The sequence below is a fragment of the Pistacia vera genome, unplaced genomic scaffold (genome assembly GCF_008641045.1).
Source record: "Pistacia vera cultivar Batoury unplaced genomic scaffold, PisVer_v2 Contig30, whole genome shotgun sequence".
Taxonomy (NCBI): Eukaryota; Viridiplantae; Streptophyta; class Magnoliopsida; order Sapindales; family Anacardiaceae; genus Pistacia; species Pistacia vera.
Window position 1 is genome coordinate 527080 of NW_022196113.1, and position 121896 is coordinate 648975.

Sequence of the window (121896 nt, forward strand, 5' to 3'; positions counted from 1 at the left end):
TAAAGGGCAAAAAATCTTTGTAGGAAATGGTTAAGATAACACTCGATTATAGTGTTAGATTGCCCTTTAGAAATTTGTATCACCCATAAAAATTCACTTAGTTAAAATAATAGGGACTTCTTTAATAGTATGTTGAGACTAAAGTGAAATTAAATTACCTATAGGGATTAATCAATATTATCCAGTCATGAAAATTAAATGAGACAAAATTTTGAACATTTTAAATAACTTTGTCTAAAAGCTTGTTTCAAGTTAAAAAATCAACTTTGGTATAAATAATCAAATTAAAAAAATTTGAATATTTTAAACGACGACATCAATGATATTAATAAGGTGAATACCCATTTTAACAATATAATATAACCGTCTGTCTATAAAACTTTAATAAAATTATATTGCTAAAGCAATTCTTACATCTTTGGAAAAAAAAAACGTTTCATCAGATTTAGATATATTAGAAACTTTGTTAGGAAGGATATGTCAATGCTTGGAGACAAAAAAAAAAAAATTATTCTTCTTGTAAATGATGTGTGGATAGAAATTCCCAAAATTTGGGAACACTTTAGATATCCTTCCATTGAAATTTGATCATTCTTATTGTAAGGATCATACATACTATAGTTTGCAGTAGAGACGTAACCCTATTCCGTAAACCATCAGCCCAACTTTGTCCACGGTTCGAGGTAACTCGACCAGCCAACAGTCAGACCCTATCCATAAGGGACATGTTATCCATGGGACTCAACCTATGATCAACCTCTAATACTACTTGTTAGGATCAGGCTCTTACCACTAAGCCAAAAGATATAGCTGGTAGAAGAATGACAACCCTATATCCTTAAACCATCAACCCTACACGCTCATGGTTTGAGATGAGTCGCACCACTGGCCTTCGCCACGGCAAGATGCTGGCCCACCTAGCCAACACTTATTATAGATGATGTTTTGTTGGATATATTTGAAACTTACATGGATACTTGAATCTGATACCATCAATTCAATTCAATTTAAAATAAAGACAAGGCATAATAATTGAATGAATTACAAATGTATATAATGTAATAAAATAAAATAAAATAAAAAAACTAATTTGCTTACTAAGTTTTATTTTTATACTCGTTATAATTTATTATGATCATAGTTGATTTTTTCGTGAATCCTAAGTGATTCTTTTAAGTGTGTTAAAGATTTGTTTAAATGGGAAGAGAATTTTGTTTGGCAAAAGGCTTATGTTGTTTCTCGGTGAAAGTCATGTAGGATGTTTGTTATAGTTTAATTTAATTTCCTCTCGGTAAGATACAAATACTTGAGGGGTATTCTAGTACTTGAATGCTTAGGTACTGATATTGTTTAATATATTTCTTTTACTTTTAAACTTATAAGACTTTAAAGCATTTTTATAATGAGAGAAAGACAATTATGAAGATTAAAGGTATGATTTGTCTTTATATGTCCTGTATGTATCTTTGTAAGATTAGCATTTCTCTTTTATAATATGGCTAAACGAACATACATAGAAAAATCTACAAAATTTTATGTAGCGAAGGTGATAAGACTTAGCTTTTGTGAATGGGAAGAGAGAAAGCAAGTAGGTCTGATTCTAAAACAATAAATAAAAAAAAATATTATGTACAAGAGACACAAAGAACCTAAGCAAACAGTATTAGAACCTCATTCTTTTTCTTTGATTACGTTTGTTTGATTATTTGCCTTTTTTATTATAAGATTAGATTTCGTTCGCATTCTGATCTAGTTCANCTTCTAAACTTATAATATGGCTAAACGAACATACATAGAAAAATCTACAAAATTTTCTGTAGCGAAGGTGATAAGACTTAGCTTTTGTGAATGGGAAGAGAGAAAGCAAGTAGGTCTGATTCTAAAACAATAAATAAAAAAAAATATTATGTACAAGAGACACAAAGAACCTAAGCAAACAGTATTAGAACCTCATTCTTTTTCTTTGATTCCGTTTGTTTGATTATTTGCCTTTTTTATTATAAGATTAGATTTCGTTCGCATTCTGATCTAGTTCATTACAGAAAAAAGTTACAACTACAGAATCTCTTTTGAATAAGAGAAGTGGATAAGAACATCCCAGCATATCTTAGTAATATCACTGGATACAAAGAAAAATAAAATAAAATAAATATAAGTCTCTCTCTACACCCTAGGTCTTGGAATTTTATGTCCATTATTTTTTTCTGTTTTTGATAAGATTTTATTCCTATAGCCACTCAAACAGTAAACCTAATAAAGTTGTACATAGATCCAGCACTATCTATCTCTTTCTTTTTCGGCCTAATATGTTTTTGATTTATCCGCCTTAGGTTTTGGAATATCATAATTATTCGAATGATTTATACCTAAGAGTACAAAAGAGGCAATTATCTTACCCAAAAGATAAAATCATAAGTATTGATATGATATCAAAGTTATTCAGTTTTATAGGATTATTTTTGCAATATTGTTTCGCATTAGTTGATCGTTCTCCCAATTCATAAGCACAAAAAAATTTCGTGTCTTTATTTCAGTCACATGTTATATAAATGGTGGTATTTCAAGCCACAAGTGCTGGTCCAAACAACGTAATTAAGCATTTGGTTATGAATATACTGATGAATCGAAAATATACATTAATTAAGCAAAATTAAAAAAAAAAAAATTCCTTGTTACAGAAAATTTCAAAATAGGAGTCTCAATGTCAGGAGATTTCAGTTCACATATAATTAGAATATACAGAAAGCTTACACATGCATTCATTCATCGACCAGAAGATACAATTGATGGAGAATGTACATGCATGCAATTCAATTCAGTCGTCTGTAAATAATGGTCCAGATAGGTTATCCATTACTGCAAACTGCATGTTCTCCGATGGTTTCCAGTGCCTCTTTCTTTGATTTATAAACCAATTGTTTATTTGTTTCTGATCTAACCCCGTTGATTCAGCCAACGCTATCTTATCACCTTCCTGCATAATCACAGTTTACAAAAAAAAAAGATTTAGCTCTTCAAATGTTTATTATTATACATGTACAACACAAAAGAATTAAGTTAATTACCGTTGGGTATGGCCATTTGTAGTGAACATTCCACCACTCAAGTAGTGTTTGCCGAGCTTCTTTTGGTAGCTTTCCTTTCTTCTTCTTCTTTGAGAACTCCAACTTTAAAGAGCCAATGTGACCTCCAAACTTACGTAAAAGTTTATCTTTAAGATCTCTATCTTCGTCCCGAATTTGAGAGTCTGGCACCTCTGTCTCCCCAGCACTGTAATCCTCATCTGATGATACACCACCCTCCTCTGCCCACATCAACGCAACAATTCAATTTCAGTAATTCACGACATTTTTCTCTTCAATACAACACTCTAAGCTACACATTTCCCTTGACTATATTTCAGTAGTGTAATAATTCAGGGTCAATAGCAATCACTATAGTACAGTTTGAAAATCAGGTATGAATTAGTTTTCCAAGTTTGTTGTCATTCCCATTTAACAAAAGAATTAAACAAATATCAAATATGGGTTACGAATGGAACTAAAATTCTTGGAAATTAGAAGTTACCCTTAACTTGGTCTCCAATCAAACATTATATAGAACCAACACATAAAAAAAAAAAAATGCATGAACACATATTAATGAGATTATTTCTTGTTAGCATATAATCTCAATCTTCAGAGTAAGGGTTTCTCCATACGAACATAGCTATGATTAACTCGGGCCTCAAAAAACTAGGAGAAATGGGTTTCAGCATTATAAACAACATGAAACTTTGCAAAAGGAGATATCATTTACATGGAAAAAAAGAACCACTCGTCACAATCTATAACTCAAGAGATTATTTGACAAGAGCAGAGCTCAAATTTTAATGTCTAATAATACTTCTTTTCAGCCTTATTTTTCTGTTATAAAGCAACCCAAAAGAGCTAGCGAGGCACAGACATTTCAGAGAAAGAACCAAAAAAAAAATTGTAAAAAGTTAAATTCATTTTCGAAAGATTCAACAATTTGAAGTTGAATAAATATAGTTTGAAAATTTTAAGGAGTGTAGGTATAAAGAGCAATAAATAATGCGCTAAAGCTAGGGTAAAGGTAGGAGGACCCACAAGTAAAAGAATAGAATAGGAATGGAAGAGACAAGGAGGAACGGCTAGGGTGGACTGCACAGTGCTCACCGTCAACCAAAGCAGACGTGGGAATTGCATCAGTGTGGAGTAATGTCCATTGTCAGAGAGAGAGAGAGAGAGAAAGAGAAAGAGAGTCGACAAGATGGTACGGCCATCAAATCATATCTGGCAGTTGGCAGAGTAAATTAAAGCTAATGTTATACACTGCTACTCCATTCTAAATTTACCGCCCGGAACCCACGCCAATCCGCCACCATTTGGGCCCTCCCTCCCCCACTCCCCCTAACCAAGCAAATCTTATACTAACTTATCTCTTTTATTTTCCTATTTAGCCCATTACTATTATGCATAGGCCTTGCTTTTATTCAATAAAAAATGGAAAGGTTTTTCACTCATTCAATTTCAAAATGCGAAAACTGGACTTAGGATGGGACAATAAATGATGTAAGAGTTGTAATGAAGGCATTTGAATTGAAGTGAGAATTCATTAAATACAGATAGGTAAAGAACATTATGAGATGGCACCCTGGAGCATGAATGTAAACAGTGTAAAATTATGAGTTGTAAACGAGAGTGAAGCCACAGACCATAAAAGAAAACTGAAAAGAGAAATGGTTTGGGACCCATAAAGGTCAGACACGTGTGATGGCCATAAATGTAATGAAGCAGAAAGACCCACAACTGGGAACATATGTCTAATGGAAATGACAGGCACTAAGCAGTAGCAGATGAACCTAGTGCCCTCTGGCTCTGAAGACTGAAGACTGAAGATTAGACTATAACATTGAATCATCTTTATCCTTTATTATATTTATATATTTCTTCAAAAGCTGGTGGCTTCACAGCGAGAACAACGGGAGTCCATGTGAACTCCGACCACCCGCCCTACCCGGGATTGTCCAATAAATCTCTCTCTCTTACTAGTCAATGCTCATCCGGCTTTTCCCTTGGAAATTTGTTATTCAAACCAAAAACCCATTTGTCACATGGCATGTTTAAACCCAAACAGTGTTATACCCATTGGACAATTGCCATGACTAGAACTCTTATTAGTACGAAAACTGAAAAGTCTTTATTTCAATGGGAGGAAGATTGTCCTATTGATAAAATCCCAGAAAGGCCACTACTTTACTAAAGTATTAGTTAATGAGCTCAACTACCTGGAAAACAAGTCCACATGTTATAAAGGTTTTTGCATTATCCACATCTAACAAGAGCATACGTTCAAGACAATTGAAAAGCAACATAATAAAGTTTAATGCAACTTATAATATATAGCAATGTCATCATAATCACCATGCAATCAGTCCCAGGCAAGACAAATTCATCTCAAGCAACGTTTACAAATTCTCAAGAAATTCTATTGTAACAAATTATATCTGTTACTGCCTACAAATGCATTTCCCGACATCAAATTAAGCTAAATCTATTAAATGATTAAGAGGGGGGAAAAGGCAACCAGAAGTTCATATAAAGGGAAGCAGCAAGAACACACATGTTACAGTACCATGAACACATAATGATCAAGATAAAAGATCAGTCCTACACATTTACTTTCTTAAGTTTTAATTCGAAGTTCAGAAGGGTGGTTGAAAAAAGGGAAAAGTAAACAATTTATGAAGGAAATTGAATCTAAGAAAGGGTAACACTTTCCAGGATTACAAATTTAATAAACTATTAAGTCTTTGAATCACTCACTAAAGGGATGGCTAGTCCATCTATAATGATCTGGAATTAAAATGGGAGAAGAAAGTACCTAAAAAAAACATTTTTTAATTAAGAGAAAGTACCATTATAATCATCCAAGAATGAGGCAACTATATATATTAAATGAAGCAAAATGATCAAAAACCAGCTAACACACCAAAGGCTGATCCCAATAGTTCTGTAAGAGTAGCAGCCTGGCAAATAGACACCTTAACACGATCCAACCAAGTGAATTTATGCCAATATAATTTACAAGTGGATGTCTGCAATGGTGGCATGCCTAAAGAATCTTATTACTTCTTTTCTTCTTTAGTTTATATAAAGAATTCCCAGTTTTATAAAAGATAAGTAAGGAGAATCCACTGAAGCATAACAGAAAACAAAAGGTGAACATTAGAGTAATTAAAAATGGTAATCACATCTTTGAAAAGGTAATATGTACTTTCAAATTTTAAAAATAATGGTTGCCAAAGTACTGTGTGTGATCTACAAACTCAGCTGTTTATGCAAAGAAAAATAAATATAATAATAAAATCACGATCGATCTCCTTCGAATATATAAGGCTGCTGTTGCCATTCATTTGCATGAGTTCCACTCCCGTGCAAATGGAAACAACAACAGCTTCTCTCTGACAGATTGTTTTGAAAAGAACAAATCCATCCCCCTTTCTTACATATATAATTTATACTAAATAAAGAAATTAATAAATTAACCAAAAGCATAATCAACAAATGCGATTTGTTCTAGTACTAAATGTTTCCAGCTATTTTATTATTAGAAGGACAGAAACACATACTTGGAAAAGGATTTGTGAGAATTCAATCAAAATTCAAAAATAAAACAAAAGAAGCAGATTTCAAATAATCAAAAGGCCGCACACCGTTAAGCCCTAATTGAGATAAAATCTTTTTAGAAAGGCAAAATGATATATGCTCACGTGATAAGTAGAATCTTTAAGTTTAAGATGAGAATGCCAAGTGTAAAAATGAATTACACTTAGCATAAGTTAACTATTTATTTATTCCAGATTAACTCAAAACAACTTCCAAGAAGATATATATATAACTGTAAGTGGCAACATTACTTTGGCAGCAGAGAAAAAACAGACGATTCCCATGCCCATGTTTCATATACCGATTAACATACATATATATACATTACTGATGTTGGAACTTGAAACTCAGCAAAGCAATTCAGACATCATTACAGGCCATTGTCATCCACTTGAAACTGGCAGCTAGACCCATTTATTTTACAACAAATAGAGTGAAAGCATACAGTAATGTAAGATTACATCAATCACTCAATAATATTTGGAAAATGAAAAAACCAATGAGTTGATGATTATAGACAATATACTTACTTGAATATTAGTTTAAAAAGTTTAAACTAGAACTTATGCAATTGACAGAAGGATAGGAGCAGCGAACAGCTGAATTTTTTCTGATTTGAGTATTAAAATGAAGGAATTTCAAGCAGGCAGATAATTACACGACCAAATTAAGCAAATACTTCTACTTGTACTTCAAACATAAATTCAATTATTTCACAACAAATTACGACCAAATTAAGCAAATAATTAACCAGGGAACTATCTTTAGTCTTCTAGATATAAAATCTTTCAATTGGCTCATCTCAAATTCTCTTATATTGTAACTCTCTGGTTGAAGAAAGATATAGAGTGGAATAAGATTGTGGGAAATCGTATAACACCAAAGGAAAAGAAGCACAATGTGATTATAGCATTATATCCTCCCGGAGGATCTTCAGAGAATTTGTCAGCACCAAATCAAGCATGTTGAAACGATTCTACAAGATGTGGCAGTTGGTATGAATTGCACACATAGTTACAGGTTAAAGCATCACATATTTTATGCTAAAATTAACATGAAGTAGTGAGAAAAATCCTATACTCCAATATCAATCTACAATACGAAATTAGGAAGTAGCTACGAAGAGGAAAACAGCCAACTGACAAGGGAAATTAAGAAGACAACCGATTACTATAAGAAGTTTACCCAAAATTCATTGTGATTAATTTTAGTAGTTTTAGAAAGAAACAAGGCAACTCACAGTGTGTTCAATATATCAAGAACACTATTCACTATGTCATTACTGATCACTGAAACGTCAAAATCAGAATCTCTAACATAAAAGGTTTAACTTTGGAGCAAAGAGAAAAGGGAATTAAAAGAAACAAACACAACAAACAACAAAGACTGCCATAATGCAAGCAAAACCAAGTTCCGTATTTTGGAAAAAAGAAATATGAACTTAAAAGAAAAAAGAAAAAAACTGTTACAAAGTCCAACACTGCAGAAGTCTTGACCTTTTGTTTTTTACTCTTCCATGTATAAACAATAAAGAGAGATGAGAACATACAATCATAGACATTCCAACACTACACCAAATAAACCATTTTCAGACTTAAAATAAATAAAAAACCACAAGCGTGAAATGGAGAGAGAAACAGTCACTAATCTAAGACAAGAGTCTCTTTCGTCTCTAGGGTTTTTGTTGTTTGTATAAGTCTACCTGAAACCTTTGATTATTCTTTGAGTATTACTGTTGTTCTCAATTAGTGAAGGGATTTTGAAGATACAGAAAAAAAGAAGGATAGGCCTAGTGACTACTAGGACTAGGACAGCAATGGTTGTCGCTTCTTGTGGATTTTCATGTGCTATCCTGAACCAGGATTTACGCTACCGTACACCATGAACGACCACAAGAATTTGCCTGATGGTCATAGGCTCATAGCCATGATATTTTGAGGTTTCTATACAGAATCATAGAGTGATTTTTGTTTCCGTTTGGTGTAAGTGGTGTAGAGTAATGTATAGTCACGCAGTGAAAAATAAAATAAGATAAAAATAATAATATGCAGCACAAAAATCAATGGATCTCGAAAAAAAAGAACAGAAAAAAAAAAAGATTTCTTGAAACACCATTGAAACTTACAGAAAGAAAGAGAGAGAAGAGAGGCTGACCAGAAAGACTTCTAACGGAGGCACTAGTGCAGAGATTGCGAAGCTGCATTTCAACTTTGTTTAAAAAGGTCGTTGCTTCATCAAACGGCCTTGCAAGATCAGATTTATACTTCATCAACATGTCACAGTAGGTTTCCTAAGTCAAAGAGAAAAAAAAAAGGTTATTTAGAGAGTAAACAAAAACTCATGTTGGAAAGATAAAAGTTTTGTAGGTAGAGTTAAACCATGAACTCATCAAGCTCAGGATCAGCTCCCAAGCACGTAGGCACAATGTCTCGCTTAAAAAGATCGTTCTCTCTTCGAATTTCATCTAACAAACATGCTATCTCTGGAGGTGCCCCGACCTAAAAATAGCATCCATGAAAATCGATTGCTTTAAAGAAGAGCAACAGCAAAAAGCATGAAAAATAAACATAAAAAACCTTCATTTCTCAACATATTTCACATATATGACAGAAATGGTTAATTAACATTTGTCTCGGGTGATGATCATCAAAATCTAAGTTTCATTATTACGATTTTTCTTCATTGGAGTTCTTGTAAAGACAAGGAAGGAAATTATGGTGGAGTGTTTTCATTGTTTCCTTTGAGAGAACAAAAAAGAAATCTTGGATCTTGGAGATCAAGAGTGGAAAGAACAGAAAAACATCCACCACAAAAGACGCAGAGAAAGCTCAAACTCCGAGCAGACTGTGAAAAGATAATGAAAACGCTCATTAGGGTGGAATTTAAAGCACAAGCAAATGAAGAGTACTTCAATTTTCCTCTTCCAGCTCCTGTGTACTTGACAAGGAGTACTGACACAAATAACTTTATAGCAGAAGAGAAATAACTCCGGATTTATGACGAGAGAAGAAGTAGAACAAGATAAAAACCACGACTAGAGCTGCCACAAAATTGAAAACAATTAAACAAACACTTTGATAGTCGTTAAAACAACATATCTCAACCTATATAAGTAAAGATGGAACTTTTTTCACCTTCTGGCAATCTATATAAGCTTCAAGAAGTCTTGGATAACAAGGGTGAGAAGCGATTTTGGCTTTGATAATAGTTGACATGTCTTCATCTCGTTGAATCTCAGGAGTGATTGGAGGAGCTTCAGAGAGTGCGGAGGCGGCAGATAATAACTCATCGGATCCGAAGGTGGGAATCCGACCCGTACAAAGAAGAGAGGAGTAGTCAGAAGGAAATATCAGTTGATTCTCCGGTGACAACCACGCCTTATCCGGGTAGTCACCACTTGAGTTAAACCCACACATTTCATCCATGAAAAATATGATTATTCTTCGTCTATTACACAAAACAAAACAAAAAGTTCAAATGAAAATAGATTAATGCTATAACTAAATGATACAGGTCCGTGGTAAGAGGCATACAGCTAGCCTAGCTCTTTATAGTGAGAAATGGTATATATATGACTAAATTTAATTGAGCAATTATATATAAAAAAAAAAAGATAGACTGAAAGATTGATTTGCTTAGAATTGGAGTGGCAGAGAAGAACTGGAAGTGGTATTGGGGGGTGTGATATTGACGAACAAACAAAACCAAGAAGAGAAGAGATGCTGCGAAGTCTGTGGGTGTTTTTTTGTGAGCCTCAACTTGAAGCTCAGCTGCAGTAGAGTGGAGCTCTCCTTCCTTCTGTACTTGAGTTTTTTTTTTATCGTTTCTTTGAATATTCTTATTAATTTTACATTATTTAAATGGATTAATTTGATGGCAACCAAAGAGAACTAAGAAGTCCTCCGGAATCTCTACGCTAACTCGCTAAGTGTGGTGCACAACACATTTGGGTTATTTAAAATTTGTGTCGCATTTCCAAGCAACAGCTTCCATTCTATTCCATTACCATTACTAATGATACAATTTACCAATAATAACTAGTTTTACTTTTACATCAATTAATTCCTTGTTTAGCTTTTTAGTCATACTTTTTCGCCTTCTAGGGGAACAAATTATAATTTATAAACATATTACATAACATAAAGTAAAATATCTTTCTTAATTTCTAAAAACAATCCTTTTCGTATCTTTTTAATTAAGGTAATTAATGACTAAATACATTATTAATTACAAATACAATAGTGTAAGTAAACAAGTTGTCCTTTTGAAAATTGGGGACCCAGATACGGCCCAACTTAATACTCTTTTGAAACCAAATATGATAGTGAATCCAAAGGCTTAATTCAATTTACCTTGGTCAAGTTGTATTTGATTTGGATTGTAAAATTGGGCATGGTCAGGATCCCAGTTTAATATTTGTCTTATTCACTTAAAATCAAAAGGATATTCTTTAACTCCAGAGGATTGGCCGACGGTCAATGAGGTATAGTCATTTTCTTGAGTTCATAAGGTCAAACTTAGGGTCATCTACTACAATAATATTTGGTTTACCTGGTCTTTTAGGCTTGTAGGATATTCAGTAGATCCCAAGATTAATTGAGGTGCACATAAGCTGGTCCGGACACCCTGGTTAAAAAAAAAAAAAAACATTCTATTTACTTTATGGTACCAAGTAGACATTTTTTATATTTTAGGATAACTTTATCAAATATATTCTAAACTTATTTTCAGTGTAAATCTAAAATACTATAGATGGTAAACGTCACAAGGGTATAATTATAAATGATGATAAATATGAGATTTGAAGTTAAAAGTAATTTATTATTCTTGATAAAATAGTAGCTTCTATTATATTAATAAACTTTACGTTGGACACATGGTGGCCTCTTAATATTCGAAATTAAAAAACCAAAAAAAAAAAAAAAAATTTACTAGGAAAATCACCTTTCCCTAACGATATTCTATTTATGTCTCATATTCACCTTAATCTCAATCTCTAGGGGTTAGGTTAGGCCATAACTAAAAGGAAATAATTTTTATAAAATATTTCAGTTTCAGATGGTGACACAAGGTGGCTGCAACTAAATGCCTCTATCGGTATCTCCTCAACTCTATTATGATTATCATCCCACCAAGAAGGCGGCTTTTAAATAATTACGTTCATTTATTATATTCTAATCTTTTATATTTAATTATGCATTAGATACTCGAATCAAAATTACAGAGAAAAATATAAACAAGTTTTTTAATATTAATTATTAAAAAATATTTTTAATAAAAATAAGAATATAATCAAAATTTTAAAATAACAATGAGGTGTTCTTCTATGTTTAGAATTTTACAGAGCAAAAAGGGATTATTCATTATAGTTTCTATTTTTCTTAGTTAATGCAAAACAACATATTTAATCACTTAATCAAAATAACATTATATAGACTAATTCTTTTGTTAAAACGTTCTAATATATCATGATCATAAGAAATTATTGATGGATTCTTATTTATAAAATATTTTTTCAGCCTAATAACTGAATCTAATATTATTTAAATATAGAGTCCTAACAAAATTATTATCATGATATCCTAATTAGAGAATTTTTAATACTATATATAAAAAAAAATCTTTTAACTATAAATAGTCCAATTAAATCAAGACTAATTTATGTTTAAAAGTAACTTTTAAAATATTGGGATAAGAAAGTATTAAATAGCTTAGTATCACAAGATTTTTCAATAATAGTGGATGAATTTTGATAATATAAGGTTCTTCTTAAATAATTGTAAGAGCAAAATAATATATATATTTTTTTGAGAGATGCTAAAAAGCCCCCACCAAATGTCTTTTCAACCTCCATTAGTTAATTTTTTACTCAACTTGACAATAATATCCTTACAAATAAAAAACATTAGGCAGGAAATTCATATTTTTCCTAAAAAAGATGTTTCATACTATTATTCTCAAAGTTATATTAAATAACTCGTTTTTGGGTCTTGATTTTAAAATAACATGTTTATGAAAGTGTTTCAAAAAAATAGCCCTATTATAAAATTTCAACACAATTAGACCAATAGAATTTCTAATTTTTGTTTTAAGATTTTACCTGATAGTCCCAATACTAGACCCAAATTGATAGGATTCAAGGCAAAACTGACCAATGACAATTATATCCAATAAAAACAGATAAAAAATCTATTGGTTTCGACCTTTATCATCGATTATCGATTACTCCAAGTTTTTAGTTAAAGAAAGAGTAATTTGATTTAACGAGTAATGAAATTTTAAAATAAAACTAATTTCTTAAAGACTTTTTACAAGTTAGTTATTTTTAGTTCACACCCAAAAAAAACGAGTTAATATTATTTCCCAATCCTTACACAAGAATAAATGAAATAATTTGGTAAATTAGTGATGAAAGGGTGAAAGACTAATAGGAGAATAGGGAAGGGGACCCATTGTTACAATGGGAAATAGTAGAAGGGCATTTTGGTTATGGTGGACATGTTCACGTGTGGAACTGACATGAAGATGAAGGTACTTGTGGAAGATGCGAAAAGCATATAAAAGAATGGATGCGCAAGTGGGTTTATTTATGTTTATGGACTCTTAACTTTAATTTAGCCCTCTACTCAATTTAAGATTACCACTATTTGGTTTCTGTACTCAATATTTCACACAAAATTAACTAGGCCAATGTTTATAATTATACCTTTCAATTAATGTTTTTTCTAAAAATACCCATATTTCTGTAAACCAAAAAAGAAAATATATATCAATTTATCCTACTTTTATATATATATAAAATCTCTTTTAGAAATTTAAAAATCTCATAAAACTATTTTAGAAGTTTCTATTCTTAATTTTTTTTAGTAATGTTAGGTTCATAACTCAATCTCACAACCTCTAACATGATAGTTCGTCATTAGTTAGCTCATAAAATGAGTCACGTCCGCTTGTATGGGTCATGCTTGCCCATTTGCGAGCTAACTAATGACAAACTGTCACGTCAAGAGTTGTGAGAGAAGGTTGTGGAGCTAGCATTATTGAAAAATTTTACTTGTATAAGCTCTACTCGAAACCATACCAAACGGACTCAAAATACGTTGATTTTTAATTTTACCAAATAATTTGATATAGCTACATATAACGTATTGAGTAGCTAGTTTACTAATAGTCATGGGTGTGTTTGGTAGAGTATTTTAAATAGTATTTTTGAAAAAGTTAAGTTAGGTTGTTATTACGAGAGTATGATTTGAAAATTAACAAAAATACCCCATAAGTTTGTTAATTTAGCTAAACACCCACAACAATAAAATATTAAAAATTAACAAAAACACTCACACCCACCTATTAAATGACGACAATCGGCCACCACTGCCGAAGGGTGGCTGGAAGTTGCCGTAATGGTGCACGGCCAACTGGATCTGGCTAATATGTGTCGATCTAGCATTTTTCGGTCAGATCCGACTAATCATGTGGCATTATGGCAACTTCCAGCCACCCTTCGACGGTGGTGGTCAATTGTCAGCATTTAATGGGTAGGTGATGTTTTTGTTAATTTTCAATATTTTATTGTAGAGGGTGTTTAGCTAAATTAACAAACCTAGAGAGTTAAAAAATAGTTGAATATAATATGATTGAATTTTGAGAATAATGAAACAAATATGTATTTTGAATAGGATAAGATAAAATAGTAAAATAAACGTAGCCAAGTCCTAACCTTGTGCTTAATCTATTTCTGTATGTACCATGTACCCCTTTCAGATAATTTGGTATTGAATTTCAAGAAAAAAAGAAGAAGATTTGATAACAAAGATAATTTGTAGGAAGGAAAGTTCTCCAAAACACCCATCTAATTATCTAAATAAGAGGCTAACTAAACTCATGTGCACATGGACCCTAGCCCACAAACTTAACTCATTCAAATTAAAAAAGTAAAAACAATGATTAGAAAGGAATGTTTCCATTATACTATAATTGGATTGTTTACCAAAACACTAGTGAAGAAATAATTAAATTAGAAATTAGAATCGGGTCAAGTAAACCAAGCCAATTAAGACCCCACCCACCCAGCAGAAACCAAAGCCTGCAAAACCAGTACATAGTCATAGATGCAATATGAACTTTTGAAATTTCAATATAGCTTTCTGCCTGCTCTTGGATCGTATCTCTTGCTTGTAAGCAACTGTTTAGGTCATTGTTTGATTTGATTTGATTGATTGATTGATAGACTATTCAAGCTGGGTTGGCAAAAGCAAACCCAAACCCAAACCCAACCCAACCCAACCCAGAAAAAAACAAACTATAGTTTTGACCCTGACAACTTATCTTTTATTTTAAATCTCTACCGTTGGATCATCCTCGAAGCTCACAATGCACTTTTATCAAGAACAATCAAACAATTTCCACAAACACCTACTATGCACCCTACAACTTCTATTCTAACAATTTAATTAGAGCAAGGCAATATACAAAAATTTGAACGTACCAGGCCGATAGCTTTCTCCGCAAATTTGATCAGAATAGCAGCATCAAAACAGCAAGAAACGTCTCTTGTTTGGGAGAATGGGCGTGGCTAATGGGTGAACGTGAAATGAAGGGAAACAGAGTAATTAAGAAATTTGCAATTCTCAAAATAACACTCAACCTTGAGTCCTTTATATACATATCATATTCATAGTTAAAACTTAAAAAGTCACAGCCCCACCAATCACTAGCCCCTTTATTTCAAAAAAGTTTTCATGATTAGCTGGGACTAGATGGCAAACATTTACAAAAAAGAAACCAATCCCAGATAGAATGAAACAATATTTAATTAAGCGAAAGGTTCAAGGAAAATTTTTCCAAGTTTCAGAAAATAATAGAGAATATAATTAATTAAAGCGTCCATCCAAGTGTTTGTAAAAATGCCTAAACGTATTATTACTCTTAACTATAGACTATAGTATTATATGTGCACGTGTGTGTGTATGAATTTGTCAACCTTTTTCTTTACGTGATAACTAATAAAAGGATTCACCCAAAGGTGTGGTCCATAAATAGCACCATTGTCTCGTATTATAAACAGAATGTGCACTGGGAATGAGTATAAATATAAATTATAAATGTATCAGAAAGGAAGAGTTGTGCCTTGTGAAAGCACCATGTGGTCCAGTTTGCTGATGTTTGTTCACAGAAAGAAAACACCCCAGGCAAAAGTTTTCTTCAAGGTTCTGCACAGTCTTTGCTTCGCTTATCATAAATTCTCCTTTCTTTTTCCAAAGGTTCAGGTTCTTGGTCTGTTTTCGGTTATAAGACTTGCCCAATTAACAGAAAAGAGAACCTCGTGATATTATAATTATTGACACGTGTTTATAACTATTAAAAAGCACTAATTATTAGTCAAATTGAGTTGCTATTAGCCAGAGAAAAAGCTTTCCACAATCACAAACCTTAAATGGTGCATTAAAAGAAAGTTAGATTGTTATCTCTAGAACAATGAAGTTAAACATACGTGTCGAGAACCCATTACTTTAACAACACAAAGTCATTATCAAAAGATACCCATGTGAGAAGTCAGTAAAATTTTATATTAATTGACTTTATCAGTTATCAGCACAAATCACGATTAATCTTAAGCCACGTTCGTTCAGCAAAGAAGACCCTGGAAAGTTTTAACATTTTTTACTTGTCGAGATAAAGATACCTTAACCCGACAGAATGTTTGTGCCTTTCTCGGTTGAATTTTGTACATGTTCTGAAACTATTGGCTTAATACGCCTTCAAACAATTGCCTGGAATTGCCGACCATTTCCGTAATCAAAGCCTAATGCTAAGTTTAGCAATTCCAGAGACCACCATTTGGTTGTTTTTATGAGTGGTGTCTTTAAGCCTTTTTGCTTTTGAGAATTTGTCCAAGTAAAGCACGGCATCACCTAAATGCTTATCTCCTCGATGTTCCTTGACTTTGCCTTCGCAATCTAATGCAATCAACCGTGATTAGAACTTAAATGTGTAGATTCTTAAGCCCATTGGTGAACTGAGTCTGACTTGAATCTCGAATGGTCAAAGGACCAACTTTGTTTATGTATTAACAAGTCCAAGGACGGCGACATTTTCTGTTTAGCAAAATATAAAGCCGCCCATTTTCTTTATTTTATCTTCTGTATTCATGTATATTTAATTAGTTTTAATTTAGATCTTTACTTAATTATTATTTTTTATTTTTTTAGAATCGAAGATGTCCGGTCAGCTTGTACACACCTCAACTAATCTCTCGAAGCCTTAAAGTGATAGTGACTTAAACTCACATAAACCCATGTTAGACCCCTTTGTTCTTTTATCATCAGGGCGTCTAACAGCAATTACTTTGTGAAGATTGATTAATTGAGATTTGAGACTCCATCGAGTCTTCTATCAACTTATTATGGAAGTTAGATAATTCATTTTTTTTCTAGTAAACTATAATTAATAGGCTTAGATTAGACAGAATAAGACCCTACTTAGAAATCAACTAATCCCCCAGGGCCTAGAGTGATGGGGACTCGAATCACAGTAACTCATGTTGAACCTCTTCGTTCTTTTACCATTAGACCACCCAATGGTGTTTACTTTGTGATGATTGATGTATTGAGATTTAAGACTTCCTTAAGTCTTGTATCAACTTATTATGGAAGTTAGATAATTCATTCTTGCAAGTAAACTATAAGAATAATACAGTACTACATTTACAATAAAGTGATGTGTCATACGGTGATTGGGAGATTGAATTTGTAAAATTAACTTTTTAACTAAAGCCAAATTCACTCTTCTAAACATGATATGATATATCATTTTGTACGTATATTTTTGAAGACTTTATAAGTATAGTAATACTCAAACTATAATTAGATTAGGCAGAATAAAACTCTGTTTATAAATTATTTTGATTTATTAAATTAGATAATTAGAATTAAAGCTAACGAGGGTCCAGGCAGAGGTCCAAGACAACCTTGAAAGGAACTATTTCTGGTCAAAAAGGAGGAAATATTCTCTGATCTCTTAGCCATATTTAGGAGAAAGATAATATTTTTCTAAAAGCATTCTGGGAGACAAACATGGGAAGTGATCAAACTTGGAGGGTGTTGGTAGATGTATATCTTCATCATTTATATAAGGAACAACATTCTCATTCCAAATCTTTTGACCTAATCCCAAAGATATCATTAATTAATTAGCATAGAGTATAATCACTTATTCAATAAGCAACTTTGTGTTTTGTGCTCTAACTCTGTCATATTTAAGAAGTCAAAATTATAATAAAAAGAAACAGCTAATTCCATATGCGAAACAGCTGACCTGAATATTCAATTTTCATCTCATTGGCCCAACTTTGACAAATGCCAATAAATGGACAAGTCCATATAATTGTTAAACTTTTAATGGATCAAACTCCAGCCCACTCTTTTTCATCTCTGGATCTCTTTCAAATGGGTCATGGACTCGAATGTTATAAGATGAAGGCGGGAGAAACAGTTTCCGAATATAGTAAAAAGATTATCTGTTTGTTTAAGGGATGAAAAAGCGAAGCTTTCTCTGAAAATTCCAATATTTTATTAGGCAATTTAGGATTGCCAGTACCTGTATCTCCAATATTTAAGATTCGTTTTCAACCATATCCAAACTTCACCTTCGTTTATTGGTTCCATTTTCTCTGAAAATTCCAATATTTTATTGGGCAATTTAGGATTGCCAGTACCTGATGTTTTCAGAATCTGTATACACATTTTCGGATGAGAAAATTACAAGAGGGACCCAAGTGCCAATAAACTGATACAGGTTTTTCTTTTGTTGTTCTATGACCAATAGAAAATGGATCATGATTATCCATTTTTTTTTTTTTTCAAACCGACTCTGCAAATCTTTCAAAACTAGAACCATTTACCAACGCGAAAGAATTTATAATGGAGGAGTATTCACCCATTTCATGGAATCTCTCACAAGTCACAGGCTTCCACCTTTTCTCCAACTTACCCAAAGTGGATTTGTGACTTTATAATAATGGGTATACTTTTATGATTGAAGACAAATGTATGGCACTGTTTATAAGAGCAAAAAGAAGAAATAAACATATCACCAAATCTTAGAGAAAGAGAGATTAAAGTGATAGTTAGTTGTTTGTTTGTGACAAATAATATATTAAAAAAGCAAGCATGAGATGAGTGGATCGTCTAACTGTTAAGAGTTGGAGTTGGGTGCATTTCTGAGGAGGAGTCCACGTTTGAAAGAGCAGTCTTAAAATGAGCCAAAAGAAATAAGTACGAAGGAAATTGAAAAAAGCCTTCATTTTTATAAATACCACTCGCTTCACTGTNGTGGTTAACAATGGTTACTTTGTGATGATTGATTAATTGAGATTTGAGACTCCCTCAAGTCTTCTATCAACTTATTATGAAAGTTAGATAATTCATTTTTTCAAGTAAACTATAATTAATAGGCTTAGATTAGACAGAATAAGACTCTTCTTAGAAATCAACTAATCTCCCAAGGCCTTGAAGTGATGGAGACTCGAATCACAGTAACTCATGTTGAACCTCTTCGTTCTTTTACCATTAGACCACCCAACGGTGTTTACTTTGTGATGATGGATGTATTGAGATTTAAGACTTCCTTAAGTCTTGTTCTTGCAAGTAAACTATAAGAATAATACAGTATTACACTTATAACAAAGTGATGTGCCATACAAATACAATGATCGAGAGATTCAACTTTTTAATTAAAGTCAAATTTACTCTTCTAATCATGATATGGCATATTACTTTGTACATATATCTTTATAGACTTTATAAGTAGAGTAATACTCCAACTATAAAGATAGAATAAAACTCTGCTTAGAAATTATTTTGATTTAATAAATTATTAAATTAGAATTAAAGCTAACGAGGGTCCAGGCAGAGGTCCAAGACAACCTTGAAAGGAACTATTTCTGGTCAAAAAGGAGGAAATATTCTCTTAGCCATATATAGGAGAAAGATAATATTTTTCTAAAAGCATTCTGGGAGACAAACATGGGAAGTGATCAAACTTGGAGGGTGTTGGTAGAAGTGTATCTTCATCATTTATATGAGGAACAACATTCTCATTCCAAATCTTTTGACCTAATCCCGAAGATATTATTAATTAATTAGTATAGAGTATAATCACTTATTTAATAAGCAGCTTTGTGTTTTGTGCTCTAACTATATCATATTTAAGAAGTCAAAATTATAACAAAAAGTAACAGCTAATTCCATATGCTCAACAGCTGACCTGAATATTCAATTTTCATCTCATTAGCCCAACTTTGACAAATGCCAATAAATGGACAAGTCCATATAATTGTTAAACTTTTCATGGATCAAACTCCAGCCCACTCTCTTTCATCTCTGGATCTCTTTCAAATGGGTCATGGACTCGAATGTTATAAGATGACATCAAAACAAAACTGAAGGAGGGAGAAACAGTTTCCAAATATAGTAAAAAGATTATCTGTTTGTTTAAGGGATGAAAAAGCGTAGCTTTCTCTGAAAATTCCAATATTTTATTGGGCAATTTAGGATTGCCAGAACCTGTATCTCCAATATTTAAGATTCGTTTTCGACCATATCCAAACTTCACCTTCATTTATTGGTTCCCTGATGTTTTCAGAATCTGTATCCACATTTTCGGATGAAAAAATTACAAGAGGGACCCAAGTGCCAATAAACTGATACAGGTTTTTCTTTTATTGTTCTATGACCAACAGAAAATGGATCTTTATTATCCTTTTTTTTTTTTTCAACCCGACTCTGCAAATCTTTCAAAACTAGAACCATTTACCAACGCGAAAGAATTTATAATGGAGGAGTATTCACCCATTTCATGGAATCTCTCACAAGTCACAGGCTTCCACCTTTTCTCCAACTTACCCAAAGTGGATTTGTGACTTTATAATAATGGGTATACTTTTATGATTGAAGACAAATGTATGGCACTGTTTATAAGAGCAAAAAGAAGAAATAAACATATCACCAAATCTTAGAGAAAGAGAGATTAAAGTGATAGTTAGTTGTTTGTTTGTGACAAATAATATATTAAAAAAGCAAGCATGAGATGAGTGGATCGTCTAACTGTTAAGAGTTGGAGTTGGGTGCATTTCTGAGGAGGAGTCCACGTTTGAAAGAGCAGTCTTAAAATGAGCCAAAAGAAATAAGTACGAAGGAAATTGAAAAAAGCCTTCATTTTTATAAATACCACTCGCTTCACTGTCACTGCTTGTCGATAATGGGCTGTAGATTGTTTTAGCTGAGTTGAAGTTTTGGATTCGGCTCATGTTTGTTTTGCCATTTGAATGGGTGGCGCGCCTAAACAAAAACTGGCTTGGCTGCATTAGTGGACAATCAGAAGAATTTGGAGTAGGAAAAAAGTTGGAGTTAGTGGATCCACTGATGCAATTGAAAAGTAACAAGAGTCCAATAATATAAAGTAATACACCAAACAAAAGTGGTCTCCCTGCCCCTCCTTTGTCATATTTTACATTAATATCCTCTTATGCTTGCTAATATTTTCAAGAAATTCATAACAACCCATCTGAATTCTATTCGTGGTTGTAAATTAATCCATTAACATACCATTTACTGTGAGAAATCAAAATTGGTGGACTTGAACAACACAAAATCAAATCAAGTTGATAAGCAACATCATTGTAAGTTGTAACAAGCTTCAGAATGAGAAGCATGGGTTCATATTGAAAATGGTCAAGTCATTAGGTGAAGGGCAAGATGGTCATCTTCAACCATAGGGAGCAAGCAAAGCAACTTTTAGTGGTGAAATTTTTAAGAAAAGTGAGGGTGGATAAGTGAGTAGATGAATTATTCAGTTAAACTTCAGATCACCATTTCTCAATCATCATCAGCTATTTAAAGCCTATCGCAAAAGACTAAACTTCCCCACTAGCTTTGTTAAGAGTCCCATTGGATGTTGGAAATCGTACAAACCAGCCTATCAATTTTGTTGAAGTTAATAGGCATGGAAATCTTTTGGGATGAATCATTCCATGGATCTTAATAAAGCATTGGGGGGTTTCGGGGTGAGGGAATTGAATCTCTCTCATCACTCTCTCCTCCAAAATTCAACTGTTTGTCTGTGCTTAGCTTAGCCATCAGGTTTGGTTAATGCATGGCAAACCGGCAAGTCACAAAACGGCATTGGGCTCGGTTTCGAGTCTTGTTATGTTATGGCTTTCTCCTCTTTTTATATTTATGTATATGTAATGTTGTAGTTCCTGCATGAGATTGCAATAAAAGTTCATGTTTTTATAAGCAGAACCTCTCAGCAAGCTGATTTGCTTGCTGCATATTAAGTAGGTATGTTATCATCTTCTCTTGCTCTCTCTTTCTCTTCTTCTCTGTGCATGTTTTTTGTCTCATTAAATTAAAGAAGATTCTGCTTTTGCCATTATAGCTCAACTTCTAATTCTTCCTTCAGTTGTGAATACTGGGAAATTTCTGGGAATTAACTCGTTCGACATTGGTACATTTATATTTATTTATTTATTTTACACATGCAACTCGTTAATTAGGGGCAAGAAGATACCCATTTACCAGAACGGAGCCATCTAAGAAACAGGAGAAGTTGGTTGATAAGGAGAAAAATCATAACAACATTAAATGTGCAAATGCAGTAACAAGAAATGACAACTTCCTGTGTTTCAATTAGAAGCATAATGACAGGTTTCTTCAATAATCAATAGGGTGTCCTCTGAAAGTTATAGAATCTGATAGTCAATAGTCTGCTGAACAGCCAACAAAGAAAACAAGTTACACATTCTTCGCCATTAACGGAGTTTTTGATAAGTCTGATCACTGAAAACAAATACCACAAGGGACATAAGCCCACTATGGAAAAACCCAGTCACAGATTCTTGAGCCCCCAACCTTGCTTTCAGTTAATACATCACTAAAACTACATATTTTTAGCCTCAAGTAAAATTGTAACTTGAGAATAATCTAAAATTCTTACCAATATCCTCCCAATTTGGAAAACCTAATTATATTGTTTGTAATTTGAAACGTTAATATGCAAAATCCATTTGTACATCTGCCTGTTTTGCACAAACTTGATGTATACTATTCTAAGCCGAATTAAAACTCATAAGTCATGTGAAATTGGCAGGAAAAATCTAAAAGAGTACAAGCAATTAATTATTATTTAATGCCAGTTTGTATACAACTCTGTTCAGTTTCTCCAGGATCCGATTCCAGCTTTCAAGAGGGAGGCGTATAACAATTCATTCCAAGAGTCTGGTACTCCAGGCAAGCACCAATGACTGCAATCTTGAACTCGCTCAGCAGCAATTCGTTCTTCGGCAGTCTTGTATTCCATTCTATATATTGCCGGGTGCCCATCTTTTCTGAAAGCAGTAAGTCTACTTATGTTCAAATATACTACTGGAGTTTTCATTTCCGGAAGCACATGCTCCAGAGCTCTCATTTTTGAAGGATACTTAGTTAAGTAAGTTCCATTGAAGAATGGCTCAGTTTCTTTGTGGCACTGTCCTCCTGAGTTCCATGGGCCTCCTCTGAAACCACATCAAGCAGTCAGAAACCTTTTTCCGCAGATCACATGATCAGATAAACAAAAACGGGAATATTCCTTATAACTTGTTAATTTGTATATCTACTGCCCTTATTTTCAAACTATAAGATTTTAAAATGAGAACTATAAATTATTAGATTTTCACATGAGAACTCTAATAATGATCCATAAAAATACAAAATCTTTCATTTAGAGATAACAGCCAGAATGGATAATTACGGCCTTAGTTTTGCCTGAGAAGGTCAACAAATGGCAAGATCTAGGAGATTGTGCAATATAGCATTGGAAAATACACTAACCTTAAGTATAAGGTTTTATTAACATGCATTCTAAACAACTTGCATCATAATTCACAATTCCTCCTTTGTTGAACCATGATACATAGTATGCAAACCAGTAGTAGAAAGGTAACCATCTTAAAATAAGACAAAGCTGTTTTTCAATGAATAACAACTACATGTAAGATTAACCACAGAAAACAAAAGAAAGGTCAAAAAGGCAAACGGCCTCAAAGCAGACAAGGTTGGGCAGAGATACCAGGAACTATTATTCTTGAGATTTGGTCATGGAAGATTGTTTTAAAAAGTCAATAAATACAAATTTGTAAGAACAATATAACGAAAAGCACACATGGTGTTCATCCATTGCATAAAGGTAAGTGAAGGAACATACAATCGTATACCTAAAATGGGAGACAGAATATCCCCTGAAGAAAACCTGAGTTCGATGGCTATCAATGTTATTGTCAATCCATCTGGCCCAAGTGGTGAGTGCTCTCTTATAAGCTTCTAGCACCTTAAGTCTTGGGTGCACATAGTTACCTTCTTGGTAATAGTCTTCTCTGTGAACCACAAAATACCAGAAAGAAAAAAGAAAGATTTAATAACTTGACTGGCACTCTAAATTTCAAATGACAAAATGAATAACAATGTCATGCAGAAAATTTTGAAGCAACAGAGCACAAAAACTTTCTTTTCCATATCACTTATTTTCTTTCAAATAATAACTTTATTAAACTTAAGTCATCGTTTAACAATTTTGCAATATCAGAATGATATATGTAAACAATATGAAACAGTAGTGCAAGACACCAAATTATGAGATTCACCCTTTAGAAGTTTTCTCGTGGGTCCACCAATGACCTGTATTGAAGATAATGATGTCAGCATCGTGGTACATTGAAGTTGTCCGGTCCATCAAATCCAATCTTAGTGTTTCCATGGATCCATTTCTACCCCTAAATGATGATTCTCTAACAAGAAATGGCGAGCCAACAAAATCCACAGTACAATTATAGTCCTACAAAAAACAGGAAATGAATCATCTGATAGATGGATGCTTGTAAAATAAAGTATTTCTTACACTAAATGAAGGATCCCCCTGAAACTTGCCTCAAATAGGAAAGCATAAAAACCGTTCTTTTTAAACTCTGTCTTTCCAGAAATCTCATAAACTCTTTTCTTGTTTCGGACACTATGGCGGAGTATACACACTAGAGATTCCCACATGTTCCGATTCAGTGAATCTCCCACAAAAACCAGCTTCTTGTCTCTTAATCTCTCAAGAAAATCAGTTGCATTCAAACTGGAAGCAGTCAACAAAGAGTCAAGAACAATGTTATATTTCTACCCAAACACTCCACTGCATATGTACAGAGGCTGGTACACGATAGAATCACCAGCACATTTTATCCACTAACCTCCAAAATGAAAATAATGCATAGATAAAATCCCCAACTAAAGTGATGGAACTTTAATCATAATTCAAACATTAACCACATAAGTCTAAATAAATCACAGAAAGTTAACATTGTAAACTTGTAGCCTTTCTCTGCTGATGAAGTTTATTACTAACACAAGTTAACCAAGAACTGTCTATACATATCACAGGAAGACTAATGGAACTCTTTGGGTAACATTCAGTAGCAAAACAATTTTTCTATAATTAAATAAGACTTGTAAGCATGTTGTTATCAGTTAAGCTTTTTCATCAACTTTTGTTAACTATAAATCATTGAAATCATAATATGAGTGCACTTTCAACACCAATTAAAGGTAAAAGAATGGAGATAGATTTCACCTGGGGATGTCACACCCGTATGGCTGCCATTTCCATTTAACATATCCATCATCTGGTCTTCCATTAATGTGACAATCAAAATCCTTATCAATGTAAGGACATGAACCCGCAGGATAATATGGCTTTGAATCATCTCTCAACCATCTACCATCAAATATATCACAATTTCCAAAAGAATTTGCATGCTTCTTCATAAGTCGAGAATCATAAGAGATTGAAATATTATTTGGCTGAGAAGCATTCCCACCATCTTGTGACAAATTACTAAAATTGTTATTATTATTAGTGACCTTGCCATTCATATCGGTAGTATTATTCACAGAATAATTCCTTTCAATAATTCTCTTCGAATACACATCTTCTTTGGCATTAAGACTGCAATTCCCACATAAATGTTCTTTTTCACCAATGAAGCTTCCATTATTATTTACCCTCTCTGAGAAATTCCCCAAATTCTTCTCTAAAATCACTTCTTCCACAATTGAAGCCAAATTATTTCTGTTCTCAGCAACAAGTGATCCATTTTGAATCCTTCCTGTTCCATCTTCGACCTTGGTAGTCAAATTCCCCAGATCAGTAATCCCTTGCCCCTCACCGATTCTTGACACATTTGCGTCTTGGGACTTGCCCACCACATCCACAGAGTTATTCACTTGTTTATTACCACCCATACTAATAGCACTACCATTAAACGAAGAAGTTGAAAATGAAAAAGGCCAGGATCTAGTAATATGAGAAGCATTTTTGCTACTAATGCCATTGAATCCTTGAAACAACGGAGCAACAATAGGAGTCTTCACAGAGTTACTAAGTAAAAGAATAGTAAGTACAATGACAGAAGCGCAAACACCCAAACCAAAGCCAGAAACTACCTTTCTTCTTGGAGATAGTCGAAGCTGTTCAGAAAAGGAAAGTTTCTTCAAATCCATTGCCTACGAATCAATGCATGCATACCCTTCCAGTAGAAAAATAGAGAGCTGAAATATGAAGAGTTAGGGATCTAAGCGAGCAAGGTTTGAAAGAGAAAAAGGACAAAAGAGTTGTGTTGTGTTGGGAGATTATAACAAAGAAATAAATGGCGTGACATTGTTGGGTTGTACTGAAAGAGGTTTAAAAAAAATAAAAAGGTTAAGTTTAGAGAAGAAGAATGAGATTGTTGGAAATAGTATCAGTTTGTTTCTACCATGAGTACCATCAGTTCCAACAGGGAACTTCACCGCCGGAATTACTAAACTGTCCGTTGTTCAACCTCTTTGAATTTACACTCGAGTCTCCGTTCAAAAATAAGAGAAATGCTAGATCAAAGCCATCTAACAGCTGTCACATGACCGATTTGTGAAAAAAAAAAAAAAAATATAAGATTGGCGTGAAATTAGTGGTATGAAATTATCACATCACTTTTATAAAGACTTTTTATATATCTAGCATTTCTCTAAGATTAAACGAGGAGTCAAAAGTTATTCTTTTAAAATTCGGGTGTGTTTGTTTTATTATTTTGAGTTGTATTTTTAAAATATTATTATTAAGTTGACTTGAGTTATTATTATGAGGTAGGATTTGAAAATTATAAAAAAACCATTAGATTTGTTAATTTAGCTAAACACTCCCAATAATAAACTAGATTTTAGCCATCACCTCCAGAATCTAGTGTCATTGTGCACGACTGGCCAAATCTGGCTAGTCGTGTACTGCTATGACCTTTTTCGGCTAGATCCACCACAGATCTAATCGTTGACTGTCAGATCTCGTCACAATTAACCGTTAACGATGACAAAAGATATGGTTGTTGTTGACGGTTAACGACGACCATATATTAGTCGTCATTAATGGCCAGATGTGGCCGTCAACGGCTAGATATTTAGTTATGGATCTGGCTAAAAAATACTAGATCGACGTACTGTTGATCAGATTTAGCCGATAGTGCGTCATTATACCAGATTTCGACTACTTTCTGATAGTAGTTGTCAGAATTTGACAAATATGGACGGGTAGGGGTGTTTTTATCAATTTATATAAAAAAAAAATTGTTGGAGGTATTTAGTTAAATTAGCAAACCTATGAAGATTTAAAATAATTAAACACTATAAGATATAATTTTGAGAATAGAGAAACAAACATATATTTTTTTAATAATAGAAATAGGGTATTTTGAAAAAAAAAGGAAACGAACGCACCCAATAACTTGATCATAATTTGAGTAACATAATCCTTAAAAACAAGAGTTAACTCGCGTTTGATACCCTTGGTTTCATCTATTCAAGATTTTGCATCAATTATTTGGGTAGAAAAAAGACTTCTACTCTAAAAACAAATCTAATAGCATGCGATGACTGCGGCGGAATTTGTTTATTTCTTTACAAATCTAATAGTCGCCAAGGGTAACTAATAGTCGCCGAGGGTATATTCGTCACCGAGGGAAAAAACAAATAGCTACCCGTTAACTGTAAAAAACGCAACACAAGAAAAAAGTGGGACACGTGGCGTTCTCATTACCGTTACACAGCCGGTTTGCGGATTGCGATGTTGGTCGGGTATGAGCCACGTGCTGCTCTTTCTTGTTCTTGTTAAAGTTAAAAGCACTAATGCGTGTACCGGTAATTGCAATTTGCAAATGCGACCCATACAAATACACGCCACGTGGGTCTATTTGGTCATAGTGGGACATAGTTGCTGAACTTTCGTAACACCGGAACATTTTCCCAAGTGAGCGCGGGAAAAAAGCGATACTTACCCGATCCGAGGGAGAACAAAACGACGGCGTCTCATGAACATTGATTCGAGTCCACTGAGATCCGATCTGTGAAGCTTCTTCACTGAATCACAAGAGAAATTATTAATTAATGATTCTACTATTTATGGAGCAAAAATCTGCAGAATTGATGAAAATTATCATTCTCTCGTAAATTTATGCAAAATCAAGCAATTGTTAATAATAATTAAGAAAACGAATTTTAATAATCTAAATATACCTCTCTTATATATATTTTTTTAAATTTCATTAAATCCATTTAATATTGAAAATGGTCCTCTAAACTTAATTAAATATTAATTTATCTAATTTTTCTCCAATTTCAAACTTTTTTTTTTCTATCTTAAATTCATATTCATTCCATTATATGATTACTGTATCCATAGTATAAATATTTAAAATAAAACAAAAAATTTCAATGATTTTAAAAATTTAGGGTAAAAGTTAAAAATAGAAAAATATATTTATAATTTATAATGTCATTTCTAATAATTTTAATTAAGTTTAAACTTGATGAACTAGATAGTAGCTGAAAATCACTTCCCTTTTAAATAGTTTTAATACTGGCAAATAAAGAGTAAACGACATATTCCTATTCGAGGTTTAGCAAAATCTTGACATATTCCTATTCAAGGTTTAACGAAATGTCAAGTTGATATTCCTAATTGCATTTATTGAAGATTCTCATCTTTAAATTGGTGACTATTAAAGGTAGTCGAAAACAGTGAATAAAGCCAATAAGTGAAGGTATGAGTTTTGTAGAAAAGGTTGTAAGGCGTTCAACGGTGATCTCGAAAATGATTTTGGACTTTAAAATCGAGTAGAAAAACCAAAAACTGCTAGTTTGGATGCTACTAACGTGAATCGCTTTTTGTTAAAATAAACCCTTCTTTGCCAAAGAAATCGTCGATGCACTTTAACATGCTAACGTGCGTCATGCTATAATTATAAATGAAGAATCTGTTAAATACGTTATTTTAAGAGTAAACATCTAGGACTTCTCTAAACCTCTAGTGGCAATACATAGTTTGCTCGTACTGAAAAATGAATTAGAATAATGCTACACTTACACAATTTTTTATACTATTTTGTAAACATCATGATGTGACATATATTACAGTCACACAAATTCTATTATAATATTAAAAATTAAAAATTTGTATGGTTATGATATATACCACATCATGAAAATCGCGTAAAAAGATGAAATAAGTGTAGCATAATCAATTAATTAAGAGGTTGGATGAGAGTGGTGTTGGGGCCTGGGTGATGATGGGACTGGGCCTGAAACAGTTAATTATGGGATTGTTGCACATTGTCACATACAATGATTATTGTTTATCCGCATAATCATTCTGTCCCTAATTCTAACCACCCAATTAACATCAAAATAAGGCAAACTACATTTTATATTTCTAATGCATTCCAAAATTTCTTTTGACAAGAAGCTCAATCAACTCAATTGATTTTCCAACCAAGAACAAGAAGAAGCTTATACATGAATTTCTTTTTTCCTTTTTACAGATGAATACATGGCATTCCCATTCAACGGCTATCAACACCAATTTCATATTACTAGTCACCTAGGACCAGAAAGCTCCATTGCTTCTACCACAAGTGATGATTCTTCTATAAAATCTGAGTATCTTCTTTCACAAGTTCGCAACTTCGGTGTCCCAGACTCCACCTTCTGCGACGCCTCCCATTTCTCTGCTAAACCATCACCTTCCAACATCCGCAATACTTCGGACATTTTTGGGCGATGAGAAGGATTGAATTGAGTGCATAAGAGGGCCACCTGAACCATTTCTTCCAACTCGATTCTGTCAAAATTTCCCTTTACATCCTTATCCACCATTTGGCTTAGCTTTCCCTCCTGATGGAGCTTCTTTACCTGCAAAATATATTAATATAGAATTTGAATTATTCACACACTACTGGAAGTTACACCCGACTCTTTGCAACTAAAAGTTCTGTCATCTCTCCCCACACATAGAATACTTAGCATTTGCAATAATGGTATCTATTAAGAGATTAGAAAATCATGTTGCTCAAACACTAGCACCAAGATTTAGAGGAAGATCAAACTACCATTAAGTACAAAAGTAGAAAGAGAATGTCAATGAATTGTGTCTGCAATGATGCAATCAGGAGGAATGTACAAATCATACAGTGGTCCCGTTGCAAGATTCTCAGGTGAAGAAACATAAAATTTCCAAGTCCCAACATATTCAACTTTTCGCCAATTTAATTTTGGATCAAATGAATTAATTATCAAAGCTATACTGTTAAAGAGAGATGAAAGTACCCGATCAAGCATGACACCTTTCTGGTTAGCTGCTCGTCCAAAATCCAAAGCCTTCTGACCTGTGATTAGCTCAAGCAGCAAGATCCCAAAACCAAACACATCAGTCTTTTCCGAAGACTGGCCTGTTGATAAGTACTCTGGAGCAATGTGGCCAACAGTACCACGCACTGCTGTGGTCACATGGGAATCTCTGTGATCCAAAAGCTTTGCTAATCCAAAATCCCCAACAACTGCCTCAAAATCTTCATCCAGCAAAATGTTGGCTGCTTTGACATCCCGGTGGATTATTTTAGGATCACATTGCTCATGTAAATAAACTAGGCCCCTGGCTGTACCCAACGCTATCCTTTTCCGCCTTGCCCAGTCCAAAGCAGGCTGACCATGAACATGATCTGAAAACCCACATTGGATGAAATTATTCTAAGGCAGACACCATATGGAAGAACTTATAACCAGATAGAGAAGTTGAAGGGAAGGTAAAAGTAACAGTTATGATTACATCAAAGCAACATATACTGAATCTTAGAGCTCCAAAAAATTACAGTTTCCCCAGGAAAATGAAGGAACTTTGACCAATTCAGAAGGATGAGTGAATGAAAATAAATGAAGAGTTATGATGTGAAACAAATCCACGGTGAGTTTCAGAAAACAATAAGCAAATATCATGTTTGAAAGTTATTTAACAAACATGACTTCTAGGTGGAGATGATCAGCATCAATTTTTGATATTATTAATATTTCATGTTTAAACTTTAAACCACTTGAACAAAATTAGAAAGCTCAGTACCTCTTAATCGGGATGCTACACTTCCATTTGGCATATAGGGATAAACAAGGAGCCTTTCATTCTCAGTCGTGCAGAACCCACAGAGCCTTAGAAGATTCCGATGGACAGCTAAACTTATTGTCTCTACTTCTGTCTGAAATTGGACTTCACCACCAGCTATATTGTAGTCCTTCAGCCTTTTCACAGCCACCAGAGTTCCATCATTCAAGCAACCCTTGTATACAATACCAAATCCACCTCTCCCCAGAATATTTTTTGAGTTGAAATGGTTGGTTGCAGTGCGGAGCTCCTTAAAGGTATACCTTCTCAAATGGCCCAAGCCTACCTCTGGGTCATATTGATCTGCCACAGAAAACATGATGTATGAGAATGCATGGATAACAGAGAATTTGAGCAAAATAAAAGCTTTTTGTCGGTGAAATTAATAATGTAGTTTGCAGCTTAACATGTGGATTGTTCATGCAAAGACACATTAAATAATATGCCATACACACAAGAACGAATTATGTTATGCTGCCACTGCAGTTTCAATAAATGAGGCAGAGATGATCTGACAACCATGTTTTAATAAACAAATTAGAACAACAGCCTGGGCCCCGTCCCCCCAAGTTCCTAATCATTCATCTGCAACCCAACACCAGGTTTTACCATTTTCTGAAGGCCATGCCACAATAAACTGGGCAACAAAAACCATTGGTACTTAGATAATTTATTATACTTATATTTAGCAATTTGAGATATAACTCAGTAAAATGAGAGGAAAATAAGCTGATCCATAAAAATTTACAAATAGATTGGAAATAATCTCTATGGGTAACGAACTCTGATATTGGAACTCCAGATGTTATTCATTTCCAAAAATTTGAGCTTCAAGCTTTCTAACCACAGCTTGTAAAAACTGTACATAGTAAAGTGAATCACACACTTTTAAATGTTCATGCCTCTTACACCTAGGAGAGTTGGTTAGGCTAGCATGCCTTAGGTAGTGCTAAAATCCAGCAATATAGCAGATGAAAAATTAGGACATCTGAATCTTATACTAGTCCTTGTTGACCATCAACATCCATATATATATATATATATATATAAAGAGGAAAAAAGACAAACAACGAAACATAAAAAACTAACCATTAACATCAAAGAAAATCTGCTGGTTGTGTCTATATCGCCACCAAACTAGTAAACCAATCATGATTATGACAGAAAAGGCAGCACCAAAGCTGGCACCAAAAGCAACAGCCACACGATGGCTCTTCATTCCAGAGTCTGGTTGATCTAAGAAATCACAGATTCTATCAATTAACAAATGTCATCAACTGTGGAGAGTTTACTGGTCGACTATCAAATTTTCAAACATAGCTTAAAGAGAGAAACCTTTCAGACCATTTGGTGGGAGGGAAAGAGGTTCTGGAAAGACAGCAGAACAATTGTTGTTGGCCTTTGGTCCACAAATTAAAGGGTTTCCTATAACTCTGAAGTAAGTGAAGAGTATCAGTATCACAGAGAACACCAGTACAACAACTCGACCAGAAAATAGATAACAGTTTTGGAGCCAGGGAAAGAATTGCTTACTTGAAGGTTCTTGCTGATACCTTTGGCAATGAACCACTTAAATTGTTATAGGAAAGGTCCCTACAAACAGGTTTTATTTACAGAATTAATAAGCTATGCACATAGAAATAACAATGAATTTTTCTCATTCATTTCATAAAACCAAGTTAAGGATTGAGTGCAGAAGTTCAAATACATACACGAGGGTTAGACCTTCAATCTTGGACAAAGACTCAGGGCAGGATCCTGTAAGGCTATTGTTGTTTAACCGCCTGACTTGCTCAAGGAACAATAGAACATGTAAGGATTAGAATCAATCCCAAGCATGACAGCTAGTGTTTGATGCAAATTAGAAATTACAAGACAAGAAATCAGTATAAAGATTTTGAAACTTACAAATAATTCAGATTTCTAAGGTTCCCCAAAGAATCAGGTATTCCACCAGTAAAAGTATTGTTGGAGAGATCAAGTGTTTGAAGTTTCTCCAATTTCCCAAGTGCAGCAGGAATAGGACCCGCAATGGCATTATTCTGCAGCAACCTGCACATTCATGCAAAGAGTGAGCAGTGCCTCAACTAAATTGCTTTTGCATTAGGTGACCAGAAGTGAAAATTCACAAGGAAAGCACAAACAATAGAGAGATAAGAAACCCAAATTTAAATCCATGACCGTGCAAGCCCAATATTAAATAATTTAGTTAGACTAGAGGTAATTACTTACACTGATTGCAAGTTAGTAAGGTTTCCAATCCAAGGAGATAAGGTCCCTGATAAGCTTTGACTAGGAAACCCCCTATTCAAAGCAAATACAAACCACTTAAAGAATTGCTCAAATAAAATGCTGCAGAATTGTGATAGTTTTTATGTCCAATTTCAAATAACAACATGTTTTTATCAGAAGAGATTCAAACAACTTACAGAGCAGAAACATAGCCATCAGAAGAGCAAGTAACCATCCTCCAGCTACAAGGATCTACAGAGGTAATATCCCAATTCTCCAGAACATTGTATGGGTCATGTAGATTGCTTTTTATGGCCACTAAAGCTACCACTGCTCCAATTTCAAAGGAAAAAGAAAATAAATAAACGAGGAGTCCTTTCTACCAACAACTTCATGGTAACACATCTTCATTTCTAGGTAAAAATTATCCAATAAAAAATAGAGTGAAAAATCTAAAACAAGGATTTTAAAGCCAAAAAATACTGTTCAAGTAAAAGAAAGATTTTTTTTAGTACTAAATAAGAGAAATAATAAATCTTAATTATGCGGCTATTGGAGTAGTTCAGATAGTCTTGCAGACCATCAAAGCATTTACTCATAAAACAACAAAGAAACTATCCCAATTCAGAAACAGGAAAAAAATAATTTAATTTAAATAGTAAAAACACACCGAAACTAACCTTCGTAGTTGATACCAGCAGGAGAAAGTGTAGCAGAAGAAATCTCCATTAATGCGAAAACCAGAAGAAATACCAGCCTCCACAACATGAAACTCTTGTGTTCCATAGTCTTTTATGGGTTAAAGCAACTTTACTTCGTATATTAATACAACAACTATCCACTACTCATTCTCACATCAACTTAACTCTCTAATGTCCATCTCTGCCTTATCCAAACCAAAAGAAAAAGAAGCTCTCTTCTCTACTCCATAAACATGAAGAAACCAAACACCCGAATTATAAATACAGTGTCTTGTTTAGAATGAAGGTGAGTAGAAAAAGGAAAGAGATAATTTTCTCGAGAAACAAACAAGCATCAAGGCTGAAATTCTGAGATCCTAGAGATCTGAGAACAATGAGTTTGAAATTGTAAATGTTTAGGGGTGATCCCCACAAATTCCATGTGGGTTTAATTGTAGGTTTCTATCTTTGCTATTGTTCTTTCTTTCACTGCTGTTTTGATTCCACTGCTACTATCATTATCTTCTTAGCTTTTTTCTTGTTTTAAACATAAAAAACAGAAACCAAATGAAAATTCACTCTCTCTTTCTCTCTCTTCACCCTTCCTCACTTAACACAAAGAACCAAAACACAAAGGTGAAAACAAAATGCCAAACTCACACAAATACAGATGCAAACTCAGTCAGACTCACCCAGTAAACTAATACAATTGAAATTATATTATTAAAATGTGATCATCTCCAACCAGCATTGGTGTTGACCATTGGTGTGATTTTTAGTGGAAAATGCAATTGCATCTCTACCCATTGTAATAAATATTACACCAAAAAATATTTCTTGAATTATTCTCTTTCTTTTCTTTAATTGTAATAATCACAATTAATCTATTTCACTAATTATTTTTGTATATATTAATTAAATATTGAGAATGATATTTTGTTAAATAATAATTACTTTGAAAAATATACTAATTTAATAAAATTGCTTTATTTGATCAAATAAAATTACATTTAATATAGAAAAACATTACATCTAATATAAAATGATACCAAAAAAAAAAAAAAAAAAAACCACAAAGTAAAATTTCATATTGATAATAATTTAATCTTCCGAATTAGTATCATAGTATGTTCTCCCCACAAATGATCAATTAATGCATTTCGAAGAGCATGGTGAGCCTCTGTATCCTTGATTTGTCCATATTGAGCAAAGTTTTGTTAATTTTTAGATTTAGTGTTTTTAATTAGTTAATGTCGAGCAAAGTAGGATGTTATCTATTCATACTTTTCAAATTTAGTGTTTTTAAATCAGTGTTAATTTTTTTATTTAAGTTATTGTAGTTTATGTATGTTGCGTTGAATAAAGTTTTATTTTTAATTTTCATTATTTTTTTAATTATATCATTATTATGTTTATATTAATTAAAAAAAAAAAAAAAAAGCTGAATGAACAATACCCAATTGGGTGTGCATAAACAGTGCCACGCCAAATTCATGAGCACCGAATTGGTGCAGCAAATGGCGCTGCATTGGAGCAGCATTTCACGCTATTTTGGCGTTTTTCACACCAAATAGTGTGGGTTGGAAATGCCCTACCCCCCAATTACACTCAAATAAGGCAAACTACATTTTATATTTCTATGCATCCAAAATTTCTTTTGACAAGAAGCTCAATCAACTCAATTGATTTTCCAACCAAGAACAAGAAGAAGCTTATACATGATTTCTTTTTTCCTTTTTACAGTGAATACATGGCATTCCCATTCAACGGCTACAACACCAATTTCATATTACTAGTCACCTAGGACCAGAAAGCTCCATTGCTTCTACCACAAGTGATATTCTTCTATAAAATCTGAGTATCTTCTTTCACAAGTTCGCAACTTCGGTGTCCCAGACTCCACCTTCTGCGACGCCTCCCATTTCTCTGCTAAACCATCACCTTCCAACATCCAATACTTCGGACATTTTTGGGCGATGAGAAGGATTGAATTGAGTCATAAGAGGGCCACCTGAACCATTTCTTCCAACTCGATTCTGTCAATTTCCCTTTACATCCTTATCCACCATTTGGCTTAGCTTTCCCTCCTGAGGCTTCTTTACCTGCAAAATATATTAATATAGATTTGAATTATTCAACACTACTGGAAGTTACACCCGACTCTTTGCAACTAAAAGTTCTGTCCCTCTCCCCACACATAATACTTAGCATTTGCAATAATGGTATCTATTGAGATTAGAAATCATGTTGCTCACACTAGCACCAAGATTTAGAGGAAATCAAACTACCATTAAGTACAAAAGTAGAAAGAGAATGTCAATGAATGTGTCTGCAATGATGCAATCAGGAGGAATGTACAAATCATACGTGGTCCCGTTGCAAGATTCTCATGAAGAAACATAAAATTTCCAAGTCCCAACATATTCAACTTTTCGCCATTTAATTTTGATCAAATGAATTAATTATCAAAGCTAACTGTTAAAGAGAGATGAAAGTACCCGATCAAGCATGACAACCTTTCTGGTTAGCTGCTCTTCCAAATTCCAAAGCCTTCTGACCTGTGATTAGCTCAAGCAGCAAGATCCCAAAACCAAACACATCAGTCTTTTCCGAAGACTGGCCTGTTGATAAGTACTCTGGAGCAATGTGGCCAACAGTACCACGCACTGCTGTGGTCACATGGGAATCTCTGTGATCCAAAGCTTTGCTAATCCAATCCCCAACACTGCCTCAAAATCTTCATCCAGCAAAATGTTTGCTGCTTTGACATCCGGTGGATTATTTTAGGATCACATTGCTCATGTAAATAACTAGGCCCCTGGCTGTACCCAACGCTATCCTTTTCCGCCTTGCCCAGTCCAAGCAGGCTGACCATGAACATGACTGAAAACCCACTGGATGAAATTATTCTAAGGCAGAACCATATGGAAGAACTTTAACCAGATAGAGAAGTTGAAGGAAGGTAAAAGTAAAGTTTGTTTACATCAAAGCAACATATACTGAATCTTAGAGCTCCAAAAATTACAGTTTCCCAGGAAAATGAAGGAACTTTGACCAATTAGAAGGATGAGTGAATGAAAATAAATGAAGATTTATGGTGAAACAAATCCCGGTGAGTTTCAGAAAACAATAAGCAAATCATGTTTGAAAGTTATTTAACACATGACTTCTGGTGGAGATGATCACATCAATTTTTGATATTATTAATATTTCATGTTTAAACTTTACCACTTGAACAAAATTGAAAGCTCAGTACCTCTTAATCGGGATGCTACACTTCCATTTGGCATATAGGATAAACAAGGAGCCTTTCATTCTCAGTCGTGCAAAACCCACAGAGCCTTAGAAGATTCCGATGGACAGCTAAACTTATTGTCTCTACTTCTGTCTGAAATTGGACTTCACCCCAGCTATTGTAGTCCTTCAGCCTTTTCACAGCCACCAGAGTTCCATCATTCAAGCAACCCTTGTATACAATACCAAATCCCCCTCCCCCAGAATATTTTTTGAGTTGAAATGGTTGTTGCAGGCGGGCTCCTTAAAGGTATACCTTCTCAAATGGCCCAGCCTACCTCTGGGTCATATTGATCTGCCACAGAAAACATGATGTATGAGAAGCATGGATAACAGAGAATTTGAGCAAAATAAAGCTTTTGTCGGGAAATTAATAATGTAGTTTGCGCTTAACATGTGGATTGTTCATGCAAAGACACATTAAATAATATGCCATACACACAAGAACGAATTATGTTATGCTGCCACTGCAGTTTCAATAAATGAGGCAAGTGATCTGGCAACCAGTTTTAATAAACAAATTAGAACAACAGCCTGGCCCCGTCCCCCCAATTCCTAATCATTCATCTGCAACCCAACACCAGGTTTTACCATTTTCTGAAGGCATGCCACAATAAACTGGGCAACAAAACCATTGGTACTTAGATAATTTATTATACTTATATTTAGCAATTTGAGATATAACTCAGTAAAATGAGAGGAAAATAAGCTGATCCATAAAATTTACAAATAGATTGGAAATAATCTCTATGGGTAACGAACTCTGATATTGGAACTCCAGATGTTATTCATTCCAAAATTTGAGCTTCAAGCTTTCTAACCACAGCTTAAAAACTGTACATAGTAAAGTGAATCACACTTTTAAGGTTCATGCCTCTTACACCATGAGAGTTGGTTGGCTGAGCATGCCTTAGGTAGTCTAAACCAGAATATACAGATGAAAAATTGGGACATCTGAATCTTATACTATCCTTGTTGACCATCAACATCCATATATATATATAATATATATAGGAAAAAGACAAACAAACAAAACATAAAACTAACCATTACATCAAAGAAAATCTGCTGGTTGTGTCTATATCGCCACCAAACTAGTAAATGACAAATAATATACCGTTGGAAAGCTTTTTCAACAAGGATTCCAATGACATCAAAATCGAAAACAAATTCTATTTATAATAAAAGTTATGCTTGATTTACAGTACGGGTTTTAATGGAAAAAATCCCAAATTTTATGCAATATTTTTTCAGATTTGCAACAAACAACTTCATGCTAGGCAGAGATTCAAACAATGCTCTGATACCAAATGTAAAATACATTCATATTCCAATATTCATATAAAGTTGATAATACAATCAATTTCAACATACAATTTCCATGGAATATATGCGGAAGTAAATGACAAACCTCCAGCCATAGCAATTGTTGTTTGATCTTCTTGCTCCTTCAAATACAGGATCTTCCACTGACTGCAATTTTAGAGTGATGGTTTTGAATCTAAAATAAAAATTGCATCACATGGGGACCTGTAAAGTCTCCTTCTTATATGCAGTTGTCTTTCCATCAAAGACAACTGCTCAAGAGACACAACCGTATAACCACATCAGTCCACATCAGGAAGGACCAAAATATAATTATATTAAAAGTGTAGGACCATATTGCAAAAAGTCTAACATTACATACATATAAAAGAAATACATACCTGATTCCATAGTTTGAAAATTAAAACTTGAATCTTGATTGAATAAAAAATAGGCAACGTTTCTCTCCCTTTCTTCTCTTCTGTAATTGCAAACTCTCTTGATGGACAGAGAAAAATTTTTAGCGTACATTGAGAATAGAGAGAGGACCCACCTTTTATATTGCAGTTATTTAATTAACTGCAAACATCACACCTTTCCATCAAAGGTTAAAGACCAATATGCCCTTCAATTAAATTAATTATTTCTAAACATTATATTATATTTAATTCACATGGACCACTTTATAAGAATTATAAATAATTCTAACATTTCTATTTTAAATTCATATTCATTCCATTATATGATTATTGTCTCCATAGTATAAATATTTAAAATAAAACAAAAAAATTCAATGATTTTAAAAATTTAGGGTAAAAGTTAAAAATACAAAAATATATTTATAATTTATAATGTCATTTCTAATAATTTTAATTAAGTTTAAACTTGATGAACTAGATAGTAGCTGAAAATCACTTCCCTTTTAAATAGTTTTAATACTGTCAAATAAAGAGTAAATGACATATTCTTATTCGAGGTTTAGCGAAATCTCAAGTTGATCCCCCTAGTTGCATTTATTGGAGATTCTCATCTTTAAACTAACATTGTTGGTGACTATTAAAGGTAGTTGAAAACAGTGAATGAGGCCGATAAGTGAAGGTATGAGTTTTGTAGAAGAGGTTGTAGGGAGTTCAAGATGATCTCGAAAGTGATTTTAGATTTTGAAATCGGCTAGAAAAAGCCAAAAACTGCTGGTTGGATGCTACTAACATGAATTGCTTTTTGCTAAAATAAGCCCTTCTTTACCAAAGAAATTGTCGATGCACTTTAACACTCTAACGTGCATCGTGCTATAATTAAAGATGAAGAATCTGTTAAATTAAAGGAGACAAACGTTATTTTAAGAGTAAACATTTGAGACTTCGCTAAACCTCTAGTGACAATACATAGTTGAGTAATGCTCCAACCACTGAAGGTTGCGCACCAAATCTGTGCACCGAATGACGTGGCAAAATCCTAACTGTTGGTTTATTATCAGTTAATATTAATCAAATGTCAGGATTTTGTCACGTCATTCAGTGCACAGATTCAGTGCGCAACCTTCGGTAGCTCTATCATTTTCGTACATAGTTTGCTCATATTAAGAAATGAATTAAGAGGTTGGATGAGAGTGGTGTTGGGGCTGGGTGATGATGGGACTGGGCTTGAAACTGTTAATTATGAGATTATTGCACATTGTCACGTACAATGATTACTGTTGATCTGCATAATCATTCTGTCCCTAATTCTAACCACCCAATTAACATCAAAATAAGGCAAACTACATTTTATATTTCTAATGCATTCCAAAATTTCTTTTGACAAGAAGCTCAATCAACTCAATTGATTTTCCAACCAAGAACAAGAAGAAGCTTATACATGAATTTCTTTTTTCCTTTTTACAGATGAATACATGGCATTCCCATTCAACGGCTATCAACACCAATTTCATATTACTAGTCACCTAGGACCAGAAAGCTCCATTGCTTCTACCACAAGTGATGATTCTTCTATAAAATCTGAGTATCTTCTTTCACAAGTTCGCAACTTCGGTGTCCCAGACTCCACCTTCTGCGACGCCTCCCATTTCTCTGCTAAACCATCACCTTCCAACATCCGCAATACTTCGGACATTTTTGGGCGATGAGAAGGATTGAATTGAGTGCATAAGAGGGCCACCTGAACCATTTCTTCCAACTCGATTCTGTCAAAATTTCCCTTTACATCCTTATCCACCATTTGGCTTAGCTTTCCCTCCTGATGGAGCTTCTTTACCTGCAAAATATATTAATATAGAATTTGAATTATTCACACACTACTGGAAGTTACACCCGACTCTTTGCAACTAAAAGTTCTGTCATCTCTCCCCACACATAGAATACTTAGCATTTGCAATAATGGTATCTATTAAGAGATTAGAAAATCATGTTGCTCAAACACTAGCACCAAGATTTAGAGGAAGATCAAACTACCATTAAGTACAAAAGTAGAAAGAGAATGTCAATGAATTGTGTCTGCAATGATGCAATCAGGAGGAATGTACAAATCATACAGTGGTCCCGTTGCAAGATTCTCAGGTGAAGAAACATAAAATTTCCAAGTCCCAACATATTCAACTTTTCGCCAATTTAATTTTGGATCAAATGAATTAATTATCAAAGCTATACTGTTAAAGAGAGATGAAAGTACCCGATCAAGCATGACACCTTTCTGGTTAGCTGCTCGTCCAAAATCCAAAGCCTTCTGACCTGTGATTAGCTCAAGCAGCAAGATCCCAAAACCAAACACATCAGTCTTTTCCGAAGACTGGCCTGTTGATAAGTACTCTGGAGCAATGTGGCCAACAGTACCACGCACTGCTGTGGTCACATGGGAATCTCTGTGATCCAAAAGCTTTGCTAATCCAAAATCCCCAACAACTGCCTCAAAATCTTCATCCAGCAAAATGTTGGCTGCTTTGACATCCCGGTGGATTATTTTAGGATCACATTGCTCATGTAAATAAACTAGGCCCCTGGCTGTACCCAACGCTATCCTTTTCCGCCTTGCCCAGTCCAAAGCAGGCTGACCATGAACATGATCTGAAAACCCACATTGGATGAAATTATTCTAAGGCAGACACCATATGGAAGAACTTATAACCAGATAGAGAAGTTGAAGGGAAGGTAAAAGTAACAGTTATGATTACATCAAAGCAACATATACTGAATCTTAGAGCTCCAAAAAATTACAGTTTCCCCAGGAAAATGAAGGAACTTTGACCAATTCAGAAGGATGAGTGAATGAAAATAAATGAAGAGTTATGATGTGAAACAAATCCACGGTGAGTTTCAGAAAACAATAAGCAAATATCATGTTTGAAAGTTATTTAACAAACATGACTTCTAGGTGGAGATGATCAGCATCAATTTTTGATATTATTAATATTTCATGTTTAAACTTTAAACCACTTGAACAAAATTAGAAAGCTCAGTACCTCTTAATCGGGATGCTACACTTCCATTTGGCATATAGGGATAAACAAGGAGCCTTTCATTCTCAGTCGTGCAGAACCCACAGAGCCTTAGAAGATTCCGATGGACAGCTAAACTTATTGTCTCTACTTCTGTCTGAAATTGGACTTCACCACCAGCTATATTGTAGTCCTTCAGCCTTTTCACAGCCACCAGAGTTCCATCATTCAAGCAACCCTTGTATACAATACCAAATCCACCTCTCCCCAGAATATTTTTTGAGTTGAAATGGTTGGTTGCAGTGCGGAGCTCCTTAAAGGTATACCTTCTCAAATGGCCCAAGCCTACCTCTGGGTCATATTGATCTGCCACAGAAAACATGATGTATGAGAATGCATGGATAACAGAGAATTTGAGCAAAATAAAAGCTTTTTGTCGGTGAAATTAATAATGTAGTTTGCAGCTTAACATGTGGATTGTTCATGCAAAGACACATTAAATAATATGCCATACACACAAGAACGAATTATGTTATGCTGCCACTGCAGTTTCAATAAATGAGGCAGAGATGATCTGACAACCATGTTTTAATAAACAAATTAGAACAACAGCCTGGGCCCCGTCCCCCCAAGTTCCTAATCATTCATCTGCAACCCAACACCAGGTTTTACCATTTTCTGAAGGCCATGCCACAATAAACTGGGCAACAAAAACCATTGGTACTTAGATAATTTATTATACTTATATTTAGCAATTTGAGATATAACTCAGTAAAATGAGAGGAAAATAAGCTGATCCATAAAAATTTACAAATAGATTGGAAATAATCTCTATGGGTAACGAACTCTGATATTGGAACTCCAGATGTTATTCATTTCCAAAAATTTGAGCTTCAAGCTTTCTAACCACAGCTTGTAAAAACTGTACATAGTAAAGTGAATCACACACTTTTAAATGTTCATGCCTCTTACACCTAGGAGAGTTGGTTAGGCTAGCATGCCTTAGGTAGTGCTAAAATCCAGCAATATAGCAGATGAAAAATTAGGACATCTGAATCTTATACTAGTCCTTGTTGACCATCAACATCCATATATATATATATATATATATAAAGAGGAAAAAAGACAAACAACGAAACATAAAAAACTAACCATTAACATCAAAGAAAATCTGCTGGTTGTGTCTATATCGCCACCAAACTAGTAAACCAATCATGATTATGACAGAAAAGGCAGCACCAAAGCTGGCACCAAAAGCAACAGCCACACGATGGCTCTTCATTCCAGAGTCTGGTTGATCTAAGAAATCACAGATTCTATCAATTAACAAATGTCATCAACTGTGGAGAGTTTACTGGTCGACTATCAAATTTTCAAACATAGCTTAAAGAGAGAAACCTTTCAGACCATTTGGTGGGAGGGAAAGAGGTTCTGGAAAGACAGCAGAACAATTGTTGTTGGCCTTTGGTCCACAAATTAAAGGGTTTCCTATAACTCTGAAGTAAGTGAAGAGTATCAGTATCACAGAGAACACCAGTACAACAACTCGACCAGAAAATAGATAACAGTTTTGGAGCCAGGGAAAGAATTGCTTACTTGAAGGTTCTTGCTGATACCTTTGGCAATGAACCACTTAAATTGTTATAGGAAAGGTCCCTACAAACAGGTTTTATTTACAGAATTAATAAGCTATGCACATAGAAATAACAATGAATTTTTCTCATTCATTTCATAAAACCAAGTTAAGGATTGAGTGCAGAAGTTCAAATACATACACGAGGGTTAGACCTTCAATCTTGGACAAAGACTCAGGGCAGGATCCTGTAAGGCTATTGTTGTTTAACCGCCTGACTTGCTCAAGGAACAATAGAACATGTAAGGATTAGAATCAATCCCAAGCATGACAGCTAGTGTTTGATGCAAATTAGAAATTACAAGACAAGAAATCAGTATAAAGATTTTGAAACTTACAAATAATTCAGATTTCTAAGGTTCCCCAAAGAATCAGGTATTCCACCAGTAAAAGTATTGTTGGAGAGATCAAGTGTTTGAAGTTTCTCCAATTTCCCAAGTGCAGCAGGAATAGGACCCGCAATGGCATTATTCTGCAGCAACCTGCACATTCATGCAAAGAGTGAGCAGTGCCTCAACTAAATTGCTTTTGCATTAGGTGACCAGAAGTGAAAATTCACAAGGAAAGCACAAACAATAGAGAGATAAGAAACCCAAATTTAAATCCATGACCGTGCAAGCCCAATATTAAATAATTTAGTTAGACTAGAGGTAATTACTTACACTGATTGCAAGTTAGTAAGGTTTCCAATCCAAGGAGATAAGGTCCCTGATAAGCTTTGACTAGGAAACCCCCTATTCAAAGCAAATACAAACCACTTAAAGAATTGCTCAAATAAAATGCTGCAGAATTGTGATAGTTTTTATGTCCAATTTCAAATAACAACATGTTTTTATCAGAAGAGATTCAAACAACTTACAGAGCAGAAACATAGCCATCAGAAGAGCAAGTAACCATCCTCCAGCTACAAGGATCTACAGAGGTAATATCCCAATTCTCCAGAACATTGTATGGGTCATGTAGATTGCTTTTTATGGCCACTAAAGCTACCACTGCTCCAATTTCAAAGGAAAAAGAAAATAAATAAACGAGGAGTCCTTTCTACCAACAACTTCATGGTAACACATCTTCATTTCTAGGTAAAAATTATCCAATAAAAAATAGAGTGAAAAATCTAAAACAAGGATTTTAAAGCCAAAAAATACTGTTCAAGTAAAAGAAAGATTTTTTTTAGTACTAAATAAGAGAAATAATAAATCTTAATTATGCGGCTATTGGAGTAGTTCAGATAGTCTTGCAGACCATCAAAGCATTTACTCATAAAACAACAAAGAAACTATCCCAATTCAGAAACAGGAAAAAAATAATTTAATTTAAATAGTAAAAACACACCGAAACTAACCTTCGTAGTTGATACCAGCAGGAGAAAGTGTAGCAGAAGAAATCTCCATTAATGCGAAAACCAGAAGAAATACCAGCCTCCACAACATGAAACTCTTGTGTTCCATAGTCTTTTATGGGTTAAAGCAACTTTACTTCGTATATTAATACAACAACTATCCACTACTCATTCTCACATCAACTTAACTCTCTAATGTCCATCTCTGCCTTATCCAAACCAAAAGAAAAAGAAGCTCTCTTCTCTACTCCATAAACATGAAGAAACCAAACACCCGAATTATAAATACAGTGTCTTGTTTAGAATGAAGGTGAGTAGAAAAAGGAAAGAGATAATTTTCTCGAGAAACAAACAAGCATCAAGGCTGAAATTCTGAGATCCTAGAGATCTGAGAACAATGAGTTTGAAATTGTAAATGTTTAGGGGTGATCCCCACAAATTCCATGTGGGTTTAATTGTAGGTTTCTATCTTTGCTATTGTTCTTTCTTTCACTGCTGTTTTGATTCCACTGCTACTATCATTATCTTCTTAGCTTTTTTCTTGTTTTAAACATAAAAAACAGAAACCAAATGAAAATTCACTCTCTCTTTCTCTCTCTTCACCCTTCCTCACTTAACACAAAGAACCAAAACACAAAGGTGAAAACAAAATGCCAAACTCACACAAATACAGATGCAAACTCAGTCAGACTCACCCAGTAAACTAATACAATTGAAATTATATTATTAAAATATGGTTTTAGAAACACAAAATCCTGGAAAATTGCTTTTCATTTGCATTTGGATTTAATAAATGTGAATTTAAAAATGGAGTGAAAGGAGTGTTGGGACTGATCAGAAGGAACAAAGGGATGTCTACTGTCGATTTTGCAAAGAAATTGCAGTAACTTGTTTGGCAGGTCACGTGCTTGTATTGTCTTGGCTATTGTTGCCTTCTGCCTTTTTTTCTTTTTTAAATTAAATTATTACATTCTGTTAAAGCTTCTGCACTAATGGCACCTTTGCTAAAATGCGCCCGATATTATAAACCCTTATTATTTTTTCTTCATATTATTGTTAAAAAAAAAATAGTAACATAATTGTCGGTCACTCATCTAATAAGGTAAATGGTTTAAAAGCTATTAAATTAGTACAAAAATATCAAATCAATTTTATCAATCAATTATACAAAAATTTGTATTATAAATGTGTGCGAATTTCATTATTTTTACGAAAAAATAATGAAATAAAAAACCAAAAAAATATTTTAAACTTTAAAGAAAGACTTATTTAGTAAATGAAACTATTTTTAATAATATATTAATTAAATTTTTGGATCAAATCTTAAGGTCACCTATAACAATAATGGGTGCGTTTAGTTTAGTATTTGGATAGGATTTTAGGGATAGTATTGGTTATTGGATAGGGGAGTTATCGAGGTAAATTTTAAAAATTTGTAAAAAAACCCTTAGGTTTACTAATTTAACTAAAGACCTAACAATAAAATGACAAAAACACCCCCACCACTGTAGTGTCAGATTCCGGCCACCACTACCGGAATCTGGCCGGAAAATTTCGTTACGGCACAGACCAGTCGGATCTGTGCCGTAACACATCGTTATGGCCTTTCCGGCCAGATCCATGGTGGATCTGGTCGGAAAAGGCCAGATCTACGGTCTATTATGGCCGTCGATGGCCGAAAAAGGCCAAACGAGGGCCATCTTTGACCGTCAGCGATGGCCAAAGATGTGGCCGTCGTTTTCGGGCAACGACAGCCATTTCTTTGGCCGTCACTGACGGCCAGATCTGGCTTTTCCAGCCAGATCCGTGGTGGATCTGGCCAGAAAAGGCCACAGCGGTGAACTTTCGGCCATTCTGGTCGGAAGTTAGGCCGTTGTACAGATTCGGCTATCACGACGGTGGTTGCCAGAATCTGACTGTTGGGTTGATGGGAGATTTTTGTTAATTTTTAAACTTTTTTTCAGGGGGTATTTAGTGAAATTAATAACCTATGGGGTTTAAATGTAATTAAAAAAATAAGGTAATATTTCTGGATAATATGCCAAACATTATTGGAGAATAGGATCAGAATAGGGATAAAAAATTAAGCCAAACATACAGAAATATATGATTTATTTAGTCTTTTGAGTTGTTAGATGTTTGTTTAATAGACCCTGATAATTAATTAAAGTGTGCACAAACTAGTCTAAAAACTTTATTTGAAAAAAAAAAAAAAATCTCCCTCTAAAATTTTAAAATAAATTGGTAGGGATGTGAGTGGTTGTTAGGATGATTAATAATATTTATCTACAGGGGACAATGAATTATTAATGTCAAATTCAACCAACTTTATGAAATTTACAATATTTGACCAAGCAGAAAAGAATCAGATATATTGAATCAATGAATGTGAAAGAAAGCGCACTAGTAATGGGTATGATTAGGAGAATTAATTCTGATTAGGGAGGGGGTAATGTGCGTTAGTTAGAGGGGAATGTTACGTGCTAAGATGCACCGGATAAAGCAAGCAATAATAGATGAGAACAGTAATTGATGATGAAGTTTATTAATATAATATATTTATATATCAAAATCAGACAGTCCCATCACACGGACTATATTAACCAAATTTCAAAAGCCTACACACAGCCATAGCCCCATAGTGAAAGAAAGAGAATGGAGGCATGTGGGATGGTAAATGGTAATTGCCCATTGGTCTCTCTCTTTCTTTACTTTACTTTAGTTAATGAAGTGAAAAATACTTCCATTTATTTAAATAATTAAAAAGAAATATGTGGAGGTGCGTGCAGCAGCAGCAGCAGCAGCTTGGTTTTGTACCTTTGTTATTCTTTATTGGATAGCGTGAGAGAATCTCTAAAATGCGCCCCACCGTAACAAACGCCGCATGCCTTCCCCATGTGGACATTTCTGGTATTTCTAAATGCAAAAGGACAATTATCTCCTCTTTAACCTATCTTTATTACCAACTTTTCTCACTAATATGTTTCTCTTTATCAAGTAAACTTTCCCTTTTTCTGGGTAAACAATCTCACCACCCTTTCACATTTTATCTCATCTTTTTTCTATAAATAATTCTTCTTCAAATCATTTTTACCTTTTGGTTAAAAAAAATATATATATATATATATATTTTCAATTACTGGTTCAATATTACAAGAAATTAGCGTACAAAGTAAATAGTTGCACATGGAAGGGATTGAATTGGAAGAAAAAAGTTAGGTTTAATTAAAGAATAAGTTAATAAGAATGATGCCTTGATGTGCTTTAAGGTAGAACCCCAAGACCAAGAGTATTTTTGTCGGTTTGGTAAAACTGAATATTCTCCAACTCAAATCTACTGCTTTAACCTTGTTTATGCAAATATGCTCACTCATTGTATTGCTCAAATCAACCACAGAATTCCAATTTACTATGCTAATGCTCGAGACTACCCCAGTTTCAATGGGTATTTTGGTCGCTTAGGGAAAAATAATCATTGAATACCCACCTCCAACTATTAATCACACCCCCTCATCTTTTATATCTTTCTTTGTCCCCTTCCCCTTCTAACCAACAAAAAGTTGATCAAAAGACAGAAAGTAGATGGGTCCAAGTAAACACCAAACCCTAGGCAATGAGATTTGATTGAGCCTCAATATCTAACATCAGATGCTGTAGCATGATTTGTTGATACCTTTTTCAAACCTTTTTTTTTTTTTTTTTTCTGCCATGAAAGGAAATGAAAAGAAGAAAAACAAAAGCAGTGTTTGAATAAAGAAATTTAAGAAAAAGTTGGTTCAACAGGGGAACTGTTTGATTTTTCAGTTGAAGCAGAGGAATAGTCGGCACTCGGCAAAGATAAAGATTACATTTTACTTTTTTATTTAATTTTATTTGTGGATATAGCTTTGTGAAGAAGATGATTTGATATTTTTATGAGGCCAATTGTCTGTCTGTCTTTTCTTCAACTGATGGTGGACCAACTACCCACACCAACTGAGCTCTTATTCTATTTCAATATCACATTTCTTTATAAATTATTTGATTCTTACAACTAATCTAGAGATATATGGTGAACTGCAATTGTCAATGATGTTTGCTCACGTTTTTCTGTCTTATATTACTCGAAATTATGGTCGAAATGTAACTGTGAATTGCGTTCAAAATATGCCAAGAAAAGAATGGTGGCTTCTTCTTCACACTGATGATGGGTTTTTATGTTATTGAAATGGTGAGACAGAGTAAAGTAATTTGTCCTTGGTTGAAGAGTTGAATGACGTTTTTTGTAGTTATGCGGTGGAAGGTAACGTGTCGTATAATTTATGGCACAACAAATTCGTCTCTGCATCAATAACGAATCTCACTTCACTGCCTCAACTTCATTCATTCATTGAACTAAACACTTTGCGATGGGCTTGAGATGGTGATGGCCCACATTTCCGTCCGGGCCTTGCTTTCTTTTGCAGCCCGGGATAATTTTTACATGACTGGAGCCATTAGCACTCCACTAAGTGGACTAAAAGAACCCCTATTTCTTAAAACACTACATTTCAAAGTTTTAAAATTAAATTTTTCAATAAAGATAGACGGATAAATCGTTCTCACTAATTTTCTCTCACAAATACATTGGTCTAGTCAGACCTATTATTCGGTAAGTGAGACTCATTACAAACTGACCAATTACGAGCTACCACATCATGTTTATAAGAGAAGGTTAATAAAAATGTTTGTCAATGTAGTATTATCTTAATTTTTTTTCTTATGACACCCCATGAATTCCACAAGTGCCCTTCCTTCCATTTTTTTTTTATATATATTTTTAAAAAGTTAACATTTCATTCATTTCAATTATGCTGTATACACCCTATCATCTTTATTCCTAAAATAAAATTTCAAATAATTAAATTGAAAGTTTAGAAAAAAAATTAAAGCTAAAAAAAGAATCTTACAAATAATCCTAACAACATAATAAATTTAAATAAACACAAAAAATATATAGATTAAAATAGCTACCAATACTTTTAAGAAAATTACTGAATAAGACTCAAAAGTATAATAGTAAGGATTATTTTGTAAATATATGGTGTTTATTTAGATATGTTTAAAAATTTTAATGGGCTAAATTAGAAATGAGGCTTATTAAGATAAATTATGGGAGGCCAATAACATGACTCTACCTTTTCTTCTAATTATATATTATTTTCTGTTTTTATTTTTTAAATTGAAGAAATGAAAACTGAATAGAATCCCAAACTTTGTTTCAAGAAATACTTTAGTATACTTCACTTTCTCATTTTATTTTAGTATATGTTTTATAATTAGACAGAGGGTGCTATAGTCTTCAACTTATATAGTAAAGTAATCAATTTTTCGGTGTAATTGTTACTTTCCAAAATCCTACTTTCCTCAAATCTGAAGGAGAAAATTGTTATAAACCCGTGTTAGTTATCTCAACCATCAAAACACTTTTAAAACCTTTTTAACATAAATTGTATTTAAAATTAAAATAAATAGATACTAATTTATTCCGAAAACATCCTTTTATCTATTTTCTATTTTTGGCTTTTAAAGAAAAAATAATTTTTTTTATCACCGGGAATGTCCAGCCAATTTGCACTTATCATTCCTTTTGCTTCCACTTTCCTGTTTTTCTTCCTGGGATTGTTCTCTATATTACCAAGATCGGTAAATCTTTGCTACTTCGTAGCTATGATAAGTTTCTATTGGGAGTAACAAGAGTCTTTTTATGTATCAGGTTTTTTCATGCTTTTTTTTTTTTCACCAAAGAAACAGAGATGACAAAGACCAAAAAAAAAATTAAAACATGGTCTTCTAATGATTGAAATAATCTTCTACAACTTCAGAATACTTTTAATTTTAAAATATAATTCCAAACAAACTTATGAAAGGAATTTAGGGTATTAAGAAATAGATTTTTCTAATAGTTGGGATGCCCTTTCGGTAATTATAAATTAAAAAATATATATAATTTTTTGAAAAACTATTATTGGGGCTTAAGTAACACCAATATTTCTGATATTATATATAGGAGCTGGATTTGATGGGCCTAATAATATTTGGTAAGATAGCTTTATTCAAGCAAGCCCAAAATTGAAGTCGTAAAGGCGGAAGGGTAAAAGAAGCTGTTGAAGAATCAAACTGGGAAACGCACAATTCTCTCAAACTAGAAGATAATTGAAGATTTATAAATCTCTACTATATCATGAATGTATTAATTAAAGATATAAAATATAACTTATTAAAGTTTTTTGTATGAAAACAAACTCTTCGTTGATGCGAAAATTCGTAACAATCAGAGATACCCAGTGAAAGGGGTCAGGTAAGATGTGCGCATAGTTACAGGTAACTAGCGAGATTAATAAAACAATGTATAAAAGTAAAGAACAAGAGATATGTTTATAGTAGTTCGGCAGTGTTAAAACCAAGCCTACATCTACTGTTTTTGTTATTGCTTAGAAGTGTTACAAAATTGAATGAGATTACAAGGGCAACATGGGCGAGCTAAATGGAATATATTAACTCTAGCGACCTTCTCTCACTTAACGCTCTTTTACACATATGAGTGTATTTTCCTCCTGAACTTTGTTAAAACTGGAATTCATCCCTTGAAACGGAGGCTGTGAGCTCCTTTTATACTTGGTTCGTCTAATAGGGGTAATTGAAAGTAGGTGTTACGAGGTTACTTAAACGCATAATCCCTCTTAATCAGGATCTGAGTCAGTAATCTTCATACTTATGATAGACTGTGTCATGCTAATGACAGCTTAACCCATGTTTATAACAGTGACCACCTTGCGGAAGAAGGTAAGCATCTATTGGACACCACGTGGAAGGATCTTGGCCTTTAAGCTTTAATATACCTTAGGGACGCGTGACACAAATATGACGTGCACAACACTCTTCAAGCCGGGATTAAAGAAATTGTTAATAATATGATACCATTTAACAGATTCCAGAAGCAAAAGAAATCTGAATTTATCATTTTGATTAACACTTGTCCTTCCTGCAAAGCTCAATTAGAAAGTATTTTGTTGAAAGAGAGGTTTTAGTTGTCGTTATTCTCGCCTGATCTTTGTTTATTGGACCATGTCCATTTGTTATAATAATTTAAAATGTCCATTTCTATCCACTTTGTTTTCTAAACCTCACTGCTCCTTTATTTATATACAATATTATATATATCTTCTCTGTTATTGAGTTTTTGATTAATCTTTCCATTGTTCAATTCACTACGGCACTCAAAAAAACATCACCCCTAATTAATATATAAAGTGATTGATGAAAATCGAAAGATTTGATAGTCAAAGAAGAACTGTATAGAGTTTCAAAAGAACTTGAAATTGGGTGGAAAGGCATTTTATAAGGTAAAACTAATTAAGTCATACATTACGGAAATGCAATGGCATATATACAAAGTGGTTGATGAAAAATGAAATTATCATTTAAATAATTCATAAAAAACGACCTTATGACAGAATTAACTTTTGTATTTCATCGTCTAATGACTAATGGCTACCAAAAACATCTGTTTCCACTCCAATATGTTGAATTTTTTATGAATAAATAAATGGCGGCTGCATTTCTTTGACTATTTTTAAAGTAATCTATTTTTATTCCGAAAAAAAAAAAAAAAAAATTTTGTTTCCTTATTCTCAAAATCATATCCTATAATATTCAACTATTTTAAACCCCCATAAGTTTATTAATTTAACTAAATATCTCAAACAAAAAAGTTTTATAAATTGACAAAAGCACCTCCACCCATCCACATTTATCAGATTTTGGCAACCACCGTCGAAAAGTGATTGAAATCTAGCGTAATGACACACTATTGGCTGGATCTAGCTGGTAGTGCGTCGAGCCAGCCTTTTTCGATCAGATTTGTGTGGATCTGGCCGAAAAAGGCCAGATCCACGGCTAAAGATCTGGCTATTGACGACTATATCTTTGGCCATATCTAGCCGTCAATGATGGTTAATATATGACCATCAACGACAATCATATCTTTGGCCGTCATTGACAGCTAGATGTGCCGTCAATGGCAGATCTGTGATGGATCTGGCCAGAAAAGGTCATAGTGATACACGACCAGTTAGATTTGGCCGATCATGCACAATGAAACAAGATTTCAACGGTGGTGGTCAGAATCTAGCAACTGTAAGAGAATGAGAGTGTTTTTGTCAATTTATAAACTTTTTGTTATTAGGGGTGTTTAGCTAAATTAATAAATCTAAGGATTTTTTTTTTGTTAATTTTTAAATTCTACATTCTAATAATAAACCAACTCAACTTAACAATAATATTTCAAAAATATTATTCAAAATAATAAAACAAACACACGTACAATACTCGGTTTGAGCCGTTCATACAAGGATAATGGATCAAGTAAAATGACGTCCGCGACAGTTCAATTACTACCAACTTTTGAACACATGTTGACAATGCATGTATAAAAACAATTTATTATCCTTTTATTAACTCATTACAATTAAAAAAAGAAAACAAAATACTCTCTACTGTGCCTGATTGCGTCTTCACACTCCTCTTTGTCACCACTCACCATCCATCTTTTTCATAACAACCACAAAATATTTGGGTTATGGATTACCATTCTATGGTTGTCATCAACTTTGATTTTATTTTATTGATAAGGATATGATTATTCTACTAAATTATATATCATCTCTTAAAAAATGGGATCAAATTGTCACTTTCGTAAATCTATGGGTGCAACTTAAAAAGTAGTTATCTCATAAATAAGACACAAGTAATTATTACATCAATCCAAGCAAGATGAAACAAAATAATTGACTGCCGACAAACTGAACCCAGGAAGAGTCAGTGATCAATCTCTTTTACAGAAAATCTTCGATTCTTATGCATTAAAGCCCTACACAAATCCCCCATGCCAACACTCGAGCAAGAGAAAACAAATCTATCCATTATTCGACTCCCATCATTCACCACTACATTTTTTATACTTCCCCATTCACAATTTCCTTCATCCATCTCCAACCTCACCAATTCTTCAGGATTCGACGGGTTGTGAATGTACACAACATCCTCCATCGCCGTTGCCTCAATCGACGCTAAACAACAGCTCCCTTTAAGCTTACCAACCAGAGGTTGCGGCATCTCTCCTATCTCTTTACACTCCTCCAACCACTCGCCCTTCACTTCCCAAACCTTCACGCTTTGAACATTCCCCGCAAATCCGGTGAGTCCCACCAGAATCAGACGGTTTCCGGCGAAAGCGATGACTGAGAAGAGTATGTTCTGACCAGCTGGACGTAAATCGTACGGTCCGTACCACGACTTGGTCTGTGGATTGAATGAGTAAGTCAAGCCTGAGAATTTCTCAGCGACGAAAAATTTATCGGAATTCACCGCGACAGACAACCAGGTGGAGGCTGCGGAGTCTTTGAGAATCGCTGGCATGTTCTCGCAGGATTCCCAAGCGCGAGTCTCAACGTTGTACATATCGACGGCAAGTGGGCTATCTTCAAAATTACACGCGCCGCCGGCTATAATGACGTAATGGCCCACCATGGCAACAATGGGGTCCTTCCTCCAGACGGGTGGGGCATCCACGTGGTGCCACGTCAGATTGAGCGGGTCCAAAGAAAACAACAGCTTGGACGGTGCCAACATGTAGAGGAGCGTGGAGTGGGAGGATCGGAGAGCTGCGACGTAGTCGATTGAAGGCTGGTTGATTTTAATCCAAAGGTTCGAGCGTGGATCATAAGCGTGCGTGGTTGTCACGTGAGGGGACCTCGCTCTCTGAGTATGAACGATTAGCCATGGCTTGATCTTGTTGAAGTGACGAAGCGAAGAGAAAACAGCACGGTTCCAAGCTGTGGACACGTGAGAAGCAGGAACAAGGTCGATGAGAGGCACGTGAGAGAATATGGCCTGCAAGATGTCTCCATGGATGGGAGCTTCTGCAAGTTCAGCTTCAGCTTCAGTAGCAAAGTGATTTTGTTTTTGTGTCTTCATATTGGCAATGTGGTTGAAGAGAAAGAGCAGTTTTTGGAGGGTTTATATAGAGGAATAAAGTTAATTAAATATTTGATAGTGGGTAGATATATATGGAGCTGTCAGTAGTTTATATATTTACATAAAATATTTAAAAAACTTACCAAAATTAAATTACTGGTGTTAGGCATGGTTACAATGTCGTAATTATGATGAAAAGACTAAGAACGTTGAACAAACACGCAATGAATCGGGTTAGTCACCAGAAAAAAAAGAAAAAAAGAAACATGGAGTTCTAGATAACTAGCAAGGAAATGTTCAATGCATTGGTTTACTTAATCATAAGTTGTTATACATTGTAGGGAAAGCAGTGTATTATTGTTTCGATGGTAAAAGAATAAAGAGGTTTAATATCAGTCTATAAGTTTGGATATTTACAGACACTAATAAGGATGATTATTGAAAAGATTTATTTGATCGTTCATTTTAAGGTCTCGAAAGATTAGTTAAGATACACGTAAACTGGTTCGAATATACTCTATCATCAAAAAGAAAAAAAGAAAACAGTGTATTATCATATTAACACTTGAATATAGAACAATTTAATCAATGAAATATGTTTAAAATTTCAAATATATTTGACCACTATCAAATTAATTAAGATTTATAAATAAACGTTTCAAAATTGTAGGCGGAGAGGGAGAGGCAGTTGTACTGACTTGATGATGTAGGTTCAGGTTGTATAGATTTGGACTTTGGAGTGGAGTCAGCGGGGGTGAGCGTGAGCGACTGTAGTCATGGCATGGTGTCGTTTCAAGTCCTTTAAGTAATTAATGTTATGTGTACATTTACATTTCGCAAGAATGAATATAAAAAAGGCTCAATGAATGGCTAAACATATGAAATTAGAAATTGGGAATATGGGATTACATTATTTTAAAGATAGTGCTGTGGGTTGGTGAATGGCTTTTCCCTTTTCGTTCTTCTTTGATGCGTTGATTTTGTGGTATATTTGGTAAACGAAGTGACCCTAGTGTTAGTTACACGACACTTTGAAGTGAAGGTTCAGAAGAAAATTTTGGGCTGCCTAACTCCAACGACTTTTGAATAATTATAATATTTCTTGAAAACAAGATTTGATTTCTGGAATGGGTCAATTTGTAATATTTGAATCATCTGATTCATTAACCTAGTTAGAAAGTTGGTGGTCCTCTCAAAATTTCAATACAAATCAAAAGAAAATAATGGAATGGTTGGTGGTGGGTTTCGGATAATGTGTTGTGAAAGAAATTTATGAAAGTAGATATATAGATTATGACAACTCAATTGTAAATTGTGGGTGAAAGAAGATATATGTCATTCTCCATACAAGGCAACTCACATGGGATTCTCTATCTCACCTTCATGGTTGTGTATATTTGATAATATGATGAACTCGGTCCCCAAAATATCAATTTTAATTGATTTATAAGTGATTATATATTACATATTTGATTTTCAAATGGTTATGTTATATTTAGTGTTACCAGCACTCTAGCAGGGAATTTAAGAGGCAACCATCATTTTATATATGATGTGATGGTGATTGAACAACAACAAATTTTGAGAGTATTCAATATTTATCACAAGTTTAGATAGTATAGAGAAATTATAGAGATCATAGCGAAGTCACTATCCTATGTGGATAACATTTTCATTATAATAAAAAAATATGGTTAATAACAATAATTCCCTTTACCCATAATTAAATAATAAAAATCCCTCTATAGTTATAGTAATAACAGAGTCTGGGCAAGCACGGCGAAAAGTGATTGGAATCTAGCGTAATGGCACACTATTGGTGGATCTGGACGGTAGTGCATCGAGCTGGCTTTTTTCGGCCAGATTTGTATGGATCTGGTCGGAAAAGGCTAGATCCACGGCTATAGAAGATCTGGCTATTGACGGCTATATTTTTGGCCATATCTAGCCGTCAATGACGACTAATATATGGCCATCAACGACAACCATACTTCAGCCGTCATTGACAACTAGATGTCGTCGTTAGGGGTGGAAAAAAAAACCCGGAAACTGAACCGGACGAAAATTCGATTTTATTTCGGTTTCGGTTCAGTTTCGATTCGGATATTAAAAAAAACCGGAAATCCGGTTCGGTTTTTGAAAAAAAGAAAATCGATTACCCGGAACTGGTTTTCTGAACCGAAATTTAAAAAAATTTATTTAACGTTTTATTTTGCATTTGCATTTTGCAATATCCCTAACACTCTCAGTCTCTCACGCTCACGGTCACACTCTCACTCACTTTCACTTCAGTCTTCAGTCTAAGTCTTCACTACTCCAGTCTCCAGCTCGACAGCTCCACTGCTCCAGTACGACAATACTCACTACTCAGATCTCAAACTCACTCGCCGGCGCCGATACTCAGACACTCACCTCAGTAACTGTCAGTCTCCCACACTCTCAGAGTCTTAGTGACTTAGTCTCTGTCTCTCACTGACTCACTCTCTCTCGGACCCTCACTGTCTCTCACTCTCAGTCTCACTCTCAGATCTCGTTCTCACTTCTCAGTTCTCACGCCGGAGTCACGCGGTCAGCCTCAGCCAGTAGCCACACAAATTTCTCACGTTACTCAAGCCACCGATCTTTACTCATCGATCTGTTGCTTAACGGTCGGCAGTCACCAGTCGCGTAACCATTCTTCCTTTTTCTATTGCTTCTGCTATGAAAGTATATAAATCAAAGTTTTAAGGGTTATGCCTACTCATCAGTGGTTAACCAAGCGGTTATGCCTTGGTTTGCTCCACAAGGTTTGAGGTTTAAACTTGGTTTCTCTAAACAGGAAAACAAAACTAGAGGGTCATGCCATAAAAAAACATAAAATGGAGGAGAGTCTTGAAACTTATACGTTATAAAGATTATGTTCATTTCACTTCTCACTTCTTAGTTATTTTATTCATTTCATGGTTTGATTTGTAATTTTAGGATGTGGAAATGTGTTTATTATGTTTGATTTTGTGGATTTGTGGAAACTAAGTTGGCAACAGGGGACTATTTTTTTGTTTGTATAGTTTGTATATTTTTAGTCTGTAATTGAGTTTGTATCTATCTTTGTTTTTACAATCTTGATTTGTAATTTTAAATTATTAATATTTGATTTTGATGTACATTCAAATTATATGAATTCAAATTCAATTACAATAGATATAAGTTTATTAACGTAATTGAATTTACAGTAATATAAGTTTATAACTTTAAGTATGTTAAAAAAAAAAAACCTAGAAAAAAAAAGAAGGCAAAGTGGAGTGGGCGAATTGGGCCAAAAGGCAGCCCATAACTTATGGGCCATAAGTGGAGTGTGTGAATTGGGCCGAAAAGGTAGCCCATCATTAATTTTATTAACCGGTTAACCGAACCGAATTTCGGTTCGGTTATAACTGGTTAATAACCGAAACCGGACCGGTTTCGGTTTAGTTTATTTTTGAAACCGAAAACTGGTTCGGTTTAAGAATCCGGTTAACCGAATTTTTCCACCCCTAGTGGTCGTCAACGGCTAGATCAGTGGTGAATTTAGCCGGAAAAAGGCCATAGCGACACACGACCAGCTAGATTTGGCCAGTCATGCGCAATGAAACAAGATTTCGACGGTGATGGTCGAATCTAGCAACTGTAGGAGAATGAGAGTTTTAGAGGTGGAAAAAATGGGGGGTTAGACGGGTCAACCTTAACTCGGCCCGTAATGAAGAGGGTTCAACTCGCCAGCAACCCCCGGGCGGGCCGGGTTGTAAAATGGCAACCCAGCGGCCCGCGGGTTGCTATTTTGTCCTCTTTATAGGAGGACCGCCAACCCGACGAGTTGCATGGGGTTGGTCTGTTGCCAACGGCCAACCCGCGGGTTGGCCAAAAAAAATTAAAAAAATATATAAAATTAATTTATTTTTTAAATTACCCTTTTACCCTTGAAATATAGCCGTTTTATAGTCGTTGGAGGGGTTTTTTCGTCATTTTCTTTCCCCATTTTTCTATAAATTGGCCTAAACTCTCATATTTTTCTCACAACTCAAATTCTCTCATTCTATCATTATCTCTAATCTCTATTCTCTCATTTCATTTATTCTCTTAATCTTTTTGTTATCAATTTGCTCTTATTTTAATTTTTATTAGTTTTGCAATTTTCAATTCATATTCCAATTTTCCAAATTCCAAATTTCCAATTTTCCAAATTCCAAATTTCCAATTTCCAATTCTCTTTTTTTTATTTTATTTCTTCTACATATATTTTTTTTTCAACTACAAGTCTACAATGGATAGATATTTCTCTCCCATCAATTTCAATGATGAAGAAAACTATTATTCTAGTTCTAGTCCCGCTAATTACTATGAATGCAGGAGATTCAAATAGTCCGGTGTCCCAATCCCAGTCTCAGAATCCGATACACCTCAAAATATGTCGTCGATTCCACAGCTCCTGGTGGTTCAGAAGTCTTCCTCGTAATCGTCGTCCTCATCCAACTCATCTCAAGCTGAGGGGGATCATCAACTGCCGTCGAAAGCGAGAAGACAGACACACATCAGACGTTTGGCGCATTTCGACAAGTTTACGAGACAGAAAATGGCGTTCAATTCAAGAAAGCAAGATGCAAATATTGTGCAAATGTTATAAAGCTGATTCAGGTAATGATACTAGTACTTTAGAAAGGCATGCTAATAAACATATTAATCAACATGGAAATAGAGAAAGCAATCAAACTCAAATAACTAATATGGGTACTACTTGGCGTTATAATTCTGATGTATATAGGGAACATAGCTTTCTATATTGCTGCATCTGATCAACCTATTAATATGGCAGAAGATAAATATTTTGAAAGATTTGTTCAAAATTCATTTTTTCCAGGATTTAAAAGTTATTCTAAAACTGCAACTAGAAATGATTAATAAAATTGTTTAAAAAAATGAAATTAGAATTAAAAAATAAATTTCATACTTGTCATATTAGTGTGGCTCTAACTGCCGATATTTGGAGTGGTAGAGCTAAACAAGATTATATTATGTGACTATCATTATTTTGATAATGAATTTAAATTAATAAATCTTTATTATGATTTAGATTAATGGATGTGGATCATAGTGGTTTAGAAAACTATATAATAAATTGTTGAAGTTTTAGTAGATTATGATATTATTGATAAAGTGATAAGTTTAACTTTAGATAATGCAAGTTCTAATAGTAAAGTTATAAATTTTTTTTCAAAATAATTATCCTTTATGTAACAATTTGAAGTTTTTCACCACACGTTGTGCATGTCATGTTATTAATTTAATTGTGAAAATGGTATGAAAACAATTAAACAAAATATTGATTAGATAGGGAATCTTTAGCTTGGATTACTGGTAGCAATAAAAGAAATGCTGAATTTCAAGAAGCTTGTATAAAATCAAATATGTCTCCAAAACTTTTGCATAGAGATGCCTGTTAGATGAAATGTACTTATTTAATGCTTGATTCATGTTTACCTTATGTTATATAATTAGTTATTTTATAGCAAATAATAGAGGTCCTCATTATTTGATAGAAAATGATAGGAAATTGCTAAAGTATTTCATTCTTTTCTCAAATGTTTTTTACCAATTCACTTTACAACTTTCTGGTGTGTATTATCCTACTAGTCCTTGGTATACATCAATTAAAAATTTCGGGTTATTTACAAAAACAGAGACAATGAAATTTTACATGCACCAATAAGGCAATAGAAATTTTTTTTTTTTTGAAATATTGGGAACCCATTCATTTTCTTTATTGTTTAGGTGCTATATTTGATTCTAGAATTAAATTAGCATGTTTAGAAAATGGTTTTGACAATTTAAGTGAAAATTTATAAACCGAATCATAGTCAATCAAATAGAGAGGTAAAAAATAGTCTTTTCGAAGTATATTTCCAATATGAAAACAGGTATGGGAACCCGCAGTCGTAAAGAGGCGAATATCCAGAGAAGCTGTAGCAGAAGAAAACACAATGAGACTTATATCCTGGAATGCACTGAATTGGCCGAAGAGGACCTGAATCCGAAGCACAGCCTCCCTCTTCAGAAGCACCACCAATAACACAACAACAACTAATATACTGTCCTCCATGGAGTCGTAGAGTATAAACTTCAACAATATTTGGCAACACCCCGAAATGTTTTCAACAGTCACTTTGATATCTTAGAGTATTGGAGAGCCAGAAAATGTATTTTTCCGGTATTATCAAGACTTGCCTTGGATGTTTTCACTGTTCCTGTCTCAACCGTCTCATCCGAACAACATTTAGTGCAAGTGGAAGGATTTTAAATGAAGAGGGGACTAAACTTGCTCCAAAAATGATTGAAGTCCTCACATGTCTTCGAGATTGGGAACGATCGCGCCATCAAGATCAATACGAGGTTATCGACAATACTTTGGTAGAATCATTTCAAATTTGTAAGATAGATGATACAAATGAGGGAGGTCCTAGTGAACCACCCCCAAATTAGTTGTTTTGTAAAATGTGATTATAAATTAATTGTCAATCATTGCACTCTTTTTCTTTACCAAGTTTTTCTCCTATTGGGTTTTCTTGGTGAGGTTTTTAATGAGGCAAAATTGTTGTAATTTCTTATTTTATTTTTGATAAATGATAAGTCTAATTTTTCATATTACAATTTTATTGTATTAAAATTGAATTAATATTTGAAATGTTAACAAAAAAAAAAAAATTGAATTGAATTGAATTATTGATATTTGAAAAGTTAACTAAAAACAATTATATTTATAATTATTATTTGAAAAGTTAAATTAAAAAACAAAAAAAAATAAAAAAAATAAGAAAATCGGGCTAACCGGCCCGGACCGCGCCTAACCCGGCGGGTTAGGGTTGGCGGACCGGGCTAGGCCAGCCATTTTCTCCAAAATGGCGGGCCTAACCGGCCCGTCTTGTTGAGGCGGGTTAGGCCCGGCCCGTCACCTTCGTAACCTGCCGTGGGTCGGCCGGGCGGGTTACTTTTCCACTTTTAAGAGTGTTTTTATCAATTTATAAACTTTTTATTATTAGAGGTGTTTAACTAAATTAATAAATCTAAAGATTTTTTTTTGTTAATTTCTAAATTCTATCTTCTAATAATAACTAACTCACTTAACAATAATATTTCAAAATACTATTCAAAATATAATACAAAAACAAATGCAATACTCGGTTGAGCCGTTCATACAGGATAATGGATCAAGTAAATGACGTCCGCGACAGTCAATTACCCAACTTTTGAACACATGTTGACAATGATGTATAAAACAATTTATTATCCTTTTATTAACTCATTACAATTAAAAAAAGAAAACAAAATACTCTCTACTGTGCCTGATTGCGTCTTCACACTCCTCTTTGTCACCACTACCATCATCTTTTCATAACAACCACAACATATTTGGGTTATGGATTACCATTCTATGGTTGTCATCAACTTTGATTTTATTTTATTGATAAGGATATGATTATCTACTAAATTATATATCATTCTTAAAAAATGGGATCAAATTGTCACTTTCGTAAATCTATGGGTGAACTGAAAATGTAGTTATCTCATAAATAAGACACAATTAATTATTACATGAATCCAAGCAAGATGAAACAAAATAATTGACTGCCGACAAACTGAACCCAGGAAGAGTAGTGATCAATCTCTTTTACAGAAAATCTTCGATTCTTATCCATTAAAGCCTACACAAATCCCCCATGCCAACACTCGAGCAAGAGAAAACAAATCTATCCATTATTCGATCCCATCTTCACCACTACATTTTTTATATCTTCCCCATTCACTTTCCTTCATCCATCTCCAACCTCACCAATTCTTCAGGATTCAGGGTTGTGAATGTACACAACATCCTCCATCGCCGTTGCCTCAATCGACGCTAAACAACAGCTCCCTTGAACTTATCTTACAACCAGAGGTTGCGGCATCTCTCCTATCTCTTTAGACTCCTCCAACACTCGCCCTTCACTTCCCAAACCTTCACGCTTTGAACATTCCCGCAAATCCGGTGAGTCCACCACAGAATCAGACGGTTTCCGGCGAACGAACGGCGAACCGGAAAGAAGAAAGCGAAACTTATATAGTAAAGTAATCAATTTTTCGGTGTAATTGTTACTTTCCAAAATCCTACTTTCCTCAAATCTGAAGGAGAAAATTGTTATAAACCCGTTTTAGTTATCTCAACCATCAAAACACTTTAAAAACCTTTTTAACATAAATTGTATTTAAAATTAAAATAAATAGATACTAATTTATTCCGAAAACATCCTTTTATCTATTTTCTATTTTTGGCTTTTAAAGAAAAATTAATTTTTTTTATCACCGGAAATGTTCAGGCCAATTTGCACTTATCATTCCTTTTGCTTCCACTTTACTGTTTTTCTTCCTGGGATTGTTCTCTATATTACCAAGATCGGTAAATCTTTGCTACTTCGTAGCTATGATAAGTTTCTATTGGGAGTAACAAGAGTCTTTTTATGTATCAGGTTTTTTCATGCTTTTTTTTTTTTCACCAAAGAAACAGAGATGACAAAGACCAAAAAAAAAATTAAAACATGGTCTTCTAATGATTGAAATAATCTTCTACAACTTCAGAATACTTTTAATTTTAAAATATAATTCCAAACAAACTTATGAAAGGAATTGAGGGTATTAAGAAATAGATTTTTCTAATATTTGGGATGCCCTTTCGGTAATTATAAATTAAAAAATATATATAATTTTTTGAAAAACTATTATTGGGGCTTAGGTAACACCAATAATTTTGATATTATATATAGGAGCTGGATTTGATGGGCCTAATAGTATTTGGTAAGGTATCTTTGTTCAAGCAAGCCCAAAATTGAGGTCGTAAAGGGGGAAGGGTAAAAGAAGCTGTTGAAGAATCAAACTGCAATTCTCCCAAACTAGAAGATAATTGAAGATTTATAAATCTCTACTATATCATGAATGCATTAATTAAAGATATAAAATATAACTTATTAAAGTTTTTTTTGTATGAAAACAAACTCTTCGTTGATGCGAAAATTCGTAACAACCAGAGATACCCAGTGGAAGAGGTTAGGTAAGATATGCGTATGGTTACAACTTACAAGTAAGTAGCGAGATTAATAAAACAATGTATAAAAGTAAAGAACAAGAGATATGTTTATAGTGGTTCAGTGGTGTTAAAACCAAGCCTACATCTACTGTTTTTTTTATTGCTTAGAGGTGTTACAAAATTGAATGAGATTACAAGGGCACCAGGCGCGAGCTAAATGGAATAAATTTAACTCTTGCGACCTTCTCTCACTTAACGCTCTTTTACACGTATAAGTGTATTTTCCTCTTGAACTTTGTTAAAACTGGAATTCGTCCCTTGAAACGAAGGTTGTGGGCTCCTTTTATACTTGGTTCGTTTGATAGTGGTAATTGAAAGTAGGTGTTACGGGATTGCTTACGCGCATAATCCCCCTTAATCAGGATCTGAGTCAGTAATCCTTATGCTTATGATAGACCGTGTCATGCTAATGGCAGCTTAACCCACGTTTATGACAGTGACCACCTTGTGGAAGAAGATAAGCACCTATTGGACACCACGTGGGAGGACCTTGGCCTTTAAGCTTTAATATACCTTAGGGACGCGTGACACAAATATGACGTGCACAACACTCTTCAAGCCAGGATTAAAGAAATTGTTAATAATATGATACCATTTAACAGATTCCAGAAGCAAAAGAAATCTGAATTTATCATTTTGATTAACACTTGTCCTTCCTGCAAAGCTCAATTAGAAAGTATTTTGTTGAAAGAGAGGTTTTAGTTGTCGTTATTCTCACCTAATCTTTGTTTATTGGACCATGTCCATTTGTTATAATAATTTAAAATGTCCATTTCTATCCACTTTGTTTTCTAAACCTCACTGCTCCTTTATTTATATACAATATTATATATATCTTCTCTGTTATTGAGTTTTTGATTAATCTTTCCATTGTTCAATTCACTATGGCACTCAAAAAAACATCACCCCTAATTAATATATAAAGTGATTGATGAAAATCGAAAGATTTGATAGTCAAAGAAGAACTGTACAGAGTTTCAAAAGAACTTGAAATTGGGTGGAAAGGTATTTTTATAAGGTAAAACTAATTAAGTCATACATTACGGAAATGCAATGGCATATATACAAAGTGGTTGATGAAAAATTGAAATTCATGGAAATTGTCATTTAAATAATTCATAAAAAACGACCTTATGACAGAATTAACTTTTGTATTTCATCGTCTAATGACTAATGGCTACCAAAAACATCTGTTTCCACTTCAATTTGTTGAATTTTTTATGAATAAATAAATGGCGGCTGCATTTCTTTGACTATTTTCATAGCACTCTATTTTTATTATGAAAAAAAAAAAAACATATATGTTTCCTTATTCTCAAAATCATATCTTATAATATTCAACTACTTTAAACCCTTATAGGTTTGTTAATTTAACTAAATACTTCAAACAAAAAAGTTTTATAAATTAACAAAAACACCCCTACCCACCCATATTTATCAGATTCTGGCAATCACTGTCGAAAAGTGATTGGAATCTAGCGTAATGGCACACTATTGGTTGGATCTGGACGGTAGTGCATCGAGCTGGCTTTTTTCGGCCAGATTTGTATGGATCTGGTCGGAAAAGGCTAGATCCACGGCTATAGAAGATCTGGCTATTGACGGCTATATTTTTGGCCATATCTAGCCGTCAATGACGACTAATATATGGCCATCAACGACAACCATATCTTCAGCCGTCATTGACAACTAGATGTCGTCGTTAGGGGTGGAAAAAAAAACCCGGAAACTGAACCGGACCGAAAATTCGATTTTATTTCGGTTTCGGTTCAGTTTCGATTCGGATATTAAAAAAAACCGGAAATCCGGTTCGGTTTTTGAAAAAAAGAAAATCGATTACCCGGAACTGGTTTTCTGAACCGAAATTTAAAAAAATTTATTTTACGTTTTTATTTTGCATTTGCATTTTGCAATATCCCTAACACTCTCAGTCTCTCACGCTCACGGTCTCACACTCTCACTCACTTTCACTTCAGTCTTNTAACTCAAATTTTTTTAATAATTTTGAGTAGCTAAACGATGACGTTTAAAATGTAAGAAAGTGGTAGGTGAAGCGTGAAGAATAATGTCCAGAATAATATAGTTAAAGTTTAATTTGGGAAATCATGAACATTCTTAAACACAAAATAAACTTATAAGATCCATGCCTTTTTCCACAAATTATAATAAAAAACCTCTAAACAAAAAGCATAATTCAACCTTAAAATAAATTAAATTAAAATGAGTAATACACGCACCTAAAACTGATAAAACAAAAAACGGAATTAATTGTGATACTTTGAGTAGCGAAAGCTTCAATAATTTCTGTCTTCAAAAGTTTTAAGAGCGAATAACATGAGCAAGAAAATAAGAGCATCTCCAAAAGACTCTTTATATGACACAAACTCTTTATTATAAAAAGTTTATCCATAGAAACAAGAGTTCAACATACTCTTTATTCTTTAAATATAAATTAAAGAGTGAGTTTGACTCTTTACCTTTAGAGAGTCAAATTTTAATTTATATCATAATTTTAAATAATAATTTGCAAGTTTTTATGTATTTTATTTATGATTTATTTTTCCTATTAAGTTTCTTTATTGAAAAAATATATTATCTCTCCTAAAAATTAAAGAATCTATTAGATTTGAATAAAAATTTGTTCTTTAAATTTAAAAATCAATAAAGATACTCTTTATTTACATGAAATATACTCTTTAAAAATAAAGAGTACCATTAGAGATGCTCTAAGAGAGTAAAAAATTTTGGGAATAAAATCATAAAATGCTGGAGTCATGGAGAAGAGTGGAGAGAGTTTTCAACTGTTAATATGATGTGGGCATGAAATATATATATTAATAGCAAGTTTTTTGTGGGTCTGGATATATGTATAATAGTTCCCATTTTTTAGAACTCTAAGGATAATAGCAATTTTTTGTGAGCCTATATATTAGCAACTTTTTCAAAAAAAAAATATCTAAGGCCTGCCCTCAAAGGGGCTGGGTTCGCCCTTAGGTCCAACATGAGTTCCTGAGTTAGAATCACCCCCAGACACTAATAAGAGTGACTATTAGGAGGATTTACTCAATCATTTACTTCAAGGCTCCGAAAGATTAGTTAAGATGTGCGTAAGTCCGAACAGCCTTGGTCACCCCCCCAAAAAAAAAAAAAAAAAAAACTTGCATGTGTATGAAAATTGATTCAGCTCCCTTATTGACAATTCTGCTCCAAGTGCAATCCTATTTTTGTGCCGGCAAAGTACTTTAGTTTGGACCTGTAAAAACCCAACAACTAAATTTGGGCTTGGCAAGCTTCTGTTTAGTTTGGACCAATAAAAACCCAATAGCTACTTTTGGGCTTGGCAAGTTTCAGTCATAAAGATCAACCATACAAATCCTTGATGAATTTTTGATGAATTCATATGACTGCAAATTATAATATCATTCAAGTTAGCTTTAATGCTTTATGGATTTTAATGTTGCTGTGGGTTGGTGAATGGCTTTTCCCTTTTCGTTCTTCTTTGATGCGTTGATTTTGTGGTATATTTGGTAAACGAAGTGACCCTAGTGTTGGTTACACGACACTTTGAAGTGAAGGTTCAGAAGAAAATTTTGGGCTGCCTAACTCCAACGACTTTTGAATAATTATAATATTTCTTGAAAACAAGATTTGATTTCTGGAATGGGTCAATTTGTAATATTTGAATCATCTGATTCATTAACCTAGTTAGAAAGTTGGTGGTCCTCTCAAAATTTCAATACAAATCCAAAGAAAATAATGGAATGGTTGGTGGTGGGTTTCGGATAATGTGTTGTGAAAGAAATTTATGAAAGTAGATATATAGATTATGACAACTCAATTGTAAATTGTGGGTGAAAGAAGATATATGTCATTCTCCATACAAGGCAACTCACATGGGATTCTCTATCTCACCTTCATGGTTGTGTATATTTGATAATATGATGAACTCGGTCCCCAAAATATCAATTTTAATTGATTTATAAGTGATTATATATTACATATTTGATTTTCAAATGGTTATGTTATATTTAGTGTTACCAGCACTCTAGCAGGGAATTTAAGAGGCAACCATCATTTTATATATGATGTGATGGTGATTGAACAACAAATTTTGAGAGTATTCAATATTTATCACAAGTTTAGATAGTATAGAGAAATTATAGAGATCATAGCAAAGTCACAATCCTATGTGGATAACATTTTCATTATAATAAAAAAATATGGTTAATAACAATAATTCCCTTTACCCATAATTAAATAATAAAAATCCCTCTATAGTTATAGTAATAGTAGAGTTGTCCTTTTTTTTTTTTTTTAAATAAAAGAGAAGAGATCTTTTGTATAGTAAACTTGCATGTGTAAACCACCACTCGATCGCCTGATGGTAAAAGAGCAAAGGATTTCAACCAGTTGCAAACTCAGAATTTTTGCCCAGGGGGCCTTTCGTAGTTCTGTCATTATTTGTTAAACAACTAGTGAAAACTTGAAAAAATCCACTAAACCTTAAGTAAATGAAATAATACAATATCAAGAACTTGAAAGGAAAGAAGACAATAACACAATACTTTTCTACTTGAATAAATCTATAAAAAGTAAAACCTTAAGCAAATGTGTTGAAAATACCATCCAGTTCACAAGGAAACACAAGAAAATTTTTATGTGGAAAAACCTCTTCTATACGAAGAGAACAAAAAACTACGGGAATCTAACGATCCACTTAAATCCAATATAATCAAAAGAATTTACAGCAACCATAATCCACCAAAAATGTCCCACACAAATTTTTTATTTCTTTATTGATTTTTTGGCTTCCAAAGGTTATAATATAAATTTTTATGACTTTGATCAGACCTAGCTTAAGTTAAAGTCAACCAAAACTTAAATTAAGTCAACGTTATGTTGACTTTTAGTATGAATTAATAAAAAAAGGAAAAATTTTCTTGGTATAAATATAGATAACAACTCAATTTTTTTTTTTTAATAATTCTGAGTAGCTAAACGATAACATTTAAAATGTAAGAAAGTAGTGGGTGAAGGGTAAAGAATAATGTCCAAAAAAATATGGTTAATGTTTAATTTGAGAAAGCAGGAACATTCTTAAACACAAAACAAACTTACAAGATCCATGCATTTTTCTATCAGATTAGAATAAAAAACCTCTAAAAAAACAAGCATAATTCAATATTAAAATAAACTAAATTGAAATGAGTAATACACATACCTAAAACTGATAAAACAGAAAACAGAGTTAATTGTGATACTTTGAGTAGTGAAAGATTCAACAATTTCTGTCTTCAAAAGTTTTAAGAGCGAATATGATGAGAAAGAGAAAGAGAGAATAAAAACATCTCCAAAGGACTCTTTATATAACCAAAACTCTTTATTATAAAAGAGTTTATCCATAGAAACAAAAGTCCAATAGACTCTTTATTCTTTAAATATAAATTAAAGAGTGAGTTTGACTCTCCATATTTAGAGAATCAAATTTCACTTTCTATCATAATTTTAAATAATAAATTGCAAGTTTCCATCCATTTTATTTATAATTTATCTCTCCTATTAAGTTTCTTTCTTGAAAAAACATATTCTCTCTCCTAAAAATTAAAGAGTCTATTGGATTTGAATAAAAATTTTGTTTTTTATATTTAAAAATCAATGAAGATACTCTTTATTTACATGAAATATGATATTTAAAATAAAGAACACTGTTGGAGATGCTTTAAGATAGTAAAGAATTTTGGGGATAAAATCATAAAATGCTGGAGTCATGGAGAAGAGTGAAAAGAGTTTGAAACTTTTAATATAATGTAAGCTTGAAATATATATATTAATAGCAAGTTTTTAGTGGGCTTAGATATATATATATATATAGTTCTCATTTTTTAAAAGTCTGAGGGTATGCCTAGATAAGTTGATATATATATATTAGCAACTTTAAAAAAAAAAAAAAAAAAAAAAATCTAAAGCCTACCCTCGAAGGGGTTGGGTTCGCCCCTGGGTCCAACATGAGTTTCTGAGTTAGAATCACCTCGAAAGATTAATTGAGTTACGACATAAGCTTGAACAGCCTTGGTCACCAAAAGAACAAAAAAAAAAAAAATATTTGCATGTATATGAAAATTGATTCAGCTCCCTTATTGACAATTCTGCTCCAAGTGCAATCTTATTTTTATGCCGGCAAAGTACTTTAGTTTGGACCTGTAAAAACCCAACAACTAAATTTGGGCTTGGCAAGCTTCTGTTTAGTTTGGACCAATAAAAACCCAATAGCTACTTTTGGGGTTGGCAAGTTTCAGTTATAAAGATCGACCACTCAAATCCTTAATGAATTTTTGATGAATTCATATGACTGCAAATTATAATATCATTCAAGTTAGCTTTAATGCTTTATGGATTTTGTAGAGCCACCAACGCTTCTAAGTAAAATCCATTAGAAACAGTTTCCTGTCATAATAATTTTCTGAGCTGACTATTTCGATTTTCGTGTGGTAGCAAAGCAACTAGGGGTTACCTTTCCCAGTTTTAGTTGTGACTTGTGAAGCAGAACAAGATCTACAGTTTCAAACCTTGTTACAGTTACATAGTGATAAGTCATTCAAACATTGAGGCTCTATTATCAATCGAATTCTATAGGTTGTCTTGGAGGAGACGAGACGTACACATTGAGGCTCAAAAGCAAATAATAACAACTTTGGCAACATCTCAAGGCATGGAGACTGAAACGTAAAACAATCAAAGGTGTTTATTATGGTGACAGTGCTAGATCAGATTTTCATCTGTTGGCAAACATTGCCAGTGTTCCATTTGTTAAACTAAATCACTCCCTGAGGTATTTGGATTAGTGAAAATGGTATAAAGTTAGGTTGCACACTAGAAATCTCCAATGAGAACTTAGCCAAGCATTGACCTTAAGGGTTGATAACTCATGCAGCAGCAGAGATACAATCGATTGCCTGTTTGCATATGCCAGTCATTGTTGCTTCAGGCCCATAAACCTGTAAGAAAACACAACACATTTCAGAGGTGAGTCTTTTCCTGAGTTAAAGAAGTTTGACAAAATGTAGGAAATTCTCTGAAGATTTTAGTAAAAAGGTACCTCAAGAGGAATGCCAATCTCCTCTCCAAGTGATCGCATTTTTGCAAGACCCCTCTGGTAATTAGGACCTCCTCTCCTCACATATATGTGCATCCTTGCTGCTTTAAGCTTCGATTCCTGAGAAATAAAAACTCCATACTCAATTATCATTGTTGAATAGAGGACATGAATGAAGTTAAAGCACAACTCAATCTGGTTAAACTTACCTTCTCCTTCAGGGCTCGGATTATGCCATTAAATGTAGCAGCTACATCAGTAAAGTTAGCTATTCCGCCTCCAATCACAAGGGCTCTCTTACGGCCATCAGGATCAGCAGTAGCACACTGCACAGGAAATATGTATTTATAGCAACAAATAGGAAATACACAAACAGATAATGAGGGTGTGTCCAAGTGAGCATATTCAAATTTATTCCTAATTCATTTTACATCAGACAGTTTTTTGTTAATTCTGGCAAATTTTCTCAAACACTATTGAAGCATTTACTAAGTATATGATGTATTCAGAAAACAAATAGAGATAAGATTAACTGATCAACAATTAAAACAATATGCCACCGCTTGAATAATACAATAACATTAAGCTAAGAATGAAGAGAAGTCCTTACATCAATTACAACTCTGGCATACTGCAGCACCTCTTCCTCATTGGGTGCTCCACTGTATTCTGCATAATTGCCAAGCTCGGAAGCATAACCAAGATCTCCAACCTGATTCAGCAATAAAAGTAAACAAGTTAATAGCTAACGAGACAACAAATCCCTCAAACTAACAGGGTCTTTAATCCCCTTGTAACCCTGAGTCCAATCAATGAGAAATCATACCGTATCTGCATAAATGACACTTGCACCTCCTCCAGCAACCATAGTCCAAATGCGTCCCTTAGGGTTCAAAACTGTGAATTTCAAAGATGCACTTGTCTGCAATCAAATACAAAAAATTTAAGAACTTTTTACAAGCTCCGCACGGATAGAACTATTTAATGAATGGCATTACAATTGATTAACTTGCTGTGGGTACCTTCTCATCTAGCCCATGAATAAAGCTTTCAGTCGCGCTCATTACTCTTCCAAATGGCATAGGAAATTCTATATCACCCCACCTGAAAAAGCAAAGTTTCACAAGTTATTTTAACTTACACAATAATCATGCAGGGGAAGGGGAAAGTAAAACTACCCTATAGAATATTAGGCCAAGATATACACTGAAAAAGAGAATACGGAATATACTTTTTGAAGTTCTTAAAAGCAGCAGTGTCATCCAGCTCGCCCCTCATATCCAAGGGATAAGGCTTTCCATCAACTAAAGTGAAAGGATTCATCTCTAGGAAGGTGAAGTCAACATCTGGCAAATAGAAATTGAGAAGTTAACGACAAAAACTCACAGCTAACAGAATCATCTAGTATACCATGCATCTGTTGAAGGTCTTTAATATACCTTGAAATAGAGTGAAAACCACTTTAATGAACTCCTCAATTTCTCCTCTGATCTGGATAGGCAAACATAATTTATGTCCATTATTTCAAATAAAATTGTATGATTGCATTGTATAAATGACACATTATATATTATTTTGATGATGAATAAGGTATCATAAGCAGCTTTTATTTATTTGTTATTTTCTGTTGGAGGGGAAAACCAGCAGTGGATAGAAAGATAAAGCAGTGTTGAAGTGAAACCTAATGCCAGAATATGGTGAACAAGCAATGTGTGACCAAGGAGCAGAAATAAACAGCCAAATCATTGATTTCAGAGAAATTACCTCCAATGGAAGGGTTGCCACAAGTGGAGCACATGATTCTGAGGCAAGAGGAATCCCCGTTGGGACATATATTGTCTTAACCTGGAAGGATAAGACCCTTACTAGGTTATGGTTCTGTAAGGCAAGCCAACATGAGAGAGTAAAAAGATTGATTAAATAACATTTAGAAGTACCTTATCCCAGTTCTCTTCAATTTCAATTCCTCCACATTCTGAAAAGCTTATGCTGCACCCAAGTCGCTCTGAGACAATATTAAGGTAAAACTCTTCATTGTGAGGGATGAAGGGTTCAATGATGAATGTTGTTATGGGTCCTTTACATCCTCCCATCTCCACCTGAAAACCAAGAATAACAAACGTGAGATGAACAATTAAATTATCAAACTCGACGAATGCCACGTATAACAAATAAGAAGTCATAGCTGAAAAGGAAAAAAACATTACAGTGAATGACTCAGGAAAAATAATACCTGTTTGCCCAAGCGCTCTTTCACAAAGGTTGCAACTTGAGAAATATCCAGATTTAAGGCAACCAAACCACTCTTCCCACGTTTGCCAAACAACATGTCGGGTTTCACAACTAGTTTACATGCTGATAGCCAGGGTTCTCTCTCTACTAACTCAGCGAAATCAGTTGACTCCGTTACCTATCACATAAACGCATCGTTTTCAAATTTTATTTATAACCTAAAGACATAATTCAAAGCATCAAGCCAAGATTTCAGTAATTCCTTCACTTATTCAATTAAATTACATAAACCCTAAACATTTGGAACACACAAGCAAGTTTCAATATCCTACTGAAGCTGTACCATCAGAAACCGGCTTCAATCTTCATACACAAATTCGTATAAGCCTATACACAGGGCTAAAATATTGAAACAAACTAACAACTACTTTAGACTAACAATCTAACTGCAAAAGCAACTAAGATCAGATTTCAAAAATCAAACCGGAACAGAACATAGAAAAGACTCGCAAATTCAACAGAATATGAAACAGGTTGATTTAAATAAAACAAATAAATTCAACAAATCAGAGGTCAAAAGCATAATCCATTAACTAAAGACGCATAGGAAGAAAAATAAAAACTAAAATGATGGAAGGAACACTCACTTGTGCAGACTTAATAGGCAATTCGCGACCAGAGAGCCTCTTAAAGTGCTCCTTCAACAATCTCTTGGAATCATACTCTCTGATCTTCTTGCGTGCCATTTCTCCTCGATCTGTTTCTCACCTAAACCACAAATTTGAACACTAATTTTCAGATCTACATTCCAGCTTTCGAATACGACAGATCTGAACTCTGCATTTCGAATTTAAAACTATACCTTGAAAAACAAACGATGGCTTGTGGTAGGTAGCTAGTTAGCAAACAGAAGCCAAATCTTGGTCTGAGTTTGGTTAATGGTGCGGTATTTATAGAGGGAATGGGTTGATTAAAAAATAGTTTGTAGTTTATACTGTTCCGCGGGAAAGTATTAGACGCAGACTGATGAACACGTGGGGCACCTAACATTTTTTTCTTTAGGAGATGATTGGATGTAACGCCCAGGTGGATCACCGTTGATTGCAAGATTCCCATTTTTGAATGCAGTTACCTTATTTTGACGAACAGATACAGAAAGAGGCATCATATGATATGGTTACTATATAATTTTCATGGTTTAATGAGATATAATTGAAAACTAATTATCACTTTTTTAATTGAAAAGTATGAGACCACGTGCAATTTTTTTAAAAATAAAATATTACGCATACAAAACGCATATATAATTTATTATTTATTATTAAAATTTTACAATGCTATGTGGCAGTCTCGTATATGTAAATTGACCTGAGATTTGGATGTGGTTGGTAGTTATGAGTTATGACTGTTGACTCTATAAAAAAACAAATAAATGTAGGTCCAAGATTCTGGTAAAAATCTTTTCATCTTAATAGTGGTGGTTATGAAAATACGATGTGATTCAAGAACGATAATAATTTATTTATTTAAGAGATTTTGAGTTTGAATCGTTCTTCAGAAGTTAATAGGAATAATTAGTAGAGCTTTTATTTGATAAGTAATTTTAGGATCCTGAAAGATTAGTTGATGTATACATAAGCTAACCTGAATATCCGACTATAAAAAAAAAAGAAAAAAAATTGCATATTAGATGAAAGCTTCTAGACTAATGTAAAATAGCTGAAATTGAAACAAAATGATGTACAGTAATGAATGATGGTTGGTTCCCAAGCGGACGGTTATGGATATTGACATCAATTAAATGATGAAACGAAAACATAGCTTAAAATGTGAAGTTTCAACTTCATTTGTTTTTCATGGGTTACTTCAATGGAAATAGGCCCACTTTACATTGGTAGGTGCTAGGTAGGTAGTAGAATCCATTTATTTATTTCTCTTTAAAACTTACGCATAACATAAAAAGAAGATGGCAAATTCAAATTGTTGAAGGTTAGATGGTTTTTCTTTGGTTTTGTACCAAAAACGTTGGGATATTTTGAAGGAGGATCTTATCAAAGTTTTTAAGGGTTTTTTTTTACACCACAAACTCCACTTCTATTTATTTAATTTGAAAAAAAAAAACTAAGTGATTTTTGGCCTTAAAATCAACATGGCTAACCAAAAAGGCAATCAACACTCACCAAGGGGAATTGCATGCCTTGATTAGTAAATTAGGTTGTGGGATGAGGAAGTGGCCTTTGAAATGTTTGAGGTGGTAATCCTATTCCATCCTAGGTCGTTGAGTTTTGAAATTGTTCAAAGAAGGTTTCCAAATTGATATCAATCCCCCTCTCGTATTCTACGTAAAAGAAATATGGAATCTTCTGATCACCTCTTCTTGAATTATAATTTTTCTTTAAGATTATCGAACAAACTTCTCCAAACGGCAAAAATTGAGTCCAACCTCTTATGGTGACTTTCTTTTTTCAGTTTTGATAAAAGAGTCTTGTGGAATCGAATATGGGTCTAAGCTTAAACCAATACTATTCATAAACTTTATCACTGCATCAGTATTCTTGAAACTTAAACCCACTCAACTCATCCTGTACAGCACAATCAAGGCTCACTAGAGAGAACAAAGTATAAACTCATTCACTGGCCAATAACCTTCAATTAGCCTATGACTGACTGCTTCAAGCCTCAGCTACTCAAAAACCACAATCCACATGACGACTACTAACTTGACCTCCATATAAAAACACTTAACGACTACCACTACTTCCATTAGCTTAGTTTTACATATTTCAAATGTATATTGCTCCTCACAAAATGTCCCCGTAAGGATCATGCCAATCATTTGTGCTTGTGTTTGAGATCTATAAGTTGTGCAGTCCAAACATTCACAACCCCAACTACAGTAATCTAAGCTGGTAATAAGTTAGCTCTACCCAGATTCCTTAATGCAACCATAACTACAAAAATTATACAGAGAACAGCCCTCTCCCCCCAACCCCACAACAACAACAAAAAGAGAAAAAAAAAAAAAAAAAGAAGTTATGATTACATTTGATCCACCATAGAAGGTAATTTACAGGAATATAAACACAAATAACAGCAGAATCATTTAGAACTATCACTACCGCATCATGTTCCTCCACTTGTCCTTCAAATCAACCTAAACACAATGAAGCATGACATCAATAAAAAAGAATAACAATGGAAAAAAAAAAGAGCAAACAAATACATTGAAGATCAATATACAGCAAAATTACCTCAGTTCTCTCTGCAAATGCGTCAGGGTCGGATTTCAGGATGACCTTCCAGTTTCCTGTACCGTACCTTCACCATAAAGCAAAACCAAGAATCAGCACTCAGAAGTAACTAACCACATCTGCACCCCCCACCTCGCCATATAATTCTCACAGAACAGACACACACAAAAAGACTTGAGGCATGGAACACACTTAGAATTGAATGATTTCCAAGAGAAAACAACAAAACTCAAATGAATAACAAGTCCAGATTTGTCATTGCTTTGCCAAAACAGAAAAACATACTTTTGGACGCCATTCCTTAAAGCTTCCTCTTCTTCTAAACTCCATCTTTTCTTTTTTCTCCTTCTAATGAGTTTTGTAATTTCATGCTTCTTCAATGGAGAAACAGCCCTTCTTTTTGGGCTAGGTAAGTGAAATCTATGAACATGATTGGATGTTCCTCCAGGTGAGTCATCAATAGAATCACTCCACTACAAAAAGTTTCAAAATGCAACATAGTTAAAAGTTAAAACATACCAAATGTAGAAAACAGGATTCAGAGCACAAAACATACAAATCAAGACAACTTCAAAGTCCTAACAAGATGTCAAATATAAACTGATGTATTTCTTTGTCAAAGTAAATAAAAAAAAATGTTTTACAACAACAAAACAAGGAGCAGCCATTCTCCAAACTTATTTCACCTACTGGCAGATCTAACTGATCTGCATTAGTAATCAAACAAAATGGATTTATAAACTGGTTGAAGAAAACTCTGATCTGGAGCAAACAAATAAATATAACACTTATGCTCAGTAACTGGATAGATGATAAGATCCTTCCAGTTTATAATTTCACATACTATCCACAGACATTTGCAGGAGGCAATTAAGTATACTCAGTTAAAAGAATCTAGGAAGCAATCATTACATATCAAACTAAATTCTCTAAAGAGCTACTTTTTTAACACAGTCAATTCTTATCAGCATCAAATATATTAATAAGCATTTGAAATTTTTTTAATATCCCCAAGAGAAAGCCTACTTGCTCAATAATTTGCCTCTATTTACCTCAAATAATTTATTGAGCAAAAAAAAATTATGGAGCACTCAAGAAATATGCCCATTTTTTCATTCTCAGCAAAGTATTTTAAACAGGAAATTACTTTATTTAACCAACATTCACACAACAAATTACAGAAACTTATCGAACTCCTGAAAAGTTAACCACCTAATCAATGTAATGACTTTTTGTATCCTTATGTGTATATATAAGAAAAAGACCCTAGATTCAAATTACTCTCCACTCACTTTTCACTTCCCTTCCTCCACTCTCTTAGCATGTCTTTCTTCTCTAAAAAGCCATTGAAAAATGAAAGTAATTGAAGAGACAATGTGCAAGAAATACAAGTAATGGGAAATGATCCCCTTATTTGTATTTTTGTTTTTTGCGAGTAACATAAGAGAATTACGAGTACTCGCAAAGGAGAAAATTCCCCTTTACTTGTAAAACTTGTACGATTATAGGGGAAAATTTTCCTCCTTACTGTAGAAGTTATGCCAATAAAGGGGAATCTTTCCCCCTTAAACTTGTAAAACTTGTACGAGTATAGGGGAAAATTTTCTTCCTTACTGTAGAAGTTATGCCAATAAAGGGGAATCTTTCCCCCTTAACTTGTACAATTGGTACTTGTAAGGGGGAAAATCTTCCCTTACACTCATACAACTTCTACAAGAAAAGGGGTAATTCCCTTTTCCACGTTGAAGGAAGAAAATTCCTTTTAACTAGTACAAATTAAGAGGGAAAAATTTCCCTTTACTTGCATAACGTCTTTGAGCAATGTATAAGGGGAAAGTTTCCCATTTACAAGTACAAGTTAAAGAGGAAAAATTCCTCTTTACTAGTACAACTTGTATGAGTAAAAGGGAAACTTTTCCCCCATACTTGTACAAATTATACGCTTGTAAACTTTTGACGAGTGTTGGACTAAAAATAAAGACCTTAGGGGGCCCAAATGAAGAGACAATTATGAAGCCTCATAGGCCAAGCCCATGAACAAAGATGTTAGCAAAAATAATATGATCTAGGAAAGGCAAAGAAGCCCAATCTACATGTCAAAGAGTCCAATTCACATGGCTAAAATCGATAAAACCCAATTCCAATTAGGAAAGTGGGAGCAAAAGTGGGCTATTATCATAAACATGCCCCATTTTCCACAAAAATATTCCCATTATGAAGAAAGTGTCCCATCATGCCTTCAGCTTAGGAGTTATGAGACAATTTCTTCATAATGGGACATTTTTGTTGAAAATGGGTCATGTTTGTGATAATGAGCCACTTTCCTTATTCTTAAGAAAGTGGATTTTGTCCATTCTAGCCATACAGATTAGACTCCTTGACAAATGGATTAGACTGTTTTGCATTTCTCGGCCATCTTATTTTTAATGGGCTGACATCTTTGTTCTTGGGCTTGGCCTATGAGACTTTATATTTGTCTCTAGATTTAGGCCTCCTAAAACCTATATTTTTGGTCCAACAAGAAGTATTGGTGAATATTTCATTTGAAATCAATTATTCAAATTTTCTTTTAATTTATAATTTTCGTGTGTAAATAATATTCTTTATTGTATTTCTATGCAGATTTACGCCTAATGAATAAGAGTATAATAGTCAAAATTGAGAAAAGGAAATCAGTCTAGATTGAGGAAGGAAAAATTCATGATTACAAGTACCCCATGGATTAGTGTTTCAATGAATTTGTTACTAGTAAGGGTTTTCACTATAAGAAAACTTTGTGAAAATGAGTCGTGGATTAGTGGGACAAAGATTTAGTTTTGAATTTAGTAGGATTTGAGAGAGACTTGAATCCAAAGGTAAGAAAATAGTTGAATAAAGAGAATGAAGGATTGATATATATATTCAAGGGTATAATAGTAACAATTGAATTTAGTTGTAAAAATTTTCAAAAGTTTCAAATGTTGGTTAATGTTTAATTTGTTGAGTGAATAGTGGTGAAATAAAGTAATTTCCAAGTTTAAAGAGCTCAAGTTCACGTTAATGTATCTAAGCATAAGTGAGTTTAGGTTTTCAATCTTAGAAATTAAGACAAAGACAATCTAATAAGTGGGGACACTTTCAGTGAGAGGCACCCTTTAAGATCTGAACACAAGCAAAATCAAACACTAACCTACAACCAGCAAAAACAAGCACAAAAATGCATTTCTACAGCAATAATGATTCTCCACAGGAAATAATAAATAAATAAATAGACAGATAACAGATGTCAGCATAATTCCAGGACGACCATATGTTTGCATAAAAACAAGATGAGTTTAAACCAGATAACTTTGACAAGGGAAACAAATGAATGCACTCAAAATGGCTACGCGCGCCATTGCATGACAGAATGCAATAGCCAAAATAAATTGACAAAAAGCATAAACCAAAGCACAAAGACAAACCTCATAGGTTTGTGCAGTACTATTCCGCTCCATCAAGCCGGGTTTAGGTGCATTATTCTGATGGCTGCAAGATTGATTTCCATGATTATCCTTATTAGCTTGAACAGTTTCAACACCAGTATTTACAGATGGATACAGCACATCTTTATCCACATTATTCTGCTTTTCGACTGACGGCTCATGATTCTGTTTTTCTCTTGCCATATCAGAAACCACAGCTTCAGCCCTGAGTACAGCATCTGGAAGAGGGTCTGTCACCATTGCTTGTAACTCCAAAGAACTAGATTTAAGTGCTTCTATCACTCTGCTGACTTCAGGGGCGGGCACGGTGTCATACTTTCCACATGATGCATCTGTGCCTAATTCCTCATTATCAGAGATCTTAATTGATCCTCTAATACGTCTATGCAAAGCAATATGTTTACGCTTTTGCAGCACATTTCCGCCCAGAATTCCTATAGCAAAGTATGCATATTATGTTGTAAGAACAATCCATATAAACAATAACATGCTAACAGCAAGTTACTAGGTAAGGCAGAATTCGAGGAAAAACAATACAAAAATTTAAAAACCAATTACATTTTCCCATGAATTCCTAAAGTTACGTATGCAGGTTAAGTTGTAATAAGAACCCATATCAACTATATCATGCTAACAGCAAACTTAACAAGACAACAATTAAAAACCCAACAGTGAATGCATCCATAGAAAGAAATTGCAAATCAAGTAGTTTCATTGGTCAGTAAAATCTCCCGTGTCTAATAATTCCAATATTAAAATCCCAAGGGGGCTTCACTTTGCAATCATGAAAAGTTCCCCAAAGTCGTCATACAATTTTTTTAAATAATCCAGACAAAATCTCACCAAAAAAAAAAAAAAAAAAACACACCCTTGATTATCTTTACATTTAAAATACCTGTAAGGATTGTATTCAAAACTTGAGAAACTTCCAACCACATTATTTTCCTGAGAAATGTATCATTCATTCATGCACTAAATTTCCTTGCTAATAAATCCTAATCATAACGAGATATGATAAAACACATTAAAATTACATTATTTATCATTCATAAGTGGAATCCTACCTTTACCTTTCTGTATAGCTGCATCTCTCTGTCCAACATAATCACCGCCGCCAGATTCCCGCTCTTTCATCTGTTTGATCTTCGCCACTGCTAAATCCAAAAATGCGGGTCCCATTATGGCCCATGCTTCGGCTAAATAAGCTCTAACAGATTGCAACGCATCGTTGCGGGTGTTCATCTTCAGCAGCTTCCTGCACACGTGATCGTCCCCAATCGCTGCCTCTAATTCATCCTTCGTTTTTAATAAATCCTCCGTAAGCAGCTCACTCCCCAGCAATTTCCCAATTTTGCTCGTCCAAATCCTCTCCAAGGCTTCGGAATACTTGCCGTGTTTGTCTACGAAGCCGCCCAAGTACTTTACCGTGCACTCCACCGCGACCGCGCAATATGCCGCTTTCATTGAAGCCGTAGTTTTGATTCCCTCCTTCTTATCCAAATCTTCAATCGTTTTAAGAGTATCTAGAATAGTTTCGGAGACCGAACCATCGGAGATTTCGGTTTGGATTGAACGGAGTAGAAGGGTTTTCTTGAACCGGAAATTGCTGTTGGATATGGGGAGTTGGACGAGGATTTTGTTGATTAATTGATCGGAAGTTGAGTGCCGAAGAAGAAATTCCATTACCCATCGTGAAATGTCTTCGTCCATTTTATGTTTGAAGATTTTTGAACCAAGAATTTGAAAATTGCAGTAACCTACCGGAGGCGGATATAATAATTAATAACTCAAACTTTGAAAATTTACATAGGTAACCTAAATTAGAGAGGAAAGACTATAATACTCCTTAGAACCCAGAAACAAAAATGGGAGCCTAAGCTAGCCAAGACCAAGTCTTTAGCAGTTCCAAGAACCCTTCAAGAATCACAGTTGGCCAACAATGGCATTCCGATTCAATTATCAAAGAATGCTGCCAAAATAACGTGCTTTGATGAAAATAGGACTTTTCCACAATTTAGAGAATGATAGGGGGCGATTAGATTGACAGTTGGAAGCAAAATGACATTAATGCTCCGCATAAGTAATTTAAGAAGATGAAAAAACTCTTGAGGTCTAACCTAGTTTCAACTTTCAATTGAACCCTTCATTGAAACTAGTCCATACCCTTCTTCTCAAAAACGAAACTAAATGATTTAATGTTTAATTACATAATAAAATATTTAGATAATTGATTAAACTAATAAACAAGTGTTTATATAAACATATTTAGGGGTTAGCTCGGCAGTTTGTTTGAGATTTTTGGATGTATTATTCAAGAGGTTCTGAATTCGAATATCCACAGCTACTAATAAGGGATAACTACTAAAGGCTTACCTGACTATTAACTTTAGAGTCCCGAATGACTAATTGAGGTGTTACCAAAATAATATATATAATTTCCCTTGAAGCCAAAACAAATCGGAGAATATATATCTTTACATTAAAACCCATTCTAACTATTGACTAATGTTCTCTATATAAAGTTGAGATTTTAATTTTGGATAGAAAAACATAAATCATTCTATAAAGAAATTGTAAAAACGACACTTACAACTTTTTCATACAAACTTAATGTGACAGTTTGTAATTGATCAACATACATTTGGATAGATAAGATCCATTATAAACTGATGAATCATAAATTGTCACATCAAGGTTGTATGAAAAGATTGTAAAAAATAGTTGTAAGTGTAGTAATGCTCAAAACTGATCAAATACTGAAACATCATCCATCATATTAGTTGAGATCCGATGGTTTTGTAAGTTTTAATTTGTATTTTCAACTTTGTTTCGGGCGTTTTGTCATTTTAGAAACAATAATACCATACTTACAAAGATTTTTATACAAAGTGATGTGACAAAAAATGAATAAAAGAGTGAAACAAAAAGTCAAACTCATTAAATTCACTCTTCTATTCATTTTTTGCCACATCACTTTGTATGGAGATCTTTGTAAAATTTTGTTATAAGTGTAAGTATTACTCTTTTAGAAAAGAGTTATCAGTTCTCAATTTTGAAACACTAAGGTCTTAATTTAATAGACCAAAACCATAGGGGTAAAGTTGGCACCTGGCAAATTTTTTTTCTTCATGTTTTTGTGTTATTCTCCAGCACAAAGGGTCATTTTGTCTTTTTCTTTTCAAATCAATATTTTGGGTTAATTTGAAAAGTTTCCCTTTAACCCAATTTTGGTCATTTTTCAGTAATCCTTCGGATTAGGGCCAACCAGCGAAAATACCCAAACGTAGAACATTCCATTCGTGAAAACCCGAATAAATCCGCCCTCCACTTTCGAGGGGTCTCTCAACTAAATTTACCGGCAGACATCTCCCATCAGGTTCGCTTTTTCTTTTTTCTTCTGAAAAAAGTTTTGTTCGTGTTTGTTTAGATTCTGATTCTTAGCATATTTTGTAGATTGGTTATTTTATGATGTCGAAGTTAACAGAAGGGATGGAGCAGTGGAAGATTGAATTAGAGCAATTGTTGCAACAAGGAATTGAATTTGCTCGTCAAATTCCTCCGACTCAACTCTATGCTGCTCTCGGTGTCTTGCTCTTTACCACCACTCTTCTTTTATTCTGTGAGTCATGCTACTATTATTACTTTTTTTTTTTTTTTTTAATGAAATTGGATGCAATATGTGCTTTTTTAGTAGAGATTGTTTGAAATTATGTGGCTGTAATGATGTACAGATTCGAATATATTGATAGTTTAGTACCAATTGCTATACCTAGCAAATTAAGGCGTTGAAAATTCTGGATATGGCTACAATGCTAGCCCTACATACACAATTGAACATTTATGCTAGAGGAAGCGTCTCCAGCACTGTTTTCTGAGGCTTTTTTTAATCCCAACTTGGTCGACAGTGACTGCTTCAAAATGTGATTTTGAGAGTGATGGATCGTAGAAGAAATGCTGATTTTGATTTTGTGTTTCTCTTTTCTTCTGTGTAGTACTCAAGTTAATCTGAATTAGTGATCCCTTAATTATTACTATTCCATGTCATGCAGTGTATTTTGTGCTTAGTAAACATGATATAGTGAGATCTTCCCTATTTTACTAATTGAAGTTAAGAATTTGTAATTATTGTATTGATCTCTTTGTTTGATTTATTTTGCAGTTCAATTGTTCAAACGCTCAAAGTCTAATACCATTGTACTCACTGGGCTAAGTGGAAGTGGGAAAACGGTTATTTTCTATCAGGTAAGTTTGTGGGAGTATTGGGTCTCTTCTTAGAAAGTCTTTTTTGATACCTGTGAGTATGTTGTGGAAAATCTGATAATGTAGTTAGGTTCAGTTATTAGAATTTCTTCCTACCAGTCTTGTTGCTTGACTGAGATTATACTTAGAATTTGCAGTATTAAAGTTGTTACATTGTAATCCAAATAGAAAACATGAGAAAGAGAGAGTACACAGAAGGGTTGTTGCACATAATCTATAAGTTTAGTTACAATACATTAAAACGCCAGCATATTTGGTATATTTGAGAATAAAACCAACAATAATTTTTTTGCCTCTATAGTTCGTTTTCCAATGTTTCTGAAATTGGAAAAAGAAGAAGGGGAAGAAATAAAAAACCAATGAACAAGGTGAAAAAACAATTCATGATGTTTAATGAATAGACCAATAGTAATAAGCTTTTCTTTCAACTGTTAGCAAATCAGTCCATGTTGGTATCAGTCACAGATGGAGGATGTAATTCCATGAGGCTATGTCTAGAGAAGCTTGGATTGAGAGAATTCGTCAAGGGTACCCCTTGGTTCAGTGGCTTAGAACATTGTTCTTGTGTTAGAGGATTTGGGTTCTATTAGTAGTATTATTGATAAAAGAGAAACGTGTAACCTTGCATGTAGCGTAGAGCTCTCTATTCATGTGATCCAATAGCTCCCTTTAAATTACTGGAATTGATATATTGCAAATATCAACTATTAAGTTTCTATCTTTTTCCTGTTAGTTTATTGGACAATTTCCAAGCATAACCGCAATGAATTTCTCATAAGTTCCTGAAAAAGATCTGGTATGTCTTACAAATTTTAATCTGAATGTCATGGCATATATCTTGTTTCAGCTTCGGGATGGTTCTTATCATCAGGGTACTGTTACATCAATGGAGCCAAATGAGGGCACTTTTGTGCTGCATACTGAAAGTAGTAAGGTGGTGTATCTTAACCTGCTGTGCTCAAATATATACAGAAATAAGCTCATTGAAACACTTGCTAAAGGAATCTGATTTTTTTCCAATATTATGCTTTCATATAAAGTGGGGACATGGCTCAACTTGCCCTCCAAGTTGAAGATTAGTTAATTGCATCATTTTTCTCTTCCGATTATTGATTGTGAACCAATTTAAAATCATTAACATAATTTGAATTGTCACCTTTGTGCCTTTACAGAAGGGCAAAGTAAAGCCTGTACATCTTGTTGATGTTCCTGGACATTCCCGTCTCCGACCCAAATTAGAAGGGTTTTTGCATCAAGCAGCTGGCATAGTGTTTGTTGTGGATGCTGTGGAATTCTTGCCAAACTGCCGTGCAGCTTCAGAGTAATTAAAAGCTTTATTATGCAGCTTCTGGTTGCAGCCACATCTGCACACATGTGCACTCAGAGAGTCTTTGATTAGATTTGTTGCCTGCAAAGATACTAATATTTGATGGCTTATGTGGGACAGGTACCTGTATGATATCTTGACAAACTCAATTGTTGTCAAAAAGAAAGTTCCAGTTCTCATTTGTTGTAACAAGGCAGACAAAGTGACGGCACACAGCAAAGAGTTCATCAGAAAACAAATGGAGAAGGAAATGTATAATTATGAGTTCTCTTATCTTTAGGTTTCTGATATTTGGTTAATTTACTTTTTGCATGGTTTAAATAATTATGTTCATCATCCTTGACATATTAAAAGAGACTCTTTTGGTTTGATGCATATAACATCTTGAACTGAGTGATATGCTTTCTTTTGGCTCATTGATGGTCGTTCTATCTTGTCATGCGATATATTGTGGAAACTCTTTATCTCTCTACATATTCTGAGTCATTTTTTGTAATATGTTCAATTTACTATCTTAATTTTTGTTCCATCTCTTTTAAACATTTTACAGTGATAAGCTAAGAGCATCAAGAAGTGCAATATCAGAGGCTGATGTTACCAATGACTTCACTTTGGGGATACCAGGAGAGGCGTTTGCATTCTCTCAGTGCCATAACAAAGTTACAGTTGCAGAAGCTTCTGGTTTGACTGGGGAAATATCTCAGATAGAGCAGTTTATTAGGGAACATGTGAAACCCTAGGCGGCAGTCATGCCATAAGAATATAAGATATTTGTGAAGTTTCTGCTATGAAAAAAAAAAACTTTTTGAGTACAGCCTCAACCATTGTTAAAAGAGGTAAAGGAGGCTGAAGAAAATCAATTATTAGCCAGAGAAAAGAGGAAAGGGGAGATCTTAAAAAAGGAGAGAAACCCATTCCGGTTCGTGTTAGTATTTGATCAGTAGATTTGCTTGAAACAATCATAAATGAGAGATGAGATGGTTTGGTGTTAAAATGAATTACAACTAATTATTTGATTAACTGCGTTGACTCCTGGTTGTTTCTACATTATTTGGTATTCATCTGATTTTTCTGCAATTGCAGTGACTTCATTCTTGCTTGATATATTTTGCTTTCCTATCATTTAAGGTTAACTAAAGACTTGACAATGCTCAACTAGCACCAAGTACATCAGAGCAGTCATCAATATCTGAACTTTTTTAAACATATAGAAGGGAAAACCATTTGGTTAGCTATGATCCCGGTTCTGATTTGGAAATAGTGTATCAATTAATCAAACAGAAAATAATAATAATAAACAGACGGCACACTGGCTTTGATGAAACTAACATTTATCACAATGTAGCATGGGGAATTATAGGAAAATCGAACCTATTCAACTTGTCTATTTGCTATTAATCTAAAACGAGTCAACTCTACAAGAGATTCAGACTCTTGGGTGGAAGAAGCAGTTTAAAATCTCTGGGTGAATTCACATGTACATGCATATATACTTAAAACAGAGATATTAACATTACAACATGAAAATAAGTTGAATGTGACAATCCATACATTTGGCATACAACCAATACATGCTTCTTCCAAAACACAACCATCATCAGCAGCGCATCAAGAAGATGCCTGATCTAATCTATCAAAAGCAACCGTTCAGATAATGTGGCAACTGGCAGAGTCCAACTTCTTCTCATGTCAACACCGATAAGAGTCTGGGAAACTTTTTGACAACACAAAGTGCTTCAGCCTAGCCAATGCAGCAAAGACGCCAAAGCAAGGGACATGCAGCAACCCTACCCCAAGATACCTGCTCAGGACAGGAACCCAGTAGGGTAAGAAGCAGTGGGAAACATGGTTTAAATTTTTGGTTGAATTTATCTGATTTCAATTGTTAACAACTAACAGTCACTGAGTTAATGAATACAGGTAGCTGCCACCCTTAGAAACAATCGCCTCTATATTAGAATCTAACGTTAATAAGATATAAACAATGCAAAAAGCTAAAAAGTATAATTTCTTTCAGCTAAGAAAGAACAATATTGTCTCTTTATTTTGTATTTTTACTGGATAGGTGAGGCAATGAACCTTAGAATAAAGTCAGACCCATATTGTGATTTCTGAAAAGGCTACCAGTTTATTAGACAAACTGATGATCATTATCGATTTTACTTTTCAAGTACCATAACCACGAATTCTACTCTCTTATTTTTATTTATTTTTTATTTTTATTTAAGTTCTACAGATATTTGAACACCAACACAAATGAAATACACCGTATTAATGGAGTAAATTTCTTGCATTCGAAAGGTACAAGTATGGGTTAGTTAACAGAAGGAATAGTTTCTTAACCTTCTCTCATACTGGAAGGAGGAGACAGGTGTTTCCACAAAGATTCAGAAGGTGATATAGTCATAAATCAAATTTGAATCAGTAGTGATCGTTCACTTACCATATTGGAGCCCAGGGTGATGATAAGTCGAGAAATGCATATGGCCACCTGTATAAAGGAGTATCATCATTATAAACCAAAATTAATTTTCTTTTATGTAAATAAAACAAATAAAATAATCACTTAAAAAGTACACTTTACCAAAGGTTAGAACAAGCATGGATGATCCATTGGAAAATGACAAATGTACACGTCCATAAGATATAATATGCAATTCGAAACAGAGGAAACCTCTGAAGCAGAAAAAAAAAAAAATCTGTAAATATTAAGAAGGAATAAAAAATCAAAAGCCTCTGAAAACATCAATGATATCAACATACCAAGTCATTTAAAATGACGTCACCCACGAGGACAACAGCATTGACTGAGTGCATAGAAATAACAATCTGCAGTTAAAAAGGTTGACACAGTTATCAACTGAAAGGGACTTTTAGTTAAAAAGGAAAGCAATTCAATGCATGATGCAAGAATAAAGAATGATGATTGTAACATATTAATAACCCTGCTAGGTTGCAGTCTTCTTTCACAGCCTAACTTTCTTGACTGAAATAAGAAAATGAATATCTTTAAAAATATAGAAAATTAAATTCTGAATTACTTATTTCCGAATAGTGGTTTACTAGTTCAATAACTNGCACACTGGCTTTGATGAAACTAACATTTATCACAATGTAGCATGGGGAATTATAGGAAAATCGAACCTATTCAACTTGTCTATTTGCTATTAATCTAAAAAGAGTCAACTCTACAAGAGATTCAGACTCTTGGGTGGAAGAAGCAGTTTAAAATCTCTGGGTGAATCCACATGTACATGCATATATACTTAAAACAGAGATATTAACATTACAACATGAAAATAAGTTGAATGTGACAATCCATACATTTGGCATACAACCAATACATGCTTCTTCCAAAACACAACCATCATCAGCAGCGCATCAAGAAGATGCCTGATTTAATCTATCAAAAGCAACCGTTCAGATAATGTGGCAACTGGCAGAGTCCAACTTCTTCTCATGTCAACACCGGTAAGAGTCTGGGAAACTTTTTGACAACACAAAGTGCTTCAGCCTAACCAATGCAGCAAAGACGCCAAAGCAAGGGACATGCAGCAACCCTACCCCAAGATACCTGCTCAGGACAGGAACCCAGTAGGGTAAGAAGCAGTGGGAAACATGGTTTAAATTTTTGGTTGAATTTATCTGATTTCAATTGTTAACAACTAACAGTCACTGAGTTAATGAATACAGGTAGCTGCCACCCTTAGAAACAATCGCCTCTATATTAGAATCTAACGTTAATAAGATATAAACAATGCAAAAAGCTAAAAAGTATAATTTCTTTCAGCTAAGAAAGAACAATATTGTCTCTTTATTTTGTATTTTTACTGGATAGGTGAGGCAATGAACCTTAGAATAAAGTCAGACCCATATTGTGATTTCTGAAAAGGCTACCAGTTTATTAGACAAACTGATGATCATTATCGATTTTACTTTTCAAGTACCATAACCACGAATTCTACTCTCTTATTTTTATTTATTTTTTATTTTTATTTAAGTTCTACAGATATTTGAACACCAACACAAATGAAATACACCGTATTAATGGAGTAAATTTCTTGCATTCGAAAGGTGCAAGTATGGGTTAGTTAACAGAAGGAATAGTTTCTTAACCTTCTCTCATACTGGAAGGAGGAGACAGGTGTTTCCACAAAGATTCAGAAGGTGATATAGTCATAAATCAAATTTGAATCAGTAGTGATCGTTCACTTACCATACTGGAGCCCAGGGTGATGATAAGTCGAGAAATGCATATGGCCACCTGTATAAAGGAGTATCATCATTATAAACCAAAATTAATTTTCTTTTATGTAAATAAAACAAATAAAATAATCACTTAAAAAGTACACTTTACCAAAGGTTAGAACAAGCATGGATGATCCATTGGAAAATGACAAATGTACACGTCCATAAGATATAATATGCAATTCGAAACAGAGGAAACCTCTGAAGCAGAAAAAAAAAAAAAATCTGTAAATATTAAGAAGGAATAAAAAATCAAAAGCCTCTGAAAACATCAATGATATCAACATACCAAGTCATTTAAAATGACGTCACCCACGAGGACAACAGCATTGACTGAGTGCATAGAAATAACAATCTGCAGTTAAAAAGGTTGACACAGTTATCAACTGAAAGGGACTTTTAGTTAAAAAGGAAAGCAATTCAATGCATGATGCAAGAATAAAGAATGATGATTGTAACATATTAATAACCCTGCTAGGTTGCAGTCTTCTTTCACAGCCTAACTTTCTTGACTGAAATAAGAAAATGAATATCTTTAAAAATATAGAAAATTAAATTCTGAATTACTTATTTCCGAATAGTGGTTTACTAGTTCAATAACTGGAGTAACATAATATGTGTAGAGATAGTTAATGTAGACAATACATTTTCACATGGGTTTAAGACTTGGTTAAAGGAAGAATTTACTCCATATTCAGCCACCAAGATCTTCTCTAAAGGCACTGTATTTTGAGTTTCATTCCTGGGATTAGATATGAAGTTTGGAGGGCATTTTACAGCTAATGAAACTAACTAAACCGTCCTGTGATTTATGATTACCTTTCAAGAAATATGATGGCCCAAATTGTTTTCAAATAACAATACAGTTATTTTGGTTATTCAACATGGCATTAGTTTGCAACATTGCAATCAATGAGAGAACAAAGAGTTTAGACTACATGCATAGCTAAATAAGGAGTACAGCAGAAAGAAGAAAACAAGCAAATGGGTTTATAGGTAGTACTTACCAAATTCAGACCAATATCAGTTGGTAATAGAAATGGATAAAGAACGAGCCAAAATACAATATCAGTAAGAATTACAGCTCCGGCACACATCTGTTAATAGAACAAATGAGAAAGAACTTTCATGAGCTTAAATCTGATATATTGATAAAAAAACCACTTGAAATATGGTTTTTCCAGTCACAAGCATGCAGAAGGGGGCAGCCAACAAAATAACTGAAATCACTTGGTAATCAATCAAGAACCAAAAGGTCAGGGGTTCAAGTTATCTTGACTAACACTATACATAAAAACTATGTATCCTAACTCTTGATTCTTTCTTGTCACACCATGCATCCTATTAATTACATCGACTTTTTAATTTTTACATTTCCACTAGCTGTGTGCTACATCAGTTTGTGTAGATATTGAATATTATATCCCACATGTAAGGCTTGACAGCAATCCCAGTTTAGAATCTAGTCAAAACACAAAAAATGCAAGAGATACCTGGTTTCAAACCGAAATGTAAAGATACATGCATATAGCCATTATGGATAAGAATATATGGGGTTGATATCACCCACATTAGCAATTTTTAAACTTATAAGGACTAATGGAGAAAAGCCACTGAAGTGTTAGCCCCATCCAGAGAAATTTTACAACTTACATCTGAAATATGATATAAAACCACTTAAAACAAGGTTCCTTTGGTATGACAAAAAAGAGCATGTAGAAAGATAGTAAGAAAGATTTCCAGTTTTAAAATAAAATATATAAGATCAATGCACCATAGCCACCATGGATTTGAATTTATTTGATGTCACGCCATTAGAAGATTTTATACTTAAAAGAACTAACAGAAAAAAAAAAATCATTAGAATGTTGGCCCTAGCCTCTCAAGTACATGCATGTCAGCAGGTCTGCAATCAGAGCATTCTTCACTTCCTTAATTACCAATACAAATTCATGAAAAGTTCACGGCACTTTCTTGTTGCACAAAGTACTACAAGTGCTGTGTCCTTGTGAAACCAAAATAAGGCCAACACAGCTTAAAATAACTACAGACAAGGTAACCCTAATCTCACTGCTATTTTGCCAAATTATTTCTGTTTTATGCCATCAAGCAAAATTATGAAGCGGATAGAAATTGAAGTCCTGGTAGGTTTTGACAACAAAATACATAAAGTTTACAAGAAAAGTTCGTAAAGGTTGTCTTTTGAGCTATGAATAAGTATGTGCAGGTACAGTTGTGATTGCCTCCTTACAGTTGTTAGGAGAAGACTTACCTGAAAAATAATTTGAAAGGCATAGCCCCATACACCAGCAGTCTTACGAGTGCAAGGTTCTGCAAGGGTGTTAGAACCTTTGGAAGTATTGGGTACATCTGCAGTTTCCTTGAGCATGGGAGGTATGTAGTGGTGTTGTTCTGCATCTATGCTTGGAAGATAAGACCCATCATCATCAACTCTGCTGTGGGATTTGCATAATAATCCATATATGGACATTGAGGATCCAAGCTACAACAAAAAAGCTGACAGCATGAACAATTTATGCAGAAAGACATTCATGTAATTCAAAAACATAGGTTACGTTAATTCAAGAACCGAGTAAAAGTTAGAAACATTGTTGGTGGTCTACCAATTTCTGACAATCAGAATTTGTTTTTTTTTTTTTTTTAAATACAGCTAAATCTCTATCAAATTTCAATATAATGTATAACTAGATCTGATGTGAGACATACCCCGAAATAGATTGTGACCAGAGCAAAAGTCCACCTGTGCAGCATAATGAAAGAAAAAAAATCACAAACCGAACTCTCAGCAAAAGCAACATTCATTTTTCTTTGGAGTCAGGAAGAAACTGAGATAGCATCTCTTAGTTACAAACAACCAGATGAATTCTTCATTTCCTTCTCCCTCTCTTTATTTCAGGACTTCAGTGAGGTACTCAAAAACCTCTTATTGTAAATGCATCCATAAAAATTAAAGTTGACAATATACTCTCTCTCTCTCTCTCTCTCTCTCTCTCTATATATATATATATATATATATATAGAAATTCACAGATCCCAACCTAAAATGTGGATTTCAAATTCACTTCTTAACACATGAGTGTATGAGGTAATTCTTGGCGTCATGGACTGCTATAGAAGTTTGCAAAATTTTATCTTTTTCATCGAAGTGAGTTCACTACAAGAGACATGATTTGGCATACTCCTATCAACTCCTAGCGCCATGAGTTTACTCATCCACTCACGAGTCAAGGTGTGGATTTTTAGAAAAATGCAAACATCCATAGAAGAGGGCTCATTCATGAGTGCATGAGTTGATATATATGTCTGGCTCTTACGAACAGCCTAAGGAAAATTCTATTACAAAGGGGGCTCTTGAAGTATCTACAGATTATAAAGACTAACTACGTAAAAATAGACAACTTACTGAGTGTAAAAGAAAAATATATCAACACCTCCAGCAGCAGTGACAATGTTGGCAGTGATCAACGCAAAAAGAACTGTGAAAGCAATCACTCTATAAAGAAGCAACCAAGCAGGATGGATACATGTAAGACATGTGTTCCAAGCTTGGTCCTCATACAATGACCCAACTGTTTCTTCCTTGTTTCCTCTCCTGTCAGATTTTGATTTCTTGGAGCCTTCATATTTCCATATTATAACGGATGCTGAAACGATGGCGAATAAGATCCATAAAGCACAGAGGAAAACCCTTGAATTCAACCAGTAACTTAAAGAGGTTGTATCTTCAGTCATGACAGGCTACCGAGTATGCCTTGAAGATCCTGTTAAGAAGCCCAATATATTACTTTTACTGACTGCACCATTCATTGAATTCTCAGTTTTATATCCTTAAACTCAATTTTGTAAAAGTAATGGATAGTTTCTAAAATGAAGATGAATTATGAGGACAAGAGCTCCAAAATAACAATAATAATGAACTAACATAATATAAAATGAATCACTTGAAATTTATTTAATTGAAGAAAGGCGTATACAATTGATGTCCAAGTGTCCAAGGACACACAAAAGAACAAAAAGGAAAAATGAACTATTCAAACAATATGCATATTCTTTATGAGAAGAAAGGAAATTTTGAACGCAAGAAAGTCTTAAAAGGCTTAGTTTGTTTTACAATTTGAACTGAAATCTTCACACAATTGAGACCCAAAATCCAAACTGCGAGGTCAGGTGAGTGGTGTTTTACTATTCGAACTAAAATCTTCACACAATTGAGGCTCAAAAATGCAAGCTGTGAGCTCAAGTGAACGTTGTTTTACTATGTGAACTAAAATCTTCACACAACTGAGGCCCAAAATCCAAACTGCGAGGTCAAGTGAGCTTTCCAATTAGTTCATAGTAACAGGACAGGAATTCAAAGAAAAAAACTTTATATATATATAAAATAAAAGGAAAGTTAGTTGAGAAATAAAAACTTCAATCACAATCTCTATTCATGCATGAAAACTGACTAATGAAACCATAATTCTACAATACAAGAACAACGAGTAACATAGACATATCAATACATACAAATGGAGTGTCCACTGAAGAGGCGATCAGATTAAATAGAAATAAAAGGATCGAATATTCTTACTCACTCACTGCTTCGCACCAGTGAAACACAATTAATGAATCAAAGGTGACTCCACGTAAAAGCAAATGCTTTGCAGCTTCTTCCAAACCTTGAAGAGATAAAGAGAGGTTAGTGTGTAGTTACAGCTACGCCTGTGGCCTTTGTCGTCTTTATCTGATCTATCTAACAATTTTAGAAAATAGAGAAACTGAAAAGAGTGTAAAATTGGCCACAAACCACGACTTTTTCGTGGGCAACTGATTTCACATTTATTTTCTTTTTTTAATTCTCAACTTTAGAAGGGATGACAATTGCTTTACGCCTTTAGCTTATCAAGTTTATAATATTATAAGAATAAATAAAACGATTCTATGCACGCATTATTATTTTTTATTAATTTCCAAAGAGGTCAAAATAAAGTAACATAAACATACATGCTTTATAATAGTTTAACCAATTCTCAGCAAACGGTCAATTGTCTTATTCGCCAATTTTAGCTCTATGAATAGCCATTAAGCAATAATATATTGAGGTCCTAGTTAGCTGAAGATCCACAGAGAAGGATGTAGCTAGTTAGATAATTCTATATATAGTGGGATAATCTTCTCCAATTTTTCAGTATACGAGTTTTAAGATTCTCAGAAGAAATTCGTTTCGAGAGTTGTTACTAAATTACTCATAGGTATCTTAGCTCATATAGAAAACATTGCTTTAAACAACAACGTGATAGAAATCAGAAAGCAAGAATCCTAACCTTTGAGTAAGCCAGCAAATTGATTCACTTTCTCTGGAGATTAAGAAAATGGGTTCTGCAGAAACAGTGAAGAAGAGGAAGTTTATGAACGTTTGAGGAAATTATAGTATACAAGTGGATAATATTAGCGAAATGGGATTTTAAAGTAGTAAAATTTTAGAGGAGAGTGTTTTTGAGAAGATTTATTTGTGTGAAAATGACGTCGCCAATTCCAAATAGAAACCCTTGCCGTTCTTAACTACCCAACAAATGAGAGTTTCGAAACTACTATTCCCAATATTATATTCGACTCTGAAGTCTGAACGGCTAATAGATCCCGAACATCGGGTTAGTTCAGTTTATTTAGTGCTCCCAATAAGAGGTGGAACAAATGGATTGGGTTAATCCGGCCCGTAATGAAGAGGGTTAAATCTGGACAGTCAATAAGGTAGGCCGGGTTGAACCCAATCCGGTAGCAACTCCTGATGGGCCGGATTGCAAAACAGCAACCCGTCGACCCGTGCGTTGGCCGAAAAATAAATTAAAAAAATTGAAAATTTTATTTATTTTTTTAAATTACTTTTTTACCCCTGAAATATAGCCATTTTATAGCCGTTGAAGGGTATTTTTCATCATTTTCTTTTCCCCTTTTTTAATATAAATTGGCCTTAAACTCTCACATTTTTCTCACAACTCAATTTCTCTCATATTCTCTAATCTCTAATATCTCAATTATTCATTTATTCTCTTAATCTCTTGTTGTCAATTTGCTCATATTTTAAGTTTTATTAGTTTTTACAATGTTTAATTCATATTTCCAATTTTCCAATTTTCCAAATTCCAAATTCCAAATTCCAATTTTCAATTTTCAATTTCCAATTCTCTTTCTTTAATTTTTATTTATTCTACATCAAATTTTTTTTTTCAATTACAATGGATAGATATTTCTCTATCATAAATTACAATGATGAAGAAAACTACTATCCTAGTCCTAGTCCCGCTGATTTTACTAACATAAATGCAGGAGGAGATTCAAATAGTCCCGCTTTCCCATTCTCAGAATCCGATACACCTCAAAATATGCCCCCGATTCCAACAGCTCCCGATGGTTTTAGAAGTCGTCCTCGTAATCGTCGTCTCGTCCAACATCATCTCAAGCTGAGACAGGTTCATCAACTACCGTCGAAACCAAAGACAGACACACATCAAACGTTTGGGTGCATTTCGACAAGTTTTACGAGACAGAAAATGACGTTCAAGTCAAGAAAGTGAGATGCAAATACTATGAAAATATTTATAAAGCTGATTCAGGTAATGGTACTAGTACTTTAAAAAGGAATGCTAATAAACATATTAATCAACATGGAAATAGAGAAAGCAATCAAACTAAAATAACTAATATGGGTACTACTTAACTTTATAATTTTGATGTATATAGGAAACAGTTAGCTTTATATATTGCTGCAACTGATCAACCTATTAATATGGCTGAAGATAAATATTTTGAAAGATTTGTTCAAAATTCATTTTTTCCAAGATTTAAAAGTTATTCTAAAACTGCAATTGGAAATGATTTAATAAAATTGTTTAGAAAAATGAAATTAGAATTAAAAAATAAAATACATAGTTGTCATGTTAGTCTGACTCTAACTGCCGATATTTGGAATGGTAGAGCTGAACAAGATTATATTTGTGCGACTAGTCATTATTTTGATAATGAATTTAAATTAAATAAATCTTTATTATGATTTAGATTAATGGATGTGGATCATAGTGGTTAACAAATTTATAATAAAATTGTTGAAGTTTTAGAAGATTATAATGTTCTTGATAAAGTGATAAGTATAACTTTAGATAATGCAAGTGCTAATACTATAGCTATAGATTTTTTTAAAAGTAATTATCGTTTGTATAACAGTTTGAAGTTTTTTCATCAACGTTGTGCATGTCAAATTATTAATTTAATTGTGAAAAGTGGTATGAAAACAATTAAAAAAAATATTAATAGAATTAGAGCTTCTTTAGCTTGGATTACTAGTAGTAATAAAAGAAATGCTGAATTTCAAGACGTTTGTATAAAATCAAATATGTCTCCTAGAACTTTTGCATTAGACGTGCCTGTTAGATGAAATAGTACTTATTTAATGCTTGATTCATGCTTACCTTATGCTAATATAATTAGTTATTTTGTAGCAAATAATAGAGGTCCTCATTTTTGGTAAAAAATGATTGGCAAATAGCTAAAGTATTTCATTCTTTTCTTAAAATTTTTTACCAATCCACTTTACAACTTTTGGGTGTGTATTATCTTACTAGTCCATTGGTAATACATACAATTATAAAAATTTCCGAGTTATTTATAAAAAACAAAGACAATGAAATTTTAAAGGCACCAATTAAGGCAATGGAATTTTTTTTTTTAAATATTGGGAACTCATTCCTTTTCTTTATTGTTGAGGTGCTATATTTGATCCTAGAATTAAATTAGCAGGTTTATAAAATGGTTTTGACAATTTATGTGAAAATTTACAAACCGAAGTATATGCCAATCAAATAGGAGAGGTAAAAAATAGACTTTTCGAAGTATATTTCCAATAAGAAAAAAGGTATGGAAACCCGCAAAGAAGAGAAACATCCAGGGAAGCTGCATCAGAAGAAACAAATGAAGACTTCTACTCTTGGGGTGCACTGAATAGGCCGAAGAGGACCCGAATCTGAAGCACAACCTCCTCTTCAGAAGCCCTGTAACACCTTCTTTTTCTTACTAATATACTCAGACACATACAGACATAGTATATGAAATATAGTTGGGCCCAAAATTTTTCTTTTATTTATAAAACATAATTCTTTACATATACAAAAGTAGTATACACTAAACTTATACACAAAGGACAGTGGTGCCTTTTCTCTCCGCTCTGTGACGTTCATCCGACCGCCGCTTACCTATTTCTTGCAAAACATGGAAAAACAATAGGGTGAGCACAAAAAGGCTCAGTAGGTAAATCCTCTACTACTTATCCCCGCAACTTATTCTTGGTTCTTTCCTTACTCTAATCTTACTCTTCTTCATTCTTTCTTTTTCTTTTCTTTCTCTGTTTCTAGTTCTCCCTGTTCTTTTCTTTCTTTCTTTCTAATTCTTTCTATTCTTACTCACCATGACGAACATCATGGTAAAATGCATGAATGCAATGCACTCACAATAATGCATAGAAATGTATTTTCTTTCTTACTCAAGCTATTCTTTTCTTTTCTTTTCTTTTCTTGTATGCTTGAGTTTTCTCATTCTTATTCTTATTCTTATGCCGATCGGACTCGGTTGATGCATAGATTCGGAACTCTGGTCATGTGAGCAAGTACAGTCCTCATTTACATGCACTCTTACGAACTGTACAATTTCTTTCTTATTCTTGTGCCACTCAATTAAGGTGACATGCATGTAGGACTTTCTTCTTAGTACAACCCTCATCCACATAAACTCTTACGGGTCGTACAATTTCTTTCTTCTTCTTATGCCACTCAATTAAGGTGACGTGTATGTGGGACTTTCTTCTTATCACTCATGAGTTCCCCCATCACAACAACCTATTCTTTTCTTTTCTCTAGCACCCTCTTTCTTTAATTCTTTAGTGCTATTTATTTGTCCCGACTCACAAGTCAAAAAGAGTTAATAGAAGAATTGTATAAAGAGCAGATTGAGGTCTTACCAGGAGGGATTAGTAGATTAGAGGTTCAGTCTACCTTACTGGAAGAGATTAAAGAAAAGCAAGTAACTAATGAGTGGTGTCAGAAGATAGTTCGGTTAGTGCATGAAGGCAAGACACCAGAATTCCTTTTGTCAGGTGGTGTCCTTCGTTTCAGGAATCGGTTGTGTATTCCTCAAGACGATGAGTTAAAGAAGAGAATTCTTGCAGAGGCTCATGACACCCCATACACTGCTCATCCTGGAGTAACCAAAATGTATCAAAATTCAAAGAAAGGCTATTGGTGGCCAGGTATGAAGAAAGATATTGCAGCTTTTGTAGCTAAGTGCCTGGTTTGTCAACAAGTAAAAGCAGAACATCAACAACCGTCAGGGTTGCTTCAGCCACTCAGTATTCCTGAATGGAAGTGGGAGCGTATTTCGTTGGATTTTATTACAGGTCTCCCTAGAGTACAAAAAGGGTATAATGCTATATAGGTAGTTATGGATAGATTGACCAAATCAGCCCATTTTCTTCCAGTAAAGGAGAGTACCACCTCAGATCAATTAGCCTAGATTTATGTTAAAGAGATAGTGAGATTGCATGGAGTACCCAAGATTAAAGAGATAGTGAGATTGCACGGAGTACCCAAGACAATCGTATCAGACAGAGATTCCAGATTTGTGTCAGCTTTCTGGACAAGTTTACAAAGGAACTTGGGTACCAGGTTGGCTTTCAGTACCGCCTATCATCCTCAGACAGATGGCCAGACAGAGAGAACGAACCAAGTCCTTGAGGATATGTTAAGAGCATGCTGTATGAATTATAGAGTATCATGGCATAAGTTGTTGCTCTTAGTGGAGTTTGCTTACAATAATAGCTACCAGTCTATAATTAAGCTGGCGTCTTACGAGGCCTTGTACGGTAGACGGTGTAGATCTCCACTGTGTTGGGACAAGATAGGCGAGAAAGATGAGTTAAGTTCAGCTCTTGGGCCAGAAGTAACTCAGAAAATGATTAATGATGTCAAATTGATCAGAAATAGAATGAAGCAAGCCCAAGATCAACAGAAAAATTACGCCAACTTGAAGAGAAAAGATGTGGAGTTTGAAGTGGGTAAAGTGACCATTCTACCCCTAATTAGCAAGAAAAGTGGGGAGTAAAATGCAAGGAAATTTCATGGAGAATATTTTAGAATGGGGGTGAATTTGTAAAGAATTAAAGGATAAGGATGAAATTTCAAGAAAATGTAAGGGTAAAATCGGAAAGAAGGCTTAGTTTTTTCTTGAAACTTTACCAGAAAAATCTGTCGGCTCTTCGCCACGGCGAAGAAATCCAGAGCATCCGTCGCCGCGGTGAAACTCCTTCTTCGCCGTGGCGAAGTCTGCACTTCCAAAAATCCGCAAGACTTCACCAAATTCAGGACATCCAGACCATTCTAACTACTTAAATAACATGTCCATTTAACTTAGGTCAATAAACAACATTTGAAAAAACCAAATGAATATGAGACAAGGATGTACCTCAAAGTGGATGTTACAAGCTCCACCACCAACAACAACAACAACTAATGTACTGTCCTCCATGCAGTCGCAGAGTAATGAGCTTCAACAATATTTGGCAACCCTTGAAATGTTACCAATAGATCCAAAACAGAGAGCCAACATTGATCTCTTAGACTATTGGAGAGCCAGAAAATGTATTTTTCCGGTATTATCAAAACTTGCCTTGGATGTTTTCGCTGTTCCTGTCTCAACCGTCTCATCCGAATAAACATTTAGTGCAGGTGGAAGAATTTTAAATGAAAGGAGGACTAAACTTTCTCAAAAAATGATTGAAGTCCTTACATGTCTTCGAGACTGGGAACGATCGCGCCATCAAGATCAATACGAGATTGTCGATGATACTTTAATAGAATCATTTCAATTTTGTAATATAGATGATACGGATGAGAGAGGTCCTAGTAAACCACCCCAAATTAGTTGTTTTGTAAAATGTAATTTGTAAATTTATTGTCAATTATTGCACTCTTTTTTCTTTATCAAGTTTTTCTACCATTGGATTTTTCTTGGTGAGGTTTTTAATGAGGCAATAATTATTGTAATTTCTTATTTTATTTTTTTGATAAATGAATAAGTCTAATTTTTTTATATTCCAATTTTATTGTATTAAAATTGAATTAATATTTGAAATGTTAACAAAAAAAAAAAATAATTTAATTGAATTATTGATATTTGAAAAATTAACTAAAAACAGTTACATTTATAATTTATTCATTTATAAATAAATAAAAAAAAATAGGGCTAACATGGCCCGACCCGCCGCCTAACCCGACGGGTTAGTGTTGGTGGGCTGGGCTGGGCTGAGTCAACCATTTTCTCCAAAATAGCGGGCCTAACCCGACCTGCCTTTGTTGGCGGGTGGGTTAGGACCGACCAACCCACCAAATTATGTAACCCGCCAAATTATGCAACCCGTCATGGGCCGAGCCAGGTCGGGCCGAGTCGGACGGATTACTTTTCCACCTTCCCACTCCCACCTAACAAATTAATTAACATAAAGACCTCTCTATCATTCACAGCGCCAACATTTATTTTTGTCCTCAACCACTCCATTTTTTCATCTCGGACTCGGTATACTATTTTCTTTTTAATACCCAGGTGTCTCGATCAACTTTCCAAATTTCATTCAACACTTTACAAATCTAATGTGTATTAAACATCTTACAAACTTAATATTCTAAAATAAATCATAGACAGAAATATATCCAAGATAATTTCAAAGTGTTTGAACCCAGAAAATCTGGAAACAATCCTTCTTAAGACTCCTCCCAAAATATTTACGAGTCTTTAAGATTTTGTTAGAAGATTTGTACAATATCATTAAGCTTGCGCATTTCTTTTCTCTAATTTGGAATTCATGGTTTCAGCAACAGAACTGGGAAATATGAAGAACAGTTACGTATACAAAATATGCTTTTACTTGAGGAAGGTGCAAATTACAAGCAATCTCAGATATATACAACAGTCTTCTCAAAACAAGAAAGAACAAAATCTGTCATAAATTTACATTTCAATATACTCTTTTTCTTTTTCAGTAATAAATGAATGGATTAGAATAATAAATGATAATGAGTAATACAATTACAGCACACTCCAAGTAATATCTTAAAGTTTCTTTCCAAGTGTTTGTAGCTTATGTGATAATATCATACTATTCATCACATTAATTCATCGTCTACAAAATGGTATCAGTTAAGACACGTCACTTCGGATGGATCCCCAATTGGGATTCTACTTGGATGTGTAGTATTAGTATTATTCATAACAAATACTAATCCTTATATACCAGCCTCTTCAACTTACCCTGCCAAAAATATTTCTTTTATATTCCCTTCTGGCTTAGCTTATCCGCAATCTGATCAACTGGTAACGATCCTAAAGGGACTATGGAGTCCAGTTCAGATGAGTCACAATCATCATATTCTTCATCAGTGATGTCATCCTCAGGATACATATCATCTTCGTTATAATTCTCAGTTTGAGAACCATCTTCCCATTCTGCCATTAAAACACTGGTGCCATCTTCACTTGAGAAAACTAGGGCTGGATAGGAATGCTCTGTGGCCTGTGAAATACCCTCAAATTCCTCAACCTTCTTCAAAAGATCATCAGGACCAAGATCAAGATTGTTCTCATCCAGCAACAAAGCCTTGTTTGATTCAATCGCACGCTCCCAGAGGGAGATCATCTTAGGACTTGATCTTACAATTTTTGGGTCAGGGTTATCATTAGGATCCCCTGGAAGGCATCATGGAAACATCAATGAACAATTACAGCTGTAGCGTAATGAAATGAATCATCAATATTATCAAACAGCAGTAAAATGAAATTAATCATCAATATTATCAAAAAGCAGTGAGGATCATATGAAAGATTTAGTATATGGGAATGTGGCACATTTGAAAATAGCTTTAGAAAAAGAAAAGAAGGGATAATTTGATTAAACCGGTTACTGCCAATCATAACATATCATAATTATGATCACATTGATCCTTCAATTTGAGATTTGGAAGGACAGAAAGAAAGATAAAAAGGAGAGATGAAAATGATAAGCTCCCTGGTTTCAAATGGTCATAATCAATATGTTGTTGCACTTGAGGATGAAAGTTCCCGGAAACCGCTTCCACTGCAACATTTGATATGGACACTGATAGACCACCTATTACTAAGGTCTACAAGTTGAAGGGGTGTAAAGGGCACTAAGGGCAGATTGGTGGGGATGGGAGCTAGTAGCCAACAAAAGCTTGATTTGTTTTGAAACATGCCAAAATCATACAGCCACATCCATTCCTGTATATAGAATCTACTATTGATGATGCCTATGGCGAGCCCATGTAATCACCTAGATTATCCCTCTAACCAATATCTAAATGCCACATTACAGTCTTCTTAATTTGCGGTCAAATGAAATGATCAACAAGATCATTTCAGAATCACATTAACAGTTAGGAGAGATATTTGAGTCAAAATCAAGTGTTTTGCTACCAATCATAGCAAGACAAGAGGTATTTAGCGGAAATAATTTACTGAGATTTCAATTACCCATTGAAAGAGAAGAAAGAACCAAAAAAGCAATCTGGCTACTCCACCCTACTCAAATACATACCTGGACCATCCAATCCACAAGCAATGTCTAAGTTAACAGGCACTGAAGCTGAAAGACCTTCTGGATACATTGATTTCCAATCTTTTCCTCTCCACATCAAAATCTGCTCATCATCAAAAGACAATAGCACGCAAGGAACCATTTCCTGTCAAAAACATGACAAAGAGAGGGTTAGAGAACATGGAATCCAAAACCATAGGGGCAATAGCACAAAGAACTTGAAATATAAAAGACCGCAAACAATTGCAATAATGCTTCCACAATTGTATGAATACTTGCACAGATTTGCCATTTCTTTTAGTACCATTTAATGAATTTCTTTTATCTTCCATGCATAGCAAGTTGCCATATCTTCTTGAATTAAAATCATGGAACACAGAAGGCCTAGGGACTTAGATATACACTGAAAAAGGTGCACAGACCTTAAGTTTAGCACCTATTTTCTTGTAATCACTCGCATGCATTCCTTTGCAGTCAATCCTCACCAATGGACTTCCTTCAAAAGCATTCCTAACATCTTTCACTAGGGTAATGTACACTCCGTTTTTTGCTGCAATGTGAACGAAGAAAATTAGTGCTTAAACTTACAACTATAGAAGATGAAACCATAATGATGCAGATACACTTCCCTAAAAAGGCACAAGTATATGAGTACATCTTACAAATACTAAATTAAAGAAGAAGCTGCATTTACAAATCCAACGAAATGCAATATCTTCAGGACTTCATTTGAAATATAAAAGATGTGCAAGGGGGTTGTCAGATTTTAATGATCAAATTCAGCAGATTGAGTCTGGCCAAAATAGAAATGGGCAACTAGCTGTCTAAGTAAAGCAATCTAGACCATATCATACAAAGCATAGTTTGAACAAAAAATTAGGATTTGGGGATGGTTTATGCTATTGACACTTTAATTCTAACTTTTCACAGTCATTAAAATATAAGGGGTGTGGAGTAGAAGGAGCTATGAGTAGGTACTCAATAAAGTCACACTTCAAAATAACAAAGTAATATAAGTATTTTAGAACATCAAGCACTACCACAAGTTCTATTTCTCTATGGCTTATGATCACATATAGGAATTGCAGACTAATAGCTTACCTAATTTACAAATAGGCAAAAGATATTTCCCTTTTTCTCGAAACTCATCAGCTTCATCCTTTGTCAATCCTTCAGGAGCTTCTTGGATAAGCTTTGGATAGACTGGAGCAGCTGGTTTCCAGAGCATCAGTGGGTACTCTGGACGAGAGCGATAGTTATAGTTTCTGCCACGAAAAAGATAAACTACACCACCAACTCGATGAATGATCTTCCCCCCAGTTTTTTCCTGACATTAAATATTAAGATTGAGAACAGAGATAATAAGAGTTTTACCTACTTTCACCTTTATAAAATAAGGGCATTCAGAATATAATTCAGCTTGAACATTTTTTACGAGAAGCAAGCAACAAGCTCGATCAAAATTTCAAATAAATGAGGTGCTTTATGTGGATTTCTGCATGTTTGATAAGAGCATTGGACAAAGTTACTACCACAAAGGATATGTTTGTCGCGATGGAAGAATCCTCAACAGGAAACAAAACCAACAATGTTACCTAAATGTGCTTCTTGCCACAATATGCAACATGGTGGAGCACCTCTGTACGGGAACTTGTTTAGAACAAAAAAATTTCCAATAGAATGGCTAGGACTCTGATTTAAGTGCATAAGATTTCTTTCAAGTGCAGCTTTGTGGCACAACTATTCTAATTTTTAAGGAAAAAATTGTCTTTAGGATGCTTTAGGCAATTTATGCTTAGGAGCGAAATTGAGAGACAGAACCATCTCCATTCCATTTAGAGTTCAGTGGAAATAATTTCAGGTTGGTGAAAACATTTATACTTATACCAAATTGTGAGCGACACCATAGTCAGCCTACTTACAGGCCAATATACGCTATATAGATGTATGAGAAGCCATCGCATACTACATTTCAGAGGAGATTATCTCATTAAAGTAAGCTACAAACAGTCATATTGTTGCCATACCAATAAAATTAGTTAAAGAACTCAAACCTATAGCATGCATTGAGCATATCACACATACTTAAAAAGCTAGTGAAAATAACTATAAAAAAACAATACCTCAAGATGACGGCAAACATTATCCATATCAACAGTCGGAACACCTTTGCATTTAACTTTGACAACACGTCGTCGTTTCCAATGTGTGTGTATCAAATCCAGCATATTATGCGTCAACCCGTCCCTCCCTAAACCATTTGAAGACCAGAACTCCATCACCAAATCAAATTAAAGATCACCAGTCGAACTCAAAGTTACTCCATAAACTTAACTAAAAACTTACCAAGATTAACTTGACGATTATCAGACAAAAGAGGCTTAACAAGCATACTAATTTCCCACCTCTTCAAGGGTTCTCCCAAAATCTCTTCTCTCGTTTTCGCTTCCCGTGGATACTTCCCAAAAGGGAATGGCCCCGGCGTTTCCACGAATTTCACGCCTTTCTTCCCCGGAGGCGGCGGGTTAAACGAGTCAAAGAGAGGGATTTTCTTCTTTGACTTTTTCAACGGCTGTTTTCCTGTCCATGGACGTGGCATTGTCGGTGGAGCGAAGGGCAAGAAAGCCGGCTCCCTAATCGCTAACGGTTTGGCTTGTGGAGTCTCGGAGTAACTGTACTGAAACTCGAAGGGCGCCCCGGGGAGTTGATAGGACACGCCGGACTCTCCCAATAGGACAGTACGGTCCCCCTCAGATGATATGACACCCGGCTTTACGGGCTTGTAGTAGCGTGTTTGACGGTGAGGGAGTTTGAGGGCTGGGTTTTGTTGAGATTTCCGGGGATTGGGAGGGGTAGTTCTGGGTTTTGGGGGGTATTTGGGGATGGGAATGGGCGGTGACGTGGAAGGCGAAGGAGCGGTGGGGTCGTTTGGTGGTGGCTTTGAAGGGAGGGAAGAGAAGGGATTAACCCCTGGTAGAGAAGCAAGAATCGCCATTCAAGGTGAACTATTTTTACTGGATAAGGCGTTCGTGGAGAGAGGGAGCTTCAAGCTCAACTCATTTTCTGGTTTTTCTGTTGCACTGTCGACTCCAGTGGCAAATGCCAATGGATATTTTTTATTTCATTAAACGACACCGCACAATGAGAGCGGAAGTTTTCGAATTTATTTATTGCTCCTTCAAACGTGGTCGTTTAATCTTCAAGAAAACGACGCCGGTTCCAGTTTTAAGAAGTAAGTAAAATTCAATTTCAGGTTTTCCTGTTCCCTATTAAGTTACAATTCGATCTTATAATTTTTTTCTTACTAGTTTATAATTGATCAATTTATAAATAAGTCTTTTATACTCATTAAAAGTCTTACCTGTCATGTTGAGATTGTAAAAAAATTTTTTATAAAATTAAATGGTAAACCAACTTATGGGAGAGTCAACTGAGTGAATAGTTTTCAACTCGGTGGTAGTGACTAGTGAGGTCGTTTCAATAACGAGAGCGAATGATATTCAATCAATTTACAACCATACGAAATTAATCGTTTCATTTCCCACCTAAACGACGTCGGTTCCAGCATCTCACCATCCCCATTTAATTAGATCCACGTGTCGTTATCTCTCTCCAGTTTCAATTTCCATTACTTTACTCATCAAGGGCCTTCATATCCGCACAAGCATCAACTCCGGTACACAATCCACACAGGTGCATGCTAAACTTTGGCTTTTTCCACTTTCTACCCTATAAAATATAAATTATAAAAGAACGTCAAAATTGAAAGTACCATAATATTCTAAAAAAGTAAGGGTCTTTTAGCAAAAAAACCCACAATACACCCATAGTCTCTAACCCTAAAACACATTATAAAAGCCGCTCTACAATCCTTCATCTGACAACTCCCCTCATTTCAGAGTAGCCGTCTCAACCTTCGTCTGCAGCCATGCAGATCTTCGTCAAAACCCTAACCGGCAAGACCATAACCCTCGAGGTTGAGTCCTCCGACACCATTGACAATGTGAAGGCCAAGATCCAGGACAAGGAAGGCATCCCTCCGGACCAACAGCGGCTCATCTTCGCCGGCAAGCAGCTCGAAGACGGCCGTACCCTAGCCGACTACAACATCCAGAAAGAGTCGACTCTCCACCTGGTCCTCCGCCTGCGTGGAGGAGCCAAGAAGAGAAAGAAGAAGACCTACACGAAACCAAAGAAGATCAAGCATAAGAAGAAGAAGGTTAAGCTCGCGGTGTTGCAGTTCTATAAGGTGGATGACTCTGGAAAGGTTCAGAGGCTGAGGAAGGAGTGTCCGAACGCCGAGTGTGGGGCTGGGACCTTCATGGCTAACCACTTTGACAGGCACTACTGTGGAAAGTGCGGGCTCACTTATGTTTACCAGAAGGCTGGTGGTGATTGATTAGGTTGTTTCGCTCTTTTTTAATATTATTATAAGTAGTATTATCATGGATTTTGTGTTTTATGGTTTCGTGTTTTAGGGTTTTGTCATTGTTTCGTACTATGTTTAATACTGGATATTGGAGCATTTGCTTCTAAAGGTTCTCCATATTAATTCCTGAATTTTGGATGGTTTATTTACCTAAGCTTACTTCGTTTAATTTTGGTAGAATTTCTCCTTCCTGCCTAGTATAAAGATATAATCTAGAGTTTTGATTTGGTGGGTGTTAAATTTTGAGTGATTGAGATTATTGTTGAACGATCTCCTTTCATAACCTTGAAAGTATTATAAATTTTATGTTTGTTTTAGGAAGTATTAGTATCCTAGATTTTTCTGAGAATGCTACTGTAAATTGGATCTAGTTGAAGCAAATTTGTGAATGGATGAAGGATGCTTTATGTGGCTTTTCAATGCTTCAAAGAAAATTTTCACTTTAATCTGCTGGAGATAAATGTTATTTGATTGTCTGTGATGTTAGTTTGGAATCTTATGTCTGTGATGTTAGTTTGGAATCTTATGTCTGTGATGTTAGTTTGGAATCTTATCAGATGAATTTACCCTTTGTCTCACCTGTGGATCATAGAAAGAAAATCTTTGTGCATGTACTCAAGTTGAAAAAAAGACTTCAGTTAATACTTCTTGATTTGTTTGTGGATCATTGCATTTAACATCTTTGTCAGTGGCATTGCCTATTGGAATCAGTCCCCTAGTACCTTAGGATCGAGGTATTGTTCTCTATACATGATGTTTAATTGGAGAGCTTAATTTGAAAGTCGTTCAGAACTTTGTCAAAAGGTCATTTTATGATGATATGTTGTTTGGTGGCCTTATTAGTAATACATAAATAGTATTGCTTGGTCACCTTGTTAATAAGACTTGAATAGTATTGCTTGGTTGCCTTACTAGTAATGTATGAATATTAATATGTTATCTGAGTTTTCATGCAGTCTTTATTAGTCTTCTTATGGTTATGCTTGAGAATAAGTTTTCAGTTTAGATCAAATTGGTTTGGTATTTGTCATCATCACCTATCTGGTATACCAGGGTAGCTTAAATAATGGCTTCTTTCTAGTTAAAAGATGGGATGCCCTAGTTTAGTTTATCCCTCACCTGTCACATTCTCTTATCTCTGTAAATCTTCCCTCTTCGGACACAAAGTTCTCTTTAGTATAAAGTTCTGATACCCAGTAAACTTGTAGCAAATTCATTATCAAGTGCTCGTTCAAAAGCATTCAAGCTTCATCACGAGCAAGCAATTGTTATGGTTATTTATCATTGTTAAGAGAGTGACTATTCTTTACATGTTGGATCAAGAAATTATGACTAGTTATCAGTGTTCCCGTTCTCATCTCTAAAACCATCTTCCGCAATACAAAATGTGATAAATATGTTCCTAAATCTTTTGGAGTGGCTTTGTAAGAATGGCAATTATGTTTCAGTCATGTGCTTAGCTTTTGTATAGAGCTTGTGCATGAATGTCACAGTGATTGATTACGTGCATCATTTTTTGTTCTTTTGGTGTTCAATAGCCATTGGTCTGTGCACAGTTCTTGCAGTTCTATATCAGTTTCTATGAATAGTTGTCGACTTGCCTGTTTTAATGGTATTTAAGTTACGTTCACAACATAGTATTACGCTGTATATTAGGGTTCATCTACAGTAATGATAACATTGTTCCTTCATATAGATTTTTGGATCATGGTTTAAGGATTTAATTGGATTAAAATCTTTTATTTTTCAGATGGGAGTGATCATCATCTCATTATCTCCCATAAGCTTGTGACTGTTGTAGTTGGTTTCAGCGCTCTGCTTTTAACTTCTTTTTCTGTGCTAAAACAAATGTTCATTCGCAATTAAATGCAATCACCCTGAGACTACATGTTGTGTGTGGTTAATTTAGCCGTCAAGAGGTTTATACACTGGAAGAGGAGGATCTTCGGGGGTTGACCCAATAAAAGGGAAAGAGAGGAAGTATTGTTTTCGGGTCTTAATAATACTGTTGGATTCTTTAATGAGTGCTGTTTAAGTTCCATGTGATATCTTTACTAAAAGTTAAATATATTTCTAAGCTCACTAAATATATTTGTAAATTTCTTAAGAATTTCATTCGTTTAATAATTCTTATTTTAACAAAAATACCCTTTTACTAGTTGTCTTTCAAACTTATTTGTTTTCTCTTCTATGGTACAATTTTATCCAAAATCAATATTTTTAAGAAACACAAATGTCCTATATGAAAAAGGATGATTAAGCTACCAAAATTGATCCATTAATATAGGAGATAACTGATGATTGTTTAATAAGCAATAATTCTTTAATGCAAGTTCAACCAATCAATTGTGTTGTACATATTGGGAGAGTCCTTGTATTAGCAGAGAAGGTTTTGAGGAAGATAAATCTTACTTTCGTTCATTGGGTTTATATCTATTTTAAATTATGAAAAATATTAAATGGGGCTTCAAAAGAAATAAGTGGAGTTTAAATAACAACACTTACTTCTATTTCGAGAAAGTGATGTTAATAACTCGAGGTTTTTTTTTTCATATTAAATTTTGTTCATAAAAAAGTGTAGCTATTTAAAGAGTCACAAAACTTAAGAGTTGTCATCCATATGTTTCCATAAAATGAAATTTTGGTTGATTTAAAGAAAACTATGTGATATTGTTTTCTCTTTTTTCCATCCAATTCGTGATAGTATATGTAAGCCCTCACACTTATTGAAAATGCGACATAACCCTATTTTGTTTATCAAATCAATTAGATTGTGAAATGATATTTTTGCCTAGTTCAACAAGTCCTGAAATTACATACAACCCCAATCACAAAATTTAAAAACACCCCATTCACAAAAATATCATAAGAAACACATATTGAAGATCCATTTAATAAAATGTAATTTGATTGAGTGTCAGGCAATTGCTACACCATCGACAACAAATGAGAAACTCTCGAAGAATGACGACGCTTAAAACATGGACAAATCAACCTATCAAAGCTTCGTTGGATTCTTAATTTATCTCACCAACACAGGGCCATATGTTGTTCATGTCATAAGTATTTGTAGGAACTCTAACATGATTTCCACTCAATTATAACAATTAATCCCAAGATCTGCATATTGATTATAGAATACCGAATTTAAAGATTAAGGGTTAGAAAAACTTGATTTTGTCATGACTTCTAAATTTCTTGAATTCCCTGCAAGTAGTGACTAATCTTCTTTTCTAAAAACGTTTCAGAATGACAACTTCCAAATGAGGTTCAACGTACAATCATCTTTTAGTAAAGAAATGTAGCCAATTTATTTCAATATATTGGGCCCTTCCATTAAAAGCCCAATAAGCTCTAAAGACCATTACAAGCTCAAACCCACACTTGTCATCAACCCAGATTATTCAAAATGAAGTGTATTGGACAAATTCTGGAATGACCACATAAGCCCATCAAGATATCTCATTAGACTATGCATTTATTCGGTTCTATCAAACCAAAACATAATTAATGTTAGCCCACAATTAGGAAATTTTATAACATTCTCCCACTTGGGCAAAATTAATTATTTTATTTTATTTGAAAAAAAGAAAACAATTTTGACTCTCAGGTAAACATATATTGTGTTTTAAAGTGACTACTATTTTAAGAAAATAAATAGTCCAAAGATAACACTTTGACCAACAATCTAGTCAATATGATTACCAATAATGAACCAAGACAATCTTTACATCTTTAATCGACATAAGATCAATTCATTATTACAATTACTAATAATCAAATCACATGGGTCAGTAATCTAGGAGTGTGGTAGGAATAACCGCCCAACAAAGTGATTATGACATGTGCTATTTCCTTGTCAGTCCTCATCATGATTTCTCTATAACCTTTATGCTTCAAAGAAAAGCTAGAGAAATCCCACAGCTTCCAACGAAGCCACACAACTTCCAACGAAACATGTATGTTTCATCTAATAACCTTAGGATATCCAACCATCAAACAGACCTATACAATTGTCATTCTCAAGAGAAACCTTATTCTTGAAACACAATGTTGTATTTCACCATCAATATACAACTATCATTCTCAAGAAAAACCTTATTCTTGAGACACAATGTTGTATTTCACCATCCATATTCGCATATGTATATGTATATGTATATACAAATATATAAGAACCAATGATCATGATCAAAATAAAATGACATAAAGTCAACAAAAAATATATCTCAAACTCCCACGAACTCAAAATATCAAAAGACCCTAAAACGCTCATGTTCTTACATGACATTAAAAAAACAAGAAGTCTTAGTCCTTTAGTTAGGGGATCAGCCAACATAAAATCAGTACTTATGTACTCTACAAGAACCATATCAAACTTTCACAATCACTCATTATGGAAATCAAACCATATGCATCCGAAGTGACAATAGAACATTTCCATACAAGAAAATAAGCAAACAACTCATATAAACAATGAGGTCATCCAACTTCAGTTCAGCATGTCACAATGTAAAATATTTTTCGCGCGCATGTAACATTATAGAATAACAATATCATATCATTTCTTATAATGTCATGGATCCACAATTACAAATATGATATCTAGTTTATTACAAATCCAAATGATATCATGTAATAAACTAAAGAAAATTCCCACTAACTAAGTGCTTCAAGAATTCAAAACACAAGCTATCAACATGTATGTAGTAATCTATGAGGACATAGTATATATATAGCACCTCAAGAATTTATCCAAAAAGCCCCATAAGCCATTATAAAACATATACCAAAACTTATTTAATATTGAGGCATTTGGTATGACTAGCTCACCATATCTAATTACCTCTTGAGATATTAGATTTACCATATGTGAGCATAAAATATAGTCTTTAATAAATATTTCATAAGTTTCTTTAATACCACTCAATTATCTATATCTAGATTAAAGAAAATCTATCCAATGTGGTCACCCAAAAGAAAATTAAATTTCCTCCCACAGACCTTAAAATATATGTGAACATAAAATATGAAGTTTAAGGTCCAAAACTAGTAGTATAAAAATCTTTACAAAAAGACATTTGAATACATAAGAGAAATGACATTTCTATGAAATATATATACCTTTATGTGAAGCTCATAGCTAGTAACTTAGCATTAAAGCATTTTAATATGCTTTTAATCCCTTTAGCTTTAAACACTCTTCTATAACCAATGAGTACAACTTTATTAAGAGAAAACACAAGCTATCACAATCAATTACATTTCATAAAATCCATATCATTCCTCTTAACCTCTAATAATAGTAATTTAATGAGAGTTGAAAACCTTGATTAAAAGTTTCCATATGAGATATTTATCTCTATCAAATTTATCAAACTTTAATAGCTTTAATAATCTTGGTGCCATGATACAAACAATTAACTTATAAACTTTAGTGTTTTGAAGATAGCTAATGTACTAAACTTGAGTTTCTAAACAACCCAAAGATTAAAACTATTCTAGTGTCAACTTACTAGAAATTTCTAGCCAATGTGGAAAATACAATTTTCAAAACTTCAACTCAAAATAAAAATAGACAAATTATTTCTAGTTATCAATATTTCACCATACCTTTACTAGTGCGACTTTGTCTCTCAGCCATCTTATTCTGCTTAGGTAAACAAGGCATAGCAAAACTTTTCTTGAACAAACACAAAGGTATGTAGTGCATCAATGAAGGGGACAAACAAATTAAGCACTACAAAAATAATGAAAGTTGAAAAACAATTTTCTTGTAACCTTCCTTCAAACAAAAAATGTACACATACCTTTTTATCTTGGGATTTCACTTTCAACATATTACCCTTATTCTCATTACAAACAAATTGAGTCTTTAAGAAACAAAATAAAACATGGCTAATAAAGGCATTCACGCTTTTATCTTTAACAATTTCTCTCTCCCTTGAAGACAAATATAAACTAAGATCGGTCTATTGAATCTCATTTATCTATTTAAGTGTTAAAGGTAATCTTTAACTAATCAACTGCATGGGGAGAGTCGTATGGTAAAATGAACAAGAAATAATTCAAAAGGAATATCAATTCTTTATTTCCATCTTATACAAACATTTATAGTCAGAGTATCAATGCTCAAGATTAACTTTATATTGTGAAATATATACAAAACAATATATATAAACAACATCACAATATATAATATTTTATTTAACAATAATGCTACGCCCACAATCTTCTCTTACAACTTTATCTCACAAACTCCTACATGGTAGCATAGTTCATAATTGACACATCAACTCTTACCACACCCCTCAGCAACATCAGTTGACGGGAAACTTAAAAAAAAATGATTATATCCAGAATTTGACTTTTCGCCCTAAATTACCCTTGTATCAAATAATTCATTTCCCCATAATTGAAAACTCAAAATGCAACTGAAAATCCAAAATCTCTCTTTCCCGTAATTCATTCTAAAATGCAAAATATCTCATTCCTGTAATTCATTTGAGCCCTAAAATATTTTCTCCATTTTAGTTTCAATTTGAAATCACCATAGACAACATCTTCCAACAAGACAGCATCGTCCAACCTGAAAGACCAATAGAGAAATTTATCAACTCAACTATCATTCCTCTGTACTCAGTAGGAAGCCAAGCAACATTCTGGTGAGTTTCATCTTGTACATGTTTATTGATAATGTATCATTTTTTATTCCTAATCAATGAAAGTAATATAGCAATGAATGTTATATAGATTTTAGTCATCTTTTAAGCTAATGCTCTTTTCACTTTCAGGTAATATTTAAATGGAAGATGGAAGAGTGCAATAAAGCAAAAGCAGAGAACTATAATGTTGTTGAGGTAATGTTGGTTTTGGTATTTTGTTTTTATTCTTTAATATGACGTTTAATGTTTTAATGGTATTGTTTGTAACTCTTTCAAGTGTTAATATATTTTAATTCTAGTTATCATATTGTCAATAAAACAAGGTAACCATTATGAAGAAATAGAAGATATAAGAAGTGTGGAAGAGGAATGGGGGCCTAAGCCTGGAATGATGTTTGATTCATTTGATGAAGTTGTCCAATATTAAAGAAACTATGGGAATAAAATAGGTTTTGAAACTATGATCAGAACTTCCAAGAAGGGAGTTAATAGGGAGTTGAAATACGTAACATTGGCTTGTTCTTGTAGTGGGAAGTACGCCAATGTCTCAAGAAATGCATTTAAGTTGCACCCAATGACAAAAACAGATTGTAAGGCTCGCACTAGTGCATCTTTATAAAATGATGGAAACTGGCAAATATGTTCAATTTTCTTTGAACACAATCATGAACTGAGTAGTCTTAGCAAAAGTAGATATTTCAAGAACAATAGAACAATACAACCTTATGTTAAAAGGAGCTTGAAGTCAATGATAGGGCTAGGATTAGACTGAACAAAATTTCCAGGCTTTGGTTGTTGAGTTGGGGGTGTTGACAATTTGTCTTTCCTACAAAAAGATTGTAGGAACTATATTGATAAAGTTAGAAGATTATGGCTTGGTGATAGAGATGCTTTCATAATTATTTTTAGAGATGCTTTCATAATTATTTTCTGAAAATGCGAAGGGAGAATTCAAATTTTTTCTACCTAATGGATTTAGATGATGAGGGTTGCTTAAAGAATGTTATAAGGGTGGATTCAAAAAGTAGGGTTGCATTTAAAGAATTCAGTGACGTTGTGATATTCGACACTACATATTTAACCAATAAGTATGATATGTCGTTTGTTGCTTTTGTTGGTGTTGATCATCATGGGCATTCAACATTGTTAAGTTGTGGGTTAATATCTCATGAGGATACTAAGACATTTGTATGACTTTTTCAGCCTTGGCTTACATGTATGTGGAATTGTGCTCCTAAGGCAATGATCATCGATCAAGATAAGGCAATGAAAAATGCAATCGAGATTGTGTTCCCCGACACACGACTTGTGGTATATAATGAAGAAATTACCAGATAAGTTAAGAGGCTACAGGGAATATGAAAATATTAAGTTGAGTTTGCAAAATGTCGTTTATGATTCATTAACATGGGATGTGTTTGAAGAGCGGTGGAATAGCTTCATTGATAAAAATAACATCCATGACAATGAATGGTTAAGTGGATTGTATACTGAAAGACAACGTAGGGTGTTAGCATTTGTTAAAGATACTTTTTGGGCTTGAATGTCTACTACTCAACTTAGTAAAAATATTCATGCATTCTTTGATGGGTATGTGATACGTTTACAAGACCTAAAACACTTGTAAACATTAGTGGACAAGGAATTGAAAGTCCTAAAACACTTGCTAATTTGGTTGAATTGAAGAATTTCACTCTAAATCCTAAAACACTTGGATTGTGGAATGTGGAAAGCAATGGAGGATATTCGGCCCAAGCAATTTCCAAGGGCGGAGGGAATCCAAACATTTCGACCCAAGCCACTCCAAGCCCAAACACAACAAGGGAAGCTCAAGCCCACCAAGAAAGAAGTCCAAGTGTTGAAAAAGTCTAATCCGCCCAAGTTTCATTCCAAAGGGGAAGATTCACATGATCCCTTATTGGATCCATTTGTATGATTCTCAAGGCCCAAATTCTTACACCCTTATGAGTAGACTTAATTAGGATCATTGATTAAGTTTTGATCTAATAGAAGTAAGCTTAATTCAACTAATGAGGTGGTTAAAGACATAGATCCTAGAATTAGAGAATTATGTCTCTTTTACATTAAATAGGCATGGCCTTGCTTTTTTAATGAATGACTTGTATTATTTAATTAAGTTTATTTCATTTTCTTGTATTGGTCAATTGCTTGATTATCCTTGTATTTGCCTATATAAGGGCAACTATTCCATTGTAACATTATTTTTTTAAATATATGAAATTGGTTTATCCATTTGAGAGAACTTTTGTGTTTTTGAGTGTAAATTCTTTATCCAAGCCTTAGCAAGGGATTTGGTGGTGAATTAATTTAAGTTGTTGGAGCAATCCTTTATGCTTGAAGTGCTATTACTTGTCTTGGTCTGAAAATTGCAAGTAAGTGTTTTGAATTCTAATTTTTGTGTTGGCCGAATTTGCTTGGATTTGTGGTATGTTGTTGTGTTATATTGGTTGGAAATAGATCATTTGGTATCAGAGTGTAGGTTGTGAAGTGGAATAGAATTGTTTTAAGGTTGAATTTTTGTAGTTTGGCCGAAAATTGAGTTGGAATTGCTGGATTTGGAAGTGTTTTTGGCTTGAGTTGTTTTCCCCTCATTTGCATGTCATTGAGCCTTTTTTTTCTCTTTCCTCAAACGCTATTACCCTAACCAACTCCCTTACATCTTGTTCTCTTCTAACTAAGTCCATTGCCACCTTACCCAATCCTAACCAATTCCCTCCAAATTCAACTAAACCCATTCCTTCCCAACCAAACCAACTTAATCCTTAACCAAACCCTAAACACACTTAATTAGCTTAATCCCTACTATTCATAAATACTATTCATATATTACTATTCACTTCAACCAAAATTACCAAAACTTATACACTTGACCTTTCCCTCCCACTTTTCATTTTTCCCATATTAAAAAAATGTTACTGTTCATCCGAGGTTATTGTTCACATAATCAAAATTCACCCAAAGTTCATGGCAAACAAAACCCCAACCTCTTCACCTCCACCTCCACCTCCACCTCCACCTCCATCCTTACCCCTATGGGAGTTTACTAACCTAAAGTTACAATGTGAAATTGATGAGATTAAGCAACAAATGAATACAATGATGACCATGATGGTTCACATGTCTAAGCACATAACCAATTTATCCCAACCCAAACCTGTCCATGTAGAAACCTTACACCAACCCCACTGAGAAGAACGACCACACTACCACCGAAGAAACATTATAGAAACACCACCACAGGTGGAAGAGATAGAAGATAATAGTACTTCCTCTAGTAAAAGCGAGGCACCTAGGAGAAAGAGAAGAAACTTTAATGATGATAGGGATATTAAGATAGACTTACCCGAATTCAATGAAAGTCTTGACCCAAATGACTTCATTGATTGGTTGCATGAGATTAAACGGGTATTTGAGTTTAAGAACTACAATGATGAGAAGATGTATAAAGTAGTCATATTGAAGTTCAAGGAGTATGCCTCCTTGTGGTGGGAAAATACAAAGAACAAGAGAAAAAGGGAAAGGAAGACTAGGATTAGGTCATAAGAGAAGTTGAAGAGAGTGTTGAAGAAAATATTCTTGTCCGACAATCACAAGCAAGATCTTTATCTCAAACTCCATAATTTTAAGCAAGGCGATAGAAAATTTGAAGAGTATATTCGAGAGTTTGAAGGGTTGATGTTGAGAAGTGATATTCCCGAAGAGAAAAAGCATACAATTGCAAGATTTATTGGCATTTTCAGTAAGAACATTGCATACAAGATGGGGTTGCAAATTTACCATTCTTTTGAGGATGTTTGTAAGCTATCCACAAAGATTGAGAAGCAATTGAAGAGCATGAAGTTCTTAGCCCCCAAGAAGCTCTTTAAGGAGAATAACTACCAAAAGGGTTCACCTTCCTATAGCAAACCATATATGGCACCTACGGCTTATGATAAGAACAAAAGAAGAAAATTGATTTGGTGAAGAATGATACTCCATGGCCAGATTTGAAGAACAAGAAGTGTTTCAAGTGTCAAGGTTATAGGTACTTCCAAGCCAATTGCCAAAACCGAAAGGTTATGACCCTTAGAGAGATTAATGAGATTGATGATGCATGTCAAAGGGATTCTAGTGAAAAAGAGGAAGTAGATGAGAGTGAGAATGAGGTTATTGAGGAAGCCGACAGTGGAGAGATTCTTATGCTCAAGAGGTTGCTGCATACTCAAGTAAAACTCCAAGAAAACTAAAGGGAGAACTTGTTTCATATAAGGTGCACCATCAGGGGAAAGTTTGCTCAATGATCATTGATAGTGGGAGTTGTACCAATGTTGCCTCCACCACACTTATGGAGAAATTGGGGCTGCCGATTATAGATCATTCACATCCATACAAGCTACAATAGTTGAGCAATGGAGACATCATTCAAGTAGTCAAACAATTAGTAGTATCATTCTTCATTAGCAAGAACTATTTGGATGAAGTTCTTTGTGACATCATCCCTATGGATGCTTGTAATCTTTTACTTGGAAGACCATGACAATATGATCAAAAGGTGATCCATAATGGCCACAAGAACACCTACTCATTTAAGCTCAATAAGAAAACCATTACCCTTGCGTCATTAGCCCCCACCCAAGTCATTGTCAAGCCCCACACAAACAACTTCCCAAACACCATCTAAAGAACAAACCCAAAAGACCATTTTCCTAAATAGCACCTAATTAGGAAAAGCCTTCCAAAAACACAAACCTTTCATTGCACTCTTTATAGCCGAAACAAACCAAGAGAGAAAACAACTTGAATTTCACCTGAAAGTTCATCATCTCTTGAATGAATTTGCGGATGTTTTTCCTCAAGAGTTACTAAAGGGTTTGCCACCATTTAGGGGGATAGAACACCACATTGATTTGGATCCCGATGCCCTTCTTCCCAATAGGCTAACATATCGGTGTAATCTCAAAGAATCAAAAGAACTTCACAGGCAAGTTGAGGAGTTGATTTCCATGAGATTTGTGAGAAAGAACACGAGTCTTTCTTCGATTCCAGCCTTGCTTGTGCCCAACAAGATGGTACTTACCGAATGTGTATTGATAGTCGGGTCATCAACCGAATAACTATCAAATATAGGTATCTCATACCTCGATTGGATGACATGTTAGATGAGCTTCATGATGCAACCATCTTCTAAAATATTAATCTAAGAAGTGGTTACCATCAGATTAGAATGAGAGAATGAGATGAGTGAAAAATGACATTCAAGACTAAATGAGGATTGTATGAATGCACCAAGCACAAGTGGTGATGCCCTCTGACATTCCAATGCACCAAGCACCTTCATGAGGTTAATGAATGAGATACTCTAGCCTTTTGTTAGAAAATTTGTGGCTGTGTATTTTGATGACATATTGATATATAGTACATGTGAGGATAGCCATGTAGAACACCTTAGCTTAGTGCTTGAATTATTGAGGCATAAGAGGTTGTATGCTAAGCTTGAAAAATATGAATTATTTATGAAGCAATTGATTTTCTTAGGTTATGTGGTTTCGGGAGAAGACATTAAGGTAGATCAATCCAAGGTAGAATTCATTCATAGTTAGCCTAAACCTTGTTCAATTGTGGAAGTTAGAAGTTTTCATGGTTTAGCCTCTTTCTACCAAAGATTTGCACCTAATTTTAATTCCACCATGGCTCCCAAATCTAAATGTTTGAAGAAGAGATCTTTTGAGTGGACTAAGACAGCAAATGAGGCATTTGACTTGATTAAATAGAAGTTGTATGAAGTTCTCATCCTTGTCTTGCCGAATTTCAACCAAGTGTTTGAAGTAAAGTGTGATGCAAGTGGTGTTGGCATTGGGGAAGTTTTGAATCAATCCAAAAGGCCAATAACGTACTTTAGTAAGAAGTTTAGTGATTCAAGGAGAAAATATAACATATACGATAAGGAGTTTTATGCTATAATGAGTGCACTTGACCATTGGAATCACTACCTTTGGCCAAGACAATTTGTCCTCCATTCGAATCACTAAGCTTTAACGTTCATCAATGGGCAACACAAACTCAATGGGTTGAATTCATCCAATCTTTCTCATTTGTGCTAGATTACAAGCAATGAGCACACAATATTGTAGTCGATGCACTCTCTTGAAGGTATGTCTTGCTTTCTTTACTTGATTCTAGAGTTTTAGGCTTTAAATTAATGAAGTTGTGTTATAAGGTAGATTTGGAGATGAAAACATGCATAACTGAGTGTGGAAAACCTGGTTTTGAAGATTATATTATGCATGATGGGTATTTATTAAAGGATAGAAAATTACGTGTCCCTAATGATAGTTTTAGAGAATTAATCATGAGGGAAGCACATAATGGTGGGTTGGCAGGTCACTTTGGGGTTACTAAAACTTTAGAAACCATCAAGGAAAATTTCTATTGGCCTAAGATGTTAGGGGATATTCAAGCTCTCATTAGGAGGTGTGAATCATGTTAAAGAGCTAAAAGCCAATTCAAGGCTGACCCATACTTACCTTTACCCATAGTCAAGCACCCTTAGGAAGATTTTAGCATGAATTTTGTGGTTACATTGCCTAGGACCCAAAGGGGAAAGGATGCTATCATGGTAGTGGTTGATAGGTTCTAAAAAATGACACATTTCATACAATGTGATACCACACATGATGCCTCCAAAGTTGCCGAATTATTCTTTAGAGAAGTGGTGAGACTTCATGGCATTCCGAGACCATTGTCTTGGATAGGGATACAAAATTTTTGAGTCATTTTTGGAGAATTTTATGGGGTAAATTAGAGACAAAATTGATGTTTAGTACCTCACATCACCCTCAAACCGATGGCCAAACCGAAGTAGTGAATAAGGTGTTGGGCAATGTCCTAAGGAGTTTGGTGAGTAAACATTTAAAGGATTGAGATTTACAATTGGCATATGCTAAATTTACTTACAATAGATGTCACGCCCCCTCCCGAGTATCCCTATCCCACCGGATCCGGGCGCTCCAGGAGACTCAAGATCCCAAAAGGAAG

The 121896-nt window shown here is 34.2% G+C and overlaps 12 protein-coding genes and 1 pseudogene across 18 annotated transcripts; 2 read left to right on the forward strand and 11 right to left on the reverse strand.

Moving 5' to 3' along the window:
- Positions 1–2637: 2637 nt before the first annotated feature.
- Positions 2638–15182, reverse strand: LOC116135460 (homeobox protein knotted-1-like 6). Of its 2 annotated transcripts, XM_031421173.1 has the most exons (6): positions 15157–15182; positions 9806–10118; positions 9050–9169; positions 8826–8961; positions 3066–3304; positions 2638–2974 (listed from the first exon to the last, which is right to left on the reverse strand). In XM_031421173.1, exons 2-6 carry the CDS (start codon positions 10094–10096, stop codon positions 2816–2818), a joined length of 945 nt encoding a protein of 314 aa, XP_031277033.1. In that variant the 5' UTR covers positions 10097–10118; positions 15157–15182; the 3' UTR covers positions 2638–2815. The 2 variants fall into 2 exon arrangements, with proteins under 2 accessions (XP_031277033.1, XP_031277032.1); XM_031421172.1 differs by lacking the exon at positions 15157–15182 and having other exon boundaries at positions 9806–10163.
- Positions 15183–22654: 7472 nt separating this feature from the next.
- Positions 22655–26642, reverse strand: LOC116135436 (protein trichome birefringence-like 2). Of its 2 annotated transcripts, none has more exons than XM_031421132.1 (5): positions 25320–26637; positions 24632–24824; positions 24349–24539; positions 23923–24081; positions 22655–23223 (listed from the first exon to the last, which is right to left on the reverse strand). In XM_031421132.1, the coding sequence occupies exons 1-5, from the start codon at positions 26246–26248 to the stop codon at positions 22881–22883; spliced, it is 1815 nt and encodes a 604-aa protein (XP_031276992.1). In that variant the 5' UTR covers positions 26249–26637; the 3' UTR covers positions 22655–22880. The 2 variants fall into 2 exon arrangements, with proteins under 2 accessions (XP_031276992.1, XP_031276993.1); XM_031421133.1 differs by having other exon boundaries at positions 23036–23223; positions 23913–24081; positions 25320–26642.
- Positions 26643–29447: 2805 nt separating this feature from the next.
- On the reverse strand, positions 29448–34837 carry LOC116135448 (protein NSP-INTERACTING KINASE 3-like). 2 transcript variants are annotated; one of them, XM_031421152.1, is made up of 11 exons: positions 34115–34837; positions 33632–33764; positions 33435–33506; positions 33111–33254; positions 32915–32986; positions 32736–32795; positions 32547–32635; positions 32292–32438; positions 31164–31505; positions 30377–30768; positions 29448–29962 (listed from the first exon to the last, which is right to left on the reverse strand). In XM_031421152.1, the coding sequence occupies exons 1-11, from the start codon at positions 34218–34220 to the stop codon at positions 29648–29650; spliced, it is 1872 nt and encodes a 623-aa protein (XP_031277012.1). In that variant the 5' UTR covers positions 34221–34837; the 3' UTR covers positions 29448–29647. The 2 variants fall into 2 exon arrangements, with proteins under 2 accessions (XP_031277012.1, XP_031277011.1); XM_031421151.1 differs by having other exon boundaries at positions 32538–32635.
- Positions 34838–35910: 1073 nt separating this feature from the next.
- LOC116135498 lies at positions 35911–39124 on the reverse strand (annotated as a pseudogene).
- A 1327-nt stretch (positions 39125–40451) lies between these two features.
- Positions 40452–45874, reverse strand: LOC116135446 (protein NSP-INTERACTING KINASE 3-like). 2 transcript variants are annotated; one of them, XM_031421150.1, is made up of 11 exons: positions 45119–45874; positions 44636–44768; positions 44439–44510; positions 44115–44258; positions 43919–43990; positions 43740–43799; positions 43551–43639; positions 43296–43442; positions 42168–42509; positions 41381–41772; positions 40452–40966 (listed from the first exon to the last, which is right to left on the reverse strand). In XM_031421150.1, exons 1-11 carry the CDS (start codon positions 45222–45224, stop codon positions 40652–40654), a joined length of 1872 nt encoding a protein of 623 aa, XP_031277010.1. In that variant the 5' UTR covers positions 45225–45874; the 3' UTR covers positions 40452–40651. The 2 variants fall into 2 exon arrangements, with proteins under 2 accessions (XP_031277010.1, XP_031277009.1); XM_031421149.1 differs by having other exon boundaries at positions 43542–43639.
- Positions 45875–53616: 7742 nt separating this feature from the next.
- Positions 53617–55192, reverse strand: LOC116135477 (F-box/kelch-repeat protein At1g23390). The gene has a single exon (XM_031421195.1). It carries the CDS (start codon positions 55109–55111, stop codon positions 53954–53956), a length of 1158 nt encoding a protein of 385 aa, XP_031277055.1. The 5' UTR covers positions 55112–55192; the 3' UTR covers positions 53617–53953.
- A 15635-nt stretch (positions 55193–70827) lies between these two features.
- Positions 70828–74558, reverse strand: LOC116135451 (ATP-citrate synthase alpha chain protein 2). The gene is made up of 13 exons (XM_031421158.1): positions 74426–74558; positions 74211–74331; positions 73565–73741; positions 73269–73430; positions 73096–73176; positions 72771–72822; positions 72563–72677; positions 72354–72435; positions 72158–72253; positions 71942–72043; positions 71541–71657; positions 71335–71451; positions 70828–71233 (listed from the first exon to the last, which is right to left on the reverse strand). The coding sequence occupies exons 2-13, from the start codon at positions 74307–74309 to the stop codon at positions 71162–71164; spliced, it is 1272 nt and encodes a 423-aa protein (XP_031277018.1). The 5' UTR covers positions 74310–74331; positions 74426–74558; the 3' UTR covers positions 70828–71161.
- Positions 74559–76580: 2022 nt separating this feature from the next.
- Positions 76581–82311, reverse strand: LOC116135450. 2 transcript variants are annotated; one of them, XM_031421157.1, is made up of 5 exons: positions 81349–82311; positions 80258–80712; positions 77100–77287; positions 76815–76881; positions 76581–76717 (listed from the first exon to the last, which is right to left on the reverse strand). In XM_031421157.1, exons 1-5 carry the CDS (start codon positions 81986–81988, stop codon positions 76679–76681), a joined length of 1389 nt encoding a protein of 462 aa, XP_031277017.1. In that variant the 5' UTR covers positions 81989–82311; the 3' UTR covers positions 76581–76678. The 2 variants fall into 2 exon arrangements, with proteins under 2 accessions (XP_031277017.1, XP_031277016.1); XM_031421156.1 differs by having other exon boundaries at positions 81343–82311.
- Positions 82312–83531: 1220 nt separating this feature from the next.
- LOC116135453 (signal recognition particle receptor subunit beta-like) lies at positions 83532–86863 on the forward strand. The gene is made up of 7 exons (XM_031421161.1): positions 83532–83654; positions 83732–83897; positions 84438–84520; positions 85386–85472; positions 85711–85859; positions 85986–86117; positions 86416–86863. Exons 2-7 carry the CDS (start codon positions 83744–83746, stop codon positions 86603–86605), a joined length of 795 nt encoding a protein of 264 aa, XP_031277021.1. The 5' UTR covers positions 83532–83654; positions 83732–83743; the 3' UTR covers positions 86606–86863.
- A 358-nt stretch (positions 86864–87221) lies between these two features.
- Positions 87222–88755, reverse strand: LOC116135454. Its single transcript, XM_031421162.1, has 4 exons — positions 88629–88755; positions 88450–88541; positions 88309–88356; positions 87222–87666 (listed from the first exon to the last, which is right to left on the reverse strand). Exons 1-4 carry the CDS (start codon positions 88680–88682, stop codon positions 87555–87557), a joined length of 306 nt encoding a protein of 101 aa, XP_031277022.1. The 5' UTR covers positions 88683–88755; the 3' UTR covers positions 87222–87554.
- Positions 88756–89128: 373 nt separating this feature from the next.
- Positions 89129–95727, reverse strand: LOC116135452. Of its 2 annotated transcripts, none has more exons than XM_031421160.1 (10): positions 95441–95727; positions 94712–94795; positions 93538–93895; positions 92841–92874; positions 92386–92616; positions 91121–91210; positions 90403–90468; positions 90223–90314; positions 90082–90129; positions 89129–89439 (listed from the first exon to the last, which is right to left on the reverse strand). In XM_031421160.1, the coding sequence occupies exons 3-10, from the start codon at positions 93864–93866 to the stop codon at positions 89328–89330; spliced, it is 1002 nt and encodes a 333-aa protein (XP_031277020.1). In that variant the 5' UTR covers positions 93867–93895; positions 94712–94795; positions 95441–95727; the 3' UTR covers positions 89129–89327. The 2 variants fall into 2 exon arrangements, with proteins under 2 accessions (XP_031277020.1, XP_031277019.1); XM_031421159.1 differs by having other exon boundaries at positions 94708–94795; positions 95441–95726.
- Positions 95728–102090: 6363 nt separating this feature from the next.
- On the reverse strand, positions 102091–106886 carry LOC116135470 (CRS2-associated factor 2, chloroplastic). The gene is made up of 6 exons (XM_031421189.1): positions 106114–106886; positions 105891–106018; positions 104869–105094; positions 104190–104317; positions 103768–103912; positions 102091–102899 (listed from the first exon to the last, which is right to left on the reverse strand). Exons 1-6 carry the CDS (start codon positions 106760–106762, stop codon positions 102484–102486), a joined length of 1692 nt encoding a protein of 563 aa, XP_031277049.1. The 5' UTR covers positions 106763–106886; the 3' UTR covers positions 102091–102483.
- Positions 106887–107629: 743 nt separating this feature from the next.
- LOC116135480 (ubiquitin-40S ribosomal protein S27a) lies at positions 107630–108350 on the forward strand. Its single transcript, XM_031421199.1, has one exon. The coding sequence runs from the start codon at positions 107696–107698 to the stop codon at positions 108164–108166; it is 471 nt and encodes a 156-aa protein (XP_031277059.1). The 5' UTR covers positions 107630–107695; the 3' UTR covers positions 108167–108350.
- Positions 108351–121896: the final 13546 nt, after the last annotated feature.

What these genes read in the sequence shown, in the direction of transcription:
- LOC116135460 (XM_031421173.1), bottom strand. Translation starts at nt 10,096, where the DNA reads ATGGATGAAATGTGTGGGTTTAACTCAAGTGGTGACTACCCGGATAAG. An exon ending in CTTATATAGATTGCCAGAAG is followed by an intron (nt 9,170 to 9,805) that starts GTGAAAAAAGTT and finishes TGCTATTTTTAG; the next exon opens with GTCGGGGCACCTCCAGAGAT. An exon ending in CTGAGCTTGATGAGTTCATG is followed by an intron (nt 8,962 to 9,049) that starts GTTTAACTCTAC and finishes TCTTTGACTTAG; the next exon opens with GAAACCTACTGTGACATGTT.
- LOC116135436 (XM_031421132.1), bottom strand. Translation starts at nt 26,248, where the DNA reads ATGGATTTGAAGAAACTTTCCTTTTCTGAACAGCTTCGACTATCTCCA. An exon ending in TACGGGTGTGACATCCCCAG is followed by an intron (nt 24,825 to 25,319) that starts GTGAAATCTATC and finishes GACTGCTTCCAG; the next exon opens with TTTGAATGCAACTGATTTTC. An exon ending in TTTATGCTTTCCTATTTGAG is followed by an intron (nt 24,540 to 24,631) that starts GCAAGTTTCAGG and finishes TGTTTTTTGTAG; the next exon opens with GACTATAATTGTACTGTGGA.
- LOC116135448 (XM_031421151.1), bottom strand. Translation starts at nt 34,220, where the DNA reads ATGGAACACAAGAGTTTCATGTTGTGGAGGCTGGTATTTCTTCTGGTT. An exon ending in GATGGCTATGTTTCTGCTCT is followed by an intron (nt 33,507 to 33,631) that starts GTAAGTTGTTTG and finishes TGCTTTGAATAG; the next exon opens with GGGGTTTCCTAGTCAAAGCT. An exon ending in GTATCAGCAAGAACCTTCAA is followed by an intron (nt 32,636 to 32,735) that starts GTAAGCAATTCT and finishes CACTTACTTCAG; the next exon opens with AGTTATAGGAAACCCTTTAA.
- LOC116135446 (XM_031421149.1), bottom strand. Translation starts at nt 45,224, where the DNA reads ATGGAACACAAGAGTTTCATGTTGTGGAGGCTGGTATTTCTTCTGGTT. An exon ending in ATTGAAGGTCTAACCCTCGT is followed by an intron (nt 43,800 to 43,918) that starts GTATGTATTTGA and finishes ACCTGTTTGTAG; the next exon opens with GGACCTTTCCTATAACAATT. An exon ending in GTATCAGCAAGAACCTTCAA is followed by an intron (nt 43,640 to 43,739) that starts GTAAGCAATTCT and finishes CACTTACTTCAG; the next exon opens with AGTTATAGGAAACCCTTTAA.
- LOC116135477 (XM_031421195.1), bottom strand. Translation starts at nt 55,111, where the DNA reads ATGAAGACACAAAAACAAAATCACTTTGCTACTGAAGCTGAAGCTGAA.
- LOC116135451 (XM_031421158.1), bottom strand. Translation starts at nt 74,309, where the DNA reads ATGGCACGCAAGAAGATCAGAGAGTATGATTCCAAGAGATTGTTGAAG. An exon ending in TGGCAACCCTTCCATTGGAG is followed by an intron (nt 72,823 to 73,095) that starts GTAATTTCTCTG and finishes TTGCCTATCCAG; the next exon opens with ATCAGAGGAGAAATTGAGGA. An exon ending in AGATTGGCATTCCTCTTGAG is followed by an intron (nt 71,234 to 71,334) that starts GTACCTTTTTAC and finishes GTTTTCTTACAG; the next exon opens with GTTTATGGGCCTGAAGCAAC.
- LOC116135450 (XM_031421156.1), bottom strand. Translation starts at nt 81,988, where the DNA reads ATGGACGAAGACATTTCACGATGGGTAATGGAATTTCTTCTTCGGCAC. An exon ending in GTACTGCACAAACCTATGAG is followed by an intron (nt 77,288 to 80,257) that starts GTTTGTCTTTGT and finishes AACTTTTTGTAG; the next exon opens with TGGAGTGATTCTATTGATGA. An exon ending in CATTTGCAGAGAGAACTGAG is followed by an intron (nt 76,718 to 76,814) that starts GTAATTTTGCTG and finishes CATTGTGTTTAG; the next exon opens with GTTGATTTGAAGGACAAGTG.
- LOC116135453 (XM_031421161.1), top strand. Translation starts at nt 83,744, where the DNA reads ATGATGTCGAAGTTAACAGAAGGGATGGAGCAGTGGAAGATTGAATTA. An exon ending in CACCACTCTTCTTTTATTCT is followed by an intron (nt 83,898 to 84,437) that starts GTGAGTCATGCT and finishes TTTATTTTGCAG; the next exon opens with TTCAATTGTTCAAACGCTCA. An exon ending in AAACGGTTATTTTCTATCAG is followed by an intron (nt 84,521 to 85,385) that starts GTAAGTTTGTGG and finishes ATCTTGTTTCAG; the next exon opens with CTTCGGGATGGTTCTTATCA.
- LOC116135454 (XM_031421162.1), bottom strand. Translation starts at nt 88,682, where the DNA reads ATGCACTCAGTCAATGCTGTTGTCCTCGTGGGTGACGTCATTTTAAAT. An exon ending in ACGTCATTTTAAATGACTTG is followed by an intron (nt 88,542 to 88,628) that starts GTATGTTGATAT and finishes TTTCTGCTTCAG; the next exon opens with AGGTTTCCTCTGTTTCGAAT. An exon ending in TCACCCTGGGCTCCAATATG is followed by an intron (nt 87,667 to 88,308) that starts GTAAGTGAACGA and finishes TGTCCTGAGCAG; the next exon opens with GTATCTTGGGGTAGGGTTGC.
- LOC116135452 (XM_031421160.1), bottom strand. Translation starts at nt 93,866, where the DNA reads ATGACTGAAGATACAACCTCTTTAAGTTACTGGTTGAATTCAAGGGTT. An exon ending in CATGCTTGTTCTAACCTTTG is followed by an intron (nt 90,130 to 90,222) that starts GTAAAGTGTACT and finishes TCCTTTATACAG; the next exon opens with GTGGCCATATGCATTTCTCG. An exon ending in TCACCCTGGGCTCCAGTATG is followed by an intron (nt 89,440 to 90,081) that starts GTAAGTGAACGA and finishes TGTCCTGAGCAG; the next exon opens with GTATCTTGGGGTAGGGTTGC.
- LOC116135470 (XM_031421189.1), bottom strand. Translation starts at nt 106,762, where the DNA reads ATGGCGATTCTTGCTTCTCTACCAGGGGTTAATCCCTTCTCTTCCCTC. An exon ending in TTTGCCTATTTGTAAATTAG is followed by an intron (nt 104,318 to 104,868) that starts GTAAGCTATTAG and finishes TTCACATTGCAG; the next exon opens with CAAAAAACGGAGTGTACATT. An exon ending in TTGTGGATTGGATGGTCCAG is followed by an intron (nt 102,900 to 103,767) that starts GTATGTATTTGA and finishes GATGCCTTCCAG; the next exon opens with GGGATCCTAATGATAACCCT.
- LOC116135480 (XM_031421199.1), top strand. Translation starts at nt 107,696, where the DNA reads ATGCAGATCTTCGTCAAAACCCTAACCGGCAAGACCATAACCCTCGAG.